Below are 144179 nucleotides of genomic sequence, written 5' to 3'. Positions count from 1 at the left end.
GGGGGAAGCACTTCACCTCTGTACACTGCTGCCTCCCCTGTACACTGCTGCCTCCCCTGCACACCGCAACTGGCAGCAGGAACCTGGCCACCTGGGGACTTGTGTTCACAAGCACGTGCCCTGCTACTTTGTCAGAGTGCTCACTGGACTGTGCTAATTCATTGTTACATTTTCTGCAGTTTAGTCCCGAGCTTTTTTTTTTCCTTTTGCCATTTTTAGTGTGTTCTACTGCATTAGGGTTAGGAATCCTGATTCCAGCTGTCCTGAACCGGGAAGGCAGCAGTGAACAGCTGTAGTGATCCCCCCTCATAGGGAGGGACAAACCAGCCCTAAGCCACTCTAGCCTCCCAGGGGCAGACATGAGGGAATCTGAAGAGATGTCTATGTTTATTGCCGAGATTGCTGATTGATACTAAGTTTGAAAAAAAATGAGCTTGCAAAACAGGGAATATAACACCATAGGAACAGGTGGAGGCCATTTAGCCCCTCGAGCCTGCTCTGCCATTCAGTTAGATCATGGCTAATCTGCACCTCGACTCCATCTACCCGCCTTACCCCCATATCCCTCGATACCCTTACCCAACAAAAATCGAATGACCTCTGTCTTGAAAATTTCAATTGACCCCCAGCGTCCACAGCTTTTTGGGGGGAGAGTTCCAGATTTCTACTACCCTTTGTGTGAAAAGGAGGGTTAGTGGGGGGGAAAAGAGATGTTTCATTTAATTTTTAATCAAGAACTTAAGGATGTTCCATAGGTTTAGTATTAGGAAATGCGCAAACATCCATTTTATAAGACAACTTGAGAAATGGTCATAACTGGTACATTTTACAAAGACTTGGAAAAAAGGTATGAGCATTTTGGCCCACTTGGTTTTCTTTGTCATGTTTGAAAGTTAATAAAAATACATTTGGGTTTCATTCTCCATCTTTTGATGGTGATTTATTTGCTCTGCTATTCACATGGATCAGGGGGCAGAACTGGCAATCTGTGGCTACATGCTTGTGTTTTTCAATCCGTGTGTTTACTGATCATTCCTGTTTTAACCTGAAGCACTGATGAGGTTTTGATTCGATAAAAGTGAAACAATCTCAATTTACCCCGACCCTCTTTGTTAATGTGAATGAACTAGTTCTGCTGCTCAGAGTGGTTTTATTAAGTGGATGGGTTGATTGGAAAGACATTTTCAACGCCAGCAAGCGTTCCAGAAAGCAAGGTGTGCCTTACATTCCATGGCGTGCTTGTAATTGTTTGGGCTGGGCACATCACAAAACTCACAGAACTTGATTTGATCATATGGTTTAGTAATTTACCAAAAAAAACTGCTCAGTGGCAGTTAATCTTTGTTTGATTTCTGGTCAGTAACAAAGAAGAAAAGTTTAAAAATGCAAAACAGAGGGAATTATTGCACATCAGCTGAGAAATCATTTACTCATCCAAAGCAGTTCCTTAGTGGCCTTTTGAAGTAAACTTGTTTGTGTGGGAATGCCACTTGTAAGGACCCTTTCATTCAAAGTTCAGTTAACCAGTAATCGCGCTCACACTTGTAATCTGGGCATGCTAGTATATGAACTAAGACTTGTATTTTATTGCAGTGTTGAACAGGTTGTGCACTGCTGTAACATGCCAGCTGGGCAGACATGACTACTGCCTGAGGCATCTCTTCACCATTTGTACACAGAATAACCTTCAGATTCAAATACTATACGCTGCTGCCCCACTTTGGGCTTATCCTGTGCAAGTACAGAATAGGAAGATCCCAGGCTCCAATCCTTGTCTTAGCTGATTTTCGTTGGGGTGCTGGAGTTGGTTGCACTACACTGGATTAGTGAGAAGGAGAACTCAACCAGGGTTCCTACTCCTCTCTGTTATCCAGTGACATCTGCTAGCAGATGCTGTGTATGGACTATGACGAGGGGGATATTTCTGTCTTTATTTCAAAATAGTTTTAAAATAGGTAGAATTAAAATGGAAGCTGGCCTGCCTAACTAGGTTTCAAAATGGAGGATAGGAGGGATTGTCTGTGGTAACCAGAACATGCAGATTGCTGGATCTGGAACTTTAGGATACAGCGGCTGATCAAACTGTAAATTGAATTATACATTACCAAGGTCTTAACATAGTTGAGATTCTGGTGTAAATAAATTGCAATTAGCATTGTGTTTTTGATCAAGGGTGATTGACAACTATCTTTGGAGCCCCTTAAAACAAAAAACATCTGAGAGATTCTCCTCTAGTTTTTAATACTGGCAAAAGATTCAAACTCCATGAGTGAACTGGAAATTTGCATTGCTTGTATACAACATTGCGTAGTAAAAGTCTGTGAAAGCCAGTTTCATCCAATAGCCCTGGTGCTTATCAGACTCTAAGAATGCTGTTTATATCTCCAAGTTCAAACCAGGCTCGAGGGGCCATATGGCCTACTCCTCCTAATTCTTATGTTTATTTAACAACTGATGGTCCACTTGGATGGGGAAATGGGAAGCTATATTTATTGCATTTCTGCTTTGGGTAAATGTATTTCAGTTCTATAAAATATGACTGGAAACTGGGTGGCATGTGGTGATGTGATGTTATACACTAACATTTCACCTTTGTGACTGGGGTTCAATCCAGCCTGGAGTGATGGTATGAATGGCTCCTTCACTCTGAAATGATTTGGGGCACACTCAAACCAGTTCCTAGTTGGTATGGGCTAGAAACACAAAATTGTCTCTAATTTGGCATTAATTGGCAATCTCACACAGATGCCATGTGATGGCTGCTGTGGAAGATGAGTGCAGTAGTGGTGTTCTTCTGAGGTTGGGGCTGAGGCATGTTGGGACAGAGTAGATGCTTTATTCTGGATGCTGAACTGGGATGCCTTGATGCTGATGTTCATGCCTGAATTGAGAAGGGTTCCATTCCCCAGCTCGTGCATCTTGCATCCTTCACCTGGATGAGTGTAAAATTTATTTGACAGGTGAAGTAAGTGTTGTCGAGGCTCGGAGAGTGGCCCTCAAGCAGAGATTCACAGCTTCTGCCACTCTCCCTTCTCTGCTGTACCCATTTATTGCCAGACTGAGGGGGTAGTAAGAGGAGGTTTATGTTCTGTGCCTCAAGTCTCTGCTTTTGGAGGTGTTGATGTTGGAGGTGCATAATTCACTTCCTTTATTTTGCATCGGGAGTACCAGTCAACTTCTGCTGATGACCCTGTCCGTATAAAGGCACCTTACGATTGCCTACGCTGACCCCTGGAGGGGCTTTATATAAGCTGGCAGTGTAAAAAGCACATTGCTGGCCAGTGAGAGGCAGTCCGAGTGCTGAACCTCTCTTGCTAGAAGAAACTGGAGATGGCACTGCTGCCACATGTGCCTGTGGGTGATCTTTAGAAAACCACCTCCTTAGGTGGCTCTGTGTTCCTCTGCCAGCAATAACACCACTTCATTTATTGCAGCATCACTGCCAAAGCACTATAATATAAAGAGGGGATCAGAAAAGTGAGCATCAGTTTGGAGCCCAGCTAAATGTGGAATTGTGTGGCAGTGGAACAGCTTCCTGTAATCTGCCTGCTTATTGACCAGCCAGTGAGTTTAATCCCATTAGGAAGGAACTGGAAGGTTTCATGGTACTGGGTTATTAGCAAGATTCAGACTAATCTAATGATTAACTCTGCCTAGCTTGTTTCCACTGAAGTCTCTTTAACCTCGTTTAAAAAAACAGATTAAAGTTAAGAGAGATTAAAAAGATCTGTTTGCATCCACATCTCCTGAAACACCACTTGTGTAAATATTACAGGCGGGGCTTGGAACTGCTGCAGTCTCACCATGAGTGTATTGATGTGGAAGCATGCAGCATTGTCGGCTGGTAGCGTGCAGGTTTGTGCTGGTGATTGCCAGTCTGAGGAGTTCTGGGGTTGTTTGATGCTCCCTGTGGGGCGGGCAGGGAAGTGGGAGCTCCTCAGGGTAGGGTTGCCAACTCTGTGTGACACATTCCTGGAGGTCCGATCATGTGATGCCAAATCACATGACACCTGCCCGCCGTTTGGAAATGTTATTGCATTATTGCCCCACAGTTTTAAATGCAACTGGCACTGGTACATGATTATCATTTGTAAAACCTGGATTGTAGTTTAATCTTTATTTCTGATTCCAAAACTCAGTTATTACACACGAGAGTAAACACGGGATAAAAACAGAAAATGCTGGAAAACGAGTATCTGCATTAATTGGCTTTTGTTTTAGTAAACATTTGGGGTCTAGCACCTGAGATATTAAAATTGACTTTCAAAATTAGAAAAACAGTGTTGTCAGTTAATCATGCTGTGCAATTTCAGTGCTACGCTTAACTTATTTCCTGCTGTTCAGAGCAGGATTAACATTCTTGGCCATTACTTCAATAGTTAAGTGGCCATCAAACCACTTGAAGTGCAAACTGGTTATTGCAGGTGAGTCCTGATTGGCCAGATTTCTGCTGGTAAGGCTGAAAGAAATCCCCTCCTGTGGACCAAATTCATGCAACATTTGTATTAGTGACCACTAAAATAAAAGTGGCAAGATTAACATAAAAGACAGACTTGCATTTATATCGTGCCTTTCACAAACACTGGACGTCCCAAAGCACTTCAGAGGTATTTTTTGAAGTGTAGACACTGTTGTAATGTAGGAAGCGCAGCAGCCAATATGCGCACAGCAAGCTCCCACAAACAGCAATGCAATAATGACCAGATAAGCTGTTTTTTTAGTGATGTTGATTGGGGGATAAATATTGGCCAGGACACCAGGGATTCCTTTCCTGCTCCTCTTCGAAATAGTGCCAATGGATCTTTTACGTCCACCTGAGAGGGCAGACGGGGCCTCGGTTTAACGTCTCATCCGAAAGATGGCACCTCTGACCGTGCAGCACTCCGTACCAGTCTAGATTTTTGTGCTCAAGTCCCTGGAGTGGGACTTGAACCCACAACCTTCTGACTCAGAGGTGAGAGCGCAGTCACTGAGCCACAGCAGATAACATCCTGATTTTTAAAAGTGGAAAAACATCCCAGTAAATTGCCAATCAAATTTCAACAGAACAGTGCTTTCAAATGCGGGTATTTTCTGCCCTACAACTACCTTTCACAGAGTCGGTCACTGGCATCAGAAGGCGGCTCAGGGAGAAGGCAGTCAGCTTTATCATTCAGATTTAACGGCACTAAGAACAACAGTCTGACCTTTTCTAAATGCTTGCTCATTTGCCCATTGAAGCCATTAAGCAGTCTCCTGAAGAAAACTAACTTTTTTCCCAAGAGTAAATTTAAATGCTCCTCGACAATTTTGAATTTCTCTTTCTTGAAATGTACCATTTTCCTATGGCATTATATTAAGTATGTTCAATGCATTTTTTTTAATGTGCAATATTTCAACTGACTACTTATTCTCTTGGCAACAGATTGGCTGTTGAATGAAGTAAAACATAGGAACAGGAGTAGGCCCTTGAGCCTGTTCCGCCATTCAATGAGACCATGGCTGATCTGTGACCTAACTCCATATACCTGCCTTTGGCCCATATTCCTTAATACCTTTGGTTAATAAAAATTTATCAATCTCAGGTTTAAAATTAACGACCTAGCATTAATTTCAGTTTGCGGAAAAGAGTTCCAAACTTCTCCCACCCTTTGTGTGTAGAAGTGTTTCCTAATTTCACTCCTGAAAGGCCTGGCTCTAATTTTTAGACTCTGCCCCCAGTCCTAGAAGCCCCAACCAGCGGAAATAGTTTCTCTATCCTATCTGTTCCCTTAATACCTTGAAAACTTCAATCAGATCACCCCTTAACCTTCTAAATTCTAGGCAATACAACCCTAATTTGTGTAATCTCTCCTTGTAATTTAATTCTTGAAGTCCGGGTATTCTGGTGTACCATCTACAAGATGCATTGCAGCAACTCACCAAGGCTTCTTTGGCAGCACCTCTCAAACCCGCGACCTCTTCCACCTAGGACAAGGGCAGCAGGCGCATGGGAACACCACCACCTCCAAGTTCCCCTCCAAGTCACACACCATCCTGACTTAGAAGTATATCGGCCGAGCCTTCATCGTCGCTGGGTCAAAATCCTGGAACTCCCTCCCTAACAGCACTGTGGGAGTACCTTCACCACACAGACTGCAGCGGTTCAAGAAGGCGGCTCACCACCACCTTCTCGAGGACAATTAGAGGGTGGGCAATAAATGCTGGCCTCGCCAATGACGCCCACATCCCATAAAACAAATTTTTAAAAAAACCTACGTTGCACTCCCTCCAAGGCCAATATATCCTTCCTAAGGTGTGGTGCCCAGAACTACTCAGTGCTCCAGGTGTGGTCTAACTGGGGTTTTGTATAGCTGCAGCATAACTTCTACCCCCTTGTATTCTAGTCCTCTAGATATAAAGGCCAGCATTCCATTAGCCTTTTTGATTATTTTCTGTACCTGTTCATGCATTTTAATGATCAATGTATCTGGACCCCGAGTCTCTTTGGACCTCCATGTTTTTAGCTTTTCACCATTTAGAAAGGACCCTGTTCGATCCTCTTTAGGTCCAAAGTGGATGCCCTCACATTTGCCTACATTTGAAATCCGTTTGCCACAGTTTTGCCCATCACTTAATTTATCGATGTGCCTTTGTAATTTTATGCTTTACTAAATTCACCAGCCGACATACGAAGAGCCCCTGCTGTGCTGCTTCCTCCAATGGATGGGCTGTATTCTAGCTGTGCATTCTGGGCAGGGGCACCTGTCATTAAGCCCCAGAATCGTAGAACTAATTCTATTAAGATTGGAGCAGGGATTTGATAAATTGAATTACTTATTACTGAAAGTTCCCTGGCTGCAGTTCGGGCCCGTCTCTGACCTGTGAGAAGAGAGACTGCACGATTGCAAACTGGGAATGCAAAATACCTTTCTCCCGGATTGCCAGCAGCAGTGCCCAGAAGACCAATTCTCCATTCTGGGAGACGCTCTGACTGCTCCAAGAGGGTTGGCAGCTGTACGTCTGTTCTTGTGTACCTCTATTATATAGTCGGGTATCGGAGAGTGAGCTAACTGCTTTGCTAGCCCACGTTTATGCACATCAGTTGATTGGAAACCCAATGAATTTGAGCATGCGTGAGTGGTTGTGGTATTAGCCACTGCATGTCTGAAGCAATGATGTCATGCTGCCTGCAACAGCCAGCGATTCTCACTTTTTGGTCAGGCCACAAGAGCTGAATCCGATTCTGTGTTTAATGCCTGGGCTGAGGAGCTCCAGGAACTGGTGGGAGATGGGAGACCGCCAATTGAACAGGTGCCACATGTGGGAGTTGGCGGCACTAACATAATATAAAGCATCATGGTGGCCCAGCTATGAAACAGTATTAACAACGCCTCTCGAGAAAGTTTTTTCTTGTCCTCTGTTTCTCTCTGTCTCTATAACAGCCCCACCTTTCTGCTTCAGTCCTGTGCAGACCTCTGTACAGTAAATTGGTCTTGTTCACTGTGTAGCATGGATTTAAATGAAAGCTGCGAAGAAAATAACTTTTTATATAAACAAGCTTGTGTGTGCTATAAATAGGCTGTGATGGCCAGCTGTGAATTATAACTTGTCAGCCTCACGAGTGGCTATGCAATGTGCAGGAGATTAAATTGTTTCAGTTATCTGGTCAGCCTCACTTACAGGAATGAAAGTCCTATTTCATGACTGCTCATTACACATCCAGTATATACTTCGGAGTCGATTTGTCCATATAAGTGTATTGTCATAGCAGAAAGCAAACCCATTTTGGGCAGTGCATAGAGGCTACTGCATGGGATGATGGAATGTCCACTTTATTCTGTGAATGAGGAAGATTTCATCTGTGCAGCACTGGAACATTCACATGGTGCAAAAAATTCCAGGGGGCGTGAGCTAATTAACAAAGCTTTGCATATAGCGCTGGTAAGAGTACTGCCAATTTTTTAAAATGTAATCGAGAAAATTAATGAGCCAAAGAGCATCGTGTAGGACACCTGTATGGTTTAAAAGGGATGAGGTAAATTAGGAATTAGTGGTTGGTGAGGAAGAGTAGACTAAGCGGTACGGTGTCTTGAGGTTCCAGGAAAGGAGGAGTTAAGAGTAGAAGATGATGTACAGGTCCTGATTTCAATAAGAGATAATGCAGGGAGGAGGAAAAGCCTGTAGGGTGGTGTATTTCCAGCTTGAGAAAGAGGAGTGTAAGTTTCAAAGGAACACAGACCATAGTGGTATTGATAAAATAAGAAACAAAAAACAGAGAAAGATTGGAAGCTAGCGTTGAGACAGGGATCACCGATCAGGCAATGAGTACCTTATCCAGGTAGTGCGTAGGGCATAAAAACAAGTCCCCAAGATATGGGAGAAATATTGAAGTCCTGAGCAGGTACAAGAGTGATCACTAGACATAGGGTTTATGCACTGAATAGAACACTGCAGTTCAGGGTGATGTCAGGAAGCACCATCACCCAAAGGACTGTGGAAATCTGGAGCGCTCGCCCTCAAAAAGCTGTTGAGGCTGGGGATCAATTGAAAAATTCTAAACTGAGAGAGATTTTTGTTAGGTAAAGGTATTGAAGGGATATGAAGCAAAGGCCGGTCAGTGAAGTTGGGTACAGATCAGCCAGGATCTAACTGAATGGCCTCCTCCTGTTCCTTGTTCTAGTTTGTGTTTTGTATGCCAATCTTTCTAAATACCATCTGTAAGATTATTAATTAAGCCCAGTGATCAGTGGCTTTTAAAGATACATTTCCCCATGCCGTCGAGATGAATTTCGGGAAATGTGCACTCTTCAGCTGTCTCATAATTACAGCTGATAGGTGGACGGTTACCAGTGTGACCAAATCCAGAGAATAATGTAACAGATATTGTGTTGGACAGCATTAATATTCCTATGTTCATAATGATGGTCTTGCACTCAAACCGCTACACCTGCAAAGTAGTGGGCAGCATTATTTAGGAGCTTTGCATCTTGCTCCATACCAACAAGAGCTTTGAGAATGTGCTCCCTGCAGGTGAGGTGGCTTGGATTTGAATCCCAACGTTAGCTGACATTTACACCTGGGTTTTTTTAGGTAGGAAGTAGTGAATTGTCAATGTCCTCTTCTCTCCTGAAGGTAGTGATTCTTGATCGAGATGCACTTCCACGGGCAATGGTTGCCCTTTGGTACATCACGAGTGACCATTTTGTGACCCGAGAATGTGTATTGGGAACAATGGAGGGCATCACAGTCAATCCCAATCTCACTGTCCACCCCCACATATGTACTTTATAGCGAGAGTCTGTTGGTCGAGACCAGGAGCAGGAATCCAAGCTGACTCCATCCGCCCCTTGCAGCCTCGGGCTCGAAGGCCAATTGTAGAACCCCAACTGGACTGCAGCGGTTCAAGGTGGCCCACCACCACCTTCTGATGGGCAATTAGGGATGAGCAATAAATGATCGCCTTGCCAGCAACACCCACATCCCATGAATGAATTTTTTAAAATGTCCTGGTTCGCTAGCTGAGCACAGAGGAGATCAAACCTTCTGGTCTGTATGACTTGGTTACATACCCCCTTTACCATCGTGGAACAGTTAAACACTTGTGTAACAGAAGCTATCTGCAGGTTATGTAATTATGTTGTGGTTTGGGGCATTCATAGAGCAGAGCGGAGTAGGCTCGAGGGGCCGAATGACCTACTCCTGCTCCTATCTTCTGTGTTTCTATGTAGGATGTTGTTTCCATACAAAATGTTCACGTGGTATTGAAGAAAAATGAGCATAGCAGCAACGGCTGGTGGGAAGACTGTTATAGTTCAGTCAAAAGATCATCGACCTGAAACGTTAACTCTGTTTCTCTCTCTAGATGCTGCCTGACCTGCTGAGTGTTTCCAGTATTTTCTATTTTTATTTCAGATTTCCAGCATCTGCAGTATTTTGCTTTTGTAGACCGTTGTAGTTTGTTGAAATGTTTAGGTACATTAGTGAGTTGTGGAGCTCTGTGAGCTTTTGTAGTTACATATAAGTTATATAAAGCAGTTTAACTGTTGTCTAACAAATCTACTGACAAGGTTGTAGTACCCAGATCTTTTTAAATTGGGGTGTGGTGAATTTTGTTGTGGTAAACTGTGTGGAAAGTTTGAATCCACAGGGATTGTATGGAACACTGGGTTGCCATATTCTCACAAGTTTCAGCACCTTGCTGAGGGAAGGGGAGAACATTGTCGTGTGTGTCTCTTTTAGAGGCAGCAATTCCATCCAGACATAGTTGCAACTGTAGTTACTTATTTTAATCAATGATTCAAATTGAGTTTTTCTTGTGTTGTGACAAATACTAACAGCAAAAGCTGTGCTGCTCGTCAAACCTGTTTGCCGGTCACTATCTGTACTTTTATATGATAGTTAAAATAAACTCAAGTTCTTATGTGGTGTTCTGATTAAGCTCCGAAGAGTACTTGTCTGGATAGTGTTTGATCATTTTCCAGGAAGTCTGTGTTTTCCCCTGGATGGTTTTAAACTCGAGTAGCTTGTCGTGTTTAAATACATCACACCATAGGCCTGCCTCTGCTGGGTCTATTTATAATGTGTTGTCACTGCTGACTCCATACTGAGTAGGGGACTGGTGAGGACTTGGACTAATTATATCCCAGAGTCCATACGTAGTTCGTTTTAATTGAAGCTTATCTGGACATTTTCTGTGAATCTTTTGGATTAGGAGGCTGTAACTGCAGTATGATGAATTAAATTAATCCACTTTCCATAGCTGATCCTGACTCTGGTACATTTATATTGTGGGAAAATTATAGCACATTCCAGAAGGTCTGAAATGTTGCCTCCTGTTAGTTCAGTGAAGATTTTGGTAAATTGGTCAGTAGAGTAACCAGCGCAGTCGTTACACGATACGTGATTCAGCTGGTAGTCATTACCAGCATTAGTTGAGATTGATCCAACTAATGTAAAGACCATGTGGCGCTGGAATTTCTGGTCTGCAAACCAGATTCCTTAATTGCAAACAGAACAGTAGCTTCAGAATATCAAAGACGGTGACAAAAAAGTATGTGTTTATCGGCCAAGTTTTATAGTAAATTTTGTTATGCGCCATTTTACATTCACCGTCTTATAAAAATATAAATAAATCCTTCAGATGCGCAAAACAAAAATCATCCTTCTATCCAGTGAAAGATAACCTGTGTTAATGCCTCTTACTGTCTTATACCAGATAGAAATTCTTAACAACCAAGGATTGTGGATTTAAAAGTTTAGTAATGTGAAGTGTTTTGTGCACCATCCCTTGTTAAACCAGAAATAATTATAATTATGACTTTGACTTTAGAAATGTATTTTCTTTTGTGAGCTGCCCAGGGATCTAATATATTTTATACAAGAGTGGATTATCAATATTTTTAGAAGCGTGTGCGCACAGACAAATTACCATCAGTAAGGCTGATAATTGGAATTTGAGAGATTTTAGGTAACTGTATGTACAGGCACATATGCATGTCTTTTATCTCCGGGCGAAAACTATTTGCTTCCGTTGTCTTTTCAGGAACTGCCGAGCATTTCAGTGCGAGTTAGGGTGAATTGGAGACCTGGTTGCAGTCCTATACACAAATTAAACTTGTGCCTCTTTTGCATATGATACTGTAAGAAAGTATTTTTGGGTCCAAGGTTACGTCCTTAGTGTGTAATTAACCACGGTGCAGTACTTTTAAGGGAAAGGTTTGACAAGTGCAGGGGCCTGCTGCAGTAAATCTTTGACTGGAATTCTGTTCACTGAAGCATGCAGGATAGGTCCATCGATCTCTCCTGCTCCATGCTGCTGCCAGCACATCTGCACAAACTGAATTGCTGAGTTGCCAAATGAATCAAGTACTTTTTTCCTAAGAATTACATGAGCAATAAACATCAGCTACTTTCAGTCCAAATTAGGATTTTGCATTTGCCAACATGTAGCTGGAGTCAGACTCGAGTCGCTACAGTGACTGCAAAAAAGCCACGTGGGCAAAAGGTACCTCCATATATTTCAGTTGCTTTTTTATGCAAGGGTGTCGAGCTAGAGAAGCAAGACCTGAGTTTGTAGTATCCATGATCTATCATGTGGGAAATGCCCGATGCCAGTCAGGCCCTGGTGGAGGGGAATGTGGGGGGAGCGAGAGCTCGTTGAGTGGAGATACTTAATCACAGGGAAGGGAATGAAGACGAAGGACTTCCAACTTTATTGTGCAATTCCCAGTGGCTTACACAGAGACCTGAAAATAGGTTGCTTGCTTCCCCAGTCAACCATGTCATTGGGGAAACTGGAGTTTTTGTTGTACATAAACTGAGTTTAGTGAACAGTTATTGAATCTCGGTGTAAGGAAAGAAAGTAAAAGCTTGCGTTTATATAGTGCGCTTCACCACCTCAGGATGTCCCAAAGCACTTTGCTGCCAATGAAATATTTTTGAAGAGTAGTCACTGTTGGCATAAGATGGCAGCCAATTTACAGACAGCAAGATCCCCACAAACAGCAGTTAGATAAATGACTAGATAATCTGTTTTTGGTGGTATTGGTTGACCACACTGGGAGAAATTTACTGATGGGTACATATCTGGTGGCTGAGCTCTACCTGGATTTCAGCAAGGCATTTGATACTGTCCCACGTAATAGACTGATTCACAAGGTGCATCCTCATAGGATGGATAGTTTGACAGATGTGTTGCTGAAAGGCAAACAGCAAAGGAGTGGTGGGGAGGTGTCAGATGAATAGGAACAGGAGTAGGCCATTCAGCCCCTCAAACCTCTTCTGCCAGTGTTAAGATCCGACCCTTACTAATCATTTTTTCAGTTCTTATGATGTGGGTGAAACTAATAAGGCTTCATTTATTGCCCAGCACTAGTTGTAAAGGTGATGGGCTGCCTTGCTTCATAGCAATTGTTTGTACAAAATGGCTTGCTGGACCACTTCAGAGAGCAGCATGAGTCAATCATGTCGTGTTGACTAGACTAGAGCCATGAGTAGGCCAGACCAGGTAGAAGTGACGGGCTCCTTACCGTGGCAGCTTTCAGAGCCATTTCTTCTGGGGTTAGCTCACAAATTAACATTTATTAAATTCAATGTCACAATTTGCCATGGTAGGATTTGAACTTCTGATTTCTGGTTGACGACCATAATTTCTGCACCACTTGGTACGGGCTGAGCTATATAACTTACGATAGGCCAGGTCTGAGATTCTAGCCCAGGGATCAGTGGGAGGAGGGCGCGGTTGGGTGCTAAAATTGGCGCCTCTCCCCAGGCTAGAAGGAAAATGTGTCTCCTGTTCAAGGTCTTGATTGGTATCCAGTGAATTCTGCTATGATTGCATGTGTGAGCATCGTTGAGAAAAGAATCAGATGAGACAAGGTGCCCCAATGGTTGAATAACCTACTGGAACTTACATGAAGAATAATCATTTGAATGAGATGCATGAAGGCAGTCTGCATCAGGTGAATTGTATCCCACCAAGAGTCATTGTGGTGTTTGGAGTAGTGTGCCCAGTGAACTGTGAAGGGAGTGGGTTAGAAAAATCATACGCAGGTTTAAAAGCAACTCTCTATGGTCATTTAATTAACCATGGCAACAGAAGTGATTTGTTGGCCTCTATGCAGAGAATCTTAGTGAATCTCTGTCCTCACCCGCCTACCTAAATCTGAAAAGATCAGTGCAGTGATCGACTTGCAGCAGTTTCATTCCCTCATTGCCCTTCTGTTTGTGGATCACTGTGCAAACTGTGTTTCTAGTACATTATGATGTAATCCTCAAACATTGATATGCCAGGAACAGAGAGTTGTGATTTGAAGATAGAGTTCAGTCTGCACTTCAATTGATTTTTAAAGACTGAAACCATCTCTCTCTCTGACATTTGGTGACCCCATATTGAAAGCTGTGAAGTAAACTGCTCACTTGTGGTCTGAAATATTTTGGGTGGTCTTGTGCAGGCAGTGAGTATTCCCTTCCTAACCTGACAGTTATAGGGTCAGTGCTCAGGGCAGTCAATGAGTATCAGCCGTTATTAATTGAGTGCTTTGTAACTGTAAGACGTCACCTTGCTGTGGAAGAAAACCTGTATCTGCTCGCCCTACTGGATGGCCATATCCAGCAAGCTGAGGCCAAGCTGTGTTGATTGTTGGGATGATGTGGGAGGAAGATGAATTCCATCCCAGACCATCATGGTTGAAGGCTTTGTGTAAGCGAATGATGGGGCCTGTTGGACAAAAAGTCAAACAGTTACTTTCACTGTTGAAACTGATTTTTACCATTAGTTTAGGCTGATTGAAGATAAGAGGATACAATATCACATTTTCTTTCTATTCTCTTAGCAAAATCTTTGCATTTTTGGATTGTCAATTTTTTTTATTGCAAGCTTCAGTCAGGAAGTGACAGTATATTTGTGATCCAGCAGTTAATAGGATTGCAGTTTTTTGTCGTCATCCTGTTCTGGGTGAACAGATCCTGAACATTTATCTCTTCCATACAACATTAGAAGTAATTACAGTATTAAATCAGAGGCACTGGATTACAGTTAGCAACGGACAGGGGGGTGATGCAGGCAGCTGTTGTGGAGAGTGCTGATAGTGGCTCATCTGTTATCGGAGAAATAGAAAATCCCTGGCACACGGCCAACCTGCCGAGCTGGCTAACATATGTCATGCTGCGAGGAGAGATGAAGGCGTTTTGATTTTGTACATAAATGATGTGCTATCTAGCGACTTTTTTTATTGTAACTATACAGAGTGATGGTAAACAATTTCTCGGATAAACTGCCTGCTGGATTTTTCCATTTCTGCAGAACATCATTAATTATGACTAAGATAGGAATTCTCAGTTTGACAGAAAACTGGAACAAGCCTTTTTTTCTTAAGATGAAAAAACGGAATTTGGATGATGCTGAGCACTTGAGCATCGAATACGCAGAGCCAGATATTGCCGGTCTAATCTCTGCTCGGCTCAGATTGTGATCTGAGCAGTGCAGGTCAGAGGCCGTGGTGTCTTCCTGCAGAGAGGAAGGAAACTTGGAGACGAGGGTGGTACCTAGCAGTCCTCAGTACCTCCCAGTGGTGACTACAGAGGGCACTTATGGTAGGCTGTGTTCCTGCCCTCTTAACAATGGATAATTCGCAAGGAAAAAAAGTAAAAGTTTTAGCATCAAAAATGTTGTTTGCCATTCCACCAGTTTATTTCGTGCATTAGCCATATGATGGGATGTGGCTGGATGCTAATGAAGACCGATGCCATGAGAAATTGGTTCCAGTGATTATTAGAGGCATAGAAAAACTAGTGGATTACCAAGATACCAGTCTGGATCAGTATAGAAGGGGAGTGGTCACTGCTTTGTAGACTGAAGGATCATGGCAATTATCTAGTGAGAACAATGCTGACTGGATGTTAGATAAGACTTGGACCTTATTATTTGTTTTAAGACTTAATTAACTAATACTGTACATGGGTCTTCACACAACGATAGCAGGTTTCCCATAGCCCAACACATGGTTCAAGAGCCCTGGCTTGACTCGTGATTCTTGTGACAATGATAGGACATTTTAGCTTTAGTTTAATGTATTTTCAAGGAGATAGATTAAAATGAAGGTTTGTAGATTTAAAAAGTCAGACTGAGAGAGATGGGTTACCTCTTGTTCTGTATCAGCTATGATAAAACTACTTTGGTAGCTGGGACAGTATATTTACCTTGTGCCAGGGACCCAGAGGGAACAGTCCCCGGTCGGGGGAGGGGGAAATCCCAATACTGTGTTTCCTTTTGGGGCCTTGAGAAATCTTGCTTCTCCTGGCCCACAAGGTATCCTGTAAAACATTTTTTTAAATAACTCGCCTTACTGGGCCTCTTCTGGCCCTGATTGTTGTTCCCTGCAGACGTGGCCTGGCAGGAAGCCACCACTGCTCCCTCGATCAGGTTAAAGTAGCAGATTGGGCCCTGATTACATCATCATCGGAGCCCAATCTGCATATTTAAAGAGGACTCCGCTGCCTTGGGACAGGTGTCCATGTCGCTTGTGATTTATAATTGCATTTGGCCAGATCAGGGTGGCAATAGAGTGGTGAAGTCAGCATCTTCATTTTAACTGCCCCCCCCCCCTCCCCCCCAGGGTCTGGTTTCCGCCAAGCGGGGTAGTTGAAATCGGCCTCCATGGGTCCATTCACTCCACCCTCCTGCAGTCCTAGCAGTTGTAACCGATGATGTGTTTCTCCTCCAGATACTTGTCTTGTTTGACCTTGAAACACCTTCCTCCAGCAGTTCGAATGTATCTGCTCTCATTTTGTTGAGCGAGTATGTAGACCACTTAGCAGACAACCCATTCACAGGGAAGCACTCCAATATAAATACAGAGCAACACTTGCACCAATGGAAGGTGCTAAAATTAGAAATCGTTTAAAAAGTAAAATGGTTGTACTGCAATAGATGAGATGTTTTGAGGACATAATAAGGCAAGTGCTTTCTTTTTCACTGAGATGAGGTATTTCTGTAACATCTTCCAGCTATACACCTTCCCCCCCCCCCCCCCCCCCCAACAAATGACCCGAACTCCATTCCACTGATTCTGGCCTCTTGTGCATCTCCCCTGCTCACTTCACCATTGGCGGCCGTACATTCGGCCTCCTAAACCTTCCATGTTGTGGAGTTTCCTCACTAAATCCCCTCCCTCTTATCTTTTTTAAGACCCTCCTTAAAATCCACTTCTTTATTCAAGCATTTGGTCACCCCACCTTGGAGCTCCTCTTTTACCTTGGTGTTAGTTTATTTTTGATGATGTGTCTGTGAAGCGGCTTGGGACGTTTTTCTATCTTAAAGGCACACTTTAAATGCAAGTTGTTGACACAAATGTTATTAATTGTGTTTACATAAAGAAAGACTTGCATTTATATAGCACCTTTCATGACCTCAGACCAAAGCGCTTAACAGCCAATTAAGTACTTTTGAAGTGTAGTCACTGTTGTAATGTATTACAATAACCATTGTGATTACTATAGGAGAATGAGAACCATCTGAAATTATGGGTGTCGGGTTTGTGTGATGATGAAACCTTCCCCCCTCGGGTTTAGTTTCATCTCAACACACATTCAACACCCATTATAACTGGGATATACTTCCATTGGTGTATTCCCATCGTTCTCATATGCTTATCTAAAAGAACTTACATTTATATAGTGCCTTTTGCATCCTCAGGATGTCATAGCCAGTTAATTACTTCTGAAGTACAATTAAATTTGTTTTATAGGGAAAAGTGGCAGCTAATTTGTGAAGTGAGATAAAAGAAAGAAGAAATAATTTGCATTTATATAGCACCTTTCACAACCTCAGGACATCCCAGAGTGCTTTAAAGCATAAGAACTTTTTGAAGTGTCGTCACTGTTGTAATGTAGGGAAAATGGCAGCCAATTTGCGCACAGCAAGGTCCCACAAACAGCAATGAGATAAAAGACCAGATCATTTGTTTATGATTTTGGTTGAGGGATAAATTTTGGCCAGGACACCGGGGATAACTCCCCTGCTCCTCTTCGAATAGCGCCATGGGATTCTTTTCCGTCCACCTGAGAGAGCTGACGGTGCCTCGGTTTTACGCCTCATTTGAAAGACGGCTTCCACCGACAGTGCAGCGCTCTCTCCGTACTGCACTGAAGTGTCAGCCTGGATTTTGTGCTCCAGACTCTGGAGTGGGACTTGAACCCACAACTTTCTGACTCCGGCGAGAGTGCTACCACTGAGCCATGGCCAACACCCTTACAACCAGTGAGTCTGTTTTGGCAGCAGTCGTTCAGGGTGAATGTTGGCTAGGATGCTGGGAGTACTACCCCGCTCTTCCTCATGGCATCTTTACCACCTGAATAGGGATGTCTCAGTTAACACCTCAACCAAAGGGCTATGCCTCGAACAAATGCAGCACTCCCTCAGTATTGCACCAAAGTGGTGTCTGTCTCGATAAGTGCTCAAGTTGGGCTTGCACCCACAATCACAGACTCATGGGTGAGAATATAACCAACGGAGCCTGGGGTGTGGCATCACTTCTCTGTAAGTAAGGTATAAAAACATAAAAAATAGGAGCAGGAGTAGGCCAATCGGCCCCTCGAGCCTGCTCCGCCATTCAATAAGATCATGGCTGATCTGATCCTAACCGCCAATCTACTATCACAGAACCATCTCCTGAATCTAACAGAATTAGACACACAAAATAGGAGCAGGATCAGGCTACACGGCCCCTGGGCCCGCTCCGCTACCCACAGGGCCATAACCGATCCGAGCCTAGACTCATGTCCAAATTCCTGCCTGCTCCTCATAACCCTTTATTCCCTTTACTTCTAGGAAACTGTCTATTTCTGTTTTAAATTTATGTAATGATGTAGCTTCTACAGCTTTTTGGGGCAGCATATTCCATGAACCTACCACCCTCTGAGTGAAGTAGTTCCTCCTCATCTCAGTTTTGAAAGAGCAGCCCCTTATTCTAAGACTATGCCCCCTAGTTCTAGTTTCACCCATCATTGGGAACATCCTCCCCGCATCCACACGATCCAACCCCTTCACAATCTTATATGTTTCAATAAGATCGCCTCTCATTCTTCTGAACTCCAATGAGTAGAGTCCCAATCTACTCAACCTCTCCTCATATGTCCACCCCCTCATCCCCGGGATTAACCGAGTGAACCTTCTTTGTACTGACTCGAGAGCAAGTATGTCTTTTCTTAAGTATGGACACCAAAACTGTATGCAGTATTCCAGGTGCGGTCTCACCAATACCTTGTACAACTGAAGCGATACCTCCCTATTTTTATATTCTATCCCCCTAGCAATGAAAGCCAACATTCCATTGGCTGCCTTAATCACTTGCTGCACCTGCATACTAACCTTTTGAGTTTCGTGCACCAGGACCCCCAGATCCCTTTGTACTTCAGTACTTTCCAGTTTCTTGCCATTAAGATAATAACTTGCTCTATGATTTTTCCTGCCAAAGTGCATAACCTCACACTTTCCAGTATTGTATTCCATCTGCCAAATCTCTGCCCACTTACTTAGCCTGTCTATGTCCCCTTGCAGGTTTTTTATGTCCTCCTCACTCACTACTTTCCCTCCCATCTTAGTATCATCTGCAAACTTTGATATGTTACACTCGGTCCCCTCCTCCAAATCGTTAATATAGATTGTAAAGAGTTGGGGACCCAGCACTGACCCCTGCGGAACACCACTAGTTACTGATTGCCAGTCTGAGAATGAACCATTTATCCCAACTCTCTGCCTTCTGTTAGATAGCCAATCCTCTATCCATGCCAGAATATTACCCCCAATCCCGTGATTTTTTTATCTTAAGCAATAATCTTTTGTGTGGCACCTTGTCAAATGCCTTTTGGAAGTCTAAATACACTACGTCCACTGGTTCCCCTTTATCCACCCTATATGTTACTTCCTCAAAGAACTCCAGCAAATTTGTCAAACATGACTTCCCCTTCATAAAACCATGCTGACTTTGTCCTATTAAATTATGATTATCCAAATGTCCTGTTACTGTCTCCTTAATAATGGACTCCAATATTTTACCTACCACAGATGTTAGGCTAACCGGTCTATAGTTTCCAGCCTTCTGTCTATTGCCCTTTTTAAATAAGGGCGTTACATTAGCAGTTTTCCAGTCTGCCGGGACCTTTGCTGAGTCCAGGGAGTTTTGGAAAATTATTACCAATGCATCCACAATCCCTACCACCACTTCCCTCAAGACCCTAGGATGTAAGCCATCAGGTCCAGGTGATTTATCCGCCTTGAGTCCCATTATTTTACCGAGTACCACTTCCTTAGTGATTTTGATCGTGTTTAGCTCCTCCCCCCTATAGCCCCCTGTTTGTCTAGTGTTGGGATATTCTTAGTGTCTTCTACTGTAAAGACTGATACAAAATATTCATTCAGTGTTTTTGCCATCTCCATATTTCCCACCATTAATTTCCCGGTCTCATCCTCTAAGGGACCAACATTTACTTTAGCCACCCTTTTTCTTTTTATATAACTATAAAAACTCTTATTATCTGATTTTATATTTTTTGCTAATTTACTTTCATAATCTATCTTCCCTTTCTTAATCAATCTTTTTGTTATTTTTTGCTGTCTTTTAAAGTTTTCCCAATCCTCTATTCTCCCACTAGATTTGGCTACCTTATATGCCCTTGGTTTTTAGTCGAATACTATCCTTAATTTCTTTACTTAGCCACGGATGGCTGTCTTTTCTTTTACACCCTTTTCTTCTCAGTGGAATATATATTTTTTGGAAGTTGTTAAATAACTCCTTAAATGTGCACCACTGATCATGTATCATCTTACCCGTTAATCTATTTTCCCAATCCACTCTACTCAATTCCGCTCTCATACCTTCATAGTCTCCTTTATTCAAGCTTAGCACGCTTGTTTGAGATCCAAACTTCTCACCCTCTAATTGAATATGGAATTCAACCATGTTATGGTGACTCATTCCAAGGGGATCCTTTACTAGGACATTTTTAATTAATCCTGTCTCGTTACACAGGACCAGATCTAAGGTTGCTTGCCCCCTGGTCGCTTCAGTTACATACTGCTCAAGAAACCCATCCCTAATACACTCAATGAACTCATCCTCAAGGCAGCCCTGCCCAATTTGATTTGTCCAATTAATATGATAGTTAAAATCCCCCATAATTATAGATGCTCCCTTATTACAAGCCTCAACTATTTCCTGATCGATACTCCGTCCAACAGAGTTGCAACTGTTCGGAGGCCTTTAGACTACGCCCACTAGTGTTTTTTTCCCCTTATTATTCCTTACCTCCACCCAAACTGTTTCATTATCCTGATCTTTTGACCCAATATCATTTCTCTGTATTACAGTGATTCCTTCCTTTATTAACATAGCCACCCCACCTCCCCTTCCTTCCTGCCTGTCCTTCCTGATCGTTAAATAACCTGGTATGTTTAATTCCCAGGCATTGTCACCCTGCAGCCATGTTTCTGTAATGGCCACAAGATCATACCCATATGTAGTTATTTGTGCCATTAACTCGTCTATTTTGTTACGAATGCTACGTGCATTCAGATAGACAACTTTCAAATGTTTTGTGACACTTAGTTCCTGCTTTTGCCCTTTTTATTACTTTACCTTTTACTCCATACCTTCTGCCCCTTCCTGACACGCTCTGGTTTTTAATTTCCCCACTGCTACCTAAGTCTATGACCTTCTCTGTTGTCATTTTTATTATTTGCTCTCTAGGAACCTCCCCCCGACTAGTTAGTTTAAAGCCCTCTCTACAGCCCTAGTTATATGATCCGCCAGGACTCTAGTCCCAGCACTGGCCAAGTGAAGCCCGTCCCAACGGAACAGCTCGCTCCTGCCCCAGTACTGGTGCCAGTGTCCCAGGAAGCAAAACCCATTTCTCCCACACCAGTCTTTGAGCCACGCATTTAACTCTCTAATTTTATTTGTCCTAGCTAAATTCGCTCGTGGCTCAGGTAATAATCCAGAGATTATTACCCTTGAGGTTCTGTTTTTTAATTTGACCCCTAGCTGCTCATACTCCTTTAACAGAACCGGCTTCCTAGTCCTATCTATGTCGTTTGTACCAACATGGACCACAACAACTGGATCCACCCCCTCCCACTGCAAGTTTCTTTCCAGCCCAGAGGAGATGTCCTTAACCCTGGCACCAGGTAGGCAACACAGCCTTCGGGACTCTCGCTCTTGGCTGCAGAGAACTCTATCTATCCCCCTAATAATACTATCCCCTACCACTACAACATTTCTATTTACTCCCCCCTCTTGAATGGTCCCCTGTTCCACGGTGCGGTGGCCAGGTTGCTCATCCTCCCTGCAATCCCTGCTCCTGTCCCCACGGAGTAAGAACCTCGAACCTGTTGGTCAAGAGCAAGGGCTGCGGCTCCTCCAGCTCTACCTCCTGGATCCCCGTACCTGCCTCACTCGTAGTCACACATTACCAGTGTCTTGTAAAGCCACTGATCTCCTTGGGTAAGTGTGTAGCACTGGTGAATTAGTGAGATAACGTGCGAGATGCCAGGCCTCTGGCTCAGTCAAGGAGTGTTTTGTGGCAGGTGCAGATCACAAGAGATGCAATTACCCTGGAAAATATTCACTTTGCAAAGAGAAGAGTGCATACACATGAAAGGCGTTTACATTGTTAAATAAGATAGTTGGTGTGACGGGTGTTCCGAGCTATCCTCTGCAGCACAAATAAGTTCTCCTCCTAACGTTGTGAAGATGTTTGATTAAAAGAGCAAAGTGGGGGCGGGGGCGTTATTTCCCCACAATAATTTATTTTAAAAGTTAGGCCGATAATGGAATGCTATTTGCAATTCTTGTAATGTTTCAAGATGGCAAAATCCAGTAGATTAAACGTAAATATTGGAGCAACAATAGGCGTAGTAATCCCCTACGAGAAGTGATGTGCATATTGTACATGGTTACAGAAGGGTTAACTTGTCTGTTGCAATCCTGCCAGACTTCATCAGTTGTTTTGTCTTGGCGAGCTGGGAGTGATAACTCCTCTCACTCATGCTGACACAAAGGAAGAAATTCAACAAGATTAGCTATATTTTTTTTAAGTGGCTACATCAGTAAAGACACAACTTAATGTATAAAACTGATTGAAATGTCCTGTTGAAAGGCATTGTTGCAGCTTTCAAGCATCTAAAAAGTGACGCCTGTTTGAGCTAAAGTGGCAAGTGTGCACCTGTTTGTATCTATTACAGTGCAGGCGCGTTGCTTTTTTAAAAAAGGCTTTTGGGTGGGGAAAGCAGATGCCTTCTCTACAAACAGACCCAGTCTTCAGGGCCAGGATGTGAGGGTTAATCCGCAGAAGTTTGATTGCAACAGCTGAAAACATGTTACCGGGCAGAGAGCCTCCCCTCACGTTGCTGAAGGCCTGCACTGTGTGCATCACAAATCCTTAAACAGCTGTTCACGATTGACAGATAGACCAATTCACACACTCATCCCAGCCACACTGCCCTGCTCTCTTAATTCGAGTGTCCTACAGCAACTTGTAAGCATGTTCAGTGTCTACTGTATGGAATATCCTTACCCTATGTTACAGGTGAGTACTGGCTTAGAAATCCACGCTTTTCACCGTCTGTTGTTCTGGGGCTGGTGCTCCGTGGCATTTTCTTACAAATTGTCTTTGGATTTGATAGAAGTGTCTTCTGTGCTGCAGTTTTCAGTCCCAACAATACAGAAACAGTATAGGTTTGTAGGCTAGCAAAAAACACTGTTTAAGGTGCAAGAGTTTTCTGATTAAAATATGCTTGAATCCTCTGAGGTTATTTCTGTACTGCACTGCAGAGTTCTATACATCTTGAAGCAGTACTGCCACTATTTCCATAGAGGGGAGGCTGTAGTATAGCATTTCAAACTCTCAATTCGTAGGGTTTCTTTGCTGCATTGATGCATACCATTAGTTCCATATAGGGAAAGTTGTGAGACATCATTTCTAAACTTGGCATATTTAAAAATAAATTAACACTATTTGTAATATTGATACACAATTTGGAACAGCTAGATTAGTTGCCATTGCTTGTAAACCATGGACAAATCCCAAGGAATTGACTCTTTTTCAATAAAGAATGTAAATTAGGCAGAGAGAATCTCTTAATTTTGAGTTAACTTAAGTACTTTTATACTAAGATTTAGGAACTCCCTGATGGCATAGTTGGTAAATACAACATTTTGTTCGATTCAACTTTACAGCATAGGAAGGTCAAAGGTTTGATCTTTAGTTTGTGTAGAGCTAGCTGGGGTAGGAAGAGGAGCTCCAATTGGTTTCGGTGCCTCCGAGGGAAAAATCCACCAAGGTTTCTGCTCATTATTGACTGCTGCTGGAAGGTGTGCATCTGCGGACCCTGGGTGGAGGATAGGTTCCATCTCCGCTGTGATGCCCCTTCACAATTACACATCCTGCTGCTACTCACCGTCTAGCCTCACACATCACTTCTGAACTACAGTTGCTGTTACATAAGTATTTAATTGGATGTAAAGCACTTTGCGATATCTTGAGGACATGATGAGGCGCTTTATAAGTGCAAGTGCTTTCTTTTTCACTTGGGTGAGGTGCTGGTGGTGGTGGAGACACCAGACCCAATGAACGAGCAGCTTCACAGCACAGCAGGGGGGATATCAAAGGAATGGATTCTGTTTGCCTTTGGATACAGACTGAGCAAAGTGACGGGTGCCCCGTGTCAAGGCCAGATCTATAGCTAACTGTTGGGTGTTTAAATATCATTTGGTAGAGTTGTAATTTTTTTCCTTGCCTTCCTGTGAGGAAGAATGCTCCTCCAGATAAATTTGGTTGATTCCCAAATTGGGAATTTGGTGCAAGTATAAACATGGGTGTAAAACTACATCCTGCAAATCTCCATCTGTCGATTGGTACATGGTATCACTAGGCTGCCTTTGAGGTACTGTGACATTTCCAGTGCTGCTGATCAAACTGAATTAGAGGTTTGTATAAAACCATAGAGTATTTGTGGAATTTGCAAAATACATATTAATACCAAACTTGAAATTACAACAGTGGTTTTTCAACCAATATTCCTGCATTGTATACCTCTTTCAAGCATTAAAAAATTCTCCATCCTTGTGCTTCACCAATATTGTATCCATGTATTGCCACCCTTGGATGGTGCAGTTTCTACTTCTGTTGTTTCACCTCCTTTATGGATCACAGTCTTGAAACTTTGCGCCCATGCATCTGTTGCCGAATAGCAAACATATCCCCATCTAGGTAGATTGGTAAATTGTACAAAAATTTGTAACGGGGTTGCATAAACCTCAGACATATTCGAGCGAGGCAGGATTGTTTCAGTGTTCTGAACAAATAAAGTTGGGAGTCCTTTTTTAGAACATGTACTGTATATGACGTGGTGGGGGGAGGGGGAGCAGATGGATCTTGTTCAGAAATGTCCTCTGAACTTTTAGGAGCTGTGTAATTTTCCTTGTGTGCCTTTATTTTCTTTTTGTTAAGTAAAATTAAAAGTACTGTAGTATATTTCAGAACTACAATCTATATGAAACAAAAATCAAAAATAGTAATGCTAACATATGGTTAATCGTGCTGATGCAACTTTCTATATAGGCTGGAGTGATGGGCACAGATGGACAGGAATGTATAGCTGCAGGCTGCTCAGACAGGCCACGCTTCAAATAGTGGCACTGGCAAGGTAGCTGGAGCACTTGCAGCTTGAAATGTTACTTCAATTTTTTGTTATATTAATTTAGATGCCCCTTGTAGTATTGTTATAAATAGTGATTAAAACAGAACTGTTCAGTGGATTTAACTGAATCTTCCCTAATTATAAATTTTGTTACAAATCTGTGTATGAAATAAACACTGGATTTTATTCTCCAACTGATAGCTTTATTAACTTACTCTTTAATGTGTAACGACTGAATAGTGCACCCAATTATTACAATTGCCCTTGTTCTAAAAAGGGCTTCACCACAAGTGAGTTCTCTTAAATGTGACACTGCTGTTCACCCTGGCAAGATTACACTTGCCCTAGTAGTGGTGTTAAACTCTGAGTATGTGAGCAGTATCACTTTTTGTGATCGGTTTATGCTTGTGTTTGCACTGTCGTACTCGTGAGTTTTGGATCAAACAGGAATGTCTTGTGCAGTCTGCTTCATCTGGTTGAATATGCTCAAGTCTTAAGTGTGGTCAAAGTGACACCAAATAAGTAGGGCAGTTTCATCATGCCTGTTGTAGGTCTCGAGTCATGACGCACATTGGGTTCTGGGCACTATATCGACTTTGGCTGGTACACTGAGGCTAACGCCATTGCTCTGGTATTGAGCTATCTATTTGAGTGTTTCTTGCTGGAGGTGAAGTGTAGTTTGACTGCTTAAAACTGAGAAATGTGCAGCAAAATCACACAGCTACTGGTGTAAATTTGGGACAAAAGTCCTACTGTTCTAATAGTATGAAATTCACCAGATGACTGATCTTGGCAAAGATGTAAAGATAGCTTGATCTTGTCCATGGTATTGCAACTCCCATTGGCTGGCTAAAGAGCAGCAATGGCTAAACCTGAATCTTTCCGTCAGAGAATGTTGTTTTGAAACTTTTTTTTTAAAGATTGAACTGTTTTACACGAACATTCACGCTGTGAACACTTTTTCAATGTATAACATGAGGCTGTGGTATCTAGCCCTACATGGTCAATGAAGGCTTGCACTGCTCCTGGCTCTTAAAATTAGGCAGGAAATTTCAGTGCTGTATGGAATATATTAAACAGATGCTGCACAGTATAGTGTTTAAATGTGTTGAAGAATGTTGTTTACATGGAAGATAATCTGAAGGGGGTCCAGTAGCATAGTGGTTATGTTACTGGACTAGTAATCCAGAGGCCTGCACTAATGATCCGGAGACATGTGTTCAAATCCCACCACGGCAGCTGGGGAATTTAAATTCAGTTAATGAAATAAATCTGGAGTAAAAAACTAGGTGACCATGAAACTACCGGATTGTCGGAAAAACCCATCTGGCCCACTAATGTCCTTCAGGGAAGGAAATCTGCCGTCCTTACCTGGTCTGGCCGATATGTGACTCCAGACCCACAGCAGTGTGGTTAACTCTTAACTGCCCTCTGCAGTTCAAGAAGGCAGCTCACCACTACCCCCTCAAGGGCAATTAGGAATGGGCAATAAATTGGCCTTGCCAGCGACAACCACATCCCATGAACAAATAAAAGAAAATCTGAAGCTGTGAGTGTGGGAAAAGTGGCCCTTCAGAGGACAGACCAAGTGCAAAAGGGGAACCTGGCCTTCTGCCTTCTCTGGATTAGGTGTTGTCAGGGTAGGAAGAGAACAATTGGTCAGGGTTCAAACTCTTGATAGCCATCCGGTTACCACTGTAGGAAAGTGCACTTTTGTGGATAAGAACAGGTTTGAAACTCAGTTATGCATTCCACAGAGCTCAAATTTCCAAGCCCCTTGGAGGCAAGAGTAGGGGGAAAATTGCAGAATTGGGGGGCACGAACCCTTCCCGCCTCCATGCCCGTTTCCCAGGAGGCGGATATCCGACCTGTGTTGGGAGCTGCCTCCCTGAGGCGGGAAGGGGATTAGTGCCAATTAACTACCTGTTAACAGGTAGTTTTTGGCCTAATCCCTATTTTTAGCCCTGAAGTGTGGGCTGCCCGACGGCTCCAAACCACGCCAAGTTAGCGAGGCGGACCGTCGGGCTGAAGGGCTTGGCGGGTTCGAGATGTCCGGTGTTCAGGTGAGTGATGGGTGCATGAGTGCAGAGGAGCACGGTGGCATAGTGGTTAGCACTGTTGCCTCACAGCGCCAGGAACCCGGGTTCGAATCCGGCCTCGGGTGACTGTGTGGTGTTTGCACATTCTCCCCGTGTTTGCGTGGGTTTTCTCCGGGTGCTCCGGTTTCCTCCCACAGTCCAAAGATGTGCGGGTTAGGTTGATTGGCTATGATAAATTGACCCTTAATGTTAGGGGGATTAAATACGTGGGGTTACGGGGATAGGGTGGGATATGTGTTGGTGTAGGGGTTATGGGGATCGGGTGGGATGTGTGTCGGTGCAGGCTCGATGGGCCGAAATGGCCTCTATCTGCACTGTGGGGTTTCTGTGTGATTCTGTGTGTGTAAGTGTGTTTGCTGTGTGTAAAGTGTTTAAATAAGTTTTACTTACCTTTACTTACTAATGCAGGCTTCCTTCCTTCAGGTCTCTGGAGTCCCTCATCTCACCGGCACAGAAAGCAGAATGTCCGCGAGCTGTCAAAATCTGCAGCATTCTGCTTTCTGTTCTGGAGAGATTTCTAACGGAGTCTATGGAGAAGGACTCAAGTTAGAAGTAAGATTGTCAGTGTTTGACAGCTTCACAGCGCTGTCAAACGCTGATATTTCATCTGTTCGAAGCTCTTGACAGATGAAATGTCAATCCCTGACGTCACCTGTAACCGGGTGTCCCTTAATTGGCCTGCTGAGCCTGCTGGGCGGGGCTCAACAAGGTCAATCAAGGGAAAATCGCGTGGGTTGGCCACAAATCGATGGAGGCGGGACTACAACCCAAAAAGTGGGAGTCCCGCCTCCATCATGTCCCTCCGTGTCTAGACTCGTACATGAAGAATTGGCCACTTGGGCAAGGCTGCCAATGTCTCTGTAGCAGTCCCCCAAGCAAGAGTCAGTTTCATCAGTAAAGGAGTGATGAAAACTACTGCAAGATACTGGTGCTGTATTTTCATGTTCAAGTTTGTTTAATCTAATAGTGGTTTGAATACTAAGTGAAATAATTCTACCTAGTTTGGAGAACAGTATAACTTGATAATCTACTGGTGCCAAGTCTTAGGTAATAGTATTAGTAACTGTAGTGCTTTAGATCATCTTTATACCAAGTGTCAGCTTGGCTTAGTTGGGTGCATTCTTGTCTGAGTCCGAGTTCAAGGCCCATTCGAGGATGACACTCCCATATGGTACTGAGGTGTCACTTGTCTTGTCCAGTGGTTCAGCTGCATGTTTAAAAACAAAATCCCATGTTACTTGAAGAGTAGGGAGTTCTCTTGGTCTCCTAGCCAATGTTTCTTTCTCAATCAAAAACAAATTAACTGGTCATTTATCTTGTTGCAGTTTGCGGGATCTTGCTGTGTGCAAAATGACTGCATTTGCCTATGTAACAGTGACTGCACTTAAATTGAATGTGATGTGCTTTGAGTAGTTTCTCAAAGGTGCTATATAAATGCGTGTCTTATTTTCTTATGCTACAGTTTCCATTACCATTGGGTTGTACCATATGTTGTATCATTTCTGCTACACTTACTGTGCCTGTCATGTAAACAGAAGAAAACCCAAAGCATTTTTTTTAATGTATTCATTCTGAATAACAAATAGCCTTAATTTCACTACCAGCTATCGGTCTTGGGAGTTCTGAGGATGTCATAAACTGCTCAAGGTAATTGGCAACCTCAACAAATGACCTTTTATTTGCATTGTTGTCCCATAATGAACAGCAAGAAATTTCCTTTTTTTTCAGGCATTACACTAACTTTCCCACCATATGAGATTTCCATCTCCCCCCCCCCCCCCCCCCCCCCTTAACAATGTGTTTTCTCTTTTTCAACTGCATTTGACTGCTTTAGAATCTGTAATACATACAGGTTTTGTATTATGAAATATCTGCAGTTATCTCCTAAATATTATAAAGTAAAATTGTAAAAATATGGCGGTTCTCTTGATAACTCAGCAAATCTATGCAGATGGTAGCTGGACTATACAGGCCAGGAACGTCCCTGCTTAGATACATATGACACCTTCTGTGACTGTGACCTTCATGTATTATCCCTCCTCAATCTCTGCAGCTTTTGATGCGATTGACCACAGCATCATCCTCCAATGCCTCTCCTCTGTTGTTCCCCTCTGTTGAGACTGCCCACAGTTGGTTTCAATCTTACCGAACTAGTCATGGCCAGAGCATCTCCTGCAATGACTGTCTTTCCGCCCCGCACTGTTACCTCTGGAGACCCCCCAAGGATGTGTCCTTGGCCCCTCCTCTTCCTCATGTGCACGCTGGCCCTTGGGGACATCATCCGCAGACATGGGGTCAGCTTCCATATGTCCACTAACGACACCCACCTTTACCTCTTCACCACCCCTCTCGACCACTGCTCTGTTGTCAGACTGCTTGTCCAGCATCCAGTCTTGGGTAAGCCACAATTTCCTCTAGGTAAACATTTGGAAGACTGAAGCCTTCATGTTCAGCCGCCATAAATTCTATTCCTTTGCCGCCAATTGCATCTCCCTCTCCAGCCACCGTCTCTGGTTGAACCAGGCTGTTTGTAACGTCTTAATTGGCCCCATCAAGATGAGGTTCTGACACCATATACACTTAATTACAAAAACCGCCTGTTTCCATCGCCATGACATTGTCTGCCTCTGCCTCCGCTTCATCCATGCTTTTCTCGCCTCCAGACTCGACAACAGTGCTCTCCTGGCCAACCTCTCATCCTCCATAAACTTCCGCTAATCCATTACTCTGTTGCCCGATACATATATTTATTTGGCTCCCAGTGCCCCAACCCCTCAACTTTAAAATGATTCTATTTGGAAACTCTCTATCGCCTTGCCCGTCCCTATCTCTGTAACCGCCTTCTGCCTTGCACCCCAACTCTCGCCCCCCACTCTGCTCCAATATTGGTGGTAGAGATGCCTCAGCCCTACTCTTTGCAACTATTTCCATAAACCTCTCTGGCTTGCGACTCTTCTACCCGCCTTCAAAAACTTGCTCAGGACCTGTATCTTTGACACTGCTTCACTACCTTAATGTGATAGCCATACAGACCTGCAAGAACCCAGGTTTGCTGTAGGCGTAGCCTACCGACCACCTAATAGTGGAAGGGAGGTGGAGGAAGAAATATGCAGACAAATTAGGGAAATGAATAAAAAACATAGAATAATAATCATGGGGGTTTTCAACTACCCTGATATTAATTGGACAGAAAAGGTAGGTAAAGGGGATAAGGGAATGGAGTTCCTACAATGTGTACAGGACTCCTTTCTAACCCAATATGTAAAAAGCCCAACAAGGGAGGATTCGATATTGGATCTAGTAATGGGGAATGAACCGGAGCAGATAAGAGAAGTAAAGGTCGGGGAACATTTAGGCAATAGTGACCATAATATAATGCGCTTTGGTGTCAAAAACAGGAAGGCAGATTATTATCTAAATGGCAATAGATTGGGAGAAGGGGAAGTGCAACGAGACCTGGGCGTCCTTGTGCACCAGTCACTGAAAGTAAGCATGCAGGTGCAGCAGGCGGTTCAGAAGGCAAATGGTATGTTGGCCTTCGTAGCGAGAGGGTTTGAGTACAGGAACAAGGATGTCTTGCTACAGTTGTACAGGGCCTTGGTGAGACCACACCTTGAGTACTGTATGCAGTTTTGGGAAGGAGTGCAGCGAAGATTCACCAGGCTGATACCTGGGATGGCAGGAATGACTTATGAGGAGAGATTGGGTCGATTGGGCTTGTACTCGCTGGGGTTTAGAAGAATGAGAGGGGATCTGATCGAAACTTATAAAATTCTAACAGGACTAGACAGACTAGATGCTGGAAGGATGTTCCCGATGGTCGGGGAGTCCAGAACCAGGGGTCACAGTCTAAGGATAAGGGGTAAGCCATTTAGGCAGAGATGAGGAATTTCTTCACCCAGCGAGTGGTGAACCTGTGGAATTCTCTGCCAAAGAAGGCAGTAGAGGCCAATTCATTAAATAGTACTGAAGACTTGTGCTCCAGAACTAGCTGCGCCCCTAGCCAAGCTGTTCCAGTACAGCTACAACACTGACACCTTGGGTGCAGGAACGGGAGGGCAAATTATTATTTAAATGGCAATAGATTGGGAGAGGGGGAAGTACAGAGAGACCTGGGTGTTCTTGTACACCAGTCACTGAAGGCGAGCATGCAGGTGCAACAGGCGGTCAAGAAGGCAAACGGTATGCTGGCCTTCATAGCAAAAGGGTTAGAATACAGGAACAGGGATACCTTGCTGCAGCTGTACAGGGCACTGGTGAGACCACACCTCGAGTACTGTGTACAGTTTTGGTCGCCTCATCTGAGGAAGGATGTTCTTGCCATGGAGGGGGTGCAGCGGCGATTCACCAGGCTGATACCAGGAATGGCGGGAATGACCTATGAGGAGAGACTATGTAGTTTAGGGATGTACACACTGGAGTTTAGAAGATTGAGAGGGGACCTCATAGAAGTGTATAAAATTCTGACAGGTCTAGACAGACTGGATGCAGAAGGAATGTTTCCCTTGGCGGGTGAGAACAGAACTAGAGGACATAATTTAAGGATAAGGGCTAAACCATTTAGGACAGAGATGAGGGGGAATTTCTTCACTCAGAGAGTGGTGAACCTGTGGAACTCATTGCCACAGAGGGCAGTGTACGCCAGCTCATTAAATATATTTAAGAGGGAATTAGATATATTTCTACGGGCAAAAGGGGTTAAGGGTTACGGAGAGAAGGCGGGGACGGGATACTGAATTAAAGGATCAGCCATGATCTCATCGAATGGCGGAGCAGGCACGAAGGGCCGAATGGCCTACTCCTGCTCCTATCTTCTATGTATCTATGTATCTACACGGCAATGTGGAAAATTGCCCAAGTATGTCCTGTCTACAAAAAGCAGGACAAATCCGACCCGGCCAATTACCGTCCCATCAGTCTACTCTCAATCATCAGCAAAGTGATGGAAGGTGTCGTCGACAGTGCTATCAAGCGGCACTTACTCAGCAATAACCTGCTAACTGACGCCCAGTTTGGGTTCCGCCAGGGCCACTCAGTTCCTGACCTCATTACAGCCTTGGTCCAAACATGGACAAAAGAGCTGAACTCGTGAGGTGAGAGTGACTGCCCTTGACATCAAGGCAGCATTTGATCGAGTGTGGCATCAAGGAGCCCTAGCAAAACTGAAGTCAATGGGAATCGAGGGGAAAACTCTCCATTGGTTGGAATCATACCTAGCACAAAGGAAGTTGGCTGTGGTTGTTGGAGGTCATTCATCTCAATCACATGACATCACTGCAGGAGTTCCTCAGGGCATTGTCCTAGGCCCAACCATCTTCAGCTGTTTCATCAATGACCTTCCCTCCATCATAAGGTCAGAAGTGGAGATGTTCGCTGATGATTGCACACTGTTCAGCACCATTCGAGACTCGTCAGATACTGACTCAGTCCGTGTCCATATGCAGCAAGACCTGGACAACATTCTGACTTGGGCTGACAAGTGGCAAGTAACATTCGCACCACACAAGTGCCAGGCAATGACCATCTCCAACAAGCGAGACCTCTAACCATCTCCCCTTGACATTCAATGGCATTACCATCGCTGAATCCCCCACTATCAACATCCTGGGGGTTACCATTGATCAGAAACTGAACTGGACCAGCCATATAAATACTGTGGCTACAAGAGCAGGCCAGAGGCTGGGAATTCTGCGGCGAGTGTCTCACCTCCTGACTCCCCAAAGCCTTTCCACCATCTACAAGGCACAAGTCAGGAGTGTGATGGAATACTCTCCACTTGCCTGGATGAGTGCAGCTCCAACAACACCCGAGAAGCTCGACACCATCCAGGATAAAGCAGCCCACTTGATTGGCACTCCATCCACCACCTTCAACATTCACTCCCTCCACCACCGGCGCACTGTGGCTGCAGTGTGTACCATCTACAAGATGCACTGCAGCAACTCGGCAAAGTTCCTTCAACAGCACCTTCCAAACCAGTGACCTCTACCACTTAGAAGGACAAGGGCAGCAGACGCATGGGAACATCACCACCTACAAGTTCCCCTCCAAGCCACACACCATCCTGACTTGGACCTGTATCGCCGATCCTTCACTGTCGCTGGGCCAAAATCCTGGAACTCCCTTCCTAACAGCATTGTGGGTGTACCTACACCATATGGACTGCAGCGGTTCAAGAAGGCGGCTCACCACCATCTTCTCCAGGGCAATTAGGGATGGGCACTAAATGCAGGTCTAGGCAGCCAGCGACGCCCACATCCCTTCAATGAATAAAAAAAAAAATATTCAAGGAGGAGTTGGATATATTTCTTAAGGCTAAAGGGATCAAGGGATATGGAGAGAAGGCAGGAACAGGGTACTGAATTTGGATGATCAGCCATGATCTCATTGAATGGCGGAGCAGGCTCGAGGGGCCGAATGGCCTACTTCTGCTCCTATCTTCTATATTTCTATAAGATGATAATTGAGGAGGACATAAGTATGACAAAAACCAGGTTAATAGATTGGAGAAAAGCTGATTTTGAGGGGCTGAGAATAGAACTTGGGAAATAAAAATGGGCAACAATATTGACGAACAATGATGTAGAACAGCAATGGGAAACATTTCAAATGGTGTTCAACAGAGTGCAGGAAAAATATATTCTGCTAAAAGGGAAGAACAAACTAAACACTAATGAGACTGGATGGATGAATAAAGCCATAAGGGAACAATTGAGGGTAAGGAAAGAGGCAGACACGAAGTACACAGACAGCAGGGGAGTGCATGAGAAGAGAGAATACAAAGAGATTAGGAGAGAAGTCAAAAAAACAATTAGGGAGGCAAAGAGGAACTATGAAATTAAATTATCAAGGAACATAAAACAAAATAGTAAAATATTTTATCGGCACATCAATAAAAAAAAGGAAGGTTGGGATGGGAATAGGGCCATTATGGGATAGTCAGGACAATACCACAGGTAACGATAGAGAGATGGCAGAAATATTAAACCATTATTTTGCTTCAGTATTTACCAGGGAGATAGAACAGGTGGACATGACATTGGATCATGAGATAAGTGCATTTAAAACAAAAAGGGGATATATTAAATAAATTAATCAAACTCAGAGGATAAAACCCCATGTTCAAATGGATTGCATCCGCGCATTTTGAAAGAATCTAGGGAAGAGATAGCCGAGGCATTACTGCGCATATTTAATAATTTGTTAGAAAAAGGTGTAGTGCCAGAGGACTGGCGGATAGCTAGCATAATACCAATATTTAAGAAGTGGGATAGAACATGTCCAGGGAATTATAGACCAGTCAGTGGTAGGAAAAATAATGGAATCCCTACTAAAGGAGAAAATAGAAGAACACCTAGAAACCAAAAATATAATAATGAATAGTCAACATGGATTTCAAAAGGGAAAGTCTTGCTTGACCAACCTTCTTGGATTTTTTGAAGAGGTAACAGAGAGTAGACAAGGGTAATGCAGTAGATGTAATTTATCTGGATTTTCCAAAGGCCTTCGATAAGGTGCCCCATCATAGACTGATGAACAAGGTCAGAGAATGCGGAGTCAGGGGACAAGTAGCAGAATGGATTGCTGGCTGGCTTTAGAAAGCAGAGCGTGGGAGTAAAGGGTAGCTATTCACAGTGGCAGAAGGTGGGTAGTGGTGTTCCACAAGGATCAGTGCTGAGACCACTGCTGTTCACAATTTACATTAACGATTTAGACTTGGGAATCAAAAACACAATTTGCAGATGCATCAAATTGGGGGGTATAATCAATACTGAGAAGGACTGCAACAAGTTACAGGAGGACATTAATAAACTTGCAGAATGGGCATACAATTGGCAAATTAAGTTCAACACAGATAAATGTGAGGTATTACTTTTTGGTAGGAAGAATAGGGAGGTCACATCACGTGGGGGTGGAGGGTGCGAGTCTCGGTGACGTAGAGGAACAAAGGGATCTAGGAGTACAAATACACAAATCACTCAAAGTTGCAACCCTGCAGGTTAGCAAGGCCATAAAAAATGCAAACCAAGCACTCGGGTTTATTTCTAGAGGGATAGATTTGAGAAGTAGGGAAGCTATGCTGAACTTGCATCGAACCTTGGTTAGACCACACTTGGAGTACTGCATACAGTTCTGATCGCCATCTTATAAAAAGGATATAGAGACACTGGAGGGGGTGCAGAAAAGATTTACAAGGATGATACCAGAAATGCGAGGGTATACATATCAGGAAAGGATGAACAGGCTGAGTCTCTTTTCTCTTGAAAAGAGAAGGCTGAAGGGTGACCTAATAGAAGTCTTTAAAATTATGAAAGGTTTTGATAGAGTGGATACAGAGAGAATGTTTCCACTTGTGGGGAAGAGCATAACTAGAGGTCATCAATATAAGATAGTCACCAAGAAATCCAATAGGAAATTCAGAAGAAACTTCTTTACCCAAAGAGTGGTGAGAATGTGGAACTCGCTACCACGGGGAGTGGTTGAAGCAAATAGTACAGATGGATTTAGATGAGGAAAGACGGGAGGAGGCTCGCGTGGAGTATAAACGCCGGCATGGACTGGTTGGGCCGAATGGCCTGTTTCTGTGCCGTGTATCCGATGTTTGTCCTGACTTCAGTGATATTGGCTGGGGTACTGAAAACTAGCCTCAACACTTCTGGACTGGGGAATGAAAATATCAACCATGCTTCTTGCACATGCTTGCGATCCAGTGACTTTTGCTGGAATGTGAGTGTGAGTAAATGGTTAGTGTGGCCATCATTGGGTTCAGTGGTAATGTCCTCCACTGTAGAAATGGCTGCCAGCCGTTGCTGTCTGAGCTCACACATGAAAAATGGTCCATTGGGTGACACTTGTGCGGAGGTACAATGCCAACAGGTGACAAGTTAGGGCAAATGGTTTTTTTAAATCATAGAAACTAATTTCTAAGATCTATATCTGTCATTGCTTTTTTCTTCCTAAAAGGCAAGAATATTTTTGCAGTTGTTTAAAATCAATGGGTGCCAGCCTACAGCTTTTTCCAGTGTTTAGCTGGCCTTTCATGAACTGTATTAAGTTATGTAACTAGCCAAGAGGTAATAGCTGGAAAAGTCGATGTCAGTACTTGGCCTGAATGATTGGACGTATGCCAGTGAAATTATTTCTAGTCTAAAAGAATTTAACTTCATTCTGAGACATTTACCCTCATTATTATTGTTACACTGTTCATAAAGTGTAAGGGTCAAGCACTAACGATACATTGATGTAGCTGTGGACAAAAGGTTTTTATAAGCATTTTTCTGTGTCCTGTCAGCTCCCTGAATTTAAGTATATTAAAAAAAAACACTCCAGTTTTAAAGTTGCTGGGGGGGGGGTGGTGGAGGGAAATGATTGTCGTGGAAATCTTTGAATACTTGCGAGAAGTGCTGGCACCTTTAATAGGCAGAGCTGTGTGCAATTTGTGTAGCAAAAAGCACAGTGGCATTAGTCTAATCCTTAGAAATGAAGATGTACTTTCTGGAGATTTGAGCTCACTTACTCTGCTTAGGTCTGTGAGTATCTTTTCAAAAGATCAATTCTATGGGGTGGACAAGTGAAATGGTTAATTTACGATGGCCCATGGACTGGGTAAATAGATAGTTGGTGTGATATCCTGTTATAAAACTTGAAGATCCCAGGTTCAATTTCTAGCCTATGCAGATTTAGCTCATTTCATCTGTGGCAGTGGAGGGGAGAGGGCTACTGATGCCACTGATTAAGGGAGGGGGAAAATGGGCCAGGATTCCCCATCCTAACGGCTATCCAATGATCCCTATTGACAAGCGCACGGTGTGAACATCAGTTTGGACAAGATTAGGATCAGCTGTAATGCTCTTCGTGGCCAAACAGCCTGCCAGGTCACATGAAACATGTGAGTTACCAGAAGGTTGCTTGCACTTATGGGCGAAAAGACATTTCAAGGAACAATTGGATCATAAAATAATGGTATTTTAAGGACCTTGTGAATTCAACATCAGTTGTCACTCTGGTGCATCTTTCATAATGCAGTCATTGGTGTGAAATCTATTTAACTGCAAGTTCAGCCCTTGCCAGTCGATAAGAGTCTGCTTTAAGTGTGACCTTGATGCTGAGATATTTTTTCAGTACAAGAAAGGTTAAGCAAGGCATCTTGTTTGCTGACCTATACAAGATTGATTTTAGTTTAAATGTATTGTTGCCCAGTTACAAAGTCTCCGAGAACAGTGAGAGGCTCATCTTATTTATAAGAATTAGGAGCAGGAGTCGGCCATTCGGCCCCTCGAGCCTGCTGCAACATTCAAGAAGATCATGGCTGATCTTCGACCTCAATTCCAATTTCCTGCCCAATCCCCATTTCTCTCGATTCTTCTAGAGTCCAAAAATCTATCAATCTCAGCCTGGAATATACTCAGCGACTCAGCATCCACAGCCCTCTGGGGTAGAGAATTCCAAAGATTCACAACCCACTGAGTGAAGAAATTCCTCCTCATCTCGGTCTTAAGTGACCTACCCCTTATCCTGAGACTGTGACCCCTGGTTCTAGACTCTCCAGCCAGGGGAAACAGCCTCTCAGCATCTACCCTGTCAATCCAACACCCAAAAGATCCACTGCTTCAGTGCAGTTTGTGAATTAACTGCCTTGGTAGATGAGGGGTCAAGGATATTATGCACATTTGGTTAGTGGTGGCATATGTCATAAATTAGAGAACTTATGAAGTTGCTCATAAAATTCTTGTCATTGGGCTCTCCTTATGGTTCAGTAGGTAACTGTCTCACCATGGGTCCCGCACACCTCAATTATGCCATACAGGAAGGCCCCCGGTTTGAACTGTTATACTGTTAGCTATTTATGTATATTAAGGAAGTGGTACCATTTAAAAAAATTCGTTTATGGGATCTGGGCGTCGCTGACAAGGCCAGCATTTATTGCCCATCCCTAGTTGACTTTGAGATGGTGGTGGTGAGCCGCTGCAGTCCGTGTGGTGAAGGTAGTCCCACAGTGCTGTTAAGTAGAGAATATTGTGCTGATTGCCCTGGTGCTGATTGCCCTGGTACTGATCTCGTGAGGGTGGGGGGGCAGTGTGAAATGATGGAGGCCGCTACTGTTGGTATCCCCCCTCCTTGAGTGGATAAGGGAGAAGAGAATTGGCTAGGTTTCCTGTTCACTGTCTAGTCACTCTGGCTGTGTGTGACAGTTGGTGCCCCCTGCGGTCGAGTAGCCTGCTGACACATAAAATGGCCATGTGGTTGAGGTACTGGAGGACATCCTTAGAACCAAACTGGAACAAGAAGTTGTCAACTTCAGGTGAGGGAGGAGAGGAAAAGCGAGATGTGTATTTTTTTTCTGTTTTCAATTTCCTCATATTTTCTTTGCTGAAGTCTAGAACATGCCATGAGTGGCTGTGCCTCACCCAGTACTTGTGCTACCTCCCCCAAATAGTCAGTCTTAGTGCAGGAGTCTGGACGCAGTATCTGTGTACATCTCTACCCGCTCTGCCGTCACCTGGTGGTCACATATACTCACTTTCAGCAAGAAATACTGGCTGCACCATGCGGTTCAATAGCCTGCCAGTGCTTCGCGTCTAGCCACATACATGAAGATGGGCACTTAGGCAAGATACCTAGGGGTTCCTGGCACCATTAGAACCATGCACCAGTGTTTTCAGGAAAGGGGGAGATTTGACACGAGGAGCATTAATTGAATACATTTTTTTTTTAAGAGAATTTATATGATCTGGACTGTTGTTGTAGTTTGGCAAAACCAATCGACTGTTGGTAGTCCTACTTCACCAATCACACGTGACCCTTTTCAGAGTTCATACTGGACCATCCTGGTAAGGTCGGGGACCAACAGAATCTAATTTTCATACATAGTCTACTTTCATGACGGTAGAGTTTGTTAGAATTTCGACTGTAACATCTAGATACTGAAAGCAATGACTCTGTCCAGGACTATGCACAGCTGTTATGATGTGGTCTCTTTGATTTTTGTTGTTTGAGCTTTTATTTATTTTGGATCCCAGCATTCCTTTCCCTCCTAACCATAATTGTGAATGGGGCTTAACCAGTTTCTGATGACAAAGCCCAAAGTTGAAATGTCAGCTTCATTGTACCCTGAGTTCAGCTAATTAGTGTGTGCAATTTGAAATAACAAAATGGAATTGTTTAGGGTTTAAATATTTAAGATTCATAGTGACCACCTGGTTTGTTTATTTGAAAATGAATAAAGACAATTGTGATTTAAAACAAAAAAAATAGCATAACCATAATTCATATTCATAAACTTAGAATAGTTTGTTACCAACTTCAAATTGAGGAGGATGACCTGATTCTACTAGCATCTTCCCAGATGGTGGTGGTAGAGAGAAGTTGTTGTCCTTTGTGTATATTGATCTTTTCTTATCTCTCGTGTTAAATAATTTGGTCCTGGAACTCCCTGCATGGCGTCGTGGGTAAGTGCACCGGGTGGTGTACAATTGAATGATTAGGACCAGGAGGAGGCCATTCAGTCCCTCGAGCCTGTTCTGCCATTCAATGAGATCATGGCTGATCTGCGTCCGAACTCCATCCACCCGCCTTGGCTCCCTATCCCTTAAAACCCTTGGATAGCAAAAAATGTATTGATCTCGGATTTAAAATTATTAATTGAACTAGCGTCTACTGCTATTTGTGGGAGAGGGTTCCACACTTCGGGTGAAGAAGGACATTTAGGTCTGAGATGAGAATAAATGTCTTCATTCAGGTTGTGAATGTTTGGAATTCTCTGCCCCAGAGGGTTGTGGATGCTCAGTCATTGAGTAATATTCAAGACTTAGATCGATGGAGTTTTGGACACTAAGGTAATCGAGAAATATGGAGATAGGGTGGGAAAGTGGAGTGAGGTAGAAGATCTTATTGACTGGCAGAGCAGGCTCGAGGGACCGTTACTCCTGCTCCTATTTCCTAACTTCTGTCCTGAATTGCCTGGCTCTGATTTTAAGGTTCTGTTCCCTTGTCCTCGACTCTTCCCACCAGTGGAAAAGGTTTCTCTCTATCTAACCTATTTTCCTTTCAAAACCCTAAAAATCTTAATCAAATCACCCCTTTAACCTTCAGTATTCCAGGGATTACAAGCCTAGTTTCTGGAATCTCTGCTCATAATCTAACTCTTGGAGCCCTGGTAACATTCTGGTGAATCTGCGCTGTACTCCTGCCAAGGCCAATATATCCTTTCTAAAGTGCAGTGCCCAGAACTCTGCACAGTACTGCAGATGTAGTCTAACCAGGGCTTTGTATAGTTGTAGCAAACATATCCTCCCCATTACATTCCAGCCCTCTACAAAGAGACTAACATTCCATTAGCATTTTTGATTATTATTTGTACCTGACTACTACTTTTTAGTGATCTGTCTACATGAACCCCATAATCTCTTTGGACCTCCACTGTTCCTAGCTTTTCACCATTAAAAAAAATCATCTATCTTTTTTTGGTCCAAAATGGATGACCTCACACTTGCCTGCATTGAAATCCATCTGGCACAGTTTTGCCCACTTCAATCAATCTATCAATGTCTCTTTGTAATGTTATGCTCCCATCTGCGCTACTTACCATGCCACCAATCTTTGCGTCATCGGCAAACTTGGACATATGGCTCTCTATTGCGTTATCCAAGTCATGAATAAATATAGTGAATAGCTGAGGCCCCAGCAGAGATCCTTGTGGGACACCACTAGTCACTTCCTTCAAAGTTGAGTACATACCCATTGTCCCTTTTCTCTCTCTTCCATTGTCTCTTCTCTCTGTCTTCTACTGTCTAACCAATCTCTTAATCAGGTCAATAATTTGCCTTCAATTCCATGAGATTTAATTTTAGCTAACCGTCTCTTCTGTGGAACCTTATTGAATGCCTTCTGGAAGTCCATATAAATTACATCCATAGACATTCCCCTAAATACGACTTGAGTTACTTTCTCAAAAAATGTAATTAGATTTGTTAGACATAACCTACCCTTTACAAATCCATGTTGGCTCTCTCTAATCAGTTCAAATTTCTCAAAGTGCTCAGTCACTCTTCTTAGTTACAGATTCCAATAACTTCCCCACAATAGATGTTAGACTAACCAGTCTATAATTTCCTGGTTTCTCTCACCTTTCTTAAATAATGGAGTACATTTGCAATTTTCCAATCTAAAGGGACAATTCCTGAATCGAAAGAGATTTGGAAGATTATGGCTAAAGCATCTGCAGTTTGCTCACCGACTTCCTTTAACACCCTGGGGTGGAAACCATCCGGTCCTGGGGATTTGTCAGTCTTTAGTACCATTATTATTTCTAATACTGTTTTCTTGTTTACATTAACATTAGTGAGTTCCAATCCTTGATTCATTATTAATTTCCCTGGAATGTCAGATATATTATCCTCTTCCTCTACTGTGAAGACTGACACACAGTAATTATTCAACATATCAGCCAATTCCTTATTTTTGTTTGCAATATTACCTGCATCTGTTTTTAATGTGCCCATGTTACCCTTGACTACTCTTTTTCTTCGAATATAATTGTAAAATCTTTGTGTTAATCTTGATATCCCTCGCAGGTTTCTTTCTGTATTGCCTAACTGCGCCATGCAGCCAGGAAAGTCCAGTACCATTGATCTCCTGTCCCTGGGCTAGAAGGAAGGAGGGAATCAGCTGGCATTCCTGCCCCTAATTGCTACCCAGTGACCCATGTGGGAAGTGATGGGGTGTTGAGTGCAGAATCACTTGTAATGCTCCCATAGTTAAATACCCTGCCGACTGACTGACACACTGTCTAGGTTTACACTGGAAGAATTGCCTCTTGGTGAGGTTGTGCTGATGACTGGTAGCTTTGGAACCATATACTACCGCGAGTAAGCGCCGAGAGGAGAAAGTTGCAAAAGAAGCAGAATGGTTGCCTTGGGCTTCTGGATTTTGCAGTTTCAAATTTGACTTTTTTTAAGGAGTTAATCAAGGGCCATAATGCAGAAGATGTGTAAACTGTGTGCATATCTGCATTGCAGGAATGGGGAAAAAATTAGCTTTCTCTCACCTCACCCCTCAACACGGTTTGAGACTATTTTAACCTTTTGTCCTTTAGAGCCACTCCAATGTGATTGTGGGTTTGGAGCCAGCATTTGAGTATCGGTATCTTAGTTAACAGCCCAAAGCTGTCCATTGTACAGTGAGTGGGCATCCATGAGGTGCTTCGAAGAACTGCTCTTTGTTCAAGTACCTTTTTAATAAGTTGCGTTTGAAAAAGGTTTGTGACATCTGCTCAGTACAGTGTTTCACTGAATTGTTTGTCATCAAGAGATTAAAAAAGAAATGGGAGAAATCTGTAAGATGCCTGAAAAGCATGGCGTTCAGATGATATTTACATTCGGGTAGATTTCCAATGAACGGACGGTTTGCCTTTGAGATACTTCAGATCATTGTAAAGCTTTAACTTTCTGAGCAAGGAAAAACCTCGAGCTCCTAAATGAGAAAAACAAATTTATATTTTCCCAGGAGGTAGGTAAGATATTAAATCTAAAATATCTAGCCTTGGCACACTAAGCTGCTGCGTGTGGAAATGCCGTCTTAATTCATCTCGGGGAGTGCTGGGAGAGCGCAGTCTGGGCTGGCGCTGCTGCTTTTTCTTTCAGTGAGGATCAGGTATCGGGGTAGGAGACAGTGGTGGGAGTGGCTAGTTGTGATTAATAGCCCATGGCATGCAAGGCGGAGCCCGCACGAGCCATCTGGCCAAGATCTGGGAGTTGCTGTAGGGGAGATAACAGGAGAGGAAAGAAAGGGGCCAATCTGTGCAATCTGTGTCTGAAAGTCAAGCTAAAACAGGGATTACTCACATTTGCTTTACTTGGTTTATGGAGAGAAAGACGATGGTTTCACAGGTACACCTTAGTGTTTTAAGCTGCTATTGTCTGTAAATGTTTGTAGAAAGTGCGAGTTGAACCATGTGCCAGTGCTGTGCAGTTTGTATTTGTACTGAATGAATCATTGCTTCTATTGTCTGCCGAGCTCTGTTCGTTCTGCTGGTTATCAGGGAGGCTGCTTGCATTCCTTGTGCTTTCCATATCCTCGGCCGTCAAGACTTTGTAAAATACACCAGAAAATCTAACCTTTAAAAAAAAAATCCGTCTCTGTGATCAAGTTACTGAAAACTGGAATCGTTTGAACAGACTAGGCTGAATGGTACAGTAAAAATACACAGATGGTTTGGTGCTGTGTAAAACCGGAGGTTCGGCGGTCTATTTATTTAAGGAACCCTTTCTCCTTGGCTGTATACTGCAGTCATCGAGACAAAGCACAGGATATTTAACCCTCTGCGTGCTGAATTTGCTTCTCGTGTTAGTACATGTATAGTCTATTCTGTATGTTTCCAGCAATCCTGTTGAGCAGTAATGGGGAAATGTAGAGAACCATAGTCTGTGTGCCATATGCTCTGAATAAACTAAAAACAGCCTTTCTGTTCCGAATCAGTATGACTACCAAGGTCCTCTGTAGGGTCATAATTTAAAGGTTGGCAGCTCCCATCTTTATATTCATATTTTGAGTTCATAAAAGATTGTAGTCATTGAGAAGACTGCCACACACACAGGTATGGAACCTTGAGTTGATTTGGTAATTCCCCTGTTTTTCTCTCTAACTTCATATACCTGCCCAGTAAATGTGGATTTGTATTTGAGCAAGTGGGTGTAGGCCCTTTACCTTCTGATCTTTAGCAACCACAAAAGGTATCAGCTGGGATTTTATAAATATATGTACAGGGCCCATTTGTGCTTTAAAAATTCAAACTAAAACTATTAACCTCTGAATACTGAAATTTCATTTCATGCAGTTTCATAATTTTTGGGAAATGCTCAGTACTAGCACTTTCTGCAGAGAATGCCACACACTTGTATGTTACTTCATAAATCACACAAAGAAGCTACAACAATGCCTTCTGCAATCTGGGGAATATGGTTTCGGAGGTATTTTATCCAATGCTTCAGATAGGAGCCTGCTGATAAAGGGCTTTAATGAAAGAAAACGGCATTTGCAACAAAACACAGCCATCTCTGCACACAGTACCTCTATTAACTAAGAATTAGTAAGTCATTTTTACATTGTTTGAAAGAAAAGGGATTTTAATTTGAGATATTAAAATTCTAGCTATACCGAGAAATATTTTTGAATTTAATGTAACTCATGATCCCTCCACCCTAGAATTTTGGTTGAGCTGTTATTCGGTTTCATGTCATTTGTAATTCATTTCATATCCCACGTGAAAGATTTTACCATTTGTTCAAACTGAGCAATGTAGTGACTGATTTTAAATTTCAACCAGCACAAGGTGGCTTTTAATTCAGACCTTAAAACACTGAGTTTCTTTAAAAAGATTTATATAAGCGGTGCAACCAGTATAAATATATAAAATGCAGTCAAATGTAAGTCATTATACCCTCAATGTTTCACATGCACTATGGGGCTTCCAGGCATCAGCTTTAAAAATGAGTGGGAAGGTGAAAAATCGCCACGGTTCCCACTCCTGATTGCTATTCAGTAATCCTTGCTGGAAATGCATGTGTGTACTTGGATTGGGCAAGGTGATCATAGCTCTCCACAGTTGAATAGCCTGCTAACATCTACTATCTAGGATCACACATGAAGAATGGACACTTCAGAGCTATATTAAGGGCTGCTGGCACATGGGAAGTTACAATCCCTCCAAGATTCAGCCTTTCAGAACAGGAGAAAACTGGAAGGAAAATTACTAATGAGAAGGGAAGCGTTGATTTCATTGTTATTGGAGCAACATTATAAGTACATTCAAAACAAGCATTTTGCTACACTTAACAGCTGGAGCAATTCTTACCCTTGGTTATGTTAGATGATTAAAATCTGTCCATTTTAAAGGAACAATTTTAGTATCTTTTTAAGGACTCCTTTGGAAATGCTGTAGTTAAAATGAATGATTGATACTGGTTATCTAGGTAGCTGTAGGATATCGGCATTGGATTTGGCTTAAGTCTCAGGAAAAAATCCTTGGATGGTACTTGCTCAAAAGATGCAGCTGTGCTTTAGTCTAGTTTTCAGATAGATAATGGTAGAATGTGTGCGTTTACCGGTGATCGATAAGTCGACTTCATGTTTTCATTTCTTTACTATGTGCTGATTGCTGAATATTTGCATGGCACCATTTTGTTGAGCTTTCTCCTCCATTGAATGCCAGTTTATTTTGTCCACTGCTTTTCCGGGGAGTGGCTCAATATAAGATTAGGCAGTGTTCAGATGGGTTGTGAAACAGCTAGTGAGGTGACAAAATACTATCGCAGAAAGCTGATTTTGAGGCGTTTCAAACCTGATACTGCTTCAAGCACAGTTAAGCAAAACCTAAGTTATGTATCTCAATAATTGTGCTATTTCCTGAATTTATCAAAGGAATATTTATCTGTCCCATGTTTACTGTACTGGGGATATTAACTCAAATTCTGGGAGGTGGGGTTTGTGGTAGGGGGGGCCACATGCTAAAAATCCTTCCACCACATTTATATTAAGAAAATTTGTCACATTAGTAGTTTGCTTACCGCAGTTGAGAGGGGCATTGAAATGAATGATTTATACCAGATACCTTTCCCAAAGTACTTCATGGCTGCTTAATTATTAGTGAAATGCTTAATGAAGGTACTATGTTCTTTTAAAATTAGATAATCCAGGAGGGATGGTGGGGCACTCACTTGGCACTCCAACATGCTGCCTTATCGAATTGTTGGAGGTTTGTTTGCACCCGCAGCTTTCTACACACAGTAATGAGTTCCCACTCTACCTTACCGTTGCTGATTTAGAGAACAGGAAGAAGAAAAATGAGCCGTGCTGCTCTGGTGTGCCTCCTAGCAGTCTGATCAAGAGGTGCAATGACAGTAAGAGCAATAGGTACAATATCACAATCCATGTAAACACATCCAGGAATAGATCACGGTTCCCACACATCCATCCACCACCCCCCCTCCCATGCAGATGACTAGTCCTATAGCCAGGAACTTGAGTGCAACCCCTAGTTGGCTGCTGGATTGGCTCGAGAGTGGAGTTGAGACTGCTGATGTATTCAGTGAATATATCCCAGCTATCCAACCGTGCAGGGTGTCGATGCCAAATCGGACCCTGTCCTTCTCTTCATAACTTCACACAGGAACTTTCCAACAGGAGTTACTGAACAACAGTAACACCCCCCCCCTCCTTTTCTGTTCCTACACTAGGGCCACTGAAGCCCATTGTGTGTCCTGGCTGACACAAGCTTAACTCAGTCCAGACTGGGATGGATCCTGGGATCTTCAGGTCTGTGTGACTACTACACCAGGCACTGCCTTTATCTACCAGGCGACAGACTGAAATCTGCTGCCGTCTAAGGCTTTTGGTAGGTCTTTTAAAAGTCTTGCATCATATTTCAAACAAATGTCATTGGTTTCAGGTAGAATTATTTTCTAAAATCTCAACTGAGCACATGTAGATATTTGTGTGTCTCCATTTAAAACAAAACAAGTGGATTTCATTTTTTTTTACACCAACCTTTAGCCGCAATGTGTTATATACAATGAACAATATAAAACCCCTGCAATGTTCAGTCTGCAGAGGCCCCAGGTGTAATAAGTTATTCAACCGAGGATGTATGTCTTTGCAAAGTGCTTTGAATGGATTCCTACATTGGGGAAAATATTGCGAGTGCTTTCACCTTCATTAGAGCTCTGGTGTTGCCAATAAAAAAGGTTGTAGCTTACCTCTTCGATTGGTATCTTTGCTCATTTGAAACCAAGTCATTGGGTATACAGAAGAAGAGAAGAGAGAAGATGATACACAGACTGTAGGAACGCTGTCCAGTGCCAATAATGCAGCAACTTCAGTCCACTTCGTTATTGGAATTGCTATTATGCAGATTGCATGCAGGTGGGGCAAAAGAGGAAGTCGGGAAATAATTTTGAAGTGCTGGCAAACCTCAGGCACTTAGTAAGATCATTACATTGAATTTAAAGCACAGAGCGGGCCATTCAGCCCAACTGGTCCATGCCGGTGTTTATGCTCCACACGAGTCTCCTCCCACCCTACTTTATCCAACCTTATCAACATGAACGTTCTATTCCTTTCTCCCTTATGTACGTATCTCGCCTCCCCTTTAAATGTATCTGTGCTCTTCGCCTCAACCACTCCCTGTGGTAGCAAGTTTCACATTCTCACCACTCTCTGGGTAAAGTAGTTTCTCTTGAATTCCTTATTGGATTTATTAGTGACTCTCTTATATTTATGATGATCCCTAGTTTTAGATTACCCACAAGCCAAAACATTTTTTCTGTCTACCCTATAAAACCCTCTCCTAACCTTAAAGATCTCGATCAGGTCACCCCTTAGACTTCTCTTTTCTAGAGAAAAGAGCCTTAGCCTATTCAATCTGTCCTGATGGTTATAACCTCTCTGTTCTGGATTTTTGGTACCCTATCTGAAATTTCCTATTTTAATGCAGGAACAGTCTGTGTTTTTATAGTGCCTTATTACATCTCTTAAACATCACAAAGTGCTTCACATACAGCAAATTATTTTGAAGTGCAATAACTATTATTACATGGGTAAATGTGAAACCATTTTATATAGAGCAAGGTTATGCAAACAGCAATGAGATTAATAAGCAGTTAATCTGTTTTTTGGTGGTTGAGGTTGCCTGAACAACTGGAACAGGTATATGGGGCCTTGGTTTAACATCCTAACTGAATGGCAGCACCTCTGACAATTTAGCACTCCCTCAGTACTGCAATGTCAGTCTAGATTATGGATGGGGCTTGAACCCATAGCCTTCTGATTCTAGAGGAGAGAGCAAGATAATACACAGTAGTATTGAAATGCACTGATATAAAACATTGAAGTATAGTGTTCCTAATGGTATCAGTGCTGGGCTGTGTAATGTCTTTATTTACAAGCCATTACAAGAAAGTTACTGAATGAACATAAGACTGCCAATCTAGTAATTAGAATCATGCAACACAAAAGGAGGCCATTCGGCCCAACGTGCCTGTGCCAGCTCTTTGAGTTATCCAATTCGTCCCACAATACTGTAAATGACCAGTTATTGAGGTATTTCAGATTACTGTAGTGATAAAGGTATGATGAGTAAGCTAACCATTTTTTACAAATTTGTATTTGGTCAGAACTAACCAACTAATTTTTGCTGTAAATAAAGTTCTTCTGAGTGAGGGATTAAAGAGATGTGGATCTGGTCCGCCAGCCTGCCAATGGGACCTCTTCGAGATGATGGTGAACTTCATGTTCCAGGGAAATTCAGCTTGAGAAAGGAAGCATGTCACATAAATGGTGACTTTAAATGTTGCTGTTTCAAGCAGTTTGTCAACATCCAATCACTCCTAGCCAACAGCACAGTGGATTTGGTCAAGGCAGATTCAGTAGTAACTTTCAAAGCGGAATTGGATAAATACTTGAAGGGGAAATCATTGCAGGGCTCTGGGGAAAGAGCAGGGGAGTGGGACTAATTGGAGAGCTCTTAAGAGCCAGCACAGGCCCGATGGGCTGAATGGCCTCCTTCTGTACTGCCTCATTCTACGATTCTAATTTGTCTGCAGGAGATGTGGTTTAAGCAGGGCAACCGGGACTTTGATAAGTTAGACATCCAATTAAAGGCAGGCACTGCGTCCCACCTGCCATGATGTTCAGAACAGCCCGGGACAGATTCCAGCGGTGATGTCAAAATGGTCTCCAGTACTGAGGTGATGATCATTCATTCTTGGAAAACAGAATCGGAGTTGAATTATTTCCCTGATATTAAAGGGAAATGAGCTTCATCAAGAAGTGGCTTGAAAACATTTTTGCTTGGAGAGTGAGAAGAATGGTGTGTCATTTTTCTCAACAGGGTACATTAGCCTAGTGATTATGCTACTGGACTAGTAACCCAACAGGTTAAGAGTTCAAATTCCACCATGTTATGAAATTGAATTCAACTGGTTCACTGATGTCCTTCAGGGAAGCTAACTTGCTGCCCTACCCAGTCTGGCCTACATGTGATTCTAGTCCCGCGATACATGGTTGAATTTTACTGTCCTCCGGGCAACTGGGGGTGAGCAGTAACACTGGCATGACACTGCCTTGTCAGTATCACCCATATGCCAAGAACAAATTTTAAAAAATGACATTGTGCTGATGTGCCTTGATTTGATTTACATCTTTGTGTCTTTAGTTTGTAAACAAGTAATAAAGGCTTACCAGTACCTTTTTGTGAAGAGGCCCCTGAACGTGAGAAACTGGTTTCTAATCCAATTTTACAACAACAGCTGAATTTAGTATGTCGGAGAAATCTACCATTAGGAGTATTTTTGTTTGAGGGAAAGTGAACCATATGCAGTTTACTGGCAGCATCACTCAAGGGACGAGAAGAGATTAGGTCTCGTTTTCCTTTTAAGGCAGTACTTGAATGATGTCCCTTTATAAAAATGAGCTGTTTATATTTCAGGATTTTCAACTTTGGTCAGATCTACAAAGGGGCGGAGTGACCAGTGTTGACTTGTTTGAACACAGCCCTCTCATAGTATGTTGCTGTTTACACATTACTTCCAACAGGCACATTTAACATTCCCTTTACCCGCCTTCCTTCTCTACTTCAATTATTAAACACAGTAAAAGAGAGTGGGAAAGAAAACAAAATATAGCACCTTGTTAAAGTTTCTAATTTGCTCTTTAGAAAAATTTCAGTTATTGTCCTTTAGAATCGCATGAATTTCAAGTGGCGTCTCAAGTTCCCACTGGACTGTATTGTCAAAGAAACTACTCGCGTCTTGCAATCTGTGACCTCTTCGGCTTCAAACTAGAGGGTTAAAAGCTTGGGCGGTCTGTCATTTGAACTTTCTAGCTTCAGCGGTCAGTTTTTCACCTGGGTCACGAGCTGGCTAGTAGAAATGACAACTTCTGGGGTCGGGAGGGAGGATTAGTGGAGAGAAAAATGTTGTTCCACTTAAATCCTGCCGCTTTTTTACTGATTACACATTACGGTTGAGGGTTGATGATTCCATTCTCCTGCATACGTAACAGCAGAGTGTCCTGGGTCTTGGGAGGAGAAAGTAGGGTTAAAAGAATTGATGAAAGTGACTGTGTATTCGCAATCCACTCATTAGAAAGTGGCTGCTTCAGCTTTGGATAATTATTGTGCATTTGTTTCAGAAAAACGTTTCACAGATGTGTGTAGCAGCAGTGTTAACATTCCCAGTGGAGCAAATCCATCCCAGACTACTTACTCATGTCTGAATACAATATCATTCAGCTCTGTCTGAGCCTCTGGGATGCTGGAATCAGTCAGATAAACATAAATGGTTCTGAAGATAGATCCAGATTGGGAGAGTGGAAAGGTTCATGGCTGTTTTCTCCTTTTCATCCAGTTGGAATCAGCCCTTCAGTAAACCATTTAGTATTGTTAGTTCAGTTGCATGGAAAAAACAGTCATCCTGAACAAACTGCATTGCATTTAAAGCGTAGCAAACCTTGTATTTACTGAATAGGTCGTTTGGATTTGATCCCTTCATTGCCCTAGAAAATCAAATCCTGAATCCTATATTTGGAGGCAGTATCCTACACTGTTAGAGTCATAGAGTCATACAGCACGGATAGAGGCCCATCGGCCCATCGTGTCCGCGCCGGCCATCAAGCCCTGCCTAATCTAATCCCATATTCCAGCATTTGGCCCGTAGCCTTGTATGTTATGGCATTTCAAGTGCACATCCAAATGCTTCTTAAATGTTGAGGGTTTCTGCCTCCACAACCCTTTCAGGCAGTGAGTTCCAGACTCCAACCACCCTCTGGGTGAAAAAGTTCTTTCTCAAATCCCCTCTAAACCTCCCGCCCTTTACCTTGAATCTATGCCCCCTAGTTATTGACCCCTCTACTAAGGGAAAAAGCTCCTCAGCATCCATCCTATCTATGCCCCTCATAATTTTGTACACCTCAATCATGTCCCCCCTCAGCCTCCTCTGCTCCAAGGAAAACAAACCCAATCTGCCCAGTCTCTCTTCATAGCCGAAGCGCTCCAGCCCTGGTAACATCCTGGTGAACCTCCTCTGCACCCTCTCTAACGCGATCACATCCTTCCTGTAGTGTGGCGACCAGAACTGCACACAGTATTCCAGCTGTGGCCTAACCAGTGTTTTATACAGCTCCATCATAACCTCCTTGCTCTTGCCTTCATTAGCCGAGGCATTGAATATAAGTATCCCATATGCCTTTTTTACCACCTTATCCACCTGTTCCGCCGCCTTCAGGGATCTGTGTACTTGCACACCCAGATCCCTCTGACCCTCCGTCTTGCCTAGGGTCTTTCCATTCATTGTGTATTCCCTTGCCTTGTTAGTCCCCCCAAAGTGCATCACCTCACACTTTTCCGGGTTAAATTCCATTTGCCACTGTTCCGCCCATCTGACCAACCCATCTATATCGTCCTGCAAACTGAGGCTACCCTCCTCGCTATTTACCACCCTACCAATTTTTGTATCATCCGCGAACTTACTGATCATACCCTTTACATTCATATCCAAGTCATTAATGTAGACCACAAACAGCAAGGGACCCAGCACCGATCCCTGTGGTACCCCACTGGCCACAGGCTTCCAGTCACAAAAACAGCCTTCGACCATCACCTTCTGCCACTAAGCCAGTTTTGTATCCAATGTGCCAAGGCACCCTGGATTCCATGGGCTCTTACCTTCTTGACCAGTCTCCTGTGCGGGACTTTATCGAAGGCCTTACTGAAATCCATGTATACCACATCCACTGTTACCCTCATCCACACACCTAGTCACCCCCTCAAAAAATTCAATCAAATTAGTCAGACATGATCTTCCCTTGACAAAGCCATGTTGACTATCCCTGATTAATCCTTGCCTCTCCAAGTGGAGACAAATTTTGTCCCTCAGGATTTTTTCCAATAGTTTTCCTACCACTGATGTTAGGCTCACTGGCCTGTAGTTCCCCGGTTTTTCCCTACTACCCTTCTTGAATAATGGTACTACATTAACGGTTCTCCAGTCCTCTGGCACATCCCCTGTGGCCAGAGAGGTCCTGAATATATGTGTTAGAGCCCCCGCAATCTCCTCCTTTGCCTCACACAGCAGCCTGGGATACATTTCATCCGGGCCTGGGGATTTATCCATTTTTAGGCCAGCTAAAACCGCCAATACCTCCTCCCTCTCGATGTTAATATGTTCGAGCATATCACAGTCCCCCCCGCCCTATTTCTATGTCTACATCGTCCTTCTCCATAGTGAAAACAGATGCAAAAAATTCATTTAGAACCCCTCCTACATCTTCCGGCTCCACACACAGATTGCCACTTTTGTCCCTAATGGGCCCTATTTTTTCCCTAGTTATCCTCTTACCCTTAATATACTTATAAAACATCTTCGGATTTTCCTTTATTTTGCTCGCCAGTGTTATTTCATGGCCCCTCCTTGATCTCCTAATTTCTTTTTTAAGTATCCCCCTGCACTTTTTGTACTCCTCTAGGGCTTCCTCCGTCTTTAGCCTTTTGTATCTACCAAAAGCCCTCCTTTTTTTCCTAATCCATTCTCGTATATCCCCTGACATCCAAGGTTCCCTGTGGTTTTTGGAACCACCCTTGACCTTTACGGGAACATGTTGCCATTGTATGATCTCAATCTCCCTTCTGAAAGCCTCCCATTGCTCCGATGCGGATTTTCCTACAAGTAGCTGATCCCAGTCCATTTTGGCCAGATCCTGCCTTATCCTATTAAAATCGGCCTTCCCCCAATTTAGAACCTTTATTTCCGGCCCATCCCTGTCCTTTTCCATGACCACCTTAAATCTTACCATATTATGGTCACTGTCACCAAAGTGCTCACCTACTAGCACTTTTTCCACTTGGCCGGCCACATTCCCTAGAATTAGGTCCAGTACCGCCCCCTCTCTTGTAGGACTTTCTACATGCTGGCTCAAAAAGCTCTCCTGGATGCACTTTAAGAATTCTACACCCTCTGAGCCTTTCACACTCTGACTATCCCAGTTAATATTGGGGAAGTTGAAATCCCCCATTATTATTACCCTATTATTTGCACATTTCTGAGATTTGCCTACATATCTGTTCCTCTATCTCCTCCTGACTGTTTGGAGGCCTATAGTACACGCCCAGCAAAGTGCTTGCCCCCTTTTTGTTTTTAAGCTCCACCCATATGGCCTCATGAGAGGACCCTGCTAATATATCATCCCTCCTTACTGCAGTAATTGACTCCTTAATTAATATTGCGACACCCCCTCCTCTCATACCTCCCCCTCTGTCTCGCCTGAAGATTCTGTACCCCGGAATATTGAGCTGCCAATCTTGCCCTTCCCTCAACCATGTCTCCGTGATAGCAACAATATCATACTCCCATGTGTTTATCAACACCTTCAGTTCATCCACCTTATTTGCAAGACTCCTTGCATTAAAATGGATGCCATCCAGCCTTGCCCTTATATATTTGTCAGGAATAGTTTATTCATATGTTTAGTCTTTTAAAACCTCTTGAATGAAGGTGACCAAGTGGTGCAGGCATTTCTACACCGTGCTGCTGAGGGACTGGGTTCACATTGCAGCCCTGGCTAACGATTACTCCTAGCCTTCCCCTTGATGATGAATTGCTCGTCTTGGTGGGTTATTGAGAACCGTACTCCGCATCGATGTAGTCCTATCCTTCTACAGTCAGGACTTGGGAAAATAGGGTGAATTGTAGATTGTTCAAATCTGGATCATTGATAGTACACATGTTTTTAGTTGAAAGAATTTTTTTTTTAATGCAACTTTTTTTCCCCCAAAAAGAAACTTGTTCAACTCCCTTTTCAAACCATACAAGAAACCACACAAAGTAATTGAACTGCAATTACTTGACTGGCTGGTGAGGCATAAAGACTGGCAGAAGCCATTGCAATCTTCTCACTCCTATTAAATATTCTGGCAGTCTAAATGGGGTGGATTCACCAACCATAGTTGGCGCCTCTGCACACTCAAAGTCACATGCTACTGTGGCTGTACATTATAAATGAGTTATAAGATGAAGGGGCTGCGCTGAGTGAAGTAGGTGTGCAAGCAGTGCAAACTTCCGTTGCCTTTGTCATAGTGTAAGCTGTAAACATCTGGTAGTTTCCTGTGAGAAAAGTGGTCCAAAATGTGATGGCTCTCTTGTTACATTAGATGAAAGAAACTACCACTTTTCTGCAAAAATTTAAGATTTTATGCTGTTTAGGGAAATATTAGGAGTGAGATTTATGATGGAGCAGAATGGGGCAAATCACAGCCCCATTGAAGTGCGGAGGGCGGTTAATCAAATACATCGGAATGGGGCAAATCACAACCCCATTGAAGTGCGGAGGGCGGTTAATCAAATACATCGGTATGGGGCAAATCACAGCCCCATTGAAGTGCGGAGGGCGGTTAATCAAATACATCGGAATGGGGCAAATCACAGCCCCATTGAAGTGCGGAGGGCGGTTAATCAAATACATCGGAATGGGGCAAATCACAACCCCATTGAAGTGCGGAGGGCGGTTAGTCAGATACATCGGAATGGGGCAAATCACAACCCCATTGAAGTGCGGAAGGCGGTTAGTCAGATACATCGGAATGGGGAAAATCACAACCCCATTGAAGCGCGGAGGGCGGTTAGTCAGATGCATCGGAATGGGTTGCGTTTCTTTAGACCGAGACGATCAAGCCTGACTTCAGTCGTGAACAAAATATTGAACGCTGTTCATTGAAAAAGGGCAGTTATTGGAAGTGAGATGTTGCTGGTCAGACCGACAAATTCTAACCAAGATAGTAGTTTTCTTCAACTTTTATAGGTTGAATTAGGTGAGAAGATGAGTAAGACCGACACTATCAGGCTTGACCATGTGGGCATCGAGAAAAAATAGTGAAAGGTTTATTTCCATAATACTGGAGCATTCTAGCCTACTTATAATGCTTCCTCTTTGTAAAAACTGAACTGTAATAGAATTACATGGCCTATTAAAGCACATACTTTCCAAAGTAAGGAAGGTAAGATTGTTAAATATCATTCTTCTCTTTCATCCTCACAAAGACTCAATGGGTTAATGCATTATATGAGAAATCACTGAGTCATTCCAAGATTGATTCCTAGCCTCTGGTGAGTTAGAAGGGTGCTACAGTTCGCCTCATTGTTCCCTAGCTAGAGAGGAGGTTTAAAAACCTCACCTGATCACTATCCAGCAGCCTGCACTGGAGTGGATGAGTAGGTGTTGAGCCAGAGTATTGTTGGACTTGGCTGGAATGAACTTCAGCGTCAAACGGAATGCTGGCCATCGCTGTGCAGGTTCACATATGAAGAGTAGCTACTTGAGCAAAGCACTAGGTTGCTGCTGCGTGAGGGACTGTACCCCAGTCTGGTTAAATGGCACGTAGGTGGCACAGCCTGCTGGAAGGATGCAAGTGTGTACCTTTGATTCTTTGTGTGGCCTACTTTTTACTGGTTATTTTGTCAAGAAGCCAGGTGCTTTCTTACAGGTAGAGAAAACTTAAAGCATGAGATCCTTTGACTGCTGCCACACCTCCTAACAGACGCCTCGGTGCAACCGCGGCAGTGGGCTGGCGGCAGCTCTTGGTAACCTCCTCGTGTCTGCGAATACTACATCGCGAGGGAGCCTTAAAAGAAGGGGGAATTGCAGAAAAGTATTTATTAAACTGCTAGGAATAATCTGAGACTTTCAAAACTAGGAACACATTTGGAGGAGGGCCTTGTCTATGAATATAACAGAGTTCTGAATGAGACTAAATATTTCAGATCGGTCCCTCTCTTCCTAGGTCCACCCTTTTAGTCTGGAGTCATAGTGTTCATATTAAAATGGATTAATTAGGAATTGAGGATCCCTGAAAAATTGTTTGCTTTGGCAAGTTTAATGCAGCTTTTTCCAGGCGAGTGAAACTTTTTCTTGTAGTGAGTTATGATGGCCCAGGTTTACTGTGAGTAGCTTGGTTGCAAAAGCAGAGCATGTCCGATGCCAGCCACCAGACTGTAAAACGTTAAGAGTAATGAAGTCTGAAATCCTAGTTAGGAGGGGCAGGTGTGACATATTTCACCATTTCCTCTTGGATACACCTGACTCTAACATTAACATTAAGAAAATAGCAACACTCATTAATAAAATAGTTAGTGCAAAAAAATTGCTGATATCTGTAAAATTAAGTATTGTGCAGAGAAGATTTAGCATGTTAGTAATGAGGGCGCCAGACATCTTGGAAGTGAATCTACTGTAGCAGTGGAAAGTTCTCCATGACGCATGCTGAAATGTGTTTTTCATTAGTGACTGCCTTTGGCAAAAGCTGTGAATTTCTTTACCATTGCTGGAGCACTTTATGTAGTTAACTCTATCTGTACTAAACTTTTTTTTGTTTTCACTTGTGTTCTGCTGTAAGTATGTGATATCTCAAAGTAAATTTCTTGACTTTCAGAGAAAGGGTTCGAGCCTCAATCAAGTTGAAACCCAATGCCAATTACCACTAAAATGTCTAACTTCTGTTGGTGAGTTTTGGCTGCCAGATGGGGTGCCTCATGGTAATGGAACACTCTATTCTGCGAAGGAAATCAGCTAAGATGGAGTTACATGGGCAGTGAAGATCCAGCAAAACATGTCACAAAACCATTCCTCGTTCCTCTTTCCACCATGCCGCCCCCCCCCCCCCCAGTTCCCACTTCTGATGACCATCCAGTGACTCTGTTGTGTAATGTAAATGAGGTTTCTACATTGTCTTCAATTTTCAAGTGGCTGTCACTTATAAGATCCACACTTTCAGCCTCTGAAAAACAGCACTAAGCACGATTGCTGCTGTTATTGTTGGCAGTATTCTGTTAAGACTATTTCAAGGCCCCTTTCCTTTATATTGATTGTGAAAGAAGCAATGCCAAAATGACCTTCATGCAGCACTCCTACATTTATATTGTAGTAGATGAATAGACTGTAATTTTCTAAATTTGCCTCCCAACTGCCTACAGACGAGTGCAGGCAAATGACAATATAAAAGATGATTTGAATCAACTCTGCAAATTTAAAAAAAAATTGAAATGGTTCGTTTGAGATTTGACATTAAACCAGTTCTGTGCATCAGTATGCTTGTGACAAGGTGCTGGTTTGAGTTGAGATCCAAGCATGCTGACTTGCTGAGCTGGCTCAACACATTTAGCGGCCCTGAGGGGAACTGGATATTCCAGTGGCAAAACGCAAGTCACCCAGCAAACATGGGTCTATGGCAGTTGGGCTGTTTATTTTCAGGATTGCCATTAACAATGTCAAAATGAGTTTCCCACTCAGCAGCATTTGTATATGGTTAGTGTTTTTACATTTTGGGGAGGAATGTGCAGTTATAGACCGTAGTTGCCCAGCTGAAGTGGTGACTCCCTGAAGCAACGTTTTGGTTCAGAGGCAGACCAGAATGAGGCTATTGTATCTGCCATTGCACTAAGGCCCGAGGGGGAAAACAGCTTGCATTTATACAATTCTTTATCCCAAATTCAGGACATCGCAAAATGTTTCACAGCCAATGAATTGCTGTTGAAGTGCAGCCACAACAGCAGCCATTTTGCACGTAGCAAGTTCCTGCAAAATGGTAAATGAGATGATAATCTTTTAATCGGTTTTGGTATTGGTTGAGGGAGAAATGTTGGCAAATGGGACATTGGCGAGGATCCCTGTTCCAATTCAGATAGTGCCATCTGAAAGAGCACCTCTAACATTACAGCTTCCCCTTCATTCCTCATTAAGCAGCCCAGATGATGTGCTCAAATCATGGAGTGGGGCTTGAACACACAACCTTCTGACTCAGAAGCAAAGATGCCACCAGTTGAGTCAAGCTGATGCTCAAAAGTGCAAGATGGCTAATGAAGCAAGCTGCACTGAGCATATGCTACCTTAACTATGATTAATTAAGAAAAAACCATCAGAAGATTGCCGATGAGAACTGGTAATTACACTAGGAAGAATGAATGCAGTGCGGGTAGATAAAAGCTAGCATACTGTATATTTAACACATTTTCAATATTAGGCATGACAACTGAATTCAGTTAGCGTTGGTTTCAGTGGATGTCATCACAAAATACAGTTTCACTTTTATGATGGACTTGCTGTTAATTATTTGTTAGATATTCGATTTAGTGGGTATAATTTTATAGAATCTGATTGTGAGGGAAAACCCTCAGTAATTTTGTCCATTGTTGTGTTACAACCCTATTCCTTCTTTGTAAGGGAATGATGACTGTGATTAAGGCATGTTGTCCTTTTGTGTAAAGTCTTCATCATTACCACCTCCCTCACCAGGACACCGAGAGGGAGAGAATTGATCCCTTGTTTAGGGGTGGTTGTGCTGATTATGATGCCAGAGTTGAATGGAGTATCAGAGACTGGTCACATTGTCTGCTTCCGGCTGCTTATTGTCCTGTTCTGTTTTTTAATGATTGCACTGTGAATCTCTTAAGTAGCAGCCACTAGAGAAAATTAATTCAGTCAACTTCGAGAAAAAGCTAAACGGCACTTGCCTTGCTACCAAAAGACAGAGTGATAATGTAAGCCCACAAAGATTATAGTTTTTTTTATATTGTGTGAAACTTGTTCTAGTGTCTCTGGTTCCACGGAAGTCCAACCAGCTGCAAGGTGAATGTAAAACTCCGTGAACTCGCCAAGATCGGTGGCTGGGAAGACGTCATTAAAAGAGGACTTCCCAGCTGCAAGTCTTAGTGGGTCCCAGCAGTTTACATTCAGCTTGCAGCCAGCTCCACAAGACCTTCATGAACCAGCAGCAATAGCAGGGGCCTCATGCAATTTAAAAGCAGCTTTAAAGGAATGCTTTCAATGGTCTGAAATAAATGGTTTGTAAAGAGCAAAATATGAAAAAATCTAGTGTTACGATTACAAAGGAAAATCAAGCAGAATATAGAAAATCTAGTGGGGAAGCAAAAAGAAGGAAACCAGAAAGGCTAAAAGACAGGCAATAACGTAAAGGGTTTAATAAACACCAGGTAACAGGACAGTTGAAGAAAAGTTAGGGTTGAATGGAGTTGAGAAAGAAAACTTATGAAGGATGGAGATACTAAATGAGTACTTTGCCTCTGATTTTGCAGAAGAGTACGTTAGTGGGAAGAAAAAGGGTAGAAGAGAAGGGAGTCGCGCAAGGAGATAAGAGAATTCTAGGTAAGGAAGGAGTACTGTAAAATTGGTGGAACTCGGGTAGAAAAGTTACCAGGCCCTGATGGCTGCATCCTAGAATGGGGAAAGTCAGAGAGGCAACAGCAGAGGCTCGGACCAAAATCTTTCATGTATCCTTGTCTATGTATCCGAAGACTCGAGGGTTGCCAATATGACGCCTCTGTTCAAAAAGGAAGAGAGGGATAAAGTGGGTAACTGCAGACCAGTCAGCCTAACATAGGTAATGGGTAAGCTTTGACAGGACATAATACAGGATAAAAGATGTGGGTAAATTTAAGGTTACCCAGCCTGTAATTTTAGTGAATTTCCGCTGTAGCTTTTCCGTGGCTGTAATATCTTTCCTATAAACTAGTGTCTAGAGTACTTCAGCTGTGGTTTAACTAATGTCTTGTACAAATTCAACATTATGTTCTTGCTTTTGTATTCAATGCCTCTATATTAATTCCATTTCCCCCTTTTCAGTTTTTTCTACCTGCATTCCCACTTACAAATTCATAAATCTTTATATCATTGGATCTCTCTGTTCCTCATTAAGGACGTTATTCTTCAGGGTGTACTTAATTTCACTGTTGTTTGTCCCAAAATGTACTACACTTTTCTCTGCATTGAACTGCACCTGCTATCTCCCTGCCCCATCTGCTAACTTGTCAGTCCTCTTGCATTCTTCCCCATAGTTTGCTATACACTCTACCTTAATGCTGCCAATTGGAAAAATATCTGTTTTGAAAAACTCTGTTCTGTCCCCAGGCTATCTCTCCATGCATTGCTTTTAATATTACGTGTCATTTTTTAACAGGTCTTTTCTCAAACACCATCTGCAAATATATATAAAATATCTAAAATATCCTCTGTTTTCACTCTGACTGCTTCAAAACATTGTTAAATTAGACATACTGACCTGTCCTTTATACATCCCTGCTGATTAGTCTGTGCCACTCTAAGCGTTCAGTAATTTCATCCTGTATTATGGATGAATACTGTTCACCTACTGCAATCTGCTTGATGTGGATGAGCCTTTACCTTCAGAGAATGTTCACATTGCATAAATTATCCAATATTACGAAGAAAACGTTGTGTGCGGATAAGGCAACTGTTGGATTGTTCTGGCTGGGCAGTGTTTAATGTCATGTGATGGAGCACCGTATTATTACTCACGGTCTGATTTTTCAATCCCAGCCTCCTCTGTCACGGAAGGTAGGGGGTGATGTGAGTGATCAGTCACTGGCATTTCAATTTTGTAAAAAGCATCTCGTTGCCAGTAGAATTGTGTCCCCACCCACCCCAGTTGCATGATAAACCAGTGTATTTTAATGTTTCCTCCTGAAAACAGAATTCAGCAGTTGCTAGGCAACAAAACAACTCGTGAGCCACAATTTAATGAGGACCAGTAAAGACTCTAGACCTGAGGTCAGCTTGTGACAAATTAGTGACTTTGTTTTGTCTTCCAGTATACAGTGGCTTTTTTTTTTACTAACGCAATCTTTCTGACCCTTCCACTCCTTAAGGATCCAACCCTTATGCACTGTACATAACCAAAATGTTCAAGGATTAAGGCCTAGTTTTATTTTAGATTCATTTTGGCCAACTGGCAGCACTGCTGCCTTTTACTGTGTTGTTTTCTCTCCTATTTGGTCATGCCATCAGAGATGCAGTCCAAACTTGAGATTAAGGGGAGGAAATATATAAAAGGCTTTTGCGGGCTTCGTCTGTTCCAGGCTGGGTGTCAGCTCTTTGAAGTTGAACTTCACGCTGTTGTGCTTCTTTTTTAAAGCGCTCCCACTGTCTCAGCACCCCTTCCCACCCCGCTCCACTTGGATTAGTATGCTCCAAATCTTGAATCCATACATCTTGTACTTTCTCATCACTTCAGTATGATCAAATGTTTTTGCCATTCTCGTCAGTCAGATGTGGAAAGCTGTGCTGGATTTTACAACACAAGTTTTCTACTAAAGCTACTACCTGGGAATGGGTCGATATTTGCAGGGGATCCCACACAAATGTTTGAAAGCCACTGCTCCACACCAGCATGTAGACTGGCTCATACCAGAATAACATACACAATTACTGTATTGGAGTCTGTCACTGACTGCAGCATGATACTGCCATATTTAGACATTAGGGAGCAATGAGACTGGTGCCCCGTGAACACTTTCATTGTGTTATAGACCTGTAGTGCACACCAATTGAGTATAACCAAAGATAAGTCTGTACCGAGAGTCACAGTTGTGTAATGTCAATATGAGACCGTGCCGCAGAGTGAAATGGTTGCTGTATTGTGCTGTTAACTCTGTGTTTCAAAACCAGCGATTTGAAAATAGTTTGATAATTTCTATCTGCCTTTTTGTATGTTAAAATTTCATTTAAAAAGGGTACTGTAAGGGTACTATATTGTAAAAGTATTTCTAATCTACTACCTTCTGCAAAGGTAAAAATTGAAAATGCTGGAAATACACAGGTCTGTCAGCATCTGGAAAGGAAAGAGACAGGTTACGGGCTCAGGTTGAGGCCCTTTGTCCCGGAGACATTAACCTGTCAATTTTGTTCGCAGATGCTGACTGACGCTGTATTTCCAATATTTTCTTGTATTTCAGATTTTCAGCATTTGCAGTTTATCTTTTTAGCTGTACTGGAAATGTCATTATTTCTAAAATTCCTGGTAATTTCTAAAATTCCTGGTCTTACAAATGAGCAGGCATTTTGCCGCAGTAGTCTGGGGAGAACAGATCTTGCAGGATTGTTATTGAAGTCTAAATGTGATCATGTCATTCAGGTCATTGAATGATGCACATTTAAACCCTGTCCAAGAATGTCATGAGAAACGTTCCTCAAATGTCATTTTTCATTCATCTTTCTTCAGGGTAGCCAGGAGCCAGCAGCCACCCCAGACGCTATGGTACAGCCGTACGCTACAGTTCCATTCCCTCCCCCTCCTCCTCCTCCTCCACAGAATGGAATTCCAACAGAATACACTGTTCCACACACTCAGGACTACACAGGCCAGACGCCAGTCCCAGACCATACTCTGAATATCTACGCATCCAGTCAGACCCTTGGGGAACAGAGTGGCACAATTGCCAATGTGCAGCCTGTATCTGGAACCGCCACAGTAAGTCAAAATCCAGGCTTTAGTCTTCATCCTACATAGTGATGCGATGCAAAAAAAAGTTAAATTTTATATATCAAGTTATTTTAATGATATCAGCACAAGCTTACTACTACAACCACAGCAAGAATCAAATATATAGAGCGCATGGTTTACATATGGGCAGTCATGCCATTTTTATATACCATTTATAGAAGTAATTTCATATTTGACTAGCTCTAGCCAATCTTATACTGCTGGGTGGATTGGGTGACCACAGCCCAAGCTTTGCATGTGTCCAGTTGCTCATGAATGAGACTTTAAAGCAAATGCGCAGTTAGTGCAAATTTACATTTGTGACTTTTCAATTCGGGAAGGCCAGCTAAGGTGGAAGTGCAGTGTCTGTTGGTACGGGTCAGCCAGCCCGCAGCAAGAGCCAAGATCATCCACATTATGTAAGTGCTGCCAACAGAATCCAAATAGCTTTTCTAATAGTGGCACTTCCTATCTGAGGCACTCCGCAAAAGCCCTGCCCTATGAGGAATTTACTGGTTCCAAGGGCACTGGTACACCACATCGTCGTCTCCTTGTGGGCCTTTGCAGTCTGAGGGAATATAGTGAGATAAATGGTCCTTTAAAAACACAGAAAAGTCTCCATTGTAATACATTGGAAACGTTTTATGACACTGAGCCACAGTAGTAGTTTGTACATGCTAGTTAAACTGTCATCATTGAATGAAAATAGCCCACACGAATGAAGTGCTCCCCTCCAATGTTTGTGCCCCTTGCACCTGTCCACACTTTTGCTAATTTAAACGTAAGCCAACTCATTTGTAAACAGCTGTTCACTCATATTTGCACCTTCTAGGCCGTTCAGGGTGATGCCAGGAAGCAAAGGGTAATGGAAAAGTCTCCTCAAAATCTGTTGAGACGAGGGCAATTGAAAATGTAAAACCTGAGATTGATGGATTTTTGTTACACAAGGGTATTAAAGGTTAAGGAACCAAGCCAGATAGATGGAGTTAAAGATACAGATCGGCCATGATCCCATTGAATGGCAGAACAGGCTTGAGCGGCTGAATGGCCTCCTCCTGTTCCTAGGGCTGCTACATTTGTATGCAACCTCATCCCAATCCAGTGTCCATTTTTATCCTGTATGAAGGGAGCTCCCAAAGTCCTGCCCTGTGGTAAAATTGGGGCAGTTTCATCAGCAGCAAGATAACGGATACCTGATTTACCTGAATTTTCATTTGACTTAAACTTTTATTTTACGTTTATACAACAGATTAGAAATTAGCTCATAATTAACTGATCTAATTCACATCTAATCTTCACACCGACTACTACTGCCTGAAGTGCTGAACTGTTGGATATTGGGAAATCAGGACAGATCAATTCTCAGAACAGCCCCAGTTTTCTGCTGGAAAATTAAATTTTTTCTGAACCATTTACAGTAGATGGTTATTTGAGAACGTTAGAACTGTACATAGATATTTGATGGTCTGGGTGTGTAGTAAACTGTGCTGACTTTAACACTAGTAAGATGAATTGTAGAATTTTTTTGGGGCTTCTTTTATACTTTGAATGCACTGCAAAGGTCCCAACTCTAAATATCCTGTATCCTAGTTCAACCCTATATCTTGGCTGCTCATTGTGAAAGATATCCATAAATGGACATAAGTGTACCTTGAGCATGCACAGTTGAGCATATTGGATGGTGGCGATAGATGAATTGACTGCTGAAGGAGTGAGTGCTTAAATCTCACGTTTGAAATTTTCTAAGTGGCCACATGTACGCAGCTGTCTGCAGATATATTCAAATAAAAATAAAACCTTGCTATCAAAATGATTTCAGATTGTTGCGGGTGAGTTTTTAAATTACTGCAGTTTTACTCGAAGCTCACTAATTTGGCTATCCGGCAACGTGCACGGCATTCATCAAACAGGCTGACATAGACGTAGGAACAGCTGCTCTGCCTGTTTGAAAGGATGTTTGTCTTAACAGTGCACCAAGAGGCCTGAAAGGCCCCCACTGTCGACACCTGATGCCCCACACAGCCGCCAAACCAGTCCAGCCTGTTCAGTCCCACCAGCCCTCCCTCCCCCTCGCCCTAAACTCCAGTGCTGACATCTGCAGACAGATGCACATGTGGGGCCACAGAGACATTTTCAAAGGACACCATTTCAAAATCCGTTTCCTTCATTTTCCTTAAGCAGCAACATTTGGTTATGAAATAAAGTTGGAAAATGTTGCCATGGAAACACCCAGGAGGTTTGTAGAATGTTGTACAGTGCCATAGCTCTAAAACGTACTACCTCATCCACACCCTTTCTGACTCGCTTTCAGTTTCACAATTCTAAGCATGGACTTGTAGACAATCCATTGGTACAAAATACCTGCCTGGGCTACGATTACATAAACACCTTTGAGTTGGGGAGAGCTGGGTCCACCAGCAATCCTGGCTTCTCCCCTTGTCCAAGTATACCGTATTTTGAACCAGTGAAATATAGTGCCTGAAAATTCCCTAATGTTTGATAGAAGAATGCAGTCATTTATATTTTGCAGTATGTCATGTTCTCATAAAATGCACAGACCTTTTTATCGCACAGCTATTCATTCTTTATTTAGATGCTGATGGTTGTCAGGTGACTTTCTTGGATGGCAGGGTAGAAGAGTCTGATTAAAATATTAGAGGAGGAGCCCAGCAGCGTGGCTGCAGAATCCAGCTGGTCACACGGTTGCGTTCAGGGGAAGGGGCTGTAACCGTGCAGTGCTCATGCATTCAGAGACCCTAGAAAGAAATTGCATTTCCACAAGTCCTACAACTAACTGAGTCCACAAGTGCCACGCTCTGGAGAGAAGTGATGCTAATTGAAGTAAATTCATTCTTTGTTCTTATTCAAATGCTTTTCAGTAGTTTGAGTTTAGCGTTTGGAAGGGGCGCTACGTCGTGGCATGACTGTGAATTAACATTGCCTTTCTTGTGAGCTTGATGACACTTGTAAATGTGACACCAGAAAGCAGCTGAGCACAGAAAAAAGTGTTAATCTTTCACACCTGTGGGGACGCTGGGGTTCTGCAGGGTAATCCATTCACAGTTCAGCTGTTTGGTGACAAATTCAGTTGAGCAAGAATGGAAATGAACTCTTTGCAGCTCAGGATTCGGAGGAAAAACTCTAGTGGGATAGACAAGCAGCTCTTTGGCATCCATTTTTCAGTCACCCTTACCCGTCATTTCACAAGTCCTACCATGTCTTTATTTCCATAGCACAGTTCTGTATGAAACTAGAATTGAGCACATTTGGGTATCAAATCTTCAGTGATCGCGCTGGTAGTCAGCAGACTGTCCACTTTTAGAGCTGGTCCCAGTAATTGTTGTGTTTCAAAAAACAGATAGGAAAAGTCTGGCATTTTTATAGTTGTATTAAAAAACTTGATTTTTATTTCTTAAATGCAACTGTGTGCATGCATGTGTTGACCCAACTTGTGTTCATGTACAGTATGTAGGAACAGATTTGTTTAGTGCAGGTGTACAGTGTGTTTTTTGAAAGCCTTGCCCTGTCTGATTTTGCAGTGGCAGCTTACCTTGATATATTGGTGAAACGTGCAGCTCAACTGATGGCTCCGTGCTGGAATGGATTATGAGGCATGCTGTTTCAATATTCAGATCAGGAAGGTCTCGCGTCTTATCCTGCTCTCTACTGATGTCAGCTGTGGGGCTACAGTTGATCTCAACATCCCCTAAGGGGGTAAGGGTGGGGGGGAATTAGCTATCCACTGACCCTTGCTGGAAAATGTAAGTGTTGATTTGAATGAGTTTCAGATTATTCAGCTGTGATTTCCAGCATCCTGCCAACACACACTGTTAAGCTTCACATATGAAGTGTGGCCAGTTGGGCAAGATATTGTGGGACAATTGGCATTTGTTTGAGAACGCTCTAACACCGACCGGGGATGTCCAATCTTTTTGAAGCAGAGGCCAGATACAGGTGCCACAACTAGTGAGTGGGCTGCATATAATTAAGCAGAAATAAAAGTGCGAGGTTACTTGACGCAGAAAATTCAAGGCTTCCATATACAAAGGTCAAACCACTATGCATACCATGTGGAAACCACCTAGACGTACAGCGCATGAAGCTCCCAGCTTCGGTCCCCTGTTTGTGTTGAGTTAGCTAATTCAGCTGGTGAGGCAAAGGGCTGCTTCAAGACTCTGCATCCTCGGGAGAAATTGTGCAGATGGAGAATCATTGAAACATTTTTTTCCAAGGAAACTGAAATGTATTTGCAGGACCAAGTAGAGCTGTCCCATTATAAACTAGATACCAGTTTGTAGCACCAAATCCCCTATGAATAGTGTTGAATCTACAAATATTGCTGATTTGAAAAAGTAGAATTTTAATTGTGTGGCCATAATTGTTTGCAGGTTTATGGAGCTGCATGAAGCATGATGAATATAGTGGACTATTAAAACACATTAGCTATCGCAGGTACACAGAAATGTTTAAGTGAAATGTTCATTTAAATCATAGTCCAATTCATTTTTATCTTTCAGCAGACAGATGAAGCAGCACAGACGGACGGACAGCAGCAAACACAGACTACCGAGAGCAGCGAGAGCAAACCCATCCCTAAACGGCTTCATGTCTCCAACATTCCCTTCCGCTTCCGTGATCCTGACCTCAGGCAAATGTTTGGGGTAAGGGATGAGCTTTTTACTGGAACTCTGTTCAGGGATTCATACTAAAATATTTTCCCATTAGAGTTTGTGGAGTTACCCCAGGCAGGGAATTTACCAGTGACACTTGTGCAAGAATTTGACCACCTAATAAAAGACTGAAAAATGCCACACGAAATAATATGAAGAGATTGGATTGTACTGTTGTTTATAACACTGAATTTTCATCTCTCCCGACCACAGCGAGGAAGGTAGTCCTGTCTCTGATTGCTGGAAAGGTCCTATGTGAAGTGAATCGGACTGTGTCATTCCAGTTTTGAATAGCTGCAATTCAGCAGCATAAAATTGTCTGTTCCTGGTTCAGGTTCATATATGAACTTCACTGGAATGTCCTATTTATTCATACACAATGTATCTAAATGTTTGGCATATCTGGTTCAACTTGGAGTTATTTTGGTGTTATTAAATTGGCAAGTGTTGTTCCCAAGCTTATTTAGTGTATTGGTAGTAATATGCAGGAGGGAAGGTTGCACTAGCGTCAATACTCGTGTGTATACTGTAGCCGAGGGTTGCCAGCTTTGCTTGGACGTATTCCTGGCGGTTTCATCCCATGACATCTCGACTCCAGTTGCCCCGCCCAGGCAAACAGCCTCTTCCTATCTGCAATATTTTTTTAACTAATAAATGTTCAAAGAAAATGGAAAAAAAATACAGCATTTTCTTTCTAATGCCCCTACGATTTTTCTCTTGGCTTGCTCGTGTCCAGGAGATTAATCTTTAATTGCTGGAGACCCCAGGACAATCCTGGAGGGCTGGCAACCCTACTGTCACCTCAAATCATCTTCCATTGCTCTCGGACGTATCCTCATTAATAGCAACCCTGTTGCTGCATACAGTTCAAAATGCTTTCTCTCCAGACACAATTCGGGGTTGGGAGGACAATGATAATTTCACTGCCGAGTGTTACTCTCGGCTCAAGTCGGCAGAGTAGGAACATTACTAATGTTCACAGTTTTGCTTTACTGGAATCCTAGTGACGCCATGCAGGCCCTTGTCTAATCTATTTGGGTGAGGTACTGGAAAGTGTTTGGCACCCCGGAATCATACTCCAGCAATGCCTTGGGGGAAGGAGAAACATTTGGCAGAACAAATTGTGAAGAAAACTTAAAAATGGAAATGCCAGGCTGGTTTAATAGGGGCTAAAATGTATTGGAGAGTTAATGTAAAGGGAACTTTCCATTTTTTGTGTGAGCATTGGAAATCCGTGCTATTAAAGATATGATAATTGGATAGCAATGGGGTGAGAAATGTCCATACAGGATTAGTTAATCCTCTATTCTCTGACTGGATCATTTATTAGAGTCTTTGATAGGCAAATTCTGCCCAAGTTTGTCATCTCATCCTTTGCTGTTCCGGATGTTAAATGTACACAATTGCCAACTTTGGATTTACAGAGTTTCTCTGAGTTTTGGAATGAACTGAAGAATTGTAGAACAAAGCCATCAAACATTGACATTTTGTTTGATACTCAATTTTACAAACAAACTTAATGAAGTTTAATATCAAAGGACATAAAGGGGTATGTTCGACAGTTACACACGAAAGATTTGACCCATCCCTCCAGCGGTTTCGTTAGGAAAATACTGCGGATGCTGGAAATCTGAAATAACAACAGAAAAAGCTGGAAAAACTCAGCAGGCCAGGCAACATCTGTGGAGAGAGAAACAGTTAACGTTTCAGATCGAAACCCTTCTACAGAACTCTATTCTGAGGAAGGGTCTTCGAGCTGAAACGTTGAGACTGTTTCTCTCTCCACGGATGTTGCCTGGCCTGCTGAGTTTTTCCAGCTTCTTCTGTTATTTAAGTGCATTATAGTTGGTTTAATATTTGCCATGTTTGAATTTGGATTCTGGGATGCCAGTGGCAGTGAGCTGCTCTATTAATCTAGCCACTTATCCTGGCTAGGACAATGGAGCTAGAGTTGGCAGTGTAAACCCCGGGAGCCAGATCGCCAGTCTCCTGGAATTTGAATGAAAGTAGTGCCGGTGTAAAACAACAACTTGCATTTACATAGCTCCTTCAATGTAGAAAAATGTCCCAAAGCCCTTCATAGCCCTAATCAAAAAAAGGCAGCTGAGCCAAAGAAAAAGATATTGGGGGCGTAAATGCTTGGTCAAAGAGGTGGGTTTTAAAGATAGTATTGGAGGAGAGAGAGTTGGCGAGCAGAGGATTCTCGGGAGGAAGTTCCAGAGCGTGGGCATTGACAGCTGAAAGCACTGCTGTCAATGGTGGGCTGAAGGGGGGGTTGCACAAGAGGCCAGAGTCTCAGCGACGGAGAGTTTGGAGGACACCAGCTGTAGGGCTGGAGGAAGTTATAGAGATGGGGAGGGGGGCGAGGCCTTGAAGAGATTTAAGCACGAGGATGAGAATTTTAAATTTGAGATGTATGGGGACAAGCTGCCAGTGTAGGCCAGCATATTCATTATATGTTCAAGTTCTTTCTGTCTGTGACTGGACAGTAGGAGTTGCACATTTACTCTGGGTTTGCTGCCAGTTTAGCAAGACCCACGTGTCAGAATTGGCAGCATTAGCACCACATTAGCACCAATATAAAAGCAGCTATACTGAGCAAAATGTAACCTGACGATTCAAAAGCCCCTTGCAGTGAATCATTTGGATTTTTACCTGGTCCAGTCAGTTAAATTGCTTCATTTCAATAGGGAACTAACTGTTAGATCAGTGCCCTTTTGCCTTTGAGAGCTGCTTTCAGAGCCAGGCAGGTGGAAGCTTTCTTTGTTTTTCTCAGTATCTCAATTTTCAAGCATCATGCTACTTTTAGCTCGTGATTTGGGTTTATATCAAGTCAAACCGGGTGGGTGGGGGTGGGGGCTAAAGTTTTCAATGCGGCCCTAGCAAATCCTGATGTGTTAGAACCATGTGCTGCTTTCACTTCTGAGAAAGGATTTATCCCTGCTGGACAGAAGCAGCAGGAGGAGGGGGGGGGGGGGTTAGCAAAAAACGATCACCTTCTGTTGGGACCCGAAAGTCTGACTATGTTTAAGCAGCATTTCAGCTTTGGAGCTGGATTTAAATCCATGCCAGACAGAACAATTGGATTAAAGGGCATGTTACACACGTGCTTGGTGCTTAATGGGTAAATCACTGACTAGTGGGGGCGCTGATCCATAAAGGCCAATGGCCCTGGATTTGATCTCCGCTCTGTAGTGGTAGGTAACTTCAGCTAGGAGCAGTGGTTCCACTATTAAGTCCTAGTCTTAGTACCCTAAAATAAATCAGCATTCCTGATCATTATCTGGTGATTCCTGCTCAAAAGTGCATGTCCGTGGATGAGAGACGGGATCAGACTCTGTTGTGATATCCCTCATGGTTAAATAGCCTTTCATTGACGCCTACTGGCTAAAATCAATCAAGAAGAATGACCACTTGAGTGAGTTACTGAAGGGCTACTAGCACCCACGGAACTCGGTCCCAGCACCGTAAGAGAAATGGGGAAAGTATGTGAAAGAGTTGTGTATAGAGCAGAATTTTGACTGACATGTATACTAACAAACTTATTTTTTTCTTCTCTGCAGCAATTTGGTAAAATCATAGATGTAGAAATTATATTTAATGAGCGCGGCTCAAAGGTAAGCACATTTAAAAACAATTCTACATGCAGCAATCATTGCAGTTATTGCTCTATAGAAAGACTGAAGAAGCAGTTTAGTCACTGGCTATTTTAAAACCATTTCCAGTTAGTGACATTTTCCACAATCAGGCTTTTTTGCTGTTAATTTCAGCAATACTGCAGTCTCGATGGGCAGTAATTTTCACCATTCTCTTCACTAACCTTTATTTTATAGTACTTCCTGGTAGCCATTTTATGGTGTATCAGTGTACTTTTTATTGACTCTTCACTTACTCATTTGCCTTTTTATTAGTCCACTTCACTGAACCTTAAACTAAGTCCAGAGCCCAGAATTGTCGCCATTTGTCGAGCCTTTCGCTTGGTTGCTTTTACTGACTAGCTGTATCTGTAGTCCAGGCTTACTTTGCTTGTGTGCCCGCTCTTGATGCTGGGGATCAGTTGGTTTGCTTATTCCTGATGCTGTCTCCTCTCTCAGTCCAATAGATTTCTGGCTGATGGTCACTAAACTTGGAAAATGTTGCTGGTCTGGAATTGGTTTTTAGTCACAGGAGACTATTCAATATAAAAGACTAATATATTTTGAAAAATGCTTAAGATTTTTCAATTATTGGGCAGTACCTCCTTTCCTCAAGAATACAGTTTATCATACTCAGTGATCTGTTCTGTACTATTGTGGAAATAAATGTATTCATCTCTCCTCCTCCCTTTCCCAGACTGCTTGTTTTTAAATTATACACCACTCCAATGTCGAGTTCCTAGTGTTATTTTAATTCTGCATTTCATCTGCAGGAAACTTTAAAAAGCAATTTCCAAGGTGAATGTTTTTCATTTATTGTTTGAGAGCTTGCTGGCAAGCTTCTTAATCACAGAGCTGCTATTCAAAGCCACTTGTGCTGCTGAGCAGTTTAGAGGGAGAAAAATAGATCCGTGGGGATTAAAAAGGGACATGGCTGGCCACTGCTTCCTAACCCCGACAATAACAGTGTGCTTTACAGGCAACTTAACTATTCTGCAGTCCTTCTGTGTATTCGTATAAAATAGCCCTTGTTAAATAAAAAATATTCCATTTTATAAGATGCTGCACCGTGTATGAGCATGTTATTTTTTTTCCAACAAGGGCAGTTTAAACTTGATAGAAGAATCACTGTACAGATGCAGATGGGTTTGAGTCAGGATAACGACTTGCTCGCTTGTGACCCTGCAGTCTTTGCATTTGCTGCTGCTACAGTTTGAAGTGGAGAGGAGGGTCATAGGGGGCTGTCAACAAAACAATATTGAGGTTCCTTCTAGTTATCTTCCCCCGCCCCCCAATTTATCTGGCTATTTCAAAAGAAAAGGTATTAACCTCCTACAATAGCAAATTACTGCGGATGCTGGAAATCTGAAACAACAACAGAAAATGCTGGAAACACTCAGCAGGTCAGGCAGCACCCGTGGAGAGAGAAACATTTCTCTCTCCGCGGATGCTGCCTGACCTACTGAGTGTTGCCAGCATTTTCTGTTGTGGTGGTATTAACCTCCTACCTTGCTTATAAATGGCTTTGTAGAGGCTGCAAGATACTGCAGATTTCTCCCATTTACATTGTGGGCAGATTCAGAGTACTGGCAGCAACTCTGAGGCAACTGCAGATGCACCAGATCTCTCTCCGTGGTTTATGAGTCCCCTTTGTAACCTTGAGTTTCTGTTCATGAATCTTCACTGGTGTTGAGGGAAATTCCACACCGGTAGCCATGTGATAACCAGCTCAGCATCAATTCCAAGGTCTGCCTTTGGTCTTCCCAGCCCCACTGACTCCAATGTCAAATGGGTTCATGCAGGCAGTTCAAAGAACAGCCTCTTATATTGGCAAAAAAACTAAACACTGCAGATGCTGGAAATCTTATAAACAAAAACAGAAGAAGCTGGAAATGGTCAGGCAGCATCTGTGGAGAAACGATCAGTCGATGTTTCGGTGACCTGAAATGTCAGCGGATTGACTTTTATATTGGCATTTGCTGCTTTTCCTGCAGGCCCTTTGGAAGCTGTTTCAGAAAGAGACCCGGTCTTCTGTGCTGAAAACCAGGTCTCCATTTTCTGAATCGGACTCTAGCAGACTACAGCAGAATGAGATAACTGACAATATAAACATGGGAGATTGGTGCATGGAGTCAATCTGGTACTTGTCTCCTATACAAGGTAAATGTAATTTGAACCAACAGCAAACACTGACTCCGTTATCTGGTGATTAAAAGCCTGTTGATGATTTCTGCTTGGCATTAAGAAAGTTTAAGAACCTCCAATTTGAGACTTGTTTTCCTTGACTAGATAAGTTTGGTACATTTACATTGAAGAAGTGCCCCTGATGGCAGTAATAGCCAATAGCATTCTGTAATGTACCAGATACCACTGTGGATCATGCAATCTGCCATTAGGTCTCCATTTAAAAAAGCTACACCTGCGGAGACAGACTCCCTTTTAAATTTAGGAATCACGGGCCTCTAGCCTTTAGGCATCGATTTGGGGCAACAGTATAAAGGATAGTAGCAGCAAAGGATTGCAGATCTCCATTTGGATGCTGCTTCCCCGGGGTCCCTTATATTACTGTATAATATAATAGTGCCTTGAGCTAGCTATTCACCGAGGAGGGCAGCAAAAGGGATATTACTGGGGGAGGGGGTGGAAATATTGGCTAAGATGTCGACATCTGATCATTATCCAGTGACTCCAATGGAAAGTATGCGTGTGAACATTGGGCGAAACAGGATTGGACTTGGCTGCGATGCACCTCATGGCTCATTGGCTTGCTGGTACACTCTATCTGGGCTCACACTTGAGCAAGGTACTGTGGAGCGACCACCACATGTGGAACAGTATGCCAGCAAGAGGTAGCAGATTTAGGAAAAGAGCAAAATTAATTAGTGCTAGGAAATAATCACTGGAGGAATGTTTAATGTATTGAGTTTGTATTGTTTGGGAGTTGGAACATTTTAATGTTTTTTGTTGGTGATGATCGATTACAGCTTTCATGGTAGACATGAAAATGTTTGGGAGGGTGAGAGGAGAGAGATGACTACTTGTAATTTTACTTATTGCAATACGCCAATTTATGATTTACGATTGATGAAAAATGTTTGTGCGTATTGGTTCTGTTATGATTACGTCTTTTTAGAGTAAGTTTTTAAGAGAAAATCTTCCTTTTTATTGTCCTGTACAGCAAGTTTAAAAAATAAAAATAAAGACAAGTTAGCGCTGCCAAGTTTTGTGCTGTGGAGTCCTGGGCTAATGGGTAGGTGCTGATAAATAACCCAAATGCTGCACTCTTGATCTGCCTTCTCCCACCCACCCAGCTGGAACCATTCTTGTGGACTTTCCAGTGTTGGGCTCAAGTGGCTTGATATTGCCCACATACCCATCCTCTTGCCTAGCAAGTGATGCCATACAGCTGGTGGATTGAAGTGGCTGATCAACTTGCAGGAACCAGCTTGTGAGGTTTAAAGTCGAGGGAAAGTCTAACGGAGTTGAGCGATCTTTTTTTCTCTAATTATGGACACCTATCGTTTTGGGAGTCTCCTTTTCTCTTCAGCATCTCTCTGACTTGTGTGCAGGGAGGGTCACAGACATCACCGAGCTGCCCCATTCACTGCACAACAGTCTGGTTCTACCCAGCCTGGGAGCCAGTTGAAGTCAGGCAACCCCAGAAACAGCACTACTAGCTGTCAGAGCTTTGAGTTGGGATGGAGACCTAAAGTAGCAGGACTCTGAGGCCAGAAAATCTCACACGAGCGATACTCCCTCTAGACATTTTTACCCCTTTCTGATTTTGTACAATTGATTGTAACTGACTGTACAGGTCAGGAAATTGGGATATTGTCTCTTTAAAATAATAGATTTGAAATATATTTTGAAGTTTAATCTTTTCTGTTTCTATCTTTATGGTGGGTGGGAGGTATGGCTCGCAGAGATGGAGTCAGAATGTGATTTGATTGGTTATGTTTGTGTTTTTCCAGAAATACAGGGGACCAATCGCCACACAGTATTCTGATGTTTTATATGATTAACTGTCTCACTAAAACCACTTCATGCTAAAAAAAAAAAGGGTTAGGAAAAACATGTTTTTTATCCCTTTCCTTTTGATTTAACGACTAATGAAGCAACATTTTTAATACTGAGATCAACCTTTCTGGTGACAGATTTGACCAGATTCCTCTCGTCCCCACACCTTTTGCTTTTAATCGTGAATTTCACAGCTGTCTTTGCATAGTTGCTATTCTGTACAATGGGTCCTCTGAGTCGACCACAGATATCCAGCTCACAGAGACACATCATGCATTGGTGTGCTTGCTGTGTATGGTATCTGTGAGACCACTGCTAACCACGTCCAAACTGCTCTGATTGGGAAAAATCAAACTGAATTGATGATGAGGAGTGGCTTGCAAGAATGTCCAGGGATCCTCAGTCAGGGTGCAATCATTGCTAGAATGGACACCACAGCAACATTTAAGCTAAATCGTGGTCAGTGAGCTACTTCAACTAAAAATATCTGGGATCTTTATATTTACTAAGTATTAAATGAAAGTTGGATAGTTGGAAATTAATGTTCATTCTCCTACTGAATATATTTTTGTTTGCTAATTTATTTTGCCCCTTGAAGCTGTTGCCTTGTTGAGTTAGGGTTCCATGAACACCTTCCAGTAACTCGTTCAAGTGCCATTAATTCCTCTTTGAGCCTAGACAATAAGTGTTGGCAGGCTATTCGACTCAAGTGTTCAAACCTTCTCCTGCTTTGATTATGCTCAGAATTTTTTTTTTTTTTTTTTTTTTTAGAAACAAAGTATCTACAGGTTAACCGTGCCATTAATTTATCAAAAATGAATCATTAGCTCCCAACGTTTCAGATAAAGGTACTGCCACAAAGTCTAAAAGACCCCATGTCGATGCCAAGACACTGCTGCATTAGTTGATCTCGACCAGGGCAGCAGTTATGGTGTAAACATCAGCCTCAGTGCCTCATAGGTTATGGGGGGGGGAATTGCCCATGGTTCCTGCTCCTGATTGCTCTCCAGTGATCACTGTATGGGCATCTGGTGAAGACAGGATCAGACTTGGCTGTAATGCTCCTGAAATCTCTCAACCTGCCAAAACTAACTGCCTTGGCTCATGCACAAAGAATGGTCATTTGTCCAAGGTATTGAAGGGCAGCCAGAGCCCATGGAATCATGCCCAAGCAATAGACATCGCTTGTAGACAAGAAATTTCGAGAGGGGAAGGTAATTTTAGAAAAAACCTAGTACATAAATGATCGGATACTTCACAATGCTGGAGTTCTCCCATGTTATGTTGAGGAAAACCTTAGACATTTGCTGAAATGCCATAATTTCAGCAGGGCTACATATATATTTAATGCTTGTAATGTAATGTAAACAGGGACCTCCAGATTAACTGCTCCATTAATCAAAGACACATCCTTGGCTCCTGCTGTGATGTTTGTCATTTGTTTCTCAGAAAATCACAGCCGTTTCATTTTATTTCATGGAAATTTATAAACGTGCAGGACAGTCGAGAAAGAAAGCTAAAATGAGCAATCTTTTACCCAGTTAGTCAGGTTTAGAGTAGCTATCATGAGCAGAAATGAGAGTTATCTCTATTAGTCAGACTAAAACACAAAACTGTATAATCCAGGATTGAATTAGTCCATTTCTTTGCTCTCTTGACTGGAGGGGTCTGTTTCATTCGAGTGCTGTGCCAGGTGAATGGAGTGATATGAAGTACCTTGTAGTCTGTGGTCTTTTTTGCTCCTGTTGGCGGTGGTTGGCTTTCTCTGGCTGGTGTCTGGTCTGCTGATTGGCCTCACAGCTCTTGGTCAAGAATAGAGGGAAGCATTCAAATGGAGCCCAGTCACTCCAAATTGGATAATGCTTTGCCTTGATAACTAGCCCATAGCAGACTCCATAAAATGGTATGTCGTTATTGGAACAAAGACTGTAGCATCATCTGTGGGCCTGAGTTCAGGGGAACTGGTTCTTGCAAACGGCTTCGCGTCATTTACAGATGATGAATAAGGTTGTAGATCCTCTAACGCAGCATGAAAACAACTACCCTCGACCAATCACTTCAAGCATGATTGTTTTTTGCTGCTGAAACTGTGTTATTATGTGCACTGTGGTATATTGGGATATAGTGCATGTATTCTTATGGGTTAAATTGTGTTTTCTGTCTATGAACACATATAGGAGTATTGCCTTTTTTTGATTTCTCGTTTTTTATATTTGTATCTAGTAACGTTTATTTATCATTCTTCTGCAGGGGTTGATCTACTTTTTTGACACTGCTCATCTGTTGCTTGTATTTATTGCAGTTCTGAGGCCAGGTTAAAACGACGAGTTACTTGGGCTACCTCCATCGCACCTTCCTTCCAATTATTTACCACCCCTCCATATGGGCCCTAACTCCAAAGAATAAAACTCATGTATATTAAATTATTAGTAAGTTGCTGCTAAAGTGCCATGGGCTTCAATGTCCACATCATGTCCAAAGCTGGCTGTGTCAAACCTATGTGTGTACCAGATGCTAAATTGAGGAGAGGTGACTTTAGGGATAGTTAGAACTGAATTGGTTGAATTTCTGTTAATCTGTCCAAAATGGGGTTCTCTAAGAGCTGTTGATGCGGGCGAGGTTTTCTCATTTGGCATCAATTTCAGACTTATTACCAAATCTTGACCTGTTTTTCCCTAACAGTCCATCCCAACTACATTTTTTGAAACTATTATCACAGTATTGTCATGACATTGTACTGTCTGCAATTGATTTCAATTTTATTTCTATTAGAGTAGTATTTATATAACATTAACAAGAAGATGGTTTAATAAGTGTAATCAGCCATTCACTTATGTACACTTCACAGTCAGAGCCCTTACTTATATTTTCCTTCCCAGTCCCTACTGCTGTCTCAGCTAATTTAAGATAGTCTCTGATAAGATCACTTTCATCACCAGAGTTTTACTTTGATGTATGAGCAGAATGGTTTCGTGGGGTGGGTTTTCCATTCTGAGTCCACATGTCACGGGAATATGACCTCCTACTCCAATGTTTAAGATTTCCTGAATTTGAAGAACTTTTATGTCCTGTTCTTTCAAGATCTGTTGTTTTCCACTCTGGTTCTCTCCTTCCTTCTCTGCAGGTGTGGACTCCTGCTTTGTGATTATTCCATAATACAACAGAAATTACATTTATTGAAGAAAGGGAGAACTTGCATTTATATAGTGTCTTTTCCATCCTCGGGGCATCTCGAAGCGCTTCACAGCCAATGAAGTATTTTGAAGTATAGCCACTGTTGTTATCTAGGCAAACTTGGCAGTCAGTTTGTGCACTGCAAGGTCCCACAAACAGCCATGAGATAAAAGACTGTTTAATCTCTTTTGGCAGTGTTGGTTGAGGGATATATGTTGGCCAGAAGACCAGGAGAACTTCCCCTGTTCTTCTTCGAATAATGCCATGGAATCTTTTCCATCCACCTGTACAGGGCTCAGTTTAATGTCTCATTTGAAAGGTGGCACCTCTGACAATGCACCACTCCCAGTACTGCACTGAAATCAGCCGAGATTATGTGATCAAGCCTTGGAGTGGGACTTGAACTAATGCCCTCCTGACTCGGGCAAAAGTGCTGCCATTGAGCCACTCTGCTAGTTAGCACTCAGTGCAAGTTGACATATAGCATCTCTAATGTAGCAATATTTTCCAAAGTACTTGACAATGGGGGTCAGACCTGAGTAGGTGGGAGGTGAAAGAAAACAGATGGCAGTACTGTTGAAGTAGTTTTTAGGCTTTTTAAGGTGAGAGATGTGGTGTGCCAAAGCAGTTTAGAGAAGGAAAGGTAAGAACCAAAAAACAACATTCAATGGACCAAAGTTGTAAGAGCAGAGAGTATGTTCAGGAATGTTGGGCAGAAGGAAATTGCAGAGGTGGGAAGGAGCAAGACTGAGAGGAATTTGAAATTGCTGCACTGAAGGGTGGGAAGCCAATGAAGGCTAGCAAGGTTAGAGGTATGGGATTTTTTTCAGGATAGGATGTAGTATTAGAAATAATCATTTAGAACATTGACGTTTTCTCATTTGGCATCAATTTCAGACTTATTACCAAATCTTGACCTGTTTTTCCCTAACAGTCCATCCCAACTACATTTTTTGAAACTATTATCACAGTATTGTCATGACATTGTACTGTCTGCAATTGATTTCAATTTTATTTCTATTAGAGTAGTATTTATATAACATTAACAAGAAGATGGTTTAATAAGTGTAATCAGCCATTCACTTATGTACACTTCACAGTCAGAGCCCTTACTTATATTTTCCTTCCCAGTCCCTACTGCTGTCTCAGCTAATTTAAGATAGTCTCTGATAAGATCACTTTCATCACCAGAGTTTTACTTTGATGTATGAGCAGAACATGGCCAGTTATCAGGGGTGAGAATAATTTTCCGCCTTGTATTTGGGCAGTTCTGTCCAGCATGACCCGCTTTGCATTAATGATGTGTCGTGGGCAGCAAGTGCCCAATCCTCCTGCCACCACCAGCACATTATCAATATAAAGTGGGTGAACTGAGGTCCCTGGAGTTGCTGTCAGGGCAGCACAAAATGTGGGTCGCCTTCCTTTTGACTGATTAATGGGCCCATTAGTGCACTCAGCCAAAGAAAGGCCAAGCGTGTGGAACTGTTAGATCGTGGGTACCAGCAAGATGAAAATGGAGCCTGCACAATGCATGAGAAGTAGGTAGATATGACAAAATACAAGTTAACTTATACTGTATATTGTACTTTTGCAACAAAACAGTATTTGTGAATTGAGCTTCATTTTTAAATTCTGGATTTTTAAAATCTTAAATACTCACTTCTTGAAGACTGCTGTGTGATAGCGTATTGCTATCGATCTAGAAAAATAACGTGGGACCTTCACTGAGGCACATGGAAAATATCCTCTTGTAGATTGGAAATATTTAAATGTAGCAGTGCACTTGCCTTTAATTCCTGTGTTAAAACATTAACATTAACCAGGTCTCTTGTGTACTGTTAAAAGGGAGACCGTCATTTTATTTAATCATCTTTGGGTGAATTTTAACATTTATCAAGGTAGGGAATGACCCTGTTTGGAAATTGAAAATTCTATTTTCTTTTCACTTGGTGTTTGTTACATTGGATACTCGGAGGCACAGTGCTGGTTAGATGCAGAGTAAAGCTGCTTATATACTGTTTGAGCAGAACACTTCAACCCCAACTTGTATTTTTAAAGTGCTCCTCATGCTTCAACATGCAGCATGAGAAGAGCAGCCTGTACTGTTTCATTGTGACATTTCCATTTCCTATACTCGCCATCCTTATGACCTCGATGAGCAAGATTGCTAGTTAGTGCCGAATTACATTTCATTTGTACTGTGGACTTCTGCCCATTAGGAGCTGGATCGCAACTGCCAAAACGAATTTCTCTTGGGGCTGTTCTAGCTGAGAGCGGAGACTTTCATACCATCTGTCTGTGCTGGCTTGAACCCAGCTTTCAGAGGTGAAAAGGACAGTGTTCTGACGGTGCCACCCTTTCCCCAAAACAGGGACTCCTTTCAGTGTAGCTCCTACACGGCCTTGAATTACATGTGATTGGACAATTCCCTGTTAAAATATGCTGTGGTTTAGAGAATCCAGGAATTGAGTGCCATTAGTTGACTTGTGTTTATTAGAATAGTTTGGGTGGAATAACTTCCACGTGTCCCATGTCCATGGGTTTGTGGTAAATTGTTGAAGCTTAGATAGTTCTTGGCTTTGCTGGCAAACCTACAAAAGCATCTCTCCACTGACTGACTGCATCATTATCTCGACAACAGCCCCTTTCACACCATCAAAAATTGCATTTCTTGCAAGAAAAATATCACTAATGATCACACACTTGATCCATACGCTGAATGTTTACAGTCCGAGCTTTACTTCTGTCGAGGCTTTCAGGGTTGGTTTCTTTCTTTCTACGTAGCTCAGAAAGTTCCAGCTTTGATGTGGTCAGTTAGTTTTCCACTGGCTCCTTTCACAGTCTGTTCTGTGGCAGCTGAAAGTTGTCTCTCACGCACACACACTAAATTTAATTAACAGCAGTCTTCTTGGCATCAAGACTGACAAAAATAGGGAATGGCATTAAGCAGGAAGGTAGGGGGAAGTGAGTTGCACTTGGGTTTCTTGCATTGCAAAATCAAATGGATACTATTGATGAACTATTTTGATTTCTTTCATTATTATAATTACATTTTCACAAAAAAGTCATTTTATTTAGAATACTTTGTGTTTTGCGCCCCATCTTTCCTAAAGGGCTGATTCTGGCTCGTGTGTGGTTCCACAGGCTCTGTCAACTCTCTGGTACTTGTCCAAGAGACCTAGACATTTAGTGTTGCCAAGCTAATTGTTGGGAAGTCACAGCTGAGCCTGATGCTGTCCTCTATTAATTGGATTTTCCAGCAGAGGTCAGTGGCTAACCATCAGCAGCAGGATCCCTGACTGATTTCCCAACCCCCCACCGAGCCAACGCAGCTTGGCAAGGAAGAAGCCAGTTGTTGCCCACCATTGCTCCACCTGAAATCAACTGTAGTTACTTAGTGCCATGGTAGCGCTACTGGCTCACCGTACATGGTCTCATGCAGCTGGCGACAACAGTTAAGTAAACTTGTCAGATTCCTGAGGACCACAGCCAGCAAGATCTGATAAGAAACTGATGTTCATGGCTACTTACCTTAGCGAACTGGACAAATATCCTTTAGCGTTTCCATTAGCTGTGCAAAATGCGTGCTTCGGGAGCCAACAGTGGTAGAGCAATTTCTGAAATAGCTGAGAAGCTAGCTATAGAAAACGCACAGGCACACGTTAAAGAAAGAGTTACAATTCACAGTGCACTGACCTCCATGTGCTTTCAGTAGTTCTATATCTTGCTCTTTGCTGCTTTCATCCATCCCTTTCCTCTTACCCCCATAAAAGGCTGCCCCAAACTCCCAATTACTAATGAGCAGCCCAAGTAACGAGTACAGTTTTGTTTGGCCTCGCCGCTTACTTTTTTATTTTATTTTTTAATTTTCCAAGAAACATGCATGAGGATGAGAGAGAAGAGTATTGCTGATTGTGGTCATGTACTTGTTCTATTTATAATGATGTGCATGTTGTTCTCCCCCCTTCTCCCGCCGCATGCAGGGATTCGGGTTCGTAACTTTCGAATCTAGTGCTGATGCCGACAGGGCGAGGGAGAAATTACACGGCACGGTGGTTGAGGGCCGTAAAATAGAGGTGCATGTCTTTAAAAACAAAAACAAAAAACAAAAAAAAAATTGTTTCCTTCTATACATTTATTTTAAATGTCTTGCCTCACCTTTTATTTTATACACTGGTTGTTCGATGGTCATCTTATGTGCGTCATTGTTCTAACTCCCCCCTTACCCCCCAATCTCTTTCTTGCACTCTTTAATTTACACAGTAATTCCTCCAGCCTTGCTGACCAGAATTATGTTTGTGTTTTTTTTGGCCTCTGTTGTGCAAGGCTCCTTTTCTGTTTTGTTTTTGCAATGAGAATGTCCAGTTTTACCTCTATGTCTTTCAAAGCAGGGTGCAAGTAGGTTCCCCTTGTTTTCTGAGGTAAAACTAACGAAACACAAAAATAAATGAGTCAGTTTTCTTCAATGCAGTGCTGAGGGGTGAATCCATCAGTGGAGCTAGCCTCTCCTTTTGTAAACGAGGTTCTGTAGAGCTTCTTTGGACTGCCTTTCCAAACAGCTGCAGATGGCCATAGAGCAGTGGTCAAAACTACTTGAAATGTTCATCACTAAGTTACCTGTATCGCAAATTATTAAAAGGTGAATAATTAAAACAAAAAATAACTTTGACATTATCCCTCCCCTCTCATAATAACTAGACTTGTACACAAGTTTTTTTGAGTCTCCTGGACCTTGGGTCTATTGCGAACCAGTTAAATCTGCAAACAACTTGGAGTACGCTTGTCCAAAGAGGGTCTGAAACCTTGTTAATGTTTCGTGATTTTGGATAGAATTTTCTTAATTCCAAATGAACTTTAGGCCTGGGATTTCCTCCTCAGCTCTGTCTTGTATGCAGACTGGTCTTTATGAATCATTTAAAGCCTTTTGAGTAAGATGTTTGCATATTTTGCTTTTTTTTATATATTTCCCTCCTCGATGGTGTAGCGTTTAGGGCCCTTCACTTGAGTCACAGTAACCATGGTAACTATACATGCTGGCGATGGTACGCAAGGGGGTAAGTGAACCAAAAAAGGAAAACAAAACAAACGAACACAAAACAAAAAGGAAACCCATCTGCCATTTCACGTTTAACGCTACGAATGTGACTTGACTTGTCGTTTTCCCCCCTTTCCAATGCTGTTTTTTGGTGCCGCCTGTACTGGATTGTACATATTTATTTTATTTTTTTTAAGCAGCCTGAGCTATATTTAGTAGTTGATTGATGGTGACTCCTACACATCTTACTCAGAGTTTTAACTACGGTTTTGCTGATTAATGCACCCTTTCTTTGTGTTTGTTTGTCCTTGTTCCCCCTCTCTCCCCCTTTCCTTGTATGTCACGCCTGTGAATGGTTACTCTGTTTCTCTGGGATTGTGCCTCCTTTTCTATTGGCTCAATGTGTGGCTTCTCCGATGGTTCTTGGCCCTTCTCGGTGCTCATGTTGCACACTGCTGGGAAACTGACTTTTGCCCCTCACCTAATGTTTAAAACCCTTCACTACTATCTTTTATTTTTAATTTTCAAGGTTTTTTTTTGCATGTTCCTTGTTTCATTGTTTTGTTCCATGGTTTTTAGATCCGTTTGTGTGTGGCCAAACAAAGGTAAACCTGGTGCTTCTCAGGCTAATCATTGTGTGTAGACCTTTGATGGGTGAGTGTATTTTGCGAAGTGTTCTGATCGAGTCCATTGTTTCTGACAGTCCCTGCTCAAAGACCACCCATTTACAGTGACTTAATAAAAGAAAAAGCAGCAGTTTAATTTTTAACATATATTTATTCCAAGTTAAAAACATGGGAAAACATTTTTATAAATGACACCAGTTTTCCTTTTTTTTAAAAAGGCATTCCATTGTCTGATTTCTCTTTTTAATCCTCCTGCAGATGCTGATTCAAGTAGGTTTAAGGTTCCATAGCCACCAGCAGCCCTCCAGCACCTCCCCAAAGTGGCACTGTTCATTTGTGAGGCTAGCTAGCGAGTGTCATGAGGCTGTTCATTCGTGAAGGGGCATCACAGCTAAGGCTGATCTTTCCCTCACCTGACATCCGTCTATATGTACTGCTAGTAAAGGTCACTGAACCGCAATAGTAGGGGAATATTGGCTGATTCTCCCCCTCAACCCCACTGACACACGTTGCTAAAGTGGCCGTGCTGCCAATCTTGTTTACCTATTGAATCAGTTGGAGAGCCTATTCAATTTTTACCACTTTATTTGAGTGGAATTCCTAAAGCATTGAATGTTAGTTAACCATAGTCAGGTCACAAGGCAGAATAAGATGGGATGACAACATAAAAGTGCTCCATATCAGCATGGATCTTACTGTCGATGAGGGACAAGAGAGTGTCCTGAACCGTAATGATTGGAAGAAGCTGATTAAGGATAAGCCCCTAGACCATGATGATAGTCGCACAGAAATCGACAGTTACTCTTTGTACTACAATGTCCCCACGGAAATTTCTGTAATTCTGTGCAATTCATTTAAGGTAAGAGTAATAATTTCAGCCCTAACCAGACCTGGGAAACATGGCAAAGTTCTACCTTGATGTAGGTGAGTTCTCTTTCTTCCCCCCCCCCCCACTTCCTGGATTCTAGTTTATTGAAAGACAATAGTTTTAACTTTGAGAGTAAGCCTAGCTATATAGCTGAACAGAACAACACCCTGTTAACATATCATTCTGCTTCTAATCATTTTACTGACCTGCCATCAATAGAAATCATTTCAGTTCCTTTGCATAGCTAAAAATGACCAAACATGGATGGAATCAGGCCATCTATCTATCCTGGACCCACTGGAATAAATGCAGCTTTCAGTTGATGCTGTGTTGGTAACTCATGAATGACTGTGTCATAGAAGCACTGATGACTACAACTCTTGACACGTCGAACTCATCACTGAGACCGGAGTTCATGGTCTGTTGTGAAGGATTTCTGTGCTCTGATTGCTGTCTTTGTGCAACCTAGAAGGCATCGCATACGTTATCCTGTGTGGTGCAAGAAAGCTTGAAGGAGTCAGCACATGTAGTGAATATTGAGAGCTAAATTTCTCAAGCAGTAAATAAAAAGGAACAGGCTCCTCGGTGACTTCGCGAAGACACTCCAACTCCCCCGGGGTTAATCTGATGCATGGAAATGTGGATCTCATAGAATCTTACAGCACAGAAGGAGGCCATTTGGCCCATCATGCCTGTACCGGCTCTTTGAAGGAACTATCCAATTAGTTCCACCCTGCTCTTTCCCTATAGCCCTGCAAATGTTTCCTTTTCATGAATATATCCAATTTCCTTTTGAAAGTTATTATTGAATCTGCTTCCATCACCCTTTCAGGCAGTGCATTCCAAATGGTCATAACTCGCTGCATTAAAAAAATGCTCCTCATCTCCCCGCTGATTCTTTATCAATTATCTTAACTCTGTGCCCTCTCGTTACCATCACTCCTGCCAGTGGAAACAGTTTCTCGCTATCTACTCTTATCAAAGCCCCATATCATTTTGAACACCTCTGTTAAACCGTCCCTTAACCTTCTCTGCTCTAAGGAGAACAACCCCAACTTCTCCAGTCTCTCCACATCACTGAAGTCCCCATCCCTGGTACCATTCTAGTAAATCTCTTCTGCACCCTCTCCAAGGCCTTGACATCCTTCCTAAAGTGTGGTGCCCAGAATTGGACACAATACTCCAGCTGAGGCCCAACCATTGATTTATAATAGTTTAGAATAACTTCCTTGCTTTTGTACTCTATGCCTCTTTATAAATTCAAGGATCTGTGTGTTTTTTTAACAGCCTTCTCAACTTGTCCTGCCATCTTCAAAGACTTGTACATGTGTACTCTCTTTAAAATTGTATCATTTAGTTTATGTCGCCTCTCCTATCTTCTCAAAATGCATCACTTCACACTCCTCTGCATTAAACCTCACCTACCATGTGTCTGCCCATTTCACCGGTCTGTCCATATCCTCCTGGAGTCCGTTCCTATCCTCCTCCACTGTTAACTATGTTTCCAAACACAACTTACCTTCCTGTTGAGCAGTTGTGTTTTCTATTGCGAATGTGTATCGCCGACTATAACAGATCCCAAACCGTCCCACAATTCATTTCTAGAGGCCCACTTGGCCCAAACTCATACTCGCCTCTGTGCCACTGATGAGCTCCATCCAATAGTTTCTCCAACCACCTTGCCATTCTGACTAAATAAAGTACCTAATTTCCTAATCACTCACTTGTCCCAGTGCAGACAAAGCTGCTGATCTCCCTCAAACTCCCAGCAAACAAATTGTACAATGGCTTTATTAATTAAAGATATCCGTGTGAACACCTGTGAATTCAGTTGTTTGAATATTATAGGGATAACTGGAGAAGAGTTTGCCTGAGAAACAATGGTTTACATTTGAGTGTCCTTGTTGAAAATATTTAAAGATGTTTTGCAAATCATTAATAAACGCTAAAGTGTAAAAAGTAATTTGTAAATTTTCCTTCTAATTCAAACGTAATGTTATGGCCATTATAATTCGAGGAAATCTATCTTAGTTTTGCTAGACTTGCATGTTGTGTATTAAACTCTGTGACCTTTTCCTTGTCTAACGTGCTGGTTCTGTGTCGATCTGTGCACCTCAGGTAAACAATGCCACAGCTCGTGTGATGACTAATAAGAAAATGGTCAGCCCTTATGCAAATGGTAAGTATTTCAAGGATTCAGCACGTACCAGTTTACAGATGCTTTTGTGCAAGTTGTGTGACAGTGCTTCAAGTCCTCAGCGTTAAGGGTACAGTTTCCGCCTAGACACTAGATTCTTACAGAAGCAAAGTACTGTACTTGAGTAATTAAATGTACATGTTGAAAAGTTCCTTGGTGCGTAACCTTAATGCTTACAATACTCCCTGTGGTATGGTATTGCATTCTACAGATTAGGACATCCCCAGATTAACTAGCCTGTATTGTTAGCTGATTTGACCGAGTACTGCATTGGGAAGTTATGGCCCCTGTTTCTCTGGCCTAGGAATAAGAAAATTGATAAAGGATCTTGCTCATGATCTCTATCCAGTGATTTCTGCTGGGAAGTGGGTGCTTGTGCATCTCTGTGGATTTATGAAGATGAATGGAATAAACTGCCAAGTAAGGTAGTCAAGACAAAGATTGAGAAGTTAGATGCTAGGCTGGGGAGAGTTCGAGGACTGGAGAGGCAAGCATTGATTGGCTGGCCTCTTTTCATTGAATGTTATACTCTGGAGGCTGTTGTTCACAAGGTTGGGTTTGGCTGTGATGACCCCCATAGAGAAATAACTAGAGAATCCAGAGTTTCATTTGAAGCTCGAGTGTGAGGAATGGCCATTTTGGTAAGGTGTCTGGAAGCTGCTACCACTCGGGGAACCTCCTCTCTGCATCCATTCGTACCTTCAGGCAAAAAATGTACAAAACCAAACTAGCTGAATATTATAACTGGACTATTCCGCGCAGTGTTTTCAGGGACAGAAACGTGCAATTCTGTAAGAGCATTACTACCAGTCATTGAAATAACCACAGTCCAAACTCTTCCATTCTTCTCTCAATGTGCAGCAGAGCAACTGGCAATGATAAAAATACAGGAAACTCTTGTTTAAACGGCACCTAAATATCCAGAATTCTCTCTCAACCGGCAAAATTCTCACCCCGAAAACAACCCCTCAATAACCGGCAATGTGTCCGAGTCTGAGTCTCCCGCGGTGGCCGAGTTAGTCAGTGGGGGTAGTTCTCCAAACTGCCACTACTCGGCTTCTTGGCACTGCCGGGAGTCGGAACACCTCAATAACAGGAGTCGGACTCTCCCCATGCTGCCGGAAGTCGGAACACCTCAATAACAGGAGTCTGACTCTCCCGCGCTGCCGGTAGTCTCTTCTGATCCACCATTTTGCAGGGGTACTGTGTGTCTCCCACGCTGCTGGTAGTCATTGCATTGCATTACCCTCAACTGGCAGTACGTTACTCAATCAAGCATCTTCCACCATCCATTTAACGCAACATTCTGTAGGTGAGTATCCAATTACTGTATACTGCACATTTCTTGATTTTTAAATTTATCTTTGTTAAAAATAGCCTCGGTAGATAACCCCCTCAGTCATCCGGAATTTTTGATCAACCGGGAAACATAGAAACATAGAAGATAGGAGCAGGAGTAGGCCATTCGGCCCTTCGAGCCTGCTCCGCCATTCAATGAGATCATGGCTGATCATCCAAATTCAGTACCCTGTCCCTGCCTTCTCCCCATATCCCTTGATCCCTTTAGCCTTAAGAAATATATCCAACTCTTTTTTGAATATATTTAATGAACTGGCCTCCACCGCCCTCTGTGGCAGAGAATTCCACAGGTTCACCACTCTCTGGGTGAAGAAATTCCTCCTCATTTCAGTCCTAAATGTCTTACCCCTTATTCTTAGACTGTGACCCCTGGTTCTGGACTCCCCGTCGGTGCCGGATACCAAAGAGTTTCCTGTATATATGCATTTGGGGAACAGGAGAGAAAGGAGAAACCTAACCGCATGTCTTGAGTGTAATTTACTCTTGAATGATGATTCCAATCATCATTTGTGATGTAGCAATTTAAAAAGTCAATAGAGTGTTGGGATATAAGCCAACAGAAGTTATGTTAAGGTTTTGCTGTGCATTGGTGAGACCCCATTTGGGGCAGATTGTTAAACTCCGGTCACTACACGACAAAAAGGAGGTACATACATCAGAGAGGGTGAAAAGAAAAACCGCAAGACTGATCCCAAGTGTGAAGGGAGTGAGCTATGAGGAAAGTTTAGAGAGGCTGAAGCTTCGCAGTCGAGAGAGAAGATGGTTAAGGCATTGTATTACATGTGTACATATAGACTACTTAGAGCTGGAATATTTAAGTTAGTAAACAAGGCTCGTAGGACCAGAGAGCATCACTTTAAATTAGTGGAAAGTTTAGAGCGATATATTTCTCTATTATTCACAGGGTAATAAATGTTTGGAATATTCAGGGTGCTGGAATGCCGGCTTGTAGCCACAGTTGTGCACAGTGAGAGAGTTTGATCGCAGCTGTCCACTTGAGAGTTGCCAGATGAAAGATGGATGGTTCTCGAGGCAGAAGGAGAAAATCAGTGACTTGGGTCACTCTGGGACTAATCTTGTGTACCTCTCTCATGATGGAAGAGTGGCATTAACACAGTCTTAATGTGACTGCATGACCTCATTCTTCGATTGGACTGGCCAAATCTCTTAGCTGGATGGGAGTGGGATTATATATTTTTTAAAGAACTGTATGTACAGATACCTGTGCCTACACAAATATGAGCACGCCCACTGGCCGGTGTGCAAACGTGGAGAAGTGCCACGCTCCGTTGTGTACACGTAGAACAGTCGTGCACAAAAGTGAAATGAGCTACCTTGCACACACGGTTTTTAAAAAAATAAAAATAAAGCCGCACTTGAAACTGACCAGTTCAGAACCATAGTGAAGGAAGCAAGAGTATGGGGAGCATATTTTTTAAGGTGCAGAATAATGAGTTAAGTGATGATTCACACATCGGTCATCACTGACAGATGGCATAGCTTACTAAAATTGTCACGATGGGCCCAGTGGCAGAACTCGTGAGACTGCACAGTACTAAGGCCCAGCAGACTGCTTTACATCCAGCTTTGGCTGACGCATACTCTTTTAGTATAGGCTTAATATCAGGTTCTAGATTAAATTCCTTTTCCCTTTTATTTTACACCTCCTCTTCCCCGCTTCCAATTTTCTCCCCATTGCCCAAGCATGTCAACTCAGTGCTGGGCTTCAGGTTCCACGGGGACCAGGCACCCTCCAAGCGGTCATTCTTAATGTGTGAACCCAGATGGTGAATGTTCTTTTATAGGGCACATCACGGCTGAGCTCAATCCCATGTTCCTTCAGTGCCCACACAGATAACCCAGGAAAGATTGCTGGGTGGTGATTGTGGTAAACCACTGTTTGTATTCCACTGTGGACATGCCTGGACATGCCTCGGCTGACTCCTCCCACAAGTCCTAGTATAAAGGTGACTGCTCCCCAGCCCTTTGTATTTCTGGACCGGTCGACCACTCGAGGCAGACCTTCATTCTTTTGTTAATAAAAGCCTTTAGTTACTCTCTTAACTCTGTCTTTTATGAGTAATTGATAGCGCATCAGTGATCAGTAGCAGAAATCCTGGCTGGCTTCCCACGGGTACTGAAGCCAATTGCAGCTCCCGACTGTCACTCCACTGCCAGAGATCAGCTGACGGCACAGACCAGTGATTGAAGTTGGGACACTCTTGGCCTGTGTGATTCAGCTAGTCATTGCTTAAACCAGCTGAGCCATCAGAGGCATATGGGTTAGAATTTTAAATTACTATTATGATGTCCAACTGCAAGCCTGGAATAAGTTTTGAAATATCTGATAGCTATAGTTTACACAGTGTAGGCCGAGATTGATGTACTGTTTCATAAGTGACTGGAGCAATTTGGTTCTTCTCCCAAGTGGCTATCTTCAAATAGAAGCTTAGCCATTCTACTTGAGCTGGGAGAGTATCCAATCTGGTCTGGTCATGTCCTCCCCTGACATCCAGGCATATTCCACCAGGTGCCATGGGAACCCTGGCTAATTAACCCTTTCTCCAGCTCAGGGCATTGAGGGCTGCTCAGGCCGAGATCTGCTATCTCAGCACAGTTGGGGAGCAGAACTGGGACCATCAAGTCTATATGGCTCAGTGCCACACTGGGTGTTGATGTTAACCACAAGGATAAGAGGAGCGACTCTCCTCTAGCGGTTTCCTGTCTCTCTAATGCCTCAAATTTAAAATTCTCATCCTCATGCTTAAGTTCCCTTGCCCCTCCCGACCTTGCCTCTGTAACCTCATCCAGTCCTACAACTGTTCCCTCCACCTTCTCTTCCTCTCACTTCACGCTCTTGTGCATCCATGTGCACCATTGGTGGCCGTGCCTTGAGCTGCATAGGTGCCACGCCCTGGAATTCTCTCCCTAAACCTCTCCACCTTCCCAGCTCCTTCTCCTTGAAAACCCTTCCTCAAACATGCCTCGAGCATGTTTTTGATCACCACTCCTGGTATCTTTTTTTTGATATGCCTGTGTGAAGTACTTTGGGACAATTTTCTACTTTAAAGGCACTGTCTGAGTTGTTTTATATTTATTGAAAAGGTTTTTTCGATCAGTACTTTGGAAGTCATGGCAACCATCTCTGTGTGTCTGCACATTGAGTTGAAGTTCAGGGTGCTTTACTGATGCAGGTTTATTTTTTTTGCCAATCTGCTCCCTGCCTCCTCCTCCTGATGGTATTACCTTTGTGCTGGAGTACAGTTCCACAGGTGCCAAACACCCTCTGGAACTGTGGCAAGTGGCACCAGCTACCTCTGGTAGCTTGCCAAGTGGAATCAATTGCCCTCCAGTACTTGGCCCAGTAGCTTGTGTTTGTGCTGGGCCTTGATGCTGAGTGTTCGAAGGCCTGCTCTTGTCCTCGTGCAGTATTCACTTCCAGCTCGAGCATTGGATGATTTTTCTTTCTATAACCCCAGGGATGCTGAGGACAATTGCTCCTCACAGAAACTCTGCACATGAACCTGGATCTTCCTGGTCTTTCTAGCTCATTGGATAACGATACTGAGCCATTGGGGAGAGCTCTGCAGCATAGATTAATCCACTAGAATAGAGTAGCTAGAAAGACTAGCATCTACAGATATTCTGGTTGTTTATTGCTGATTAGTTGTTGGGTACTCTGTTATGTTGTTTCTAATTGCAGCTTGATGTTAGAACATAGAAAAATAGGAGCTGGAGTAGGCCATTTAGCCCTTCGAGCCTGTTCCGCCATTCAATATGATCATGGCTGATCCTCTATCTCAATACCATATTCCCGCTCTCTCCCCATACCCCTTGATGCCTTTTGCATCTAGAAATCTATCGATCTTCTTCTTAAATATATTCAGTGACTTGGCCTCCACAGCCTTCTGTGGTAGATAATTCCATAGGTTCACCACCCTCTGAGTGAAGAAATTTCTCCTCCTCTCAGTCCTAAATGTCCTACCCCGCATCGAGACACTGACCCCTCGTTCTAGACTCATTTGCCTCCACTTTAATTGGATTTGTCTTTAATTTTCAGGCTGGAAGCTGAGCCCTGTGGTTGGTGCTGTCTACAGCCCTGAATTTTATGCAGGTAAATGGTTCATCACCCTTCAGTTATATATTGTACTGTTTTAAAGTAAAACAGTCTCGCCTAGGATTAAACTATCTGAGTTTCTTTTTTTTTTAAGGATTCCAGTGAAACACGATCAGAAAATATGTATAAATTTGGCACTGAGAATTTGGCTTCTGTACATTTGAATATTACTATTCAGTAGGATCTTTAGTGATAATTTTAATCTTGCTATCGGAAGCGGAACTGTGGCAGACTTCCCCCTCCCTAGGCCAGGGTGCTGCGATCAGCTCACTGAGCACAGGCTGGGACCTGCTGGACTGCACGGCGTACAATATTACACACTGCCTTTTGTAACTGAGGTATCGGGAGCCCTTGAGCAAAGGTGGGATCTGTGGCACTTTGCCAGCTGCTGAAATCAGATGACCATTAGGGTGTTCTTCCGTGTGGTACTGCTTGGTTCTTGGAGCAGGGTTTTTGCTCCAATAAAGACTGCCCAGTTCTCCATCTCAAGTCAAAATGTACAGAATGAACCTTTTAAAAGGAGAAAATGCAGTCAACATTCAGATGGAGAGTAAACAAAATTAGAATAATCCAAGGGAATTAGAAAATTGGAGATAATCTGAATAATCTATTAGTATTGTCTATGATTTATTATGATTGTTTTATTGGGGGGGGGTGGATATGTAGTGCAGTGAACTTGGGTTTTATGTACAAAATCACAGTGTAATATAAAGTGTACAGCGTATTTACCAGTAAGACACTGCCGACCAAAATAAGGTTTTAATACTGGTCATGTGATGCTATATACTTTCAGGTCCAGCATCACTATCATCTTTACCCTTTCACCTACATCCCGTCGCCTCTACAGCACTCAGCCCAACACACAACGGTAAGACCAGTTGAAAACAAATGTTCTATTTAAATAAACTGCACTATACATTATAGGAGAGGAACAGCAGCCATGGGGTTTATGAGGCCCTAATACAGTCTCCACCCATCTCTTCATAAAACATTTGAACTTTGCCATTACTGTTTGTGACATCAAAACTGTTGGGTTGAATTTAATGCCCTGTGATTTGCTGCTGTTCCTTTGTACTCCTTCTGGTTCCTCACTCTGTTTCATCCTTCTGGTTCCTCACTCTTGTGTTTCCTCCTTCTGGTTCCTCACTCTGTTTCATCCTTCTGGTTCCTCACTCTGTTTCATCCTTCTGGTTCCTCACTCTGTTTCATCCTTCTGGTTCCTCACTCTTGTGTTTCCTCCTTCTGGTTCCTCACTCTTGTGTTTCCTCCTTCTGGTTCCTCACTCTGTGTTTCCTCCTTCTGGTTCCTCACTCTTGTGTTTCCTCCTTCTGGTTCCTCACTCTGTGTTTCCTCCTTCTGGTTCCTCACTCTGTGTTTCCTCCTTCTGGTTCCTCACTCTGTGTTTCATCCTTCTGGTTCCTCACTCTGTGTTTCCTCCTTCTGGTTCCTCACTCTGTGTTTCCTCCTTCTGGTTCCTCACTCTTGTGTTTCCTCCTTCTGGTTCCTCACTCTGTGTTTCCTCCTTCTGGTTCCTCACTCTTGTGTTTCCTCCTTCTGGTTCCTCACTCTGTGTTTCCTCCTTCTGGTTCCTCACTCTTGTGTTTCCTCCTTCTGGTTCCTCACTCTGTGTTTCCTCCTTCTGGTTCCTCACTCTTGTGTTTCCTCCTTCTGGTTCCTCACTCTGTGTTTCCTCCTTCTGGTTCCTCACTCTGTGTTTCCTCCTTCTGGTTCCTCACTCTGTGTTTCATCCTTCTGGTTCCTCACTCTGTTTCCTCCTTCTGGTTCCTCACTCTGTTTCCTCCTTCTGGTTCCTCACTCTGTTTCATCCTTCTGGTTCCTCACTCTGTTTCATCCTTCTGGTTCCTCACTCTTGTGTTTCCTCCTTCTGGTTCCTCACTCTGTTTCCTCCTTCTGGTTCCTCACTCTGTTTCCTCCTTCTGGTTCCTCACTCTTGTGTTTCCTCCTTCTGGTTCCTCACTCTGTTTCATCCTTCTGGTTCCTCACTCTTGTGTTTCCTCCTTCTGGTTCCTCACTCTGTTTCCTCCTTCTGGTTCCTCACTCTTGTGTTTCCTCCTTCTGGTTCCTCACTCTGTTTCATCCTTCTGGTTCCTCACTCTGTTTCCTCCTTCTGGTTCCTCACTCTGTTTCCTCCTTCTGGTTCCTCACTCTTGTGTTTCCTCCTTCTGGTTCCTCACTCTGTTTCATCCTTCTGGTTCCTCACTCTTGTGTTTCCTCCTTCTGGTTCCTCACTCTGTTTCCTCCTTCTGGTTCCTCACTCTTGTGTTTCCTCCTTCTGGTTCCTCACTCTGTTTCCTCCTTCTGGTTCCTCACTCTTGTGTTTCCTCCTTCTGGTTCCTCACTCTGTTTCATCCTTCTGGTTCCTCACTCTTGTGTTTCCTCCTTCTGGTTCCTCACTCTGTTTCATCCTTCTGGTTCCTCACTCTGTTTCATCCTTCTGGTTCCTCACTCTGTTTCCTCCTTCTGGTTCCTCACTCTGTTTCCTCCTTCTGGTTCCTCACTCTTGTGTTTCCTCCTTCTGGTTCCTCACTCTGTTTCCTCCTTCTGGTTCCTCACTCTTGTGTTTCCTCCTTCTGGTTCCTCACTCTGTTTCATCCTTCTGGTTCCTCACTCTGTTTCATCCTTCTGGTTCCTCACTCTGTTTCATCCTTCTGGTTCCTCACTCTGTTTCATCCTTCTGGTTCCTCACTCTGTTTCATCCTTCTGGTTCCTCACTCTGTTTCATCCTTCTGGTTCCTCACTCTTGTGTTTCCTCCTTCTGGTTCCTCACTCTGTTTCCTCCTTCTGGTTCCTCACTCTGTTTCCTCCTTCTGGTTCCTCACTCTTGTGTTTCCTCCTTCTGGTTCCTCACTCTGTTTCCTCCTTCTGGTTCCTCACTCTGTTTCCTCCTTCTGGTTCCTCACTCTTGTGTTTCCTCCTTCTGGTTCCTCACTCTGTTTCATCCTTCTGGTTCCTCACTCTGTTTCCTCCTTCTGGTTCCTCACTCTGTTTCCTCCTTCTGGTTCCTCACTCTTGTGTTTCCTCCTTCTGGTTCCTCACTCTGTTTCCTCCTTCTGGTTCCTCACTCTGTTTCATCCTTCTGGTTCCTCACTCTGTGTTTCCTCCTTCTGGTTCCTCACTCTTGTGTTTCCTCCTTCTGGTTCCTCACTCTGTTTCCTCCTTCTGGTTCCTCACTCTGTTTCCTCCTTCTGGTTCCTCACTCTTGTGTTTCCTCCTTCTGGTTCCTCACTCTGTTTCATCCTTCTGGTTCCTCACTCTGTTTCATCCTTCTGGTTCCTCACTCTGTTTCCTCCTTCTGGTTCCTCACTCTGTTTCATCCTTCTGGTTCCTCACTCTGTTTCCTCCTTCTGGTTCCTCACTCTTGTGTTTCCTCCTTCTGGTTCCTCACTCTTGTGTTTCCTCCTTCTGGTTCCTCACTCTGTGTTTCCTCCTTCTGGTTCAGTTCTAGCTTCGAGTGTTTTGCTGGCTCAGTTTGAGAACCACTCGGTCACATATTTTATTCAAATTTATTGTCAAGGATGAGTGAGTCTTGATTGAAGGGCCTTCTATGTGCGTGCCATCATATTGTAGGTGGTTGCACTGTGAAGTACAGCAGGGGTATATGCAGATTAAAGCTCCCTGTATGTTGCCCGATCTGAAAACACCGACTGCGACTGCATCAGCGTAACATTGAAGGCTGGTGCGGCAAATAGAACAAAGATTACGAACATACAAAAGATGACCAGCTGGTCTATCGAGCTTGTCCTATATTAACTCTGCAGACCATCGCCACTGATTTCTTACCCCCCAACCACCCACAAGCCAGAAAATCTCCTGGGAGAGGCTAAAAACCATAGAAAATTCCCATGGGCCAATTTAGGGAAAAAACCTGGGAAATTCCTCTCTGCATTAGAAGGCTCAACTGTATATGCTTCCTGTTGCACACTGGATTGAGACTTTCCATTTCACACTGAACCCTGACATGCAGCAAACAGAGATTTTCATCCCATGAATCAGAGCTGGATTAAGCCAGCTCCTACAAGTGAAAGAGCAGTGACTAATGCACTGCACCATCCAGTCCCACTTTTTCTTAATTTAGAAACAATCATTGTGAAGTTCCTGCTTGTGTATGATTAGTGTATTCTCTTAAACTTTGATATATTTTACACTGAGACAATGTTGGTATACTGCAGACAAAATAACACAAACATACTTTGCATTGTATAGGTGAGCCTTCTAATGCTAAATTTATTAATGCAAAGGCCTTTTAGTTTATAGTGATGCCTGCATGCTTGTCAGTACATTTTTATTGGCATGCTTTGACTGGTTTTTGATTGATTGTCACAACCACTGTTGCCTTTCATGGAAAGATTGTTTTTCTTGTTAGTTATTTTGAACTGGTGTTTACAACAGCATCCTAATTCTCTCTCCTCCATTCCCTGAATCCTCAGTTCCTGGTTTCCCATATCAAGCAGCCACCACAGCGGCTGCACTGAGAGGTGCCCTGAGAGGACGAGGTCGTGCAGTCTACAGCGCGTTCCGTGCAGCAGCGCCTCCCACCGCCATACCGGCCTATGGAGGGTAAGCAGACGTGTTTGGAAGTGAATTAACAATCTTTGAGCATGGAGTTTCCAAATGGATAACTCACTAAATCTAACATCAGTGCTGTCTCCAGTTACTTTGAACATTTTATGCTGTTTGTTTAATGTCACAATTTTGCAACTTGTTCTTGCACCACTCTAGCTGGTACAATAGAGGACCCCAGATTGACCCCTTTCCCTTCATCTCCGCTCACTGTGGGCAAGTAAAAAAATCTTTGCTCAGTATTTTGCTCTGACTGAGTTTGGGAGTTTAATGTGGAGAATCATGGGTGTATTGCAGAATTAATGATGTAGTGCATTGATCATACCAGTGTGCCACACACCTACCTGCCCACTATACACAGTAATGTCCTGATTGTACTTGACAGCCTGTGAATTAAGCAGAGAACAGACTAACAGGTTAAGCTGCGTGTGCTGTCTTCAACTAAATCCATAGATTGCACGGTTCGTTACTTGCAATGCATCGCTATTCCAGATATTTGAATAATTAAGGGAGTGGATACTATGGAATGGTTCAGGGTAACTGCAGGATATGATCCATGGGCTCACACGCTATAGGGGTGGGTTAAGGGGCTTCTACTGCTGTAAGTTGAATTAATTAGCACTATGCCACCATTCAAGTCTGTTATCTTATTATTGCAGAAATTACCAAATTAACTTTTTTTAATAATTATAGTAGTGAACTACAAACCTCTGGTGCAGCTTCTTGAGATTAATTTCATCGTTTTCTGTTTTTTTACTTAAGTAATGCCAAGCTATACAGGCAATTTATGAAGGTGTTTATTCCCAAATGCTTCACACACACTGTGCTGTTGGCTCCCCTTTTCCAGAGGGAGCGAGAACTGCATACTTAATTTAATTTGTATTTTAATCTGTGAGGTTTGTTGCTCACTATGAAACTGTCCATTCCACTCACCGTCCCTGACCACCCACATAGGCTGAGATCTGCTATCAGTCCTCTGCTATGCGCATCGATACTGAGCTTGGGATGTGATTCCCGGTGTGGGCACTGAGCTTGGGATGCCTGATCTTCCTCAGCGTGTCTGCCAACAACAACACTGGAAAGATCAGAAGTTTACTTTGTGGTGAACCCCTGGCTCTAACCTGTGTTCTATGGAGGTCCAAGATGACACTGTTGATTTTTGTATAACTGAAGCAATGCATTTTGGGTAGAACAAACATGTAGGGTGTAAAAGCCTAATACCACATTCCAGTTCTTCAATGCTTAAATTGAGCAGCCTTAAGAAACAAAACCTTAACTCCCAAATACTTTTTTTTCACTTTTTTTTTTAAAAACAGGAGGAAATTTACCCAATTTGTAGTTTTTTGTGCAAATCTTGGCCCTAAATTTTATTTTTCTGGGCTGAATGAAGCATCATAATTTGGTGTAAATTTATAAATCGAAAAAATGCTGTTTTCTCTCAAATACTTGTCCATTTCACAATTGTTTTAATCCCTTGAAGTATTAAACTTGTTTTGTTAATTATTTGTAAATCGGCCATGCCCAACAGAGGTGTGATCAATTTCAGTTTCTTGTGATTGTGACCAATTATTGGCGATCTGATTTGATGTCAGTCCCTTTGCCACCTGTCTCCACATAGTGAGCCTTCGGCTGTGACACAAGTTCAAGTGTTTGTGATTTGATCCCTGTGCTATCTGGTTGTGAAGCCGACTCTTAATGTCATGTCACTGGTAGTCCAGCGTATTGCACTGTGGCAAATACTTTCCATTCAGTCGACTTATCTTCACCTTGATAAATAGAAGAAAAAATATATCTTGGATGTTGCCTCAGAGCGTTCAAGCATGGGCTTGATGCCTGCTGTTACCCTGCACAGTTCCCCAGACTCAACCATGCCAAGTGGAGTGAGTGCTTCCCTCCAGAGTAGAACAGCATGTCATCTGCTTCTTCAGGTGACCATCCCTGGAGCAGGAGAGCTGCCTGCCTCTCCCAGTAGGTGCGAGAGTGTGGATATGAAGGCCGATAGGGGAGGGGAAATATCAAAAATTACATCTTAATAGAGGAAACTAATTGGCAGCAAATATCCTTTTATATACTGCAGAAGTATTTTTCTAATTTTATATTTATGAAATGTTTTCAACTGCACAATGTTGTTTGAGGAACCTTTAGCACGAGCATGTTTGAATGTATTATTAGCCTTTAAGACTGTTCTTGTTAAAGCATGTGGATAATTGATGTTGGCTAACATTGTCACTGATGGCTGAGAGGGAAGGTTTGTCTCAAGTGAAAGAAACACGGGGACGTTGGATTTTACAGTAATTGCAGGGTGCTAAACACTGGGGCAGAGGAGGCTGGGGTGAGGCTCTTAAATCCTTAAAGTGCTCATTTCTCTAATGTACATTGTACATTAAAATGTATGATAAATATGTGACTCGATCTAAGCAATTCTTTTGGGAACACTTTTGACTCAATTCTCATTCATGAGGGTATTAGAAAAAATGAATAACTTGACATTCACCTGTGAAATTCTGGGTTTACTTTATAGAGAGGGAAGGGTTAGAGCATGAAGTTCTTTGACAGTGCAGCAGTGTGGGTCTCCATCAGCTGCACACCACAATGTAACATCCCAATCTTTCTTGAACTACCAGCCTCATGTTGCCATGAAAAACATAGAAACATAGAAGATAGGAGCAGGAGTAGGCCATTCGGCCCTTCGAGCCTGCTCCGCCATTCAATGAGATCATGGCTGATCATCCAAATTCAGTACCCTGTCCCTGCCTTCTCCCCATATCCCTTGATCCCTTTAGCCTTAAGAAATATATCCAACTCTTTCTTGAATATACTTAATGAACTGGCCTCCACCGCCCTCTGTGGCAGAGAATTCCACAGGTTCACCACTCTCTGGGTGAAGAAATTCCTCCTCATTTCAGTCCTAAATGGCTTACCCCTTATCCTTAGACTATGACCCCTGGTTCTGGACTCCCCGGCCATCAGAAACATCCTTCCTGCATCTAGTCTGTCCAGGCCTGACAGAATTTTATAGGTTTCAATGAGATCCCCTCTCAATCTTCTAAACTCCAGTGAGTATAAGCCCAATCGACACAATCGCTCCTCATACGTCATTCCTGCCATCCCAGGTATCAGCCTGGTGAATCTTCGCTGCACTCCTTCCATGGCAAGCCCGCCCTTCCTCAGGTAAGGCAACCAAAACTGCACACAATACTCAAGGTGCGGTCTCACCAAGGCCCTGTACAACTGCAGCAAGACATCCTTGTTCTTGTACTTGAACCCTCTTGCTACGAAGACCAACATACCATTTGCCGCCTTAACCGCCTGCTGCACCTGCATGTTTACCTTCAGCGACTGGTGCACAGGAACACCCAGGTCTCTTTGCACTTCCCCTTCTCCCAATCTATTGCATTCAAATAATCTGCCTTCCTGTTTTTGCCACCAAAGTGGATAACCTCACATTTATCCACATTATAGTGCATTTGCCATGTTTCTGCCCAATCACCCAACCTGTCCAAATCGTACTGGAGTTTCACGACATCCTCCTCACAGCATACCCTCCCACCCAGCTTTGTGTCCTCTGCAAATTTGGAGATACTACATCCAATTCCCTCGTCCAGATCATTAATATATATTGTGAACAGCTGGGGTCCTAGGACCAATCCTTGCGGTACCCCACTAGTCACTGCCTGCCACTCGGAAAACGACCCATTTATTCCAACTCTTTGCTTTCTGTCCGCCAACCAGTTCTCTATCCAAGTCAATACCTTGCCCCCAATCCCATGTGCCTTAATTTTGCACGCTAATCTCTTATGCGGGGCCTTATCGAAAGCCTTCTGAAAGTCCAAATACACCACATCCATTAGTTCTCCCTTATCTATTTTACCAGTTACATCCTCAAAAAATTCCAGTAGATTAGTCAAGCATGATTTACCTTTTGTAAATCCATGTTGACTTTGTCCGATCCAGTCACTGCTTTCCAAGTGCTCTGCTATTACATCTTTTATAATGGACTCTAGCATTTTCCCCACTACCAATGTCAAGCTTACCGGTCTATAATTCCCCGCCTTTTCTCTACCACCTTTTTTGAATAGTGGGGTAACATTAGCTACCCGCCAATCCATGGGTACCGTTCCAGAATCTATCGAGTTCTGGAGGATGACCAGCAATGCATCTACTATTTCTAGGGCCACTTCCTTAAGTACCCTGGGATGTAGATTATCAGGCCCTGGGGATTTATCGGCCTTCAGTCCCATCAATTTTCCTAACACCATTTCCCTACAAATACTGATTTCTTTCAGTTCCACCCTTTCATCAGACCCTATGTTCCCCAGCATCTCTGGGAGGTTATTTGTGTCCTCCTTTGTGAAGACAGAACCAAAATATGTATTTAGTTGGTCTGCCATTTCTTTGTTTCCCATTATAAATTCCCCTGATTCTGACTGCAAGGGACCTACGCTTGACTTCACCAATCTTTTTCTCTTCACATATCTATAAAAGCTTTTACAGTCAGTTTTTATGTTCCCTGCTAGCTTACTCTCATATTCTATTTTCCCTTTCTTAATTAATCCCTTTGTCCTCCTTTGTTGAATCCTAAACTGCTCCCAATCCTCAGGATTATTGCTTTTTCTGGCCAATTGATATGCCCTCTCCTTGGACCTTATGCTATCCCTAATTTCCCTTGTTAGCCACGGTTGGGTCACCTTTTTTGTTTTATTTTTATGCCAAACTGGGATGAACAAATTCTGTAGTTCATCCATTCGGTCTTTGAATGTTTGCCTTTGCCTATCCACCATCAACCCTTTGAGTGCAATTCCCCAATCAATCCTACCCAACTCGCTCCTCAGACCATCGTAGTTTCCTTTATTTAAATTGAGGACCCTAGTCTCCGAGTCAACTACTTCATTCTCCATCTTAATGAAGAATTTGATCATATTATGATCGCTCCGACCCAAGGGGCCTCGTACAACAAGATTGCTAATTAATCCTTCCTCGTTACATAATACCCAGTCTAAGATGGCCTGATCTCTGGTTGGTTCCTTGACATATTGGTCCAGGAAACCATCCCGTAAACACTCCAGGAATTCCTCCTCCACAGTATTGTTAGTAATTTGGTTGGCCCAATCTATATGTGGAGTAAAGTCACCCATGATGACTGCTGTGCCCTTATTGCACGCTTCTTTAATTTCCCTTTTAATGCCATCCCCAACCTCCGCCTTACTGTTTGGAGGTCTATAAACCACTCCCACTAACGTTTTTTTCCCCCTAGTATTTCTCAATTCTACCCATACAGATTCCACCTCATCAGAGCTAATATCCTTCATTACAATTGTGTTAAGCCCTCCTTTAACCAGTAATGCTACCCCACCTCCCTTTCCTTTTTGCCTGTCTTTCCTGAATATCGAAAACCCCTGGATGTTGAGTTCCCAGTCCTGGCCTTCCTTGAGCCTTGTTTCCGTAATCCCAACCAAATCGTATTTGTTTACTTCTATTTGCACAGCCAATTCATCCACCTTATTACAAATGCTCCTCGCATTAAGACACAAAGCCTTCAGGCTTGTTTTTTTAACGCTCTTAGACCTATTAGAATTATTATTTACTGTGGCCATGTTTGATTTAAACCGTTGATTTCTCTGACTGCCACTTTTGTTTTTCTCCTTCCTATCTTTTGCTTTTATCCTTGTTTCCCTTTCCTCTGTCTCCCTGCTCAGGTTCCCAACCCCCTGCCATTTTAGTTTAAACCCTCCCCCACAGCACTAGCAAACACTCCCCCTAGGACATCGGTTCCAGCCCTGCCCAGGTGCAAACCGTCCGGTTTGAACTGGTCCCACCTCCCCCAGAACCGGTTCCAATGTCCCAGGAACTTCAATCCCTCCCCCTGGCACCATTCCTCTAGCCACGTATTCATCTGAAGTATCCTTCTATTTCTACTCTGACTAGCACGTGGCACTGGTAGCAATCCTGAGATTACTACCTCTGAGGTCCTGTTTTTTAATTTATCTCCTAACTCCCTATATTCCGCTTTTAGGACCTCCTCCCGCTTTTTACCTATATCGTTGGTGCCTATATGCACCACGACAACTGGCTGTTCACCCTCCCCTTCCAAGATGTTCTGCAGCCGCTCGGAGACATCCTTGACCCTTGCACCAGGGAGGCAACACACCATCCTGGAGTCTCGTTTGCGGCCGCAGAAACGCCTATCTATTCCCCTTACAATTGAATCCCCTATTACTATAGCTCTACCCCTCTTTTTCCTCCCATTCTGTGCAGCAGAGCCACCCCTGGTGCCAGGAAGTTGGCTGCTGCTGCCTTCTTCTGATAAGCCATCCCCCCCAACAGTACTCAAAGTGGAGTATCTGTTGGGGAGGGGGATGGCCACAGGGGACCCCTGCACTACCTGCCTGCGCCTAGTACTCTGCCTGTTGGTCACCCGTTCCCTTTCTTCCTGTCCAACCTCCACCTGCGGTGTGTCCAACTCCGTAAATGTGCTATTCACGATGTCCTGAGCATCGTGAACGCTCCAGTATGTATCCAATCGCAGCTCCAGCGCCGCAATGCGGTCTGTCAGTAGCTGCAGCTGGATGCACTTCCTGCACATGTAGTTGTCAGGGACACAGGAAGTGTCCCTGAGTTCCCACATTTCGCAGGAGGAGCAGATCACAGGGCCCAACTGTCCTGCCATGACTTACCCTTTTAATTAATTGAATTTCAATTAAATCAATCAATCCCACTAATTACACTACAGTTAACTGGTTTACCAACAGTCCCTGCTACACTAGAGAGACCTTAGAAACTATAAAACAGAGTTAAAGTTTAAAAAAAGAGAGAAATACTCACCAACCAATCACTTACCTGCTTCCTGGTGACATCACACTTTGATTACTTTTTACCTCTCTCCCCTGCTGTTGAATTGGTCGGGCGTCGCTGCTCACTCCACTCCCAGGTCAGCCGCTGTGGTCGGGCCTCGCCTCGCCCCTCCTTTTAAAGTTGCCGCGCTGCTTGTACCTCACGCAGGTCCGCTCTGGTCGGGCGTCGCTGCTCACTCCACTCCCAGGTCAGTCGCTGTGGTCGGGACTCGCCTCGCCCCTCCTTTTAAAGTTGCCGCGCTGCTTGTACCTCACGCAGGTCCGCTCTGGTCAGGCGTCGCTGCTCACTCCACTCCCAGGTCAGTCGCTGTGGTCGGGCCTCGCCTCGCCCCTCCTTTTAAAGTTGCTGCGCTGCTTGTACCTCACGCAGGTCCGCCCTGGTCGGGCGTCGCTGCTCACTCCACTCCCAGGTCAGCCTATGTGGGCCTATGAATCTGTTGTCTGATTAAAGCCTCCACTTGGAGTAAAGAAAAGGAGACCTGGTCCCATTGTTTGCTCTGTTACATAGGAACAGGAGGAGGCCATTCAGCCTCGAGCCTGCTCCACCATTCCATTAGATTATGGCTGATCTGTACCTCAACTCCATTGTCCTGTCTTTGTTCAATATCCTTTGATATCCTTACCTAACAAAAGTCGATATAAAATGATTTGAAAATTTCAGTTGACCCAACATCCAGCCACAGCCATATGGCGGAGTGAGTTTCAGATTTCCTCTACCGATTGTATGAAAAAGTGCTTCCTGATTTAGCTCCTAAATGACCTAGCTCTCATTTTAAAATTATGCAAGAAATAGTTTTTCTCTCTACTCTATCGAATCTTTTTATCCTTTTAAACAACTTAATTTGATTGTCCCTTAACTTTCTAAACTTGAGGGAATACAAGCCAAATGAATGTAACCTGTCCTCATAATTTAACCCTTTTAGCCCCGGTATCATTCTGGTGAATCTGCGCTGCTCCCCCTGCAAGGCCAATCTATCCTTCCTGAGGTGCGGAGCACAGAACTGAACGCAGTTACTCCAGGTGGGGTCTGACCCAGGCTCTAGAGCTGAAGCATCGCTTCCTCCCCTTTGTATTCCAGCCCCCGCGATAAAGGCCAACATTCCATCAGACTTTTTGATTACTGTTTGTTGATTTCTATTATACCGCACAGCCAAGCTCGATGGCTGAGCCCGACTCCCAGTACAGGCTGTAACAGGGGGCGTAGCCCACAGAGAAACAGAAACCGAGTAAATGGAAAAACACCTTTACATTTCCTCAAGTTCTTGTTTCAATTTCACACCCTCTTTCCTGACCAAGAGGGCTTGGCTATGATGCCCTCCACAGTTGAATAGTGATTAGGTGGCTCACCTAGCTGAAGAGTATTGGGACTGCCAGGTTATATCTTGTAACTCTGTGGCCTAGCCCTCTATTGACTGTGCAGCTGGATGCACAGAAATAGCAACTGCCTCCAAAATGGCAGTATGATTTAGTAGGAAATATGGCCTGAAAAGGACGTATTACATATTTTGAAATAAACACTTGCTTTCAAACTATGAAAGATTTCTGGTGGAGATTTGGGCACTCGGGAATTCTTGTGACAAACCTTGCCTTTATTAGCCCCTGCATGTTGGAATTGCAGTAATGAGAGTGTTTCTGTGTGCATCTCTGCAGTGTGGTTTACCAGGATGGATTTTATGGTGCCGATCTCTATGTAAGTATAAACACTATTTTACACTGTCTCCCTTCTGTTGATGAAGCCATTCTTTAAACCAGTATGCTAATACTTCCTCCAGCTGTGTATTTTTCCACATCTGGCAGGTGTTAATTTCTTGTTACCCGGCCTCATCGTCCAGTTATGTAAATTTGAGACACCAGTCCCCTCAGTTGTGTAGTTTGTTTAAGCTTTGTCAACAGAAAAGTCATGCTCATTTGCTGTTATTTACAGTATAGTGTCCTGAACCTTTCAAGCGTTACACACTGGAGGTAATGGAGTTTCTTTTGGGATATCATGCAAAAGCAATGATGTCAAAAAGAATGTATTGAGTAAAGTTGACCTTTGCTGCACGGATTCTGGGCTGTAAGGAAAACCTTGATGAAACAGTTGTTAAGGCTTGTAGTATTGCTCACCAACTCTTTTGTCCTTTTTAATTTTAATTTTAAATTGAGCTGAAATGTTTACTGAGGAATGCTGGTGTATGGCGTGTGCATTGACTTTGAAATCAAATCCATCACCTTTGATCTGTAAATGGAAACTGAAGACAGTTGGCAAAAGAAATGTAGACAGGTGCTGAGAGTAAATTTAACGAGTGTTCAATCATTTCAACGTGTGTAGTTGTACAGCCTGTGAATGTCTCTTTATTAAATCTAGTGTTAAAGGTTCATCAGTGTAAAGCATCCTCCAATAATAGAATGGCTTTATCCGAGGAGGGTCTGTCTCTTTTCAGTTGTTTCTTTTCCAGCCTCGTCGCCAATGTTCTTCCCTGTGTTTTGTTATAGAATAGTGTATCAGGAACCAGTGTATAGCAGTAAGTTACCGCAGGTATGATAGAAACGTGTGAAGAGACCAATCGCACAGATTGTGGATTGCAGTGAAAAATCCTACTAACAGCCAAGACTGCAGTTAGGGATGGGAGCAGGCACCAAATGGAGATGAAACATTCCTGCAGCGTGCACTAATTTCAGCATCAGATTAACACAAACTTGGGGGGGAAAAAATCCTACTACTGAATATAATTGGTAGGTTTATAGTGTGGGGTTGTGCCTGTTACTGACTCAACACATTTCACTTTGAATCATTAAAAGAGCTGTGAAGGAGAGGGTCTCATTCTGTCAGTCTGATTAAAGGTTAGTGTAACCGTGCAATGCCATGAGAAATTACTTTCATCTCATCTGTTGGTGGAATGGGGATCTGGATAGCCAAGGTGAAAGAACAGTGTTCTACCATAGCTTGGCACTCAAGACGATCGCCTTATTTAGTCAGCATGAGTAGGAGATTTTTTTTTTAAACAAAAAAAAAATTTTTTGCAAGAATTTCTCAGCCACACCCCATTCCATGACCACGAGGTCAATAAGAAAGTGACTTGTTTTCTTCCAGATTTCTGGCAACCCCACTGGGAACCTGTGCAGTAGGGACTGCGTAAAAAAAAGGTCCAGGGTGACTCGCCCTTCAACCTTTTTTCCCTTTCTCACCTGGTTGCAGACGCGAATGGCTGTTTAAATGCTGCCCAAAAGCCATGCCAGCAGGCTGCTGAAAGACTGGAATATCAGGGTCTCAGGCAGCCACAGAAAAGAGAGAATTATAATAGCCTTGTTTACAGTGGGGCTTGGAAGAAATCTTTAAGGGCACATGTCTGTAATAAGAGAGATGAACGAGGTGATAAAAATTCTCCTTTTATGAGTGGAAGCAATATCAGTGGGAAATGTGAAACCAGCCTGCAGTACATTAATCATGCAGGAGCGTGTAGATAAAACCTAATGGGATCCAAGCATTGAATTCCAATGAACCAAGTCACTTTCATTCACTCCAGTGCATCATGGCATAAACACACCATCCTTTCCCATTAATTCTTGTTTCACTGCACTAGATGTGGCTAACTTCAGCAGATGTTTAGCTATTTCTTGTTAATATACAATAAATATTTAAATGCAGTTCAGGTAGAATTGTTGCAATCTGATCAGTCTTCCTCCGCAGCCTGTGTAAGGAATGTTCAAGGCCACTGATTTGCTGTTTTCATGGAGATGCATTTGCAGAATGTAATCCCCAAAACACTGGTAAAATTTCCAGAATCTGATCTAATAAAAACAGAATTTGATTTATTGATGTAGAACAGTGGCCCTGGTAATGATACAGGTCTGAATTGTTACATATTTTAGTTATATATGTGGATTTAAAAAATCCCTTAATTCTGCCATTTGGCCCATTAAGTCTGCGAAGAGCAATCCAGTCAGTCCCACTCCCGGCTCTTTCCCCATATCCCTGCAATTTTTTCTCCCAAGTATTTATCCAATTCCCTTTTGAAGGCTACTATTAAATCTGTATCCACCACCCCATCAGGCAGCGCATTCCCAATCCTAACCACTCGCTGCGTAAAAAAGGTTTCCCCTCATGTCGCCTCTGGTTCTTTTGCCAATCACTTTAAACCTGTGCCCTCTCATTATCGACCTTTCAGCCATTGGAAACCGTTTCTCTTTATGTACTACTCCCCTTGAAGTAAGAGCGGATATCTGGCAAGTGTAATACAGCACCATTTTCTACCAGAGTGGCAAAACTTGCTCAGCGAATACAGCTGAGGCTGCTACATGATCGACTCCTCTGATCATACACTACAGTTACAATCTACTGTGGGATATACTTTCCAGTGGAACCTGCCACTCATAGGATTCACGTTAAAGATAAATTAAAACATTTTATACAACATAATTGTGCAGGTGGGATGATTAATGTTGGATACTGCCATTTCATTAAAAATTAGCTGCTTTTTCCCGTTTTGCTGGTCAGTAATAAAACTGTGTTAAAAGAATCATTCCCAGCAGGCAGCTGCTACTTGAAGCAATCTGTTCTCCATAGATACCTGATAATGCTATAGAGTTTGGTTAGTATCTCCGCTCCCACCTCTAACTGCAGCGAGAACTTTTAATGTGGTTTGCTTGACGTGAACGTTAACCTCTTGGGTATGCGGGAGAGGCTGCAATGAGTGAATGGTGATCGTGAATGTTTATTATATTTTCATATATACATTTTTATATATATAATACTGAGAATCGTGGCTGCACGCTCTAGTAATCCAGGCTGTTTCCTTCACTCGGCTTGCCATAGCGAATAGGGCTGAGGGCCGTCCTTTGGAGAATGCTGGGACGGCCAGAGTTAGCTGTGGATCATTTGGTTGGTGATTGCTAGTGCTGTAGATTCGGACATTCGCATGCTCCGATTTCTCCTGATTGACAGATACCACAGCTTGACTGTTTAGAAAATAAAGACTCATTTGTACTTACATGCAATTTTTAAAAAAAAACTGCATTTGTTTTAATGTAATCTAACATACTTGGGCTACAGAGGCAATTATACATCAATTCAGTTTGGCAATGCTATTTAAAAAAATTCTTCGCAGGGTTCAAAATCTGCTCTAGTTTTGCACATCTGTTAGAGATTTCCTGTTCAATAAACAGCACTTTTTCCCCACCCCCCAATAGCTCTGTCGGCAAAGCCACATATACACGCTCTGTTTGTGCTGTTAGCTGATATCGGGTAGAATGGCGGAGAAGGCAACTACACTTGGCATACTGACACTCACTGGCTCACTTCATTGAGGATTGACCAGTTGGGTGAGGTACCGGAGGGATGCGCCTACCTTGGAACTGTGCCCTGTGGAGAGATAGGGGAGGGGGCGAGGGGGGTGGGGAGAGAATTGGAAATTTAAAACTGATCCCTTTCTCTTGATTTCTGCTTTACCTATTTGCATCCCAGTGGGATTGGCAACACTCAGTCTTCCTTCTCACCATCAGTCCATATTTTACTTGCTAGCTTAGCTGGTAGGAGGAGCTCATTTACCTGAAGGGTCTGCTTTACCTATAGTCCGCGAAGAAGGGATCACGGGCAACAGCCAGTGGCAAACCGTAAAGGTGCCAACCAGGACCAGTGTTTGTTTCACAATGGTGAGGAGCGTGCAAGGTCAGCAGAGACCCGAGTTATTTGCACGATGGTGAGTTGGGGGGGAAAGGCGCCTGTCAGTGGGGACCCTTGAGTGAAGGGGGCTGAGACCTGGGTTAGTTGCACAGCAGTGAGATGGTGGGCTGTCAACAAAGAGTCAGGCTAATTGCAGTTGGCAGCCTCTGTCTAAATCTTTGGACTTAACGCTTCGAGAATTAGATGGTCAGCTCCCACTATATAAATTTTTATGCTATTCTACAAAACAAAAAGTTTAAAATCTGCAGTGCTAATGATGAATGGTGCGTGCATCAATTTTTACTTAAAAATTTGCAATATATGAAACAAATGCAGTTTTTGCCATTGCTTTGGTGTGAGGTGTGAGAATGTTGCAGAATTCTTAGGCATCTTCTTGTTTGTTCCCAGGGTGGATATGCAGCCTACAGGTATGCACAACCAGCAACTGCTACTGCAACTGCATACAGTGACAGGTAAGAATCAGGCCGACCCATCTCTCACCCTTCTCACTGTCTGCTTCTGCAGTGTTCATTTTAGCAGGAAAGGGTGTCGAATCTTTGTTTTGGTGGTGTGCTCTCTTTACAGGGTGACTTCACTGTGCAGCTCCATCCTACACTTGCTCACTGTGGACTTTCCAATGTAGAGGTTCTCTGCTCCGGAGCCATAAACAGCATGCATCATTTCTGAGACTGAGATTTATCAAAGGTTGTTGTAATGTAGGCTGCGTTACTGAGAGTGCTTTGTATGGATTATCCATTAGTGATTGAACCGCCAACATTGCACATTATCCTGGAGACAGTGTCATTCTTCATCCTCCACATAACCACTAGAATGAAATGACTGTCAGATCGGAGACAAGGAAACAAAAAAAAATTCAGGAGGGATGAAGGTCTGTTTAAGATGTGTTATTTCTCTCAACGGTTTTCTGACAGTTTTTCTCCCCTACTTCCTCTTACTGCTCACTGGGATATGGTTTCACAGGCAGCAAGCATTCCAATGCCTTTCTCAAGTAACCATTATTCATGCATGAGTCTTAATGGTGAGTATCCTGTGATGGGGCCTGTTTAGTGAGCAAGTTAAAGAGCAGTTGGAAGGTTATAAATGCCACTAGCAAAGCCTTGCATCTAGCCAGGAATGGCTTCTTGGGATAGTCCTAGCCCCATCCACCCGCACGCCAGGCAGGCAGTATTATGTACTTCAGTGGCTTGTTCTATGGCACCTGCATGTATCCAGGATCTGAAAATCTGAGCAAAGATCAAACCATGCAGGCAATTTAAAAAATCCTCTTTTAGGTAGTCTTTCCCCGACACTCCAATAGCGACTTCTCCCTACTGCCCCACTGGGGCCACGGTGGATGACTGTCCAGCTTTCTGCACTATTTAGGAGGAGATTGTGATATGTTTGGGTCAGAGAAACTTCACATGTTAATCCAGTCTACTTTGAGGTGAAAATCAAGAGAAGCATCTGTTAGGATTTCTTGGAAACCATCCTCGCTGCTGAGATGGTTTGTTGGCTGCAGCAGCAACAGGAGAGCTGCCAGACAATGGGGAAGGAAAGTTTTACTCGTGCTATTTTGTGGTCTTAGGGAACTTAACTGTTTCCACTATCCTGGACAGAGGATTTCTTCAGGCATTTCTCAAAAGGAGCACTTCAAGTCATTTATATGCCACAAGTTACTTGGGCAATTTGCCAGGAGATTGACTGGATACAGTCAACCTCAAGGCTCCCTTTCAGATTGTCCTTTAGCCAAGGCATGGACCTTATTACAGAAAGGTGCTGTTTTAAAAGGAAGCTTTCCATCACTTCTTGGCCTTCATGATTGTGAAAAATAATTTATTCTCCCAATTACTGCTTGTGATTTTAGTCTGGTCCTTCGCACATCGATCTGCCTCTCCGGGAATAATATAAATTGCAATACAGACTGAGGCCATTCAGCCCCAGGTATCTGCTAATACTAGCACTTTAACTGGAGCTGTGTTCTCTGAGCAGTTTCTCCCAATTCTTTCATATTCTTTCTTTTCAAATACTTACTTCAGGGTCTCTGCCCTAATAGCCCTTTGTAGTACTATATTCCATGTTCTATAGCCCTCTTTGGGGGGGGGGGGGTGGAGAAAACCTTCTAAACCCCCCCCCCCCTCTGATGATGTCACATTACAACAGTGACTACACTGCAGAAAGTACTTCATTGACTGTAAAGTGCTTTGAGACGTCCAGTGGTCGTGAAAGGTGCTGTATAAATGCAGGTCTGTCTTTTCATGATATTCCTCAGTTTATGCCTCGTTGTTACTGATTTGCCAGCCAGAGCAAATATTCTTTCACTATTTAACCTCTCAAATCTTTCATACTTTGAAACCTCTATAATTCTCCCTTAATCATCATCATTCTAGTGGAAAAAGCTCTAATTTTTTTGAGCCTTTATAATTATATAAACTTTCTTTCCTGATATTCTGGTTAATCTTTACTGTATCCTTTCAATGATTCTATCCTTCCTATATTGGGGTGCCCAGAAATGCATACAGTGCACCAACTGTAGTCTAACCAATGTCTTGTACAAATTCAACAACAACTCGCATTTATATAGCATGTTTAATGTAAAAAAAAACTACCGAGGCACTTCACAAACTTAATCAGACAATAAAATTTAACATCACTTCCTTGTTTTTATATTCAATTCAATGCAAACACACCTATATAAATAAAATCCAGAATCCTATTTGCTTTTTTAATGACGTTTTCTCATTGTACTCCCACATTTAGAAATTTGAGCCACATGAACAGAGATCTTTAGAGTGGAAAAGTATATGATACCAAATTGGTTTAAGCTAAAAGCATGAATGCATTGCAGGCACTGATGGTGAAACAACCCTACCTGATTTGGTGCAACTATATAAGTGAACTCCATTTTTATCTTGGGTTTCTTTCCCCAATTCTAACGCTTTACCTGCCACCTCGGATTTCTGAGGTGGAACACAGTTTTGACTGGAAGCCTGTATAGCTTTTTGTTATCTGCATATGTGCGCCAAAATCTTGCTAATTCTTTGTAATCTGTCTTCAGACAGTAGGAAAAGCCATCTCCATACAGAAACTATCTAAGTGAATGGTGCAATGTATTCTTTACTGTTATCATCTTGCAGCTTGCAGATAGAAAGCCTTCCAGTTTGGTCAAGAGCTATTCTATGAGTTCAGCTGTGACTTGGGTACATTTCAAACGAGTCTTGGTTGAAAGTATTTATAAAGCAACTGCTTGAAGTAACTTGCATACCTTTACAAAGCACTATTGTTTGGACCTGTCTGTCGAGGATGATTTACAGCTTAGCAGGTCACTGCTGGCTGCAGGCATTAATCTAGGCCTAAAGGCCTCCCTCAGTGAGTTGCTACTGGCTCACTTTTCAGTGATATGTGGAAATTTGATATGTGAAGAAAGACAGATTACCTATCCCGAAGAGTCATATCATTCTTTGAAGCTTTCACATAGAACAAACCCACCCTGTCGTCTCCATCGGCTCTTTTTTGGAGGGGGTTCCTTACTGTGTTGCCTGGCTAGCCAGCTCCTTGGATTCATTTTGCAGTATGCACATGGCATATAGAGCTTGGGGAAGGGTAGGGTTTGGGAGGATAATGTCGTCTTGTCATTGCATCATGGATGTAAATGCCTCAAATGATTTTCCTTGTACCTGAACTGATGCATTGGTTCAATCTTAATGGTATGTGGCGGATGCTCTAGATTCAAAGAATGAAGGTGACTTTTCACTGGGATGAGTCAGTCTAACAGTGGCTCAATTGGACTGATTACTTGTGGGGGAGAGAAGAATTTTCTCTCTCGATGATGGTGACTCGAGCTGAATTTAATAGGCATTCGTGCCATCTGGGACCTCACTAAGTAGTCATTCTTCATGGGTAGCCTGTCAGCAGGCTTTTCTACTGTGAGGCATAAAACCTGTGCCCAGTCTCCTCCTCAGTCAGTATTTATGCCTTCCAGCAAGCTTGCTGGATCGCAGTCAAGAGCAGGAACTTTGCCTGAATTTCCTGCCAAGCCAGAGTGCTGAGACCAGTTGTAGAATGCCCCACCACTGCTCTTTGAGAGCGAACATTAGCACAAAATGAAGAGGAAACCTGGGATCTTGCTGTTTTTTATTTTTGGTTCGGTACTGCCAAGGCAAAGCATTTCTGCTTTTATATTTCAAATGAATTTCTTGTCTTTTTGCAGCTATGGGCGTGTTTACACTGCAGACCCCTATCACACACTCGCTCCTGCTCCCACCTATGGGGTTAGCGCTGTGGTAAGTGAACTCTTAAATTTACATTTTTTTTTTTTAAACGACAGATTTCATTTGTTATCAACTTTAATGTAGAAAAACATCAAAGGCGTGTCACAGAAGTGTACTAGATCAAAATGGACACTAAGCCAAAGAAGGAGGTATTAGGAGGGATGATCAAAAGCTTGGTCAAAGAGGTGGGTTTTAAGGAGGAGAGCAGGAGGGAATTCCAGAACAAGGCTGAAGACAAGGCCCCCCAAATGGTGGGGCAAAGGGATGGGGGGATGCAACAAGAGTCCAGAGTCTGGAGAAACGAAGAGTTCTGGAGGGGTGTCTGGCTGAAGGACGTTGGAGATATTGAAGGGCAAAGTCATGAAGGGTTTTAAACATGAGGATGAGAATTTAAAATTGAGGTGCTGGGGGACCGGAAGCTGATGTAGGTCAGTGAGTACAGGGGTGATGGGTGAGTGGGACCTGGTATCACATGCAGCAGAGTTTTGCATGAGGTGAAGTTTCCAGAGTGTAGAGGATGGGAGGCTGGTTATGAAAGTATTGGAATAATCAAGTCTGGAGATGTTGAAGGCATGATGAGGTTTTACACAGAAATCACAGAAACCCCACAGTGCAGATAGAGGCCACTTCGGCCCATCGAGCCTGCACCGACACATATCCCACCCGATCCCCGTAACCCCACGTATTTAATCCCCCTAACATTAAGGATCAATTTATCATAGCCAATCAACCTAACCCGCACATCTTTGGACTGTGGGAGGAAACCGGAGCACCCGGAGGAAACCCACGCAAACACGGGGAGAATGTGCAAACTCCACACAGACAGTCGCCCGAGGCCGGATTCGAACCCGGGTCCCTGGCGCTGTGAGGCAACAGTGCTAACCACTATGCCACCGTGCTGCCCAGCAGATGGGCAGAGGTGGAGAAGGGCGCGATTACAGAGGTGGAAGTAGGTGGTCTTATTATGGAGAGAATATGGGTCAGTAGCTCAGCTCAGATTCTATTAGAAGGTTGCACAGTCAGGTGTAACCCGAGGCAGGGGGAGGGGATTAAGTCGCTGGCAAGTGAGCGGAGTTTGTAGTGAGGGCTTCGGTTTTCCCAATACTTCATTGAAGAAAATTGCCTGGATGTTGGACAAGCAGTCTTACAACACTGAGGAGGTGGGAAGGTAAATCTGGGTGTCGTCTGCGTACATGTGCAAATTTACTCCATGTCTTCAGGTAGCATGTAACTGAAGATGAGGTGGGGATAATGATTGATCCTGGGGTGATTCCAAAGGTAACGGTGCAGCGGCAGGGAGAGAAGCTGTTACTGAAGACGCTCTGGTTTTGATTGGATAGCTAAGAGTAGAACCAAGTGAGGGCTGTCCCACTGAGCTGGACAGCAGAGAAGAGGCGTTGGAGGAGGATGGTGTGGTCAACCCTGTCATAAGCTGCAGGGAGGTCGAGGAGGGATAATACACCATGGTCACAGAGGACATCATTTTTGACTTTGATTAAGGCTATTTCAGTGCTGTGGCAGGGGGCAGAAACCTGATTGGAGAGATTGAAACGTGAAATTACGGGAAAGATGGTCACTGATTTGGGAGGTGATAACACGTTCAAGGACTTTGGAGAGGAAAGGGAGATTAGTGATGGGGCGGTAGTTTGCAAGACACAAGGGTCGCGGCTGGGCTTTTTGAGGAAGGTGGTGATGGTGGTGGTTTGGAAAGAGAGGGGGCAGTACCTGAGAAGAGGGAACCGTTTACAATGTTAGTTAACATGAGGGTCAAGAAGGGAAGTTGGGTGGTCAGCAGTTTAGTAGGAATTAGCTCAAGGGATGCAGGGGTGGGGTCTCATGGATTAGATGAGGTGGGGGGTGTGGACGAGAAACTACAGAAAGATGTAGGTTCAAGACTAGAACAGAGGGAGCTTGAGGGAAGGTTCAGCTTGGTGGATAAGGTGAACTGGAAGAAGTCCGTCTTGGTGAGAAAGAAGTCCATGAGCTCCTCGCACTTGTTGGAGGCGAGGGTGGTGGGGGCAGGGGAGTGGGGTTTAAGGGGATGGTTGGTAGTGGAGAAGCGAAGCTCAGGGTTATCTTTTTTCTTCAGGATGATCTTGTAGTAGTGGGAAGTTTTGGCAGAGGAGCGCAAGGCCCAATAGAGCTTGTTATGGTCCAGTCAGATCTGGCGATGGATGGCTAAACCAGTTGTGCACTGAAGTTTGCATCTTTTGGACTTGAGGGAGTGAAGTTGGGGGACATACCGGGGAGGCGACCAGAGAGGTTTTACTGGGGGCAAGGGCATCAAAGGTGGAGGTGAGGGAGTGGCTGAGCAAATTGACAGCTGCAGAAGCAATGCGATGAATGGAAGGCCAAAGTCTTAAGCAGTTGGGAGTTTGAGTGGAATTGTAAGTGACTTGGAGAGTTTTTCCTAGAGGCGAACAGGAATAAGTGGTATCGGAAGGGGTAGGGGGGATGTGGGTGGTGAAGGGTATGAGGAAGTGCTCAGGGTTGGCCTTGTATAATTGAGACATGATAATCCAACAAAACTATTCTGCACAAAACGCTGTGTACAACTTAAAGAACTGGAACCGTTACTACAATGTGACAGAAGTAGTGAGAGCAGAAAAATAGGAAAGATGCAAGAGAGGCAGAATATGGATTGGGAGGAGGGGGGAACCTGGAGTCTCAAATCTCTCCCCCTCCACCCTCAGAATGGTGGTGTGGGACTGGAGTCTCACATAGGCCAGGCTGTCGGGGAGGCAGGTTCCTTCCCTTACGGACATTAGTGAGACACTTGGGTTTTTACAGCAATCCGCCACTTCCCTGCTGCTAGCAGATTCAGTGAATTCAGTTTTGCAGTTTGCCGTGGTGAGATTTGAACTCAACCTCGGGGTTGTTAGCCTGTACCTTGAGCATAAGCTACCGTACCCAAAGTAAACTTGAGATGCCGGTGGCACAGCACTTTAATGCACTGACATGCTGTGCTGTGGGCTAGTGGGATGTCGTTTCTCTCGCTGCACGTTTCCCCGTGTAACCTGTTTCTGAATTCTGCTGGGAGCTCTTGCTGGGGCACAGTTCCAGTACCTTTCCCAAATGGCCATTCTCTCTGTGTAAGCCTAGATAGCGAGGGTTGGCAGGTTTTTGGGGTATGGGAGCATCCCAGCAGAGCCTGATTCTGCCCATGCTTGATGACCAAGATATGCACTTTCCTGCCGTGAACACTGGACAGGGATCAGGAACAGGATCCCTTGCTGATTTCTCGCCCCCCCCCCCCCCCCCCCCCCCTCCCCTTTCCGGTCCAGTGCCACTGAACCAACTGTAGCAGCTTAATTGCTGCCTTGCCTGGCATCCGCCAACTCCGCATAGGCTGGGGATCGAGCCTGGAATCTTGTGGCCTGTGCGGGCCAGTGCTGTGTAGAATTGTGGAGTTGATTCCTTTAAGGATGGTGACTATTTTGAGATGGCTTATAGATATCTTGTGACTCCAGGGCACCGAGCAGCCCACTTGCCCGCATTCTTCAGGGATTGTGCATGGCAGGTGCAGAGAGAATTCAAAGTAAAATGAGAACTTTAAAAAACTTTTAATCAGCGAGGCTGAGTAAATTATTGTTGCCGTTCGATTAATAAAAGTGCAAACCTTTCTGCTGTTGGTCTGGAACTCTCTGGGAAGCAGGAAGCTGATAAACAATCAGTGTATGAAATCGTTCACATTTTATGTGACTGCTGCCTGGGCCCCATCCATCCTCCTTAATTGAATCTGTCTCCAGACACACACCCTGTTAGTGTTATCAGGGAGCCTGAGAAATGTTTTAATTTCACCATATCTGTGTGGCTGATGTCCACTTGGGGCTATCTGATCAACGAATCTCTGGAACATACGTACAGGCGCTAAGTTCAATTAAAGTGATTGATTAGTTTCTGATGGGTTAATGCATCACTCCGAGATTCAATTGGATCTCCGTACTTCTGATTGATGTGCTGGTCTGGAACAATGTGTTTATTTCTGTTTCTCTCCACACCCCCCATAAATAAACAGGGCAGGCCTGAGAACTCTTTACAGGCGCACCCATCAGCTCTTCATTGATTCCGTTATTGACTTCATTTAAAGTCTCTCGGTTGAGCACAAGCTGACCGGCCGGAGCGGGCTGACCGGGCCCGAGGGAGCGGGCTGGTGATGCAGCACGTTGAGCATCTGAAGCATCACAGCACGGGCTGGGAGATGTCGGTTTCTTACTGGAGCTTTCTCCTGTAGTTGTTCCTGACACCAGCCAGCCTGAATTGAGGCGGGGTGCTTCCTGAACGCCTTGAGCTGGGACAAGAACCCAGGAGCAGGTCGCCCATCAACCTCTGCCGCCGACCCTTTGATCAGGAAATCTTTTAAATCCACCATTCTATCCACCGCACTTTGTTGCTATGCAGCTGGTCCTTCATCGAACAGCTCCTAGAATCTCCTTTTGGTGTAAGTAAGTGGAAAAAATAGTTTCTCTTCCTTTCTCTCCTGTAGGTCCCAGTTCCACAGACACCTGTCGCCCTTTAATGGCCACATGACCCTAGACAGTGAGTGTCGCCAGGCTATTCAGACATGGGAGGCAGCACAACCTGGTGTACTCCTGTCCTCGCCCAAAATGCACATACGCACTTCGGAGTCCCGGACACTGGTTCATGACCAGGAGTGGGATCATTGTGTTCCCTCCCCAAGCCCCGGACACTGGTTCATGACCAGGAGTGGGATCATTGTGTTCCCTCCCCAAGCCCCGGACACTGGTTCAGGACCAGGAGTGGGATCATTGTGTTCCCTCCCCAAGCCCCGGACACTGGTTCATGACCAGGAGTGGGATCATTGTGTTCCCCGGGCACTGGTTCATGACCAGGAGTGGGATCATTGTGTTCCCCGGACACTGGTTCATGACCAGGAGTGGGATCATTGTGTTCCCTCCCCGAGCCCAGACACTGGTTCATGACCAGAAGTGGGATCATTGTGTTCCCCGGGCACTGGTTCATGACCAGGAGTGGGATCATTGTGTTCCCTGAGCCCCGGGCACTGGTTCATGACCAGGAGTGGGATCATTGTGTTCCCTGAGCCCTGGGCACTGGTTCATGACCAGGAGTGGGATCATTGTGTTCCCCGAGCCCCGGGCACTGGTTCATGACCAGGAGTGGGATCATTGTGTTCCCTCCTCGAGCCCAGACACTGGTTCATGACCAGAAGTGGGATCATTGTGTTCCCCGGGCACTGGTTCATGACCAGGAGTGGGATCATTGTGTTCCCTGAGCCCCGGGCACTGGTTCATGACCAGGAGTGGGATCATTGTGTTCCCTGAGCCCCGGGCACTGGTTCATGACCAGGAGTGGGATCATTGTGTTCCCTGAGCCCCGGGCACTGGTTCATGACCAGGAGTGGGATCATTGTGTTCCCTGAGCCCTGGGCACTGGTTCATGACCAGGAGTGGGATCATTGTGTTCCCTGAGCCCCGGGCACTGGTTCATGACCAGGAGTGGGATCATTGTGTTCCCTGAGCCCCGGGCACTGGTTCATGACCAGGAGTGGGATCATTGTGTTCCCTGAGCCCCGGGCACTGGTTCATGACCAGGAGTGGGATCATTGTGTTCCCTGAGCCCTGGGCACTGGTTCATGACCAGGAGTGGGATCATTGTGTTCCCCGAGCCCCGGGCACTGGTTCATAACCAGGAGTGGGATCATTGTGTTCCCCGAGCCCTGGGCACTGGTTCATGACCAGGAGTGGGATCATTGTGTCCCCTGAGCCCCGGGCACTGGTTCATGACCAGGAGTGGGATCATTGTGTTCCCTGAGCCCCGGGCACTGGTTCATGACCAGGAGTGGGATCATTGTGTTCCCCGAGCCCCGGGCACTGGTTCATGACCAGGAGTGGGATCATTGTGTTCCCTCCCTGAGCCCCGGGCACTGGTTCATGACCAGGAGTGGGATCATTGTGTTCCCTGAGCCCCGGGCACTGGTTCATGACCAGGAGTGGGATCATTGTGTTCCCTGAGCCCCGGGCACTGGTTCATGACCAGGAGTGGGATCATTGTGTTCCCCGAGCCCCGGGCACTGGTTCATGACCAGGAGTGGGATCATTGTGTTCCCTCCCCGAGCCCCGGGCACTGGTTCATGATCAGGAGTGGGATCATTGTGTCCCCGAGCCCTGGGCACTGGTTCATGACCAGGAGTGGGATCATTGTGTCCCCGAGCCCTGGGCACTGGTTCATGACCAGGAGTGGGATCATTGTGTTCCCTGAGCCCCGGGCACTGGTTCATGACCAGGAGTGGGATCATTGTGTGCCCTGAGCCCCGGGCACTGGTTCATGACCAGGAGTGGGATCATTGTGTTCCCCGAGCCCTGGGCACTGGTTCATGACCAGGAGTGGGATCATTGTGTTCCCTGAGCCCCGGGCACTGGTTCATGACCAGGAGTGGGATCATTGTGTCCCCGAGCCCTGGGCACTAGTTCATGACCAGGAGTGGGATCATTGTGTCCCCGAGCCCTGGGCACTAGTTCATGACCAGGAGTGGGATCATTGTGTTCCCCGAGCCCAGACACTGGTTCATGACCGGGAGTGGGATAATTGTGTCCCCTGAGCCCCGGGCACTGGTTCATGACTAGGAGTGGGATCATTGTCTTCCCCGAGCCCCGGGCACTGGTTCATGACCAGGAGTGGGATCATTGTGTTCCCCGAGCCCAGACACTGGTTCATGACCGGGAGTGGGATAATTGTGTCCCCTGAGCCCCGGGCACTGGTTCATGACTAGGAGTGGGATCATTGTGTCCCCGAGCCCTGGGCACTGGTTCATGACCAGGAGTGGGATCATTGTGTTCCCTCCCTGTGCCCCGGGCACTGGTTCATGACCAGGAGTGGGATCATTGTGCTCCCTGAGCCCCGGGCACTGGTTCATGATCAGGAGTGGGATCATTGTGTCCCCGAGCCCTGGGCACTGGTTCATGACCAGGAGTGGGATCATTGTGTTCCCTCCCTGAGCCCCAGACACTGGTTCATGACCAGGAGTGGGATCATTGTGTTCCCTGAGCCCTGGGCACTGGTTCATGACCAGGAGTGGGATCATTGTGTTCCCTCCCCAAGCCCCGGGCACTGGTTCATGACCAGGAGTGGGATCATTGTGTCCCCGAGCCCCGGGCACTGGTTCATGACCAGGAGTGGGATCATTGTGTCCCCTGAGCCCCGGGCACTGGTTCATGACCAGGAGTGGGATCATTGTGTCCCCGAGCCCTGGGCACTGGTTCATGACCAGGAGTGGGATCATTGTGTTCCCTCCCTGAGCCCCGGGCACTGGTTCATGACCAGGAGTGGGATCATTGTGTTCCCCGAGCCCTGGGCACTGGTTCATGACCAGGAGTGGGATCATTGTGTTCCCCGAGCCCTGGGCACTGGTTCATGACCAGGAGTGGGATCATTGTGTTCCCCGAGCCCTGGGCACTGGTTCATGACCAGGAGTGGGATCATTGTGTTCCCTGAGCCCCGGGCACTGGTTCATGACCAGGAGTGGGATCATTGTGTCCCCGAGCCCCGGGCACTGGTTCATGACCAGGAGTGGGATCATTGTGTCCCCGAGCCCTGGGCACTGGTTCATGACCAGGAGTGGGATCATTGTGTTCCCTCCCTGTGCCCCGGGCACTGGTTCATGACCAGGAGTGGGATCATTGTGTTCCCCGAGCCCCGGGCACTGGTTCATGACCAGGAGTGGGATCATTGTGTTCCCTGAGCCCCGGGCACTGGTTCATGACCAGGAGTGGGATCATTGTGTTCCCTGCGCCCCGGGCACTGGTTCATGACCAGGAGTGGGATCATTGTGTTCCCTGAGCCCCGGGCACTGGTTCATGACCAGGAGTGGGATCATTGTGTCCCCGAGCCCTGGGCACTGGTTCATGACCAGGAGTGGGATCATTGTGTTCCCTCCCTGTGCCCCGGGCACTGGTTCATGACCAGGAGTGGGATCATTGTGTTCCCCGAGCCCTGGGCACTGGTTCATGACCAGGAGTGGGATCATTGTGTTCCCCGAGCCCTGGGCACTGGTTCATGACCAGGAGTGGGATCATTGTGTTCCCTGCGCCCCGGGCACTGGTTCATGACCAGGAGTGGGATCATTGTGTTCCCTGAGCCCAGGACACTGAGGCCAGTTGTAGCAAACACTTACAAATTCAGTGTGTAAACTGTTAAGCTCTGCATCTTGCTGGTTCCTCCCCAGTAGCTCCTTCTCTCCCAACAAAACCAGTCCTTCAGCCTATGGTTGGAAGTTTGACTTCTAACCTGAGTTATTTCTCTCAATCCTTCTCTCTTCCTCCCCCACCCCCCTGCCAAACAGAGCCAGAATAACAAACTCTATTGGGCATCAGTCCTGTGCCATGTGGCAGTGAAGATTTACACCGCCTGTTTTTGTGTTCAGTCTAGCTAATTTGCAGGGCTCCTTGCCCCACAATAGTGTTGCCACTAATTAAAACAGTACTCAAAACAGACAAATGAGAAAAAAGTAAGATCCATTGGGTACAGAAATAGTTGGCGTTGTCTGAAAGAACATCTCTGAGCAGGCTGGGTGGGTGGGGTCAGCACAGGGTTTATAAACATTTTTTTAAATGAAGCTGTGAAAGTGAAGATTAACAGGCGATCTGGCTCGAGATACACAAAAGGCTTCACATTTCTAGTTCAGTTTTCTCAAAGTTTTTCAGTTCTGCTCAACTTCATATATTCCAAATAAAACAAAAGGGCTGCTGCAGAAAAAGTGCAATCAGTCCGAGCTGCCTGTCCATGGTTCAATGTGGCTGGATTCACCAGTACAATCAGTCCGAGCTGTCTGTCCATGGTTCACTGTGGCTGGATTCACCAGTACAATCAGCCTGAGCTGTCTGTCCATGGTTCACTGTGGCTGGATTCACCAGTACAATCAGTCCGAGCTGTCTGTCCATGTTCAGTGTGCCTGGATTCACCAGTTGTGATAAATTTCCTCCTCCTCATGAAGGCATTGGCTCGTGCTCGGGTGCAGTTCAAGTACATCAGCCACCCAGTAACTCCCCCGAGTGTAGGTAGTGACTGTGACCAGGCAATTGGATCATAGCCTGCTCTGTTCGTGCCCTTCCCCTGCTATCTGTACATGTACTTTCCAGCAAGAGCCATTGGATAGTTATAGAGAGCAGGAATTCGGGTTGATTTTTATAATTTTCCCTTCAGTACCTCGGGTGCTGAGACCAATTGACGTACCACATCACTTCCTGGCTGAGAGCAGGCAACTCCGTATACATTGAGAGTCAAGTTTGGGTTGCTTTGGTTAGTGGTGAGCTGGATGCACCATTACCAACTATATCATGGTGGAGCTAGTTCTGCTTTCTCCTTTTTGAATATGCTGTATAAACATTAATTAGAGGTAAACTCGACGAGCAATGTTGGATTTGCGGAGTTCGCTGCATTAACTGCACTCAGCTGGAATGGTGGAGCTCCTCGAGACTGTGACTGGATCCACTGCTGTTCAGCTCCATTCCATTGTTGGACTTTGAATCGCCTCTAAATCACCGCCTGTGATTCCATCAATGCGCCATGCTTTATTAACAAAATGAAGTAAAGTTAGAAACAGAAATTAATTTTACGGTTCGGGCTTTTTCTGAAGACTTTTGTGTTTACAGCCAAAGGCAATTTCCTTAAGCTGACCGAGCCTCCCTAGACCAAGAACTGTTCCCTTGTACATGCCATGCATGGGGCGGCTTACCCAGGGTTAATAACAAACCCTTATCATTCACTGCAGGTCACACGAATCCCCACCATCTGTCTTGAAGGCAGAAAATAATCTGACATTAATACATTATGTACAGGCTAAAATGATTAGACTTATTTACAAGTTCATTAACACACAAATGTCAAATAAAACAAGTTACTGAATTTGCACAATGCTTAAAACAGTGAAATGAGAATCAGCTCATACGTGGGTTAGAAACCCTTTACAGAACGCAGTTCTTGAGCGTCTGAATTTGACTTCTGGGAGGCCTTCCAGCTGCATTGTACATGAACACTGCAAGCCTCCGTTCCAATCTCCTGCTAGAAAGTGCAGCAGAATTCACCAGTGCTTCGGTTCCAGTTCCTCTTGGCTAAGGTAGATTGGGAAACTACATTAAAAGGTATGACAGTGGACGAGCAATGGCTAGTATTTAAAGAATTAATACATAATTTACAACAAATATACATTCCTTTAAGGCACAAAAACCTCACAGGAAAAGTGGTCCAACCGTGGCTAACAAGAGAAGTTAAAGATAGTATTAGATCAAAGGAAGAGGCTTATAATGCTGCCAAAAAGAGTAGTAAGCCTGAGGATTGGGAGTATTTTAGAATTAAGCAAAGGAGGACCAAGAAATTGATACAAAGATGGGAGGTAAAGCAGTGAGTGAGGAGGACATAAAAAACCTGCAAAAGGACATAGACAGGCTAAGTGAGTGGGCAGAAATTTGGCAGATGGAATATAATGTTGGAAAGTGTGAGGTTATGCACTTTGGCAGAAAAAATCAAAGCGCAAGTTATTATCTAAATGGAAAGAAACTGCAAAGTGCTACAGTACAAAGGGACCTGGGGGTCCTGGTGCATGAAACACAGAAGGTTAGTATGCAGGTACAGCAGGTGATCAGGAAGGCCAATGGAATCTTGGCTTTTATTGCAAGGGGGATGGGGCATAAAAGCAGGGAAGTCTTGCTTCAGTTATACAGGGTACTGGTGAGGCCACACCTGGAATACTGCGTACAGTTTTGGTTTCCATATTTAAGAAAAGATATACTTGCTCTCGAGGCAGTTCAGAGAACGTTCACTCGGTTGATTCCGGAGATGAGGGGGTTGACTTATGAGGAAAGGTTGAGTAGGTTGGGCCTCTACTCATTGGAATTCAGAAGAATGAGAGGCGATCTTATCGAAACATAAAAGATTGTGAGGGGGCTTGATCGGGTGGATACGTGGAGGATGTTTCCACTGATGGGTGAAACTAGAACTAGGGGGCATAATCTTAGAATAAGGGGCTGCCCTTTCAAAACTGAGATGAGGAGAAACTTCTTCACTGAGGGTAGTAAATCTATGGAATTTGCTACCTCAGAGCGCTGTGTAAGCTGCGACATTAATTAACTTTAAAACGGAGATAGACAGTTTCCTAGCTGATAAGGGAATTAGGGGTTATGGGGAGAGGGCAGGGAAGTGGACTTGAGTCTAGGTTCGGATCAGCCATGATCCTATTGAATGGCGGGGCAGGCCCGAGGGGCCGTATGGCCTACTCCTGCTCCTCCTACTTATGTTCTTATGATAAACGGAAAATAGAATATGAGAGTAAACTAGCAAGAGACATAAAAACAGACTGTAAAAGCTTCTATAGGTATGTAAAAAGGAAAAGATTAGCAAAAGTAAATGTGGGTCCCTTACAGGCTGAGACAGGAGAAATTATAATGGGGAATAAGGAAATGGCAGAGAAACAAAACAAATACTTTGTGTCAGTCTTCACGGAAGAAGATGCAAAAAAACTTCCCAGAAATAGTGGCGAACCAAGGGTCCAGCGAGACTGAGGAACTGAAAGAAATTATTATTAGTAAAAAAGTAGTACAGGTACTAGAGAAATTAATGGGACTGAAAGCTGATAAAACCCCTGGACTTGATGGCCTACATCCTAGGGTTTTGCAAGAGTTGGCTATACAGATAGTGGATGCATTGGTTGTCATTTTCCAAAATTCCATAGATTCTAGAATGGTTCCCACAGATTGGAAGGTAGCAAATGTAACCCCACTATTTAAGAAAGGAGGGAGAGAGAAAACGGGGAACTACAGACCAGTTAGCCTGACATCAGTAGTAGGGAAAATGCTAGAATCTATTATTAAGGACGTGGTAACAGGGCACTTAGAAAATAATAATAGGATTGGGCAGTCAACACGGATTTATGAAAGGGAAATCGTGTTTGACAAATCTGTTAGAATTTTTTGAGGTTGTAACGAGCAGAATAGATAAGGGGGAACCAGTGGATGTGGTGTATTTGGATTTTCAGAAGGCATTCGATAAGGTGCCACACAAGAGGTTATTAAACAAAATTAGGGCTCATGTGATTGGGGGTAATATACTAGCATGGATTGAGGATTGGTTAATGGACAAAACAGAGTAGGAATAAACGGGTCATTTTCGGGTTGGCAGGCTGTAACTAGTGGGGTACCACAAGGATCAGTGCTTGGGCCTCAGCTATTCACAATCTCTATCAATGATTTGGATGAGGGGACCAAATGTAAAATATCCAAATTTGCTGATGATACAAAGCTAGGTGGGAATGTAAATTGTGAGGAGGATGCAAGGAGGCTTCAAGGGGATATAGACAGGCTAAGTGAATGGGTAAGAACATGGCAAATGAAATATGTAGAGAAATGTGAAGTTATCCACTTTGGTAGGAAAAATAGAAAAGCAGAGGTTTTTTTAAATGGTGAGAGATTGGGAAATGTTGGTGTTCAGATGGACCTGGGTGTCCTTGTACACAAACCACTGAAAGTTAACATGCAGGTACAGCAAGCAATTAGGAAAGCAAATGGCCTTTATTACAAGAGGATTTGAGTACAAGAGTAAAGATGTCTTCCTGCAATTATATAGGGCCCTGGTGAGACCACACCTGGAGTATTGTGTACAGTTTTGGTCTCCTTACCTAAGGAAGGATATACTTGCCATAGAGGGAGTGCAATGAAGGTTCACCAGGCTGATTCCTGGAATGGGGTGATTGTCCTTTGAGGAGAGATTGAGTAGACGAGGCCTATATTCTCTAGAGCTTAGAAGAATGAGAGGTGATCTCATTGAAACATACAACATTCTTACAGGGCTTGACAGGGTAGATGCAGGGAGGATGTTTCCCCTGGCTGGGGAGTCTAGAACCAGGGGTCACAGTCTCAGAATAAAGGGGTCGGCCATTTAGGACTGAGATGAGGAGAAATTTCTTCACTCAGAGGGTGGTGAATCTTTGAAATTCTCTACCCCAGAGGGCTGTGGAGGCTCAGTCGTTGAGTATATTCAAGACAGAGATCAATAGATTTTTGAATATTAAGGGAATCAAGGGATATGGGGATAGTGCAGGAAAGTGGAGATGCGTTAGAAGTTCAGCCATGATCTTACTGAATGGCAGAGCAGGCTCGATGAGCCAAATGGCTGACTCCTGCTCCTATTTCTTATGTTCTCTGAAGTTCAAGCCATCAGATATCCAGAATCAGACATTGTAGTGTTTACATGGAATTCTAATAAATGGATAAATGTTAATTGTGTGAGTCGTAAGTACTTCTTAATACCATGACCATGGACAACTCAATTTTTACCTGGAGCAAAGCCCGTATGCTGACTAATTTTCAGAACAGTCAACAACGTTTACCTTCTGCCCTTTATTTGGTAGGTTCGATAGATTTAATTTTAACTTTAGCTAATTCAGAATTGTACAAATTAGATTCCCTAATTTACTACACAGATGTTAATTCAATACCGCCTCCAATTGGTCAGTGAGTTGCTGAGGTTTGATCTGTGGTCTGAGCTGCATTGTTGATCCTATTGGAACATTTAGAGGGATCCTGGGCTTGGCAAGTTGAAATCAGAGAAGGTTCCTGCTGCCAATACCTCACTAACATGGGTCATGTGTGAGGGCAGGATTGGACTTGAGCATGATGCCCCTGCAGTTAAATAGCCTGCCAACACTTGCTGTCGAGGCTCACATATGAATAATGGCCAGTCAGGCTAGCTGCAGTCAGTGGCTTCAGGAGAAAAAGAGGAATTAAGTCATAGACTTTTACTTTGCTTTACTTACTGTTCTTTTCCTTTTGCAGGCTAGTTTATACCGAGGTGGATACAGCCGTTTCGCTCCCTACTAAAAGTGATGTGAACTCCTGCAATGGGAACAACCCCTTCCCAAGGCCTGGGTGTTGCAATATTACAAGTAGTGGAACTTTATAGCAACTCGACACGGAAAAAAATACACGAGAAAGAGAGGAAATCATTACACGAGAGAGAGAGACCTACTTTTTTATACCTCATTACGTTCTTCTAAACATGTATTTTTTTTCCTTACGTTTCTGCCTTCATTATTTTTTTGTTCCAAAGATTGTGCAAACAGTTTTTAACTGTGGTATAAAAGTGCATTTCTTTGTGTGTGTAGTGACATTTATGAAATCAGCTTCATCCGACAAAAGAAACTTAAAAATATTAGTCACAAAAACAAGTTAGTGAAAGCCAAAAGTGAAATTGGGTGCCCATTGGAAGCTGGTCCCGGGTACTGCATGTATAGAACAGCAGCAGCAAGGGATTGTAGTTACCCAGACTCCCGGTGGCTGTGGAAAGGCCCGAGACTTACACCACTGAGTGGGAGTCAGTGCAGAGGGGGTGGTGGAAATGGCCCGAGTGTGAGTTGATGGAGGCAGTTTTGTGTTGTGCTTTGTTTTTGTAGTGAGGAGAAGGAGCAGCTTCCATCTGGTCATCATTTCCAGAGTCGGTCAGCCTGACTAAACAACAGCAACAGCCAAAAAATAATTTATAATCAGACTGCAAAATGGATGCAGCATGAACTTGTTTTTTCCTTTTAATGATACGTTCCAGACTCTGAAACCCAGTGATGTACATTCATCCAAGCAAAATTGCTTTTAAAATAATTGATTAAATGCATTCAGATCCCAGTAGATATGCTCAGCAAATGCAGCTAGTATCCCTCCTGGTGTAAATGGGGCTGGTGTTATCCTTCACCATTGAGTTAAGAGATACAGTCCAGAAGTGTTGGCACTAAGTGTATGCATTTTTAATTGCATCAGTCCTCGCATAAGGTTACTCAAATCACACTACCCAATTCATTTGTATCCCTATTTTTTTTTTAATGTGGCCTAAGATATTGTGACTGGCTGACACCCTTGCATTCAGCAGACTTGCAGTTTTTAAATCAAACTTTTTGTTAACTCTAATCATCAGTGCAGATTTTTTTGCTGTTTTTTGTTTGTGGCCTTCGTTTCGTTTACCTCCGTTTTTGGTGAGTACCAAAATCAGCAAAGGAGATGCTGCACAGGAAATGGTCACCTGGCTGAAGAGAAAGATAGACCTGGTCCTGCCGATGGGGTGTGAAGGGAAGAGCAAAGGGTGTGAGTTGGAGGGAGGGAGGGATGGGAGTTTAGTTGTTGCAAGCTTGCAGCCAGCAGAGATTTGGGAGGATAGTCAGCCTGTTGCATCTTGTAAGGAGGTGTGAATTCCACACTATGTTGGCAAACATTTTAGAGGCATTCATGATGCCATTTCAGATGTGTTAAAAATTTTTAAAGAAGTTAAGAGTTGAGCAGGTATGTGAGAGTTAAATTCACTCGTTGAGGCTCCAGGTCAGACTGAAAAGCTAAACGTTTATTCGCGGGCTCAGGGCTGGCCCAGACCTTTCCATTCTGCACCGGTGTTCCTGGGGCACTGCTCTCTCTTTGGAAACCCCGTTTATATCCCTGCACTGGGAGACGTGGATTGAAAGAGACGCAAACTTTCATGTTTTGAACAAGTGCAGTTGCTGCCAGAGCTTCTGATCATGCAGTATCCAGCAACATGGTGTGTACTGCACCGGCTTAGTAAGCTATTTAAAGAAAATCAATCTTTGTTTAAAGAAAAAGGGACACTAGTCGTAGACACCACACTGCCGCCCTTAAATTATGATATTGTTTTACAAGCCAAAGCGTGGTTTGTCGCTGTATGACAATTATGTTTTTTTGTATATAAAATATTTTAGTTGTCATTGTAATGGGGAAACATTCACAGAAACATCTCATCACAGAGGATGGAATTTAAAATGGGAAGTTGGCATGATGCTGAATGGCATCTCCTGGTAGTGCTCCTGTAGTGTAGCCGCGCATTTAAAATGTTACTATAGAAGGAAGATTTAGAAGCCACGGACGGGTGGCTTGTATTAGTGGGAGGTGCTGTTCCGCGTCACACCAGGTTCAATAATCACTTTCATTCCTATGACTACAAATCGCATTCTTTTACTTAGATTCACTTTTATATTATAACCACCGGACATTTTAACGGCACTACATCTGCACCCAACTCCACTGACTACCCAGCAACGCACGGGTAATGTTCTCACACCAGTTATTCTCTTTCCCTGATTTTTTGTTTGTTGCTAAGAGCCTCATAATAGCTGTAGAATAGGCAGAATCTTTGGAGGGAACAATTTCAGATTAGAGCAAATGTTTTTTTGGAATGAAGATTGTCTTGCTTCTAGCAGGAATTGGCTGTGTCGAGTCAGCAGCTCACCGTGTGGGTAAATGTCCAACAGCCCCGTCCTTCAGCTCAGGTTCTATGGGACTGACGAGTTTTATTTTGTTTTTTTTGTTTTCTGTTTGTTGGTGTGTGTGGTGTTTTTTCGGACGGTACCCATGTGCAGCCTGTGGCTGTATCCCGACTGAAATAGGAAACTCTCACTGGCTGCTAGTGAGTAGGAGACATTACCATCGTGGCATGACTGATGCTGATACTTGAATCATTTAATCCTTCAGCCTTTTTTAAAACAACATTTATTTCTTCCCATTTACTTGTAATACAGTTCACGCTACACGATCACAATCCCCCTTTCCCCCAAAAAAAGAGACAAACTCCAATTTTCCACAACTGAAAGATTGTGCTGACCATCGAGCCAGGGAGAGGAGAGGATCTGCTCTCCCAGCTCGGAGAGGCGAGGGGGTGGGGATTAGAAGTTGTGCTGTGGTGCAGGCGTTGGAAAGGGAATAAAATAGGAGAAAACACTAAACAGAATTGAAAATCCTTGTGCAGGTCGTATTTAACCTTCCAAGAAAACTCGCATCAACACTGTCCTGCCCCCGATCCGCCTTGTTTTGTGAACGTTTCCCTGGAAGGTATGGTATATCGTATAGTAGCTTCATCACCAAGCAGTATTCATTGGGTTATAATTAGATATAATCATGAATGTTAAGTAGATAGGACATGGACTATTATTCCTTTTGTATTACTTCCCATGTATAAATTATTGATCTTGTTGCTGGCTTTTATAAACTCGAAGGAGGGGATTCCCTTCCTAACAGTAATAAAGCACTGTTTTTAAAATAAAACAAAAATGGTGAGAACACAGTCAGACTCCGCATGTGTTTGTGTGTGGGATGGGTTGTTGCTGGACTTGTTCTAATCATCACGATAAGAAATGAAGTTACTAACTGTGGAATCCCTTGTTCATTCAGCAAGCCGAACATTTTCAGTTGTGCCAAAACTTTTTGTGGAGCAGTAACTCCCGTTGCAGCAATTGGATGTCTTTTGTGCAGCTTGGCAGCAGCCTGCAGTGTTACAGATGGACAGCATGCACACCTGCAATAACACAGGCTGCTGCACACGTAGGTGTGTGTGCTCACACCCCTTCACTGCACTTCTATCGTGATCTTATGGGAATAAACATCTTGAGTTGCTTTATAGGAGTAAGAAATGCAGAGGAGTGACATCAGAAGAATTGGGGAGAAGGCTATTGGCAAAGTCAAAAGAGGTAGTTTGTGAGGAGGTTTTTATAAATGGGGAAGAGGTAGCTAGGTGGATGGGGCTAAGGGAGTGTTTGAGTTCAGGGTAAAGACACTTAAGGTTCTGCTACCAAAGGGGGAGTGGAGGCTGAGGAGGAGATAGAGGCCAGCAATTGAATATTGCAGGGTGCATGCTGCAACATAGGGCTGTGGAGGAGGTTATGGGATAGTGGTCATAGAAACATAGAAGATAGGAGCAGGAGTAGGCCATTCGGCCCCTCGAGCCTGCTCCGCCATTCGATGAGATCATGGCTGATCATCCAAACTCAGTACCCCGTACCTGCCTTCTCTCCATATCCCTTGATCCCTTTAGCTCCAAGAAATATATCTAACTCCTTCTTGAATATATTTAAAGACTTGGCCTCAACTGCCTTCTGTGGTAGAGAATTCCACAGGTTCACCACTCTCTGGGTGAAGAAATTCTTCCTCATCTCTGTCCTAAATGGCTTATCCCTTATCCTTAGACTATGACCCCTGGTTCTGGACTCTCCGACCATCGGGAACATTCTACCTGCATCTAGTTTGTCCAAACCTGTCAGAATTTTATAAGTTTCGATGAGATCCCCTCTCATTCTTCTAAACTCCAGCGAGTATAAGCCCAATCGACCCAATCTCTCCTCATACGTCATTCCTGCCATCCCAGGGATCAGCCTTGTAAATCTTCGCTGAACTCCTTCCATGGCAAGAACATCCTTCCTCAGATAAGGCAACCAAAACTGCACACAGTACTCAAGATGTGGTCTCACCAAGGCCCTGTACAACTGCACCAGGACATCCTTGCTCCTGTACTCAAACCCTTTCGCTATGAAGGCCAACATACCATTTGCCTCCTTCACCGCCTGCTGCACCTGCATGCTTACCTTCAGTGACTGGTGCACAAGGACACCCAGGTCTCGTTGCACTTCCCCTTCTCCCAATCTATTGCCATTCAAATAATAGTCTGCCTTTCTGTTTTTGACACCAAAGTGGATAACCTCGCATTTATCCACATTATATTGCATCTGCCACACTTCTGCCCAATCACCCAACCTGTCTTGGAGTTTCTCGGTATCCTCCTCGCAGCACACACGCCCACCCAGCTTTGTGTCGTCTGCAAACTTGGAGATATTACACCTAGTTCCCTTATCTAGACCATTAATGTATATTGTGAATAGCTGGGGTCCAAGGACCGATCCCTGCGGCACCCCACTAGCCACTGCCTGCCACTCGGAAAAAGACCCGTTAATTCCTATTCTCTGCTTTCTGTCTGCCAACCAGTTCTCTATCCAATCAATACCTTGCCCCCAATCCCATGTGCCTTAACTTTACACGCTAATCTCTTATGCGGGACCTTATTGAAAGCCTTTTGAAAGTCCAAATACACCACACCTACTGGTTCTCCCTTATCTATTTTCCCAGTTACATCCTCAAAAAAATTCCAGTAGATTAGTTAAGCACGATTTACCTTTTGTAAATCCATGTTGACTTTGTCCGATCCTGTCACTGTTTTCCAAGTGCTCAGCTATTACATCCTTTATAATGGACTCTAGCATTTTCCCCACTACCGATGGCAGGCTTACCGGTCTGTACTTCCCCGCTTTCTCTCTACCACCCTTTCTGAATAGTGGGGTAACATTAGCTACCCTCCAATCCATGGGTACAGTTCCAGATTCCAGCGAATTTTGGAAGATGATCAGCAATGCACCTACTATTTCTAGGGCCACCTCCTTAAGTACCCTAGGATGTAGATTATCAGGCCCTGGGGATTTATCGGCCTTCAATCCCGTCAATTTCCCTAACACCATTTCCCTACAAATACTGATTTCTTTCAGTTCCTCCCTCTCATCAGACCCTATGTTCTCCAACATCTCTGGGAGGTTATTTGTGTCCTCCTTTGTGAAGACAGAACCAAAATATGCATTTAATTGGTCTGCCATTTCTTTGTTCCCCATTATAATTTCCCCTGCTTCTGACTGCAAGGGACCTACACTTGATTTCACTAATCTTTTTCTTTTCACATATCTATAAAAGCTCTTAGTCAGTTTTTATGTTCCCTGCAAGCTTACTTTCATATTCTATTTTCCCCTTAATTAATCCCTTTGTCCTCCTTTGAATCCTAAGCTGCTCCCAATCCTCAGGGTTACTGCTTTTTCTGGCCAATTTATATCCCCTCTCCTTGGATCTTATGCTATCCCTAATTTCCCTTGTTAGCCACGGTTGAGTCACCCTTTTTGTTTTATTCTTATCCCAAACTGGGATGAACAACTTCTGTAGTTCATCCATGCTGTCTTTGAATGTTTGCCATTGCCTATCCATTGTCAACCCTTTGAGTGACATTCCCCAATCCTACCCAATTCGTGCCTCATACCATCGTAGTTTCCTTTATTTAAATTCAGGACCCTAGTCTCCGAGTCAACTACTTCACTCTCCATCTTAATGAAGAATTCTATCATATTATGATCGCTCTGACCAAAGGGGTCTCGTACAACAAGATTGCTAATTAATCCTCTCTCATTACATAATACCCAGTCTAAGATGGCCTGATCTCTGGTTGGTTCCTCGACATATTGTTCCAGAAAACCATCCTGTAAATATTCTAGGAATTCCTCCTCCACAGTATTTTTACGAATTTGGTTTTCTATATGTAAATTAGTCACCCACGATGACTGCTGTGCCCTTACTGCATGCTTCTCTAATTTCCCTTTTAATGCCATCCCCAACCTCCGTATTACTGTTTGGAGGTCTATATACCACTCCCACTAACGTTTTCTGCCCCTTCATATTTCTCAGTTCTACCCATACAGATTCCGCATCATCAGAGTTAATATCCATCCTTTTCAATTGTGTTAATCCCCTCTTTAACCAGCAATGCTACCCCACCTCCCTTTCTTTTTTGCCTATCCTTCCTAAATATTGAATACCCCTGGATGTTGAGTTCCCAGCCTTGGCCACCCTGGAGCCATGTTTCTGTAATCCCAATCAAATCATATTCGTTTATCTCTATTTGCGCAGCTAATTCATCCACCTTGTTCCGAATGCTCCTTGCATTAAGACACAAAGCCTTCAGGCTTGTTTTTTTAACGCTCTCAGACCTATATGAATTATTATTTACTGTGACCATGTTTGATTTAAACCATTGAGTTCTTTGCCTTCTAATTTTGTTTTTCTCCTTCCTGTCTTTTGCTTTTTTCCTTGTTTCCCTTTCCTCTGTCTCCCTGCTCAGGTTCCCAACCCCCTGCCACTTTAGTTTAAACCCTCCCCAACAGCACTAGCAAACACTCCCCCTAGGACATCGGACCCGGCCCTGCCCAGGTGCAAACCGTCCCGTTTGTACTGGTCCCAGAACCGGTTCCAATGTCCAAGGAATTTGAATCCCTCCCCCTTGCACCATTCCTCTAGCCTTAATTGATTTAACCCACAGGTGCTGAGGCCAACTGTCTTTCTATCTCTTCTTCCCCCAAAGCCCCTGCCCTCATAGTTGAGATAAACTAACTTGGTACAGTCCAGGAATTGAACCTGTGGTCTTCTCACAGCCACACAATATGGGGCAATCATAGAACAGCACAGCACAGGAGGCGGCCATTCAGCCCATCGAGTCTGTGCCGGCTCTTTCGAAGAGCAATCCAGTTCATCCCACTCTTCCTCATATCCTTCCAATTTTTTCTCCAAGTATTAAACCCTGTAGGCAGCTGATTAAACCCTTGGTTATTTTTAAAAAATCTAAAACGCTGTATTTATTTACTGCCAAAAGGTGAACTTTAAACACAGGTAAGCAGGGAGTGATTCACAAGGTTTAAAGTGCGGTAAAACTGGGTGTGGTTTGGATAGGGAATGGGTCTCTACAGGCGATTATGCACTAAAAATCTCATTGAAGGATCACCTGACAATGAAGTGGATGTAGAATTGGATTATTTAATCCATACTGCCAATTGCACAGAGTATTGCTCTCCACCCTGCTCCTAAACCTAGCAACTCGCTGGGCTGTGGTTCAGTGATTCCGTCAACCCTTTAGTACCTCACCTAAATGCCCATTTTGACGTGCGATCTAGATGGTGAATGTTAGGCTATTCTTCTGAGAGGTATTACAAAGATAAGTACAGATAAGGGAGGCCTTTCAGCCCATCCACTCCATCTTTCTGTACAAATCCACAATTCCCACATCACGGCATGTTATTTGAATAATTCCAGAGTTCTTGCCACCTATGAGACCATTCCAGGTATGAATCACTCTTTGTGTGAAGATATGTTTCCTGACATTGGTGGTGAATTTGCCTTTTCCCAGTTTCTAAGTGCAGATGATCAGCCATGATCTTACTGAATGGCGGAGCAGGCTCGAAGGGCCAAATTGCCGCCTACTGCTCCTTATTCTTATGTTCTGCAGCATTGTTTTAACTTGAAATAATGCGCCTGATTAACCTTTTCCATTTCAACTCGTTTCATATATTTCTATAAGGGCCCTCTTTCTTTCACCTCCTTTCAAGTTTGAAGAATGTCTACCTTTCCCAACCTCATCATAACTCAGTTCTCTGACACTAGAGACCAAGTGTATGACCCATCACTGCCTCAATGAGCAAGCTGCAGCCTAACCAGAGCACAATACAGCATCGAAACATCGAATGGTTACAGCACAGAAGGCGGCCATTCGGCCCATTGAGCCCGTGTCGACTCTCCGCTTCAGCAGGATGGAGTCAGACCTGCCCTTAGTTTAGCAATTGGTGACGAGTTTGCTCAGCATTCTGTTTGCTTTAGCTGCTGCTCTGCAGTGTCTGCATGTGGTTGGTGTTCAGTCGATCACTCCCAGACACCTCTGCCTCTACCATTGCTAGTTCAGCACTATTCCTTTAGAAGTATTTTTCTCTTTTTCTTCCAATATGTAACTCCGAGCACTTAATCAGTGTTGAATTGCACCTGCCATTAGCTTTGCCCACTTGCAAATATTGTCTAGGTACTTCTGCAATTCCCTGGCTGCTTCATCAGAACCTACTGCTCTCCCAAGAGTCCAGTACCATCAGTGAGTTTGCCCAACTTGCATTGTTTCTGAATTCAGGCCAATTTAAAAGAAAAAAATACTTGCATTTATACAGCGCCTTTCACGACCACTGGGCGTCCCAAAGCACTTTACAGTCAATGAAGTACTTTTTGAAGTGTAGTGACTGTTGTAATGTAGGAGGGGCCCTGGGACACTCCGCTCTGTACATCTCCCTAGCCTGATATCATCATCATCTTAGAATCACAGAAAGTTACAGCACGGAAGGAGGCCATTTCGGCCCATCAGGTCTGTGCCGGCCAACAAAAAGCTATCCAGCCTAATCCCACTTCCCAGCTCTTGGTCCGTAGCCCTGCAGGTTACAGCATCCCAAGTGCACATCCAAGTACTTTTTAAATGTGGTTAGGGTTCCTGCCTCTACCACCCTTTCAGGCAGAGAGTTCCAGACCCCCACAACCCTCTGGGTGAAGAAATTTCCCCTCAAATCCCCTCTAAACCTTCCACCAATTACTTTAAATCTGTGCCCCCTGGTTTTTGACCCCTCTGCTAAGGGAAATAGATCCTTTCTATCCACTTTAAGTGTTGATTGAAGGTTAAACATTGGTCAGGACACCGGGGATAACTCCCCTGCTCCTCTTCGAAATAGTGCCATAGGATCTTTTACGTCCACCTGAGAGGGCAGACAGGGCCTGGGTTTAATGTCTCATCCAAAAGACACCACCTCTGACAGTGCAACACTCCCTCAACACTACACTGGAGTATCAGACTAGATTATGTGCTCAAGTCTGAAGTGGGGCTTGAACCCACAGCCTTGTGACTCAGAGGGGAGAGTGCTGCCCACTGAGCTATGGCTGAGGGGAGAGTGCTGCCCACGGAGCTATGGCTGAGGGGAGAGTGCTGCCCACTGAGCTATGGCGCTGAGGGGAGAGTGCTGCCCACTGAGCTAGCGCTGAGGGGAGAGTGCTGCCCACTGAGCTATGGCTGAGGGGAGAGTGCTGCCCACTGAGCTATGGCTGAGGGGAGAGTGCTGCCCACTGAGCTATGGCTGAGGGGAGAGTGCTGCCCACTGAGCTATGGCTGAGGGGAGAGTGCTGCCCACTGAGCTATGGCGCGGAGGGGAGAGTGCTGCCCACTGAGCTATGGCGCGGAGGGGAGAGTGCTGCCCACTGAGCCATGGCGCGGAGGGGAGAGTGCTGCCCACTGGGCCATGGCGCGGAGGGGAGAGTGCTGCCCACTGAGCTATGGCTGAGGGGAGAGTGCTGCCCACTGGGCCATGGCACGGAGGGGAGAGTGCTGCCCACTGAGCCATGGCGCTGAGGTAGTGCTGATTCAAACCAACAAGCTCCAAATCTGATGTGCTGAAACCAATGTGCTGAGTTTGCGCTGTTAGAAAGTGTTGGTTCGGTGAAAATTTCTCAGGGGCAGTGACACCCGCTGAATTGGATCCTTGGCTTAACCAGAGTGCACTTCAACAGCAAATATTGGAGGTGAGAGGAGATTGAGTGGCATAAGCTGGTACCCACCCAGGCACAGCATCGACAGGTGAGGGCAATTCAGACATCATGTCAACAACAGTCTCAAAATTCAATTCAGTGAAATTCTCGAGAGGAAATGATAAACTGATAAAACCCTGAGCGGGTGGAGATTCAGGAGAGGGGAGGTTCAGGGAGAAGGGGAAGGGGAAGGGAAGGGGTTCGGGGGGAGGGGGAAGGGACGGGGTTCAGGGGGAGGGGGAAGGGGTTCAGGGGGAAGGGGGGAGGAGGGAAGGGGTTCAGGGAGAGGGGGGAAGGGAAGGGGTTCAGGGAGAGGGGGGATGGGAGGGGGTTTGGGGGAGAGATTGATGGGTGGTGTCCAGGGGAAAGGGGAGTGGCATGGCGTTGGGGGTAATATATTAGCATGGATAGAGCATTGACTAACAGAAAACAAAGAGTCAGGATAAATGGGTCATTTTCAGGTTGGCAAACTAACTAGTGGGGTGCCAGAGGGATCATTGCTGGGGCCTCAACTATTTACAATCTATATTAATAAAACATAAGAAATAAGAGGAGTAGGCCATTCGGCCCCTCGAGCCTGCTCCGCCATTCAATAAGATCATGGCTGATCATCGACCTCAACTCCACTTTCCCGCCTGATCTTCATATCTCTTGAGTCCCCTGGAGTCCAAAAATCTATCGATCTCAGCCTTGAATATACTCAAAGACTCAGCATCCACAGCCCTCTGGGGCAGAGAATTCCAAAGATTCACAACCCTCTGAGTGAAGAAATTCCTCCTCATCTCAGTCTTAAATGGCCGACCCCTTATCCTGAGACTGTGACCCCTGGTTCTAGACACTCCAGCCAGGGGAAGCAACCTCTCAGCATTGACCCTGTCAATCCCCCTCAGAATCTTGAATGTTTCAATGAGATCAACTCTCATTCTTCTAAACTCCAGAGAAAATTCTACACAATCTCTCATCAGCCCCTCTCATCCCAGGAATCAATCTAGTGAACCTTCGTTGCACCGCCTCCAAGGCAAGTATATCCTTCCTTCGATAAGGAGACCAAAACTGTGCCCAGTACTCCAGGTGTGGTCTGACCAAGGCCCTGTACAATTGTAGCAAGACTTCCTTACTCTTATACTCCAACCCCCTTACAATAAAGGCCAACATGCCATTTTCCTTCCTTATTGCTTGCTGTACCTGCATGCTCGCTTTCTGTGTTTCTTGCACGAGGACACCCAAATCTCTCTCAACACCATCATTTGAAAGTTTCTCACCATTTAAAAAATATTCTGTTTTTCTATTCTTCCTACCAAAGTGAATAACCTCACATTTCCCTACATTATACTCCATCTGTCACCTCACTTAGTCTATCGATATCTCTTTGCAGACTCTGTGTTCTCCTCACAGCTTACTGTCCCACCTAGATTTGTATCATCAGCAAACTTGGATACATTACACTCGGTCCCTTCATCTAGGTCATTAATATAGATTGTAAATAGCTGAGGCCCCAGCAGTGATCCTTGCGGCACCCCACTAGTTACAGCCTGCCAACCTGAAAAGATCCGTTTATCCCTACTCTCTGTTTTCTGTCCGTTAACCAATCCTCTATCCATGCTACTATATTACCCCCAACCCAGTGAGCCCTAATCTTGTGTAATAACCTTTTATGTGGCATCTTATCGAATGCCTTTTCGAAATCCAAATATACTACATCCGCTGGTTCCACTTTACCTACCCTGCTAGTTACATCCTCAAAAAACTCTAATAAATTTGTCAAACACGATTTCCCTTTCATAAAACCTTGTTGACTCGGCCTAATCATGTTATGATTTTCTAAGTGACTCGATACCACTTCCTTAACAATGGATTCCAGCATTTTCCCAACTACTGATTTCAGGCTAACTGGCCTGTTGTTCCCTGCTTTCTCTCTCCCTCCTTTCTTGAATAGTGGTGTTACACTGCAATCTTCCAATCCGCTGAGACCATTCCAGAATCTAGGGAATTTTGGAAGATCAAAACCAATGCATCCACTATCTCTTCAGCCACCTCTTTTAGAACCCTAGGATGTAGGCCGTGAGGTCCAGGGGATTTGTCGGCTTTTAGTCCCATTAGTTTCTCTAGTGCTTTTTCTCTACTTATATTAATGACATTAAGTTCCTCACCCTCATTAGTCCCTGTTTCCCCACCATTTTTGATATGCTTTTTGTGTCTTCTACTGTGAAGATAGATACAAAATATTTGTTTAACGTTTCTGACTTGGATGAAGGGACCGAGTGTACTGTAGCCAAATTTGCTGATGATACAAAGATAGGTGGGAAGGCAAGTTGTGAGGAGGACACAAAGAAGCTGCAAAGGTTAAGTGAGTGGGCAAAAATTTGGCAGGTGGAGTATAATGTGGGGAAATGTGAGGTTATCCACTTTGGTAGGAAGAATAAAAAAGCAAATTATTATTTAAATGGAGACTACAAAATGCTGTGGTACAGAGAGATCTGGGGGTCCTCGTACATGAAACACAAAAATGTTAGTGTTGCGTTTGCAAGCATAACTCAATGACAGCATGTAGAAATCAACTCGTGTCGTTTTAATGCTCGATCCAACTAACCCCTACAGGCCAAGGCAATCGAGTACCTATCACCAATGTCAGACATAATATAATGATAACAGCACTATCAAACTTCATGTGCTAGAGTAACTCTAATGCAGCACTGTAACCCAGTGTGCAGACATAACATTTCCTCCCCCCTCACAGAATTTCAAACATGAAATGTGGTGACAAAGTCCTGTAGGTGGCCAGGGCGAGAACGTGTACGAACAGGCTGAGGTGGGGACTGGTGAGGAGCAAGCCGAGGTGGGGACTGGTGAGGTTGTGGCTGAGGCACAATATCTGCTTGAGGGTTGACTGGCTGAGCCACATATGCATCCCGCCACTCTGGGGGTAAGGCTTGGGGGTTAGATCCGTGTAATCCTGCATCAGGAGGTGCTGGCACCTGCCGAAGGCGGCTGGCATGCCACCGAGAGCCGGCAGTGAGGCAGAAAGTGGCTGGTCCAAGTTGGCGGCTGATTTGGAGAGGGGAGGACCAGAATGAGGCCATCTTATTGTTGCGGTGAGGCCTGCGGACTCTGACCCAATCGGAGACTGAGATGTTGGGCGCTTTGGCCCTCTTCGACTGGTTGAAGCGGAGTTTCATCTTCTGCTGTCTGGCGACTGTGGCTTGATCCCGTGGAGCAGGGCTCTGAGCTAGCGAGGGGCGGAGCCTGCCAAGGGGCAGCATGAGCTCACGGCCTAGCATAAGGGATGCGGGTGAGACCCCTGCAGTGGAATGTTGGGAGGCTCTGTACTGCAGCAGTGTGTGGAGGAGGGCCTTGTCAAACGCACACCCCTGGGATAGGTGTGCTCTGAGGCCATTTTTCAGTGTCTGGTTAAAACGCTCCACCCCCCCCATTTGACTCGGGGTGGTAGTATGTGACGGATGCCCTTGCTCTCAAGGTAGGAGGAGAGTTCCAAAGAGACCATTTGGGGGCCATTGTCTGTGGTGATGGCCTTTGGATGCCCCCAGCAGGAGAAGAGGGACTCAAGGATATTGATGATGACCTGAGAGGTGACGGAGCCCACGGCAGTGGCCTCTGGCCATTTTGAGTGCAAGTCATAGGTCACCACTAGGAACTGTTGATGGTGGGGGACACCATGGATCTCCCCGCAGACGTCCACCTGCAGGTGCTCCCAGGGCTGAGAGGGCCAGGCAAGGGGTTGCAGGGGTGGAGGAGCTTGGTAGCCAGTCTTGCCACTTACAAGGCAGGCTGCACAGTCCTTGACCAGGGCCTCGATTTCCCTGTTGATACCCGGCCACCACACTAGGTCTCGGCATTGTTGTTTGAGCTTCACTATGCCCAAGTGGCCCTTGTGCGCCATGGATAAAACACGCACATGAAGGACACTTGGGACCACAGTGCAGAGCCCACGTGCAACACAGAAGTCATTCCAGCAGGAGAGCTCCTCTTTAACTCTGGAGTAGGCAGACAGTTCCTCAGGCACCTTGCGAGGCCAGCCATCTCTGATGAAGGTGCACAGCTGGGAGAGGGCCGGATCCTGCTCAGAGGCCTCTTTGAGCTCCTGGAGAGAGACTGTGGTTTGGAGAGGCGTGTGCAGCATATGTATGATATCCTGTTCCACATGTTCAAAACCGACGAGTGGGGCTAGGGCAGAGACAGTGCGGGAGAGCAGATCTGCAACAACGTTGTCACGTCCTGGCATGAACTGGAGACTGAAATTGTATTGGCGGAGGCGGTCAGACCAGCGGTGTAGACGCAGTGGTCTGTGGCCTGTGCCGGATGTCGACAGCAGGGCAGTGAGAGCCTGATGATCGGTTCGCAGGGTGAAGGTACGGCCATACCTGTACAGGTGCCACCGCTCACATGCCCAGACGCACGCCAGCGCCTTACGCTCGCCTACTGAGTACTTCTGTTCAGTGGGGCTAAGGGCTCGGGAGGCAAAGGCGATTGGTTTCTCCACTCCATTCTGTATCTGCGATAACACTGCCCCCACAGCTGCAGCGGACGTGTCGCAGGTGACGAGGGTGGGGCTGGCGACGTCAAAGTGAGCCAACACTGGAGGCGTCATGAGCTGCGATTTGAGGAGACGTACAGCTTCCGTACAGGCTTGTGACCACACCCAGGGCTCATCCTTTTGTAGGAGCTGGCGCAGTGGGACTGTGGTGGCTGAGTACTGGGGCAAAAACTTCAGGTAGTACCCAGTCATGCCAAGGAAGGAGGCAACCTGTGCTGCAGAGCTGGGTTCTGGGATGCTATGAATGGCATCCACGTTTGACTGGAGTGGGGATATACCGTCAGCCAACAACCGAAACCCCACAAACTCGATCTCTGAAACAGCAAAGACACACTTTTCGCCATTCAGTGTGAGCTTGTATTTTGCTAGAGCCGTGAAAACTCTGTGAAGGCGTTCGTCGTGAGTGGAGGTCGAGGGCCCATGCACGACGAAGTCATCCAGGTAGATGGCCACCCCAGGAATGCCCGCGAGCACAGAGGACATCACCTTTTGGAAGCAGCTGGGTGCAGAGCTAAGTCCAAATGGCATCCTGGTGTACTGAAAGACGCCAGCATGTGTCACAAAAGCAGTGAGGGCCCTGCTGCTGGGGTGGAGGGGGACCTGTAGATAGCCCTGTCGAAGGTCCAGTTTCGAGAACAGGATGGAGCCATAGAACTGCGCTGTGAGTTCCTCTGACGTGGGCAGTGGATATTTGTCAGGGATTACGGCCTTATTCACTGCTCGAAGATCGACACAGACGCGTAGACCACCTGACTTTTTCTTTGCGACCACCAGGTTGGAGACCCATGGGGAGGCATCAACTGGTTCGATGATGCCAGCTTCCAGTAGCTGCTTTAGTTCAGCTGTGACCCCGTCACGGAGAGCAAGCGGGATGTGGCGCAGTGGCTGAATGACAGGGGTAACGGTGGAGTCAACCATGGGCTGGTGGGTGAATGCAGTCAGGCAGCCCAGACCCTCGAAGAGTGCTGGCCATGTTTGGCGCCATGGTGAGGCGACGTGCAGAATCGCAGACCCGCCGGTGTCCAAGAGAGAAAAACCCAGGTCAATGAAAAGATCCAGTCCCATCAGGTTAGCTCCTTAGCATGCCACATGAAAACAAAAATCTGGCGAAACTTTTGTTCCATAGCGTACAGTGAGGTTGGCTGAGCCCACTAGTTCAATTTTCGAATTACCATACCCGCAGAGGGCAATGGAGGGCGCAGAGAGTGGCAGGGAGCTGAAAAAATGTTTGAATGTGTCCACATTCAGCAGTGAGACACTGGCACCGGTATCCAACAACAGAGGAATGCACACATCATTCAGGTTAATTGTGCATGACTTGAAAGACACTACTGGCCCAGAGCTCACGTTGTGAATTATAGTGCTTGAGGACTGAGAGTGTTCATTTGTAGCAACAGGGGCAGAGCGGCAGACATTTGCAAAGTGATTTTGTTTTCCACAATTGCGACAGGCTTGGCCACGCGCGGGGCAATTCCACGCTCTGGTAGCATGTGAAGGAGATCCACAGTTTCCACACTGTTGCCGTGGTAGCGCGCGTTGCTGCAGTCGCGCGAGCATTACAGTGTCAGAGCTGTCGGGGCCAAGGGCGCTGTCAGTGGGGGTGTGTGTGGCTGAGCCGTGTGTGAGAGTTCAGAGTGGAAGGGGACGCTGGAGAAGCCGCTCACTGGATGTCTTGCTAGTTTCGCTGCACATTCGGCTGCAGACTCCACTTGAAAGGCAATGTTAACTGCCTGTGACAACAACAGATTGTCGGACTCGAGTAACAGTCTTTCACGCACTCTCACGTTGTTGGTGTGCTCTATTAGTTGATCACACACCATCTCGTCTTGTAGTGCAACGAACTTGCACGAACTAGCTAACCCCCTCAAATTAGCCACATACTGATGCACAGACTCGTCGGGGAGTTGGTGACGCTGTCTAAAAATGAATCGCCGGAGGAGGGCACTTTGTGGTGGAAGAGAGATTTCAGCCATCCTCATCGGCAAATGTTGCGTTTGCAAGGATAACTCAATGACAGCATGTAGAAATC

The 144179-nt window shown here is 44.1% G+C and overlaps 1 protein-coding gene across 8 annotated transcripts; it reads left to right on the top strand.

The window, feature by feature from the left end:
- The first annotated feature begins 22932 nt into the window (after window positions 1-22932).
- Window positions 22933-130705, top strand: LOC147099680 (RNA binding protein fox-1 homolog 1-like). Of its 8 annotated transcripts, none has more exons than XR_015073896.1 (14): window positions 22933-23043; window positions 62327-62575; window positions 67105-67248; window positions 70821-70874; window positions 82067-82159; window positions 86731-86791; window positions 92229-92282; window positions 93079-93153; window positions 96734-96863; window positions 97026-97082; window positions 105368-105407; window positions 106193-106221; window positions 109767-109831; window positions 113566-113591. XR_015073896.1 is itself a non-coding variant. In XM_085969041.1 (14 exons), exons 1-14 carry the CDS (start codon window positions 22999-23001, stop codon window positions 127471-127473), a joined length of 1188 nt encoding a protein of 395 aa, XP_085825167.1. In that variant the 5' UTR covers window positions 22935-22998; the 3' UTR covers window positions 127474-130705. The 8 variants fall into 8 exon arrangements, 4 of the variants coding, with proteins under 4 accessions (XP_085825169.1, XP_085825167.1, XP_085825170.1 ...); XR_015073895.1 differs by lacking the exon at window positions 105368-105407 and adding an exon at window positions 127429-127470 and having other exon boundaries at window positions 22935-23043; window positions 113566-113638; XM_085969041.1 differs by lacking the exon at window positions 105368-105407 and adding an exon at window positions 127429-130705 and having other exon boundaries at window positions 22935-23043; window positions 106193-106235; window positions 113566-113638.
- Window positions 130706-144179: the final 13474 nt, after the last annotated feature.

Source organism: Somniosus microcephalus, chromosome 28 (genome assembly GCF_052327205.1).
Source record: "Somniosus microcephalus isolate GS21.2 chromosome 28, FLI_Smic_1.0, whole genome shotgun sequence".
In the NCBI taxonomy this organism is placed as follows: domain Eukaryota; kingdom Metazoa; phylum Chordata; class Chondrichthyes; order Squaliformes; family Somniosidae; genus Somniosus; species Somniosus microcephalus.
Note: the sequence above shows the minus strand (reverse complement) of the source record. Positions and strands in the feature narration are given on the sequence as shown.

Bases quoted from the DNA above. Each gene is read 5' to 3' on its own strand.
- LOC147099680 (XM_085969041.1), top strand. From the start codon at position 22,999: ATGTTCAGTGTCTACTGTATGGAATATCCTTACCCTATGTTACAG. The intron at 23,044-62,326 runs GTGAGTACTGGC...ATCTTTCTTCAG, and splicing joins ATCCTTACCCTATGTTACAG to GGTAGCCAGGAGCCAGCAGC. The intron at 62,576-67,104 runs GTAAGTCAAAAT...TTTATCTTTCAG, and splicing joins CTGTATCTGGAACCGCCACA to CAGACAGATGAAGCAGCACA.